At 45.9% G+C, this 123,304-nt stretch overlaps 1 protein-coding gene across 1 annotated transcript; it reads right to left on the reverse strand.

Moving 5' to 3' along the window:
- Positions 1 to 49,454: 49,454 nt before the first annotated feature.
- On the reverse strand, positions 49,455 to 121,664 carry BMP7 (bone morphogenetic protein 7). The gene is made up of 7 exons (XM_066587952.1): positions 120,990 to 121,664; positions 67,515 to 67,707; positions 61,062 to 61,210; positions 57,648 to 57,845; positions 57,352 to 57,428; positions 51,402 to 51,512; positions 49,455 to 50,291 (listed from the first exon to the last, which is right to left on the reverse strand). Exons 1-7 carry the CDS (start codon positions 121,384 to 121,386, stop codon positions 50,142 to 50,144), a joined length of 1,275 nt encoding a protein of 424 aa, XP_066444049.1. The 5' UTR covers positions 121,387 to 121,664; the 3' UTR covers positions 49,455 to 50,141.
- Between the last annotated feature and the right edge of the window lie 1,640 nt (positions 121,665 to 123,304).

Here is a 123,304-nt window from a genome sequence, read left to right on the forward strand (position 1 = left end):
ACCTCACGGCAATAGTGCCACTCAGTGACCCCTCACAGTAATAGTGCCCCTCAGTAACCCCTCACAATAATAGTTCCCCTCAGTGACCTTTCTCACAGTAATAGTGCCTCTCAGTGACGCTTTGCAGTAATAGTGCCCCTTAGTGAGCTCTCCACAGTAATAGTGCTCCTCTGTGACCCCTCACAATAATAGTACCTCTCAGTTACCCTTAACAATAATAGTGCTTCTTAGTTACCCTTCACAGTAATATAGCCATTCAGTAAGCCCCTGACAGCAATAGTGCCCTTCAGTGACCTCCTCACAGCAATAGTGACCTTCAATGACCCCTTCACAGCAATAGGGCCATACTGTGAACTCCTTACAACAATAGTGCCACTCAGTGACCCCCTAACAGTAATATTGCCACTCAGTGACCTCCTCACAGTAATTGTGTCTCTCGGTGACCCTTCACAGTAATAGTGCCCGACAGTCACCCGCTCACAGTATTACCCCCCCCCTTCAGTGACCCCCTAACAGTAATAGTTGCATTCAGTGACCCCCTCACATTTATAGTGACCCTCAGTGACTCCCATCACAGCAATAGTGCCCTTCTGTGACTCCCTCACAGTAATAACACACCTCAGTGACCCCCTCACACTAATTGTGCGTCTTGGTGACCTCCTCACAGTAAAAGTGCTGCTCAGTGACTCCCTAACAGTAATAGTGCCCCTTAGTGACCTCCTCACAGTAATAGTGCTACTCAGTGACCTCCTCAGAGTATCGTGCTTCTCAGTGACCCTTTGCAGTAATAGTGCAACGCAGTCACCCACTCACAGTAATAGTGGCGTTCAGTAACCCCCTCACCCTAATAGTGCCCCTCAGTGACCCCCTTAGAGTAATAGGGGCGTTCAGTGACCCCCTCACATTAATAGTGCCCCTAAGTGAGCCCCTCATATTAATAGAGCCCTTCAGTGACCCCCTCACAGCAATAGTGCCCTTCAATGACCCCCTGACAGCAATAGTGCCCTTCAGTGACCCCCTCATATTAATAGTGCCCTTCAGTGACCTCCTTACAGCAATAGTGCCACTCAGTGACCCCCTCACACTAATAGTGCCTCTTAGTATCCTCCTCACAGCAATAGTGCCCATCAGTAACCTCCTCACAGCAATAGTGCCACTCAGTGACCCCCTCACAGCAATAGTGCCCCTCAGTGACCTCCTCACAGTAATATTGCCCCTCAGTGACCTCCTCACAGTAATTGTGTCTCTCAGTGACCCTTCACAGTAATAGTGCCCTGCAGTCACCCGCTCACAGTGATAGCACCCTTCAGTGAACCCCCAAACAGTAATAGTGGCATTCAGTAACCCCCTCACATTAATAGTGACCCCCCTCACAGCAATAGTGCCTTTCTGTGACTCCCTCACAAAAATAGTATCCTTTAGTGACTCTTCATAGCAAAAGTGCCCTTAAGTGACCTCCTTACAGTAATAGCATGCCTCAGTGACCCCCTCACAATAATAGTGCCAATCAGTGACCCTCTCACAAGAATAGTGCCCTCAGTGACCGCCTCACACTAAAAGTGACCCTCAGTGACACCCTCACACTAATAGTGCATGCTAGTAACCTCCTCACAGTAAAAGTGCCACTCAGTGACCTCCTCACAATAATAGTGCCACTCAGTAACCTCCTCAATGTATTGTGCCTCTCAGTGACCCATTGCAGTAATAGTGCCCCTCAGTGATCTTTTCACAGCAATAGTGCCCCTCAGTGACCCCCTCACAGTAATAGTGAACCTCAGTGAGCTCCTCACAGTAATAGTGACCTTCAGTGACCCCTCTCAATAGTAGTGCCCCTCAGTGACCACCTCACAGCAATAGTGCCACTCAGTGACCTCCTCACAGTAATAGTGAACCTCAGTGAGCTCCTCACAGTAATAGTGACCTTCAGTGACCCCTCTCAATAGTAGTGCCCCTCAGTGACCACCTCACAGCAATAGTGCCACTCAGTGACCCCTCACAGTAATAGTGCCCCTCAGTAACCCCTCACAATAATAGTTCCCCTCAGTGACCTTTCTCACAGTAATAGTGCCTCTCAGTGACGCTTTGCAGTAATAGTGCCCCTTAGTGAGCTCTCCACAGTAATAGTGCTCCTCTGTGACCTCCTCACAGTAATAGTGCCCCTCAGTGACCCCTCACAGTAATAGTGCCCCTCAGTGACCCCTCACAGTAATAGTGCCCCTTAGTGAGCTCTCCACAGTAATAGTGCTCCTCTGTGACCTCCTCACAGTAATAGTGCCCCTCAGTGACCTCCTCACAGTAATAGTGCCCCTCAGTGACCTCCTCACAGTGATAGTGCCCCTCTGTGACCCCTCACAATAATAGTACCTCTCAGTTACCCTTAACAATAATAGTGCTTCTTAGTTACCCTTCACAGTAATATAGCCATTCAGTAAGCCCATGACAGCAATAGTGCCCTTCAGTGACCCCTCACAGCAATAGTGACCTTCAATGACCCCTTTACAGCAATAGGGCCATACTGTGAACTCCTTACAACAATAGTGCCACTCAGTGACCCCCTAACAGTAATATTGCCACTCAGTGACCTCCTCACAGTAATTGTGTCTCTCGGTGACCCTTCACAGTAATAGTGCCCGACAGTCACCCGCTCACAGTATTACCCCCCCCTTCAGTGACCCCCTAACAGTAATAGATGCATTCAGTGACCCCCTCACATTTATAGTGACCCTCAGTGACTCCCATCACAGCAATAGTGCCCTTCTATGACTCCCTCACAGTAATAACACACCTCAGTGACCCCCTCACACTAATTGTGCGTCTTAGTGACCTCCTCACAGTAAAAGTGCTGCTCAGTGACTCCCTAACAGTAATAGTGCCCCTTAGTGACCTCCTCACAGTAATAGTGCTACTCAGTGACCTCCTCAGAGTATCGTGCTTCTCAGTGACCCTTTGCAGTAATAGTGCAACGCAGTCACCCACTCACAGTAATAGTGGCGTTCAGTAACCCCCTCACCCTAATAGTGCCCCTCAGTGACCCTCTTAGAGTAATAGGGGCGTTCAGTGACCCCCTCACATTAATAGTGCCCCTAAGTGAGCCCCTCATATTAATAGAGCCCTTCAGTGACCCCCTCACAGCAATAGTGCCCTTCAATGACCCCCTGACAGCAATAGTGCCCTTCAGTGACCCCCTCATATTAATAGTGCCCTTCAGTGACCTCCTTACAGCAATAGTGCCACTCAGTGACCCCCTCACACTAATAGTGCCTCTTAGTATCCTCCTCACAGCAATAGTGCCCATCAGTAACCTCCTCACAGCAATAGTGCCACTCAGTGACCCCCTCACAGCAATAGTGCCCCTCAGTGACCTCCTCACAGTAATATTGCCCCTCAGTGACCTCCTCACAGTAATTGTGTCTCTCAGTGACCCTTCACAGTAATAGTGCCCTGCAGTCACCCGCTCACAGTGATAGCACCCTTCAGTGAACCCCCAAACAGTAATAGCGGCATTCAGTAACCCCCTCACATTAATAGTGACCCCCCTCACAGCAATAGTGCCTTTCTGTGACTCCCTCACAAAAATAGTATCCTTTAGTGACTCTTCATAGCAAAAGTGCCTTTAAGTGACCTCCTTACAGTAATAGCATGCCTCAGTGACCCCCTCACAATAATAGTGCCAATCAGTGACCCTCTCACAAGAATAGTGCCCTCAGTGACCGCCTCACACTAAAAGTGACCCTCAGTGACACCCTCACACTAATAGTGCATGCTAGTAACCTCCTCACAGTAAAAGTGCCACTCAGTGACCTCCTCACAATAATAGTGCCACTCAGTAACCTCCTCAATGTATTGTGCCTCTCAGTGACCCATTGCAGTAATAGTGCCCCTCAGTGATCTTTTCACAGCAATAGTGCCCCTCAGTGACCCCCTCACAGTAATAGTGAACCTCAGTGAGCTCCTCACAGTAATAGTGACCTTCAGTGACCCCTCTCAATAGTAGTGCCCCTCAGTGACCACCTCACAGCAATAGTGCCACTCAGTGACCCCTCACAGTAATAGTGCCCCTCAGTAACCCCTCACAATAATAGTTCCCCTCAGTGACCTTTCTCACAGTAATAGTGCCTCTCAGTGACGCTTTGCAGTAATAGTGCCCCTTAGTGAGCTCTCCACAGTAATAGTGCTCCATTGTGACCCCTCACAATAATAGTACCTCTCAGTTACCCTTAACAATAATAGTGCTTCTTAGTTACCCTTCACAGTAATATAGCCCTTCAGTAAGCCCCTGACAGCAATAGTGCCCTTCAGTGACCCCCTCACAGCAATAGTGACCTTCAATGACCCCTTTACAGCAATAGGGCCATACTGTGAACTCCTTACAACAATAGTGCCACTCAGTGACCCCCTAACAGTAATATTGCCACTCAGTGACCTCCTCACAGTAATTGTGTCTCTCGGTGACCCTTCACAGTAATAGTGCCCGACAGTCACCTGCTCACAGTATTACCCCCCCCCCTCAGTGACCCCCTAACAGTAATAGTTGCATTCAGTGACCCCCTCACATTTATAGTGACCCTCAGTGACTCCCATCACAGCAATAGTGCCCTTCTGTGACTCCCTCACAGTAATAACACACCTCAGTGACCCCCTCACACTAATTGTGCGTCTTAGTGACCTCCTCACAGTAAAAGTGCTGCTCAGTGACTCCCTAACAGTAATAGTGCCCCTTAGTGACCTCCTCACAGTAATAGTGCTACTCAGTGACCTCCTCAGAGTACCGTGCTTCTCAGTGACCCTTTGCAGTAATAGTGCCACGCAGTCACCCACTCACAGTAATAGTGGCGTTCAGTAACCCCCTCACCCTAATAGTGCCCCTCAGTGACCCCCTTAGAGTAATAGGGGCGTTCAGTGACCCCCTCACATTAATAGTGCCCCTAAGTGAGCCCCTCATATTAATAGAGCCCTTCAGTGACCCCCTCACAGCAATAGTGCCCTTCAATGACCCCCTGACAGCAATAGTGCCCTTCAGTGACCCCCTCATATTAATAGTGCCCTTCAGTGACCTCCTTACAGCAATAGTGCCACTCAGTGACCCCCTCACACTAATAGTGCCTCTTAGTATCCTCCTCACAGCAATAGTGCCCATCAGTAACCTCCTCACAGCAATAGTGCCACTCAGTGACCCCCTCACAGCAATAGTGCCCCTCAGTGACCTCCTCACAGTAATATTGCCCCTCAGTGACCTCCTCACAGTAATTGTGTCTCTCAGTGACCCTTCACAGTAATAGTGCCCTGCAGTCACCCGCTCACAGTGATAGCACCCTTCAGTGAACCCCCAAACAGTAATAGTGGCATTCAGTAACCCCCTCACATTAATAGTGACCCCCCTCACAGCAATAGTGCCTTTCTGTGACTCCCTCACAAAAATAGTATCCTTTAGTGACTCTTCATAGCAAAAGTGCCTTTAAGTGACCTCCTTACAGTAATAGCATGCCTCAGTGACCCCCTCACAATAATAGTGCCAATCAGTGACCCTCTCACAAGAATAGTGCCCTCAGTGACCGCCTCACACTAAATGTGACCCTCAGTGACACCCTCACACTAATAGTGCATGCTAGTAACCTCCTCACAGTAAAAGTGCCACTCAGTGACCTCCTCACAATAATAGTGCCACTCAGTAACCTCCTCAATGTATTGTGCCTCTCAGTGACCCATTGCAGTAATAGTGCCCCTCAGTGATCTTTTCACAGCAATAGTGCCCCTCAGTGACCCCCTCACAGTAATAGTGAACCTCAGTGAGCTCCTCACAGTAATAGTGACCTTCCGTGACCCCTCTCAATAGTAGTGCCCCTCAGTGACCACCTCACAGCAATAGTGCCACTCAGTGACCCCTCACAGTAATAGTGCCACTCAGTGACCCCTCACAGTAATAGTGCCCCTCAGTAACCCCTCACAATAATAGTTCCCCTCAGTGACCTTTCTCACAGTAATAGTGCCTCTCAGTGACGCTTTGCAGTAATAGTGCCCCTTAGTGAGCTCTCCACAGTAATAGTGCTCCTCTGTGTTCCCTCACAGTAGTAATAATAATAATAATAATAATCTTTATTTGTATAGCGCCAACATATTCCGCAGCACTTACAAAAACAGGGGGAATACAGAAAGACAAAAGTACTAAAATTACAGAGCCACGGTTACATAGTAATCAGTTGATGGAAACAGTAGGGGTGAGGATCCTGCTCCAACGAGCTTACATACTACAGATAATGGGGTGATACAGAAGGTAAAGGGGCTGGAGATGTGCGCGGTATGGCAGGCTGGAGATGGGCACGGTATGGCGAGGTAAAGAGTAAGGGATGCTATACTTGTAGACAATGGTCAGACGTTCAGCCGTGTGACGGCAGAAACGATGTGACTGCAGGGGGGCAGTTGATGGTGGCTGGCAAGGATTGCAGTCAGTAGGTCAGGGAGCATGTTATCAGGCTGCGTACAGAGGGGTTTGGTTTAGGAGATATGGTATGCCTCCCTGAAGAGGTACATTTTTAGAGCACGCCTGAAGTTTTTAGCGTGTCTATAGTGAGAAAAGAGCGGATTCTTGCGATGTTCTTGAGGTGCAGCTGACATGTTCGGGCCAGAGATTGGATGTAGCGGATAAAGGAGAGCGCCATTGAATATGACCCCAAGGCAGCGGGCGTGCTGGGAGTTATGGTGCCACACACTGAGATGGAGATGTCAGGATGAGGTCGCTTAGTAGAGGGCAGAAACACCAGCAGGTCAGTTTTAGAGAGGTTTAGTTTTAGGTAAAGAGAGGACATGGTGTTAGAGACAGCGGACAGACAGTCGGTGATGTTTTGGAGGAAAGGTGCAGAGATGTCACGGGAAGAGGTGTATAGCTGGGTGTCGTCAGCATGCAGGTGGTACTGAAAGCCGAATCTCCTGATGGTTTGTCCAATTCGGGCTGTGTAGATGGAGATAAGGAGGGGGGCGATGACCGAGCTCTGGGGGACCCCAACAGCAAGGGGAAGAGGAGGGGAGGTAGAGCCAGCAAAGGAGAAACTGAATGAGCGGTCATATAGGTAGGAGGAGAACCAGGAGAGAGCAGTGTCCTTTAGGCCAATTGAGCAAAGCATACTGAGGAGGAGTTTGTGGTCAACAGTGTCAAATGCTGCGGAGAGGTCGAGGAGGATCAGTAGGGAATAGTCGCCCCTCGATTTGGCTGTCAGTAGGTCATTGGATACCCTTGTAAGGGCAGTTTCTGTCGAGTGTTGAGGTCGGAAACCAGACTGTAGGGGGTCAGGAAGAGAGTTCTCTGATAGGTAGCTTACAAGGCAGAAGTAAACCAGGCGTTCTAGTAGTTTGTAGATGAAGGGGAGATTAGAGATGGGTCGGTAGTTGGCAGCATCAGTCGGGTCAAGAGTCGGCTTCTTTATCAGTGGTGATATGATGGCATGTTTGAAAGAAGAGGGAAAGATGCCAGAGGTCAGAGAGAGGTTGAATATAGTGATGAGATGGGAGATAACCACTGGGGAGAGGGATCGGAGGAGGTGTGAGGGGAGGGGGTCGCTAGCGCAGGTGGTGGGGCGAGCAGAGAAGAGCAATTTGGAGACTTCTTCCTCTGTTATTGGTCTGAGTACAGACATTGAGCCAAAGCTAGATGCGGTGCTGACAAGTCTAGTGTCCGGGCTAGTCTGGGATTGGGAAGTTATTTCCTGACGGATGTCATTAATCTTCTTTTTGAAGTAAGCAGCCAGCTCTTCGGCACTGAGATCCGTCACCGGGGCTGTGGTTTAGGGCTGAGAAGGGAGTGAAAAGTATCAAAGAGCCGTTTAGGGTTGTGCGATAGTGAGGAGGCGGGAAGTGAAATAGACTTGTTTGGCGTACCAATGCAGACAGGAAGAATGCAATATACACAGATCACAGCGCAATCAGCACAGATGGTTTAAGCAGTAGTAGTGCTCCTTAATAACCTCCCCACATTAGCAGCACTCCTATGTAAACCCCTCGCGGTAATAGTGCCCCTCAGTGACTCTTCGTAGAAATAGTGTCTCTCCGTTACCTCCTTACAGTAATATTACACCTCAGTGACCCCCTCACAGTAATAGCACACCTCAGTGACCCCCTCACAGTAATAATGCCTCTCAGTGACTCCCTCACTATAATAGTGCCCCTTAGTGACCCCTTACAGTAATAGTGCCTCTCAATGACCCCCTTATAGCAATAGTGACAGAAATTGACTTACATTAATCAGTAATATTGGCCCAGGAGGCATAAACATCTGGCCGTTTGGCTTCATAGAGTAAAAATACGTGTTTGGAAGAAGTAGTTGCAGTGCATATCAGCAGCGGATCTTCAGTCTCTCTGTCTTCACCCCTCATGCTGGGGCTGCAGCCTCTCTAGCATTAAGAACGCTGTCTCTGGACCTACACCGCGGTGGCTGCAGTCCCAGCATGATGGACGATGGCAGAGACTGAGGATCACTTTCTACCAGGAGTGTTCCAAGCCTTTATGTTGCCTGTGGCCTTTATGTTGCCTTGGGCTCACAAAGGGGCACTAGTACTATGTGGGGGCACCAAAGTAAGGCACTACAACTTTGCGGACACACTGAGAGGATGGGGTAGTGACAGGATTGGGAGAGTTTGTAGAGAGAAGTTGTGGCCAGAAAAAGTCCTGGGCTCGGACAGAAAAGAAAAAAGAAAACGAACAACTCCAGTCAGAGAAGATGTCAGCTGTGATCACTGGAGGTAACTGCACTGTAATCACTATTAATGGAGGTAACTGCACTGTAACTACTATCACTGTGTAGAGAACAATATTATGAATACATTATTTAGACATGTACTAGAGCTGTATCTATGCCGCATTGTTGGCATTGTTTTGGGGGGGAGGAAAGTATAGAGGCAAGCAGATTCTTTGAACATGGGGGGTGGGGGGGCACTCTGTGTCGCCCCTGATCTCAGTCCCATGCACTTGAATGCAGAATTTTCTGGACCAGTCCCTTTTATCTGAAGGGGACCTGCAGAAATCCATGCCTTTGCCACCAGAACATCCCATTTCGCACCAATCTGCCACGTATGAATATCCCCTAAAGGTCCTCCCCCCCCCCCAAGGGGGTGATATTTTTTGCAGCATCGTCAGCGGCACGGGACGTTCCTTTTTATAAGTGGATAAGAATCCTGCGTGAAAATAATCTCCATGACAAATCGCTCCGGCTTCATGAGGAAAAATATGTCTCAGTTATGTGAAAAATGCGGGGTGCCCATCTAAATCAAATAAACAGCGTTAGGTTACACAACACAGAGCCCGCGTGATTACAAGCGCAGCCACAGAGGAAAACCCGCGCAGGGATGCCAGCGTAGGGACCGGAGATACACTATGGAGAAAAACACATCAGTTCTGCCATTGAGGCTTTTCTCATGCTGGGTTCCCACGGGGCGGCTTCACCGCGGAAATCTTGCGGTTTTGCCGCTGCAAAAAAACTTGAGACTTCTGCGGGATAAGCACAGCTTCAAAACTTAACCGCGGGTTTTGGAGCGACTTCGCCGCATGCTTTTCCATTGCAGCCGACTTTCCCATAGAGAGAAGCGATACCGCAATGGAAAAAAAAAGAATGGACATACTGCAACCTGGGAATCCCCGTCACAGCGCCGGCTCATGCTGTCTTTGCCGCAACGGATTGTCCGCCCCATGTGGACAAGATTTTTAACAATGGGGTCTAGTGGGGGATGTCACCTGGTGTAGAGCTGACAATGGGGTCTGGTGGGGAGATGTCACCAGGTGTAGCGCTGACAACGGGTCTAGTGGGGGGATGTCACCAGGTGTAGAGCTGACAACAGGGTCTGGTGAGGGGATGTCACCAGGTGTAGAGCTGACAACGGGGTCTGGTGGGGAGATGTCACCAGGTGTAGCGCTGACAACGGGTCTAGTGGGGGGATGTCACCAGGTGTAGAGCTGACAACAGGGTCTGGTGAGGGGATGTCACCAGGTGTAGAGCTGACAACGGGGTCTGGTGGGGAGATGTCACCAGGTGTAGAGCTGACAACGGGGTCTGGTGGGGGGATGTCACCAGGTGTAGAGCTGACAACGGGTCTAGTGGGGGGATGTCACCAGGTGTAGAGCTGACAACGGGGTCTGGTGGAGAGATGTCACCAGGTGTAGAGCTGACAACAGGGTCTGGTGAGGGGATGTCACTAGGTGTAGAGCTGACAACAGGGTCTGGTGGGGAGATGTCACCAGGTGTAGAGCTGACAACGGGGTCTGGTGAGGGGATGTCAGCAGGTGTAGAGCTGACAACGGGGTGTGGTGGGGGGATGTCACCAGGTGTAGAGCTGACAACAGGGTCTGGTGGGGGGATGTCACGAGGTGTAGAGCTGACAACGGGGTCTGGAGGGGAATGTCACCAGGTGTAGAGCTAACAGTGAGGTCTGCTGAGGGGATGTCACTAGATGTAGAGCTGACAACGGGGTCTGGTTGGGGAATGTCACAAGGTGTAGAGCTAACAGCGGGGTCTGGTGGGGGGATGTCACCAGGTGTAGAGCTGACAACGGGGTCTGGTGGGGGGATGTCACCAGGTGTAGAGCTGACAACGGGGTCTGGTGGGGGGATGTCACCAGGTGTAGAGCCGACAATGGGGTCTGGAGGGGGAATGTCACCAGGTGTAGAGCTAACAGTGAGATCTGCTGAGGGGATGTCACCAGGTGTAGAGCTGATAACGGGGTCTGGCGGTGGGATGTCACCAGGTGTAGAGCTGACAGTGAGGTCTGCTGAGGGGATGTCACCAGGTGTAGAGCTGACAACGGGGTCTGGCGGGGGGATGTCACCAGGTGTAGAGCTGACAATGGGGTCTGGTGGGGGGGATGTCACCAGGTGTAGAGCTGACAACTGGGTCTGGTGGGAGGATGTTGTTAGGTGTAGAGCTAACAGCGGGGTCTGCTGAGAGGATGTCACCAGGTGTAGAGCTGACAACGGGGTCTGGTGGGGGAATGTCACCAGGTGTAGAGCTGACAACGGGGTCTGGTGGGGGAATGTCACCAGGTGTAGAGCTAACAGCGGGGTCTGGTGGTGGGATGTCACCAGGTGTAGAGCTGACAACGGGGTCTTGTGGGGGGATGTCACCAGGTGTAGAGCTGACAACGGGGTCTGGTGGGTGGATGTCACCAGGTGTAGAGCTGACAACGGGGTCTGGTGGGGGGATGTCACCAGGTGGGACTTGCAGCATCGGACTGTAAGTGAGTGAAAGCAAGTGTTGTGGACAGATGAATCACAGGACACCATCTTCCGATCGGACAGCGGCACTGCGTGTGGCGGTTGTCTGCAGAGCGGTTTCTACTTGATTGCATCATCCCAACAGTGAGGTTTGGAAGAGGTTCTCTTATGGGCTGGGGTGCTTCTGCGGGAAGGTCTGGGGCCATTGGTTATAATGGAGTCCAGCGTTAACACCAATGGGTATAGAGACATTCTGGACAATGTGGCATCACCTCCCCTGTGGTAATACTCTGGCATGGCTCTGTGTCTCCACCAACATGACAGAGCACCATGTCATACCAAAGTCTGGACTTCAATCCCATCGAGGAACTTTGGGATGAACTAGAAACTCCATATCCGTGCGCCCAACACACCATCATCCTCGGCATCACTATCTGAAGCTCTCCTGGAGGAATGGAGGCAAATCCCTGCACACATTTATGGGAATTTGCTGAAAGCGGCCGCGGAGAGTTAATGCAGTCACTGAGGCCAAAAGGCGGGCAACACCAGATTGAAAAATATGATTAAAATCAGATTTCATCACCTTCTATGTGTGTCCCAATACTTCTGTCACCACAGTGAAGTAAGGAATGGAAACATATAAGTATATAAGGAAGTTGCAGGACTTGGAGGCATCTGCCTTTGTGGTTTTCTGTACTCATTAGTAGCAGAATAATGGAGTTTTAAACTTGAGGAAATGTGGGAAGTTTTCTCTGGATGGTGGGAGGTGGATATAAGCCGAGTTTATAAACAGGATATATGTTCTTCTGAGACGCAGTAAGTGGTTAATCTATGTTTAAGGAACTCTTTGAGTGTGTTTAGAAATCCTCCAGTGTGAATTCCTGCCACACTACGGGACCGCAGCCGCAGGACGGGATGTTGAAAGCTTCTCATACCTGGGATACCATTATAAGAGATAACAGGCGAGCTGCGGCTAATTGTATTATTTTAGGCATTTCTTTGGAAGCAGATATGGGGCCATTTAGTCATCACTCGCCGCTATGTATGTCAGCGCTATTCATTTATGCCATTTACCTCCAGATCTGTGATTAGTTTAGAGCTGCACCCTACGTCCCTGGGGATGGAGAAAGTGGCCAACTTATTATCATCAAAATGTTGCCTCAAGTAAAATAGTAATTAGTGACCCCATATGTCTCATTACATCCATTCACTGATAGCGAATCACAGCTCTCCCATTGTGATAGAAGGGCAATTCCAGTCACTGCTGATAACATGAGGACAGGTGCAAGAATGATAGATAGTTCATACAGTAGGCATGGGCTGAACACAATTTTATTTTACCTTCATATGTCAGGACACAGGATATACTTCATACATTCTGTACACTCGTAAATCATTCTACTGTATATATGTACTGTGTAAGTACTGTCAATTATACAGTACATACTGCCCCCTATGTACAAGACTATAACTACTATAATACTGCTCCTATGTACAAGAATATAACTACTATAATACTGCCTCCTATGTACAAGAATATAACTACTATAATACTGCCCCCTATGTACAAGAATATAACTACTATAATACTGCCCCCTGTGTACAAGAATATAACTACTATAATACTGCCTCTATGTACAAGAATATAACTACTATAATACTGCCTCCTATGTAATAGGAATATAAATACTATAATACTGCCCCCTATGTACAAGAATATAACTACTATAATGCTGTCCCCTATGTACAAGAATATAACTACTATAATACTGCTCCTATGTACAACAACATAACTACTTTAATACTGCTCCTATGTACAAGAAGAAATCTGCTATAATACTGCTCCTATGTACAAGAATAAAACTGCTATAATACTGTCCCCTATGTACAAGAATATAACTACTATAATACTGCCTCCTATGTACAAGAATATAACTACTATAATACTGCCTCCTATGTACAAGAATATAACGACTATAATACTGCCCCCTATGTGCAAGAATATAACTACTATAATACTGCCTCCTATGTACAGGAATATAACTACTATAATACTGCCCCAATGTATAAGAATATCGCTACTATAATACTACCCTCTATGTACAAAAATATAACTACTATTATACTGCCCTCTATGTACAAGAATATAACTACTATAATACTGCCTCCTATGTAGAAAAATATAACTACTATATTACTGCCCCATATATACAAGAATATAACTACTATAATATTGCCCCTATGTAAAAGAATATAACTACTATAATACTGCCTCATAGGTATGAGAATATAACTACTGTAATACTGCCTCATTTGTATAAGAATATAAATACTATAATACTGCTCCCTATGTACAAGAATAAAACTACTGTAATGCTGCCCCCTATGTACAAGAATATAACTACTATAATACTGCTCCCTATGTACAAGAATATAACTAGCAAATACTGCCCCCATGTACAAGAATATAACTACTATAATACTGCTTCCTGTGTACAAGAATATAACTACTATAATAGTGCTCCTATGTACAATAATATTTTTACTATAAAACCGCACTGCAATGTATAAGAATATAACTACTATAATACTGTCCACTATTTACAAGAATATTACTACTATAATACTGCCCCCTATGTCCAAGAATACAACTACGATTATACTGCTCCCTATGTACAAGAATATAACTATTAGAATACTGCTCCTATGTACAAGAATATAATTACAATAATACTGCTCCTATGTACTAGAATATAACTACTATAATACTGCCCCCTATGTACTAGAATATAACTACTATAATACTGCCTTCTATGTACAAGAATATAACTACTATAATACTGCTCCAATGTACAAGTATATAACAACTATAATACTGCTCCCTATATACAAGAATATAACTACTATAATAGTGCTCCTATGTACAAGAATATAACTACTATAATACTGCCTCCTATGTACAAGAATATAACTACTATAATACTGCCTCCTATGTACAAGAACATAACTACTATAATACTGCTCCCTATGTACAAGAATATAACTACTATAATACTGCCCCCTATATACAAGAATATAACTACTATAATACTGTCCCCCTATGTACAAGAATATAACTACTATAATACTGCTCCCTATATACAAGAATATAACTACAATAACACTGCCCCCTATGTACAAGAATATAACTACTATAATACTGCTCCTATGTACAAGAATATAACTACTCTAATACTGCCCGCTATATACAAGAATATAACTACTATAATAGTGCCCCCTATGTACAAGAATATAACTACTATAATACTGCTCCTATGTACAAGAATATAACTACTATAATGCTGCCCCCTATATACAAGAATATAACTACTATAATAGTGCCCCCTATGTACAAGAATATATTTACTATAATACTGCTCCTATGTACAAGAACATAACTACTATAATACTGCCCCCTATATACAAGAATATAACTACTATAATAGTGCCCCCTATGTACAAGAATATATCTACTATAATACTGCTCCTATGTACAAGAATATAACTACTATAATACTGCCCCCTATGTACAAGAATATAACCACTATAATACTGCCTCCTATGTACAAGAATATAACTACTAAAATACTGCCCCCTATGTACAAGAATATAACTACTATAATACTGCCCCCTGTGTACAAGAATATAACTACTATAATACTGCCCCCTATGTACAAGAATATAACAACTATAATAATGCTCCTATGTACAAGAATATAACTACTATAATACTGCCCCCTATGTACAAGAATATAACTACTATAATACTGCCTCCTATGTACAAGAATATAACTACTATCATACTGCTCCTATGTACAAGAATATAACTACTGTAATACTGCCTCCAATGTACAAGAATATAACTACTATAATAGTGCCTCCAATGTACAAGAATATACCTACTATAATACTGCCTCCTATGTACAAGAATATAACTACTATAATACTGCCTCCTTGTACAAGAATATACCTACTATAATACTGCCTCCTATGTACAAGAATATAACTACTATAATACTGCTCCTATGTACAAGAATATAACTACTATAATACTGCTCCTATGTACAAGAATATAACTACTATAATACTGCTCCTATATACAAGAATATAACTACTATAATACTGCTCCTATGTACAAGAATATAACTACTATAATACTGCCTCCAATGTACAAGAATATAACTACTATAATACTGCTCCTATGTACAAGAATATAACTACTATAATACTGCCTCCAATGTACAAGAATATACCTACTATAATACTGCCTCCTATGTACAAGAATATAACTACTATAATACTGCCTCCTATGTACAAGAATATACCTACTATAATACTGCCTCCTATGTACAAGAATATAACTACTATAATACTGCTCCTATGTACAAGAATATAACTACTATAATACTGCTTCCTATGTACAAGAATATAACTACTTTAATACTGCCTCTTATGTACAAGAATATAACTACTATAATACTGCCCCCTATGTACAAGAATATAACTACTATAATACTGCCCCCTATGTACAAGAAAATAACTACTATAATACTGCACTCTATGTACAAGAATATAACTACTATAATACTGCCCCCTGTGTACAAGAATATAACTACTATAATACTGCCCCCTATGTACAAGAATATAACTACTATAATACTGCCCCCCATGTACAAGAATATAACTACTATAATACTGCCTCCAATGTACAAGAATATAACTACTATAATACTGTCCCTATGTACAAGAATATAACTACTATAATACTGCCCCTATGTACAAGAATAAAACTACTATAATACTGCTCCTATGTACAAGAATATAACTACTATAATACTGCTCCTATGTACAAGAACATTACTACTATAATACTGCCTCCTATGTACAAGAATATAACTACTATAATACTGCTCCTATGTACAAGAATATAACTACTATAATACTGCCTCCTATGTACAAGAATATAACTACTATAATACTGCCTCCTATGTACAAGAATATACCTACTATAATACTGCCTCCTATGTACAAGAATATAACTACTATAATACTGCCTCCTATGTACAAGAATATAACTACTATAATACTGCCCCCTATGTACAAGAATATAACTACTATAATACTGCCCCCTGTGTACAAGAATATAACTACTATAATACTGCCCCCTATGTACAAGAATATAACAACTATAATACTGCTCCTATGTACAAGAATATAACTTCTATAATACTGCTCCTATGTACAAGAATATAACTACTATAATAGGGCCTCCAATGTACAAGCATATAACTACTATAATACTGCTCCTATGCACAAGAATATACCTACTATAATACTGCCTCCTATGTACAAGAATATAACTACTATAATACTGCCTCCTATGTACAAGAATATACCTACTATAATACTGCCTGCTATGTGCAAGAATATAACTACTATAATACTGCCTCCTATGTACAAGAATATAACTACTATAATACTGCCCCCTATGTACAAGAATATAACTACTATAATACTGCCCCCTGTGTACAAGAATATAGCTACTATAATACTGCCCCCTATGTACAAGAATATAACAACTATAATACTGCTCCTATGTACATGAATATAACTACTATAATACTGCCCCCTATGTACAAGAATATAACTAGTATAATACTGCCTCCTATGTACAAGAATATAACTACTATCATACTGCTCCTATGTACAAGAATATAACTACTATAATACTGCCTCCAATGTACAAGAATATAACTACTATAATACTGCTCCTATGTACAAGAATATAACTACTATAATACTGCTCCTATGTACAAGAATATAACTACTATAATACTGCCTCCAATGTACAAGAATATAACTACTACAATACTGCTCCTATGTACAAGAATATAACTACTATAATACTGCCTCCAATGTACAAGAATATACCTACTATAATACTGCCTCCTGTGTACAAGAATATAACTATTATAATACTGCCTCCTATGTACAAGAACATACCTACTATAATACTGCCTCCTATGTACAAGAATATAACTACTATAATACTGCTCCTATGTACAAGAATATAACTACTATAATACTTCTCCCTATGAACAAGAATATAACTACTATAATACTGTCTCTTATGGACAAGAATATAACTACTATAATACTGCCCCCTATGTACAAGAATATAACTACTATAATGCTGCCCCCTATATACAAGAATATAAATACTATAATAGTGCCCCCTATGTACAAGAATATATTTACTATAATACTGCTCCTATGTACAAGAATATAACTACTATAATACTGCGCCCTATATACAAGAATATAACTACTAAAATACTGCCCCCTATGTACAAGAATATAACTACTATAATACTGCCTCCTATGTACAAGAACATAACTACTATAATACTGCTCCTGTGTACAAGAACATAACTACTATAATACTGCCCCTATGTACAAGAATATAACTACTATAATACTGCCCCCTATATACAAGAATATAACTACTATAATACTACTGCTATATACAAGAATATAATTACTATAATACTGCTCTTATCTACAAGAATATAACTACTATAATACTGCCCACTATGTATAAGAATATAACTAATATAATATTGTCCCCTATTTACAAGAATATAACTACTATAATACTGCCCCCTATGTACAAGAATATAACTACCATAATACTGCTCCTATGTACAATAATATATTTACTATAATACCGCACTGCAATGTATAAGAATATAACTACTATAATACTGCGCCCTATATACAAGAATATAACTACTAAAATACTGCCCCCTATGTACAAGAATATAACTACTATAATACTGCCTCCTATGTACAAGAACATAACTACTATAATACTGCCCACTATGTACAAGAATATAATTACTATAATACTGCTCCTGTGTACAAGAACATAACTACTATAATACTGCCCCTATGTACAAGAATATAACTACTATAATACTGCCCCCTATATACAAGAATATAACTACTATAATACTACTGCTATATACAAGAATATAATTACTATAATACTGCTCTTATCTACAAGAATATAACTACTATAATACTGCCCACTATGTATAAGAATATAACTAATATAATATTGTCCCCTATTTACAAGAATATAACTACTATAATACTGCCCCCTATGTACAAGAATATAACTACCATAATACTGCTCCTATGTACAATAATATATTTACTATAATACCGCACTGCAATGTATAAGAATATAACTACTATAATACTGTCCCCTATTTACAAGAATGTTACTACTATAATACTGCCCCCTATGTCCAAGAATATAACTACTATTATACTGCTCCCTATGTACAAGAATATAACTATTAGAATACTGCTCCTATGTACAAGAATATAACTACTATAATGCTGCCCACTATGTACAAGAATATAATTACTATAATACTGCTCCTATGTACAAGAATATAACTACTATAATACTGCCTTCTATGTACAAGAATATAACTACTATAATACTGCTCCAATGTACAAGTATATAACTACTATAATACTGCTCCCTATATACAAGAATATAACTACAATAGTGCCCCCTATGTACAAGAATATAACTACTATAATACTGCCCCCTATGTACCAGAGCATAACTACTATAATACTGCCCCTATGTACAAGAATATACCTACTATAATACTGCCCCCTATATACAAGAATATAACTACTATAATACTACTGCTATATACAAGAATATAACTACTATAATACTGCCCCCTATGTACAAGAATATAACTACTATAATACTGCTCCTATGTACAAGAATTTAACTACTATAATACTGCTCCTATGTACAAGAATATAACTACTATAATACTGCCTCCTATGTACAAGAAGATAACTACTATAAAACTGCTCCTATGTACAAGAATATAACTACTATAATACTGCCCCTATGTACTAGAATATAACTACTATAATACTGCTCCCTATGTACAAGAATATAATTACTATAATACTGCTCCTATGTACAAGAATATAACTACTATAATACTGCTCACTATGTACAAGAATATAATTACTATAATACTGCTCCTATGTACAAGAATATAACTACTATAATACTGCTCCCTATGTACAAGAATATAACTACTATAATACTACTGCTATATACAAAAATATAAGTACTATAATACTGCCCCCTATGTACAACTATATAACTACTATAATTCTGCCTCCTATGTACAAGAATATAACTACTATAATACTGCCTCCTATGTACAAGAATATAACTACTATAATACTGCTCCCTATGTACAAGAATATAACTACTATAATACTGCCCCCTATGTACAAGAATATATCTACTATAATACTGTCCCCTATGTACAAGAATATAACTACTATAATACTGCTCCTATGTACAAGAATATAACTACTATAATACTGCCCCCTATGTACAAGAATATAACTACTATAATACTGCCCCCTATGTACAAGAATATAACTACTATAATACTGCCCCCTATGTACAAGAATATAACTACTATAATACTGCCCCCTATGTACAAGAATATAACTACTATAATACTGCCCACTATGTACAAGAATATAACTACTATAATACTGCCCCCTATGTACAAGAATATAACTACTATAATACTGCTCCTATGTACAAGAATATACCTACTATAATACTGCCTCCTATGTACAAGAATATAACTATTATAATACTGCCTCCTATGTACAAGAATATACCTACTATAATACTGCCTCCTATGTACAAGAATATAACTACTATAATACTGCTCCTATGTACAAGAATATAACTACTATAATGCTGCCCCCTATATACAAGAATATAAATACTATAATAGTGCCCCCTATGTACAAGAATATATTTACTATAATACTGCTCCTATGTACAAGAATATAACTACTATAATACTGCCCCCTATATACAAGAATATAACTACTAAAATACTGCCCCTATGTACAAGAATATAACTACTATAATACTGCCTCCTATGTACCAGAACATAACTACTATAATACTGCCCCTATGTACAAGAATATAACTACTATAATGCTGCCCCCTATATACAAGAATATAACTACTATAATACTACTGCTATATACAAGAATATAATTACTATAATACTGCTCCTATCTACAAGAATATAACTACTATAATACTGCACCCTATGTACAAGAATATAACTACTATAATATTGTCCCCTATTTACAAGAATATAACTACTATAATGCTGCCCCCTATGTACAAGAATATAACTACCATAATAGTGCTCCTATGTACAATAATATATTTACTATAATACCGCACTGCAATGTATAAGAATATAACTACTATAATACTGTCCCCTATTTACAAGAATGTTACTACTATAATACTGCCCCCTATGTCCAAGAATATAACTACTATTATACTGCTCCCTATGTACAAGAATATAACTATTAGAATACTGCTCCTATGTACAAGAATATAACTACTATAATGCTGCCCACTATGTACAAGAATATAATTACTATAATACTGCTCCTATGTACAAGAATATAACTACTATAATACTGCCTTCTATGTACAAGAATATAACTACTATAATACTGCTCCAATGTACAAGTATATAACTACTATAATACTGCTCCCTATATACAAGAATATAACTACAATAATAGTGCCCCCTATGTACAAGAATATAACTACTATAATACTGCCCCCTATGTACCAGAACATAACTACTATAATACTGCCCCTATGTACAAGAATATAACTACTATAATACTGCCCCCTATATACAAGAATATAACTACTATAATACTGCCCCCTATGTACAAGAATATAACTACTATAATACTGCTCCTATGTACAAGAATTTAACTACTATAATACTGCTCCTATGTACAAGAATATAACTACTATAATACTGCCTCCTATGTACAAGAAGATAACTACTATAAAACTGCTCCTATGTACAAGAATATAACTACTATAATACTGCCCTATGTACTAGAATATAACTACTATAATACTGCTCCCTATGTACAAGAATATAATTACTATAATACTGCTCCTATGTACAAGAATATAACTACTATAATACTGCTCACTATGTACAAGAATATAATTACTATAATACTGCTCCTATGTACAAGAATATAACTACTATAATACTGCTCCCTATGTACAAGAATATAACTACTATAATACTACTGCTATATACAAGAATATAAGTACTATAATACTGCCTCCTATGTACAAGAATATAACTACTATAATACTGCCTCCTATGTACAAGAATATTACTACTATAATTCTGCCTCCTATGTACAAGAATATAACTACTATAATACTGCCTCCTATGTACAAGAATATAACTACTATAATACTACTGCTATATACAAGAATATAACTACTATAATACTGCCTCCTATGTACAAGAATATAACTACTATAATACTGCTCCCTATGTACAAGAATATAACTACTATAATACTGCCCCCTATGTACAAGAATATATCTACTATAATACTGTCCCCTATGTACAAGAATATAACTACTATAATACTGCTCCTATGTACAAGAATATAACTACTATAATACTGCCCCCTATGTACAAGAATATAACTACTACAATACTGCCCCCTATGTACAAGAATATAACTACTATAATACTGCCCCCTATGTACAAGAATATAACTACTATAATACTGCCCCCTATGTACAAGAATATAACTACTATAATACTGCCCACTATGTACAAGAATATAACTACTATAATACTGCCCCCTATGTACAAGAATATAACTACTATAATACTGCTCCTATGTACAAGAATATAACTACTATAATACTGCCCCCTATGTACAAGAATATAACTACTATAATACTGCCCCCTATGTACAAGAATATAACTACTATAATACTGCTCCTATGTACAAGAATATAACTACTATAATACTGCCCACTATGTACAAGAATATAACTACTATAATACTGCCCCCTATGTACAAGAATATAACTACTATAATACTGCTCCTATGTACAAGAATATAACTACTATAATACTGCCCCCTATGTACAATATAACTACTATAATACTGCCCCCTATATACAAGAATATAGCTACTATAATACTGCCTCCTATGTACAAGAATATAACTACTACAATACTGCCCCCTATGTACAAGAATATAACTACTATAATACTGCCTCCTATGTACAAGAATATAACTACTATAATACTGTCCCCTATGTACAAGAATATAACTACTATAATACTGCTCCTATGTACAAGTATATAACTACTATAATATTGCCCCCTATGTACAAGAATATAACTACTATAATACTACCTCCTATGTACAAGAATATAACTACTATAATACTGCCCCCTATGTACAAGAATATAGCTACTATAATACTGCTGCTATGTACAAGAATATAACTACTATAATACTGCCCCTATGTACAAGAATATAACTACTATAATACTGCCCCCTATGTACAAGAATATAACTACTATAATACTGCCCACTATGTACAAGAATATAACTACTATAATACTGCCCCTATGTACAAGAATATAACTACTATAATACTGCCCCCTATGTACAAGAATATAACTACTATAATACTGCCCCTATGTACAAGAATATAACTACTATAATACTGCTCTTATGTACAAGAATATAACTACTATAATACTGCCCCCTATGTACAAGAATATAACTACTATAATACTGCCCCTATGTACAAGAATATAACTACTATAATACTGCCCCCTATGTACAAGAATATAACTACTATAATACTGCTCCTATGTACAAGAATATAACTACTATAATACTGCCCCCTATGTACAAGAATATAACTACTATAATACTGCTCCCTATGTACAAGAACATACCTACTCTAATACTGCCCCCTATGTACAAGAATATAACTACTATAATACTGCTCCTATATACAAGAATATAACTACTATAATACTGCCCCCTATGTACAAGAATATAACTACTATAATACTGCCCCCTATGTACAAGAATATAACTACTATAATACTGCTCCTATGTACAAGAATATAACTACTATAATACTGCCCCCTATGTACAATATAACTACTATAATACTGCCCCTTATATACAAGAATATAACTGATATAATACTGCCCCCTATGTACAGGAATATAACTACTATAATACTGCTTCCTCTGTACAAGAATATAACTACTATAATACTGCCTCCTATGTACAAGAATATAGCTACTATAATACTGCTTCCTCTGTACAAGAATATAACTACTATAATACTGCCTCCTATGTACAAGAATATAACTACTATAATACAGCCTACTATGTACAAGAATATAACTACCATAATACTGCTCCTATGTACAAGAATATAACTACTATAATACTGTCCCCTATGTACAAGAATATAACTACTATAATACTGCTCCTATGTACAAGTATATAACTACTATAATATTGCCCCCTATGTATAAGAATATAACTACTATAATACTGCCCCCTGTGTACAATATAACTACTATAATACTGCCCCTTATATACAAGAATATAACTGATATAATACTGCCCCCTATGTACAGGAATATAACTACTATAATACTGCTTCCTCTGTACAAGAATATAACTACTATAATACTGCCCCTATGTACAAGAATATAACTACTATAATACTGACCCCTATGTACAAGAATATAACTACTATAATACTGCCTCCTATGTACAAGAATATAACTGCTATAATACTGCTTCCTCTGTACAAGAATATAACTACTATAATACTGCCTCCTATGTACAAGAATATAACTACTATAATACTGCCCCCTATGTACAAGAATATAACTACTATAATACTGCCCACTATGTACAAGAATATAACTACTATAATACTGCCCCCTATGTACAAGAATATAACTACTATAATACTGCTCCTATGTACAAGAATATAAATACTATAATACTGCCCCTATGTACAAGAATATAACTACTATAATACTGCCTCCTATGTACAAGAATATAACTACTATAATACTGCCCCCTATGTACAAGAATATAACTACTATAATACTGCCCCCTATGTACAAGAATATGGTCTATATGAAATGTAGCTATTTTCTGTAGTGTTACACTTTATGTTTTCCGTTTTCTCACCTTTAGTAGCTTTCATGTTGTTTGTTTGCCCTTTTTTATACTTGGGAAATTATTCATCTCCTTGTAGCAGAGTGGAATCGATGTGGTGATTAATATAGAGGTGCGATCCGTCTCGTCCAGGTGGAGCAGTTTGTGTAAGTACCCCTGTGTGTGGGCCCTATCAGAACATCCCCCCCCCCCCCCCCCCCCCTCCCCACTGGCCTCTGATTTTATTGCCATGACTCGATCTCAAAAGTATTTTTGCAGTAAACAAAACTAATTTACCCCCTTCGCCTCTTTCCTCTACTTTCAAACAGCTGTTGACATCTGTAATTCAGGAATATTTATGAACTTTCCTGCACTGCATCTGGCTGTAAACACATGACAAGTCGGCAGCATAGAGAGACTCCAGGTAGAAGTTGTCCTCTGTAGGACCACGTTGTTTTATCTGCCTGCTATGCAACGCGCACGGAGAGGGGGTAATGTAATAATAGTAGTGGCGGGTTTTATGGAAATCTGGGACTTGTATGCGCTACAATTCCACTCATTGTGGGTATGGCCGGAGGCCTAGTCCTTGTCACGGTGTAGCTGAGTGGTAACGCAAGGGGGACTGTTTGTGTAAGTAAGCATATGTATATATCACGTCGTGACGCCACCGTTCCCACACCGTTATTCTATACGGCGGAGTAATAAACACAGAGACTTGTGTATCGTACCTCGAGACCTCAGGAGGAGGTAAAAGGTAGGGGTCTCTCCACATACACTCTGGCAAGAAAATTACTGAATAAAAAGGCTTAGCCTAAATACACCCCGCACATGATCCGTGTGGGTGTCACAATCATGTACCTCTGTGTGGTGATCCTAATGGCAGATGGCCACGCAGGAAAAATAATGCCTGTAGTGTAAACGGGTAGCTGGTACCAACAGCATTGGTAGATGGAAGATCATCAACAACCACTCCCGCTCTCAGACACTCACTTTTATAACCTCACTTGTACCACATGACACAGTAAGATAGATACATTCAGCAGACAGAGCTGATAGGCAATGATTTTATGGGAGTTAACCCTTCGGACGCCGCAGCTTTGCAACACACATACAGAAAATAGACATAACAGATTTGCACAGTGCATGCACATAAGACAGAACATGTTTGGAAATTATGGAGGGGACCAGGATGTTGTTCTGGGACACTGCAGCTATATTCGTTTTTGGTAAAGGAGAACTTGGTATTATTGTATCTTGACGCCACCGGAAGCTAGGGGTTTGACAGGGAAAATGCCCCTGTCACACCCCCAGCTCCCGATTGGCTGTCTTAATGTAGGTCCTAGAAGCAGCGTGCTCCTTTCATTTAGGCTGGGGTCAGATTCCTGTAGCCGTGGAACATACAGTTTATCGTCGCCGGTGCTACCAAAGTGCTTGCCAGATGAAATTGGCTGCTCCTGCACGCCCTGCTCCTGCACGCCCACCCCAGCCCCGAACCCCTCGCCTTCACTCACCAGTCCTGCACGGCCAGCGAAGTGAGCGATGCAGTGGCACAACACCCGACCCCCGCCTTTCACCTCATTGGCCCCGAATGCACCTGTGAGCCTCAGGACGTGGGAGAGAGCCCGACAGCCCTCAAAGTTTTCACCGCTGCTGGGAAGCCAATGCCGCGGCCGAGGACGGGGGAGACAGGCAGAGAACCCCACAGCTTGTTGTGCGCTCCTGCCACGCCGACGACGGGGGAGACAGCCGCACACCCCTGAGCTTCGTCTGCGCTGCTGGGAGGCCGATGCCGCGCCTGAGCACGGGGGTGAGACCTAGAGACCAGTCTGCTTCTCCAGCCGTGCTAGGAGGAACTGTGAGGCCAAGGATGGGTGAGAGCCAATCACAAACAGGGGGCATGAACCCCCTGTCAAACAGCTTGTATCTTGATGCTACCACTACTTCCTGTGGCGTCAAGATACAATAATCCTGGAGAACTCTACCCAAAAATTATCAACCTCCCTTTCAGTCTGCATTTCTGTACTGAAAGATAGTTCTTGTTGCCATTTTTACCCTTGTTTTAATCCTTCTTGAGTGGAAGGGACTTAAAACAAGTCTGTGTGGGCTGTAGAGAAGTCTACTGGACAGCAGAAACAACATCCTATGACCTTCTTTAGTACATGTGTTCTAATGGTGGCCATGCAAAAAGTGACTCAAGACATGCTAGACTACCTGAAGTGTCAGGGTTACAAATTAGGTATATAATTCTGACATGGTGTTCTAGAGGGGTGGTCTTCTCAAAAACTATGGCCAACACACAAGGTGTCTCAAAAGTGTGGAAACACCCAATAGAATGAAAACAGTGGAGCCGACCGTAATGCAATTTTGCATACATGCTGTGGGCGAAGGGGGAACCGGTTCAACATTTTGCCAATATGACGGCCATTTTTAATTCCGCCATCTTAGATTTAAGTCGTCATTTTTCCAAAGGGAGGTCGGTGTGTGATATGGCGAACAGTCAGAGAATTTCACAAGAAAAACAACGGTGTCCTTCAATTTAAGATAACTTTTTTGTTCTCACACTGCCCCTCAGTAATTCCCTTACAATAAAAATGCCCCTCAGTGCTCCCCTCATAGTAATACTGTCCCCGTTACATGTCGGGAAAATGCTACAGACTTTACACGGTGGCAAACGCCACATCCAAAACGGAATCAAAATCCACAGCCTCAGCTGTACTTCTAAAGCTAATTTCATGCCGTGCTCCGTCTCCCATCTGAAGTCTTTGCACTCTCAGCGCTTCCTTCACCGGGCAGCTGGCGGTCTCTAGTGAGCACAGCGCCGCCGGTCAGGTGATGTGGAAGTGACCAGCGGCGATGTGCTCACAAGAGGCTGTCAGCTGCCCGGTGAAGGAAGGACGGAGAGCACAAAGACTTCAGAAGTGAGAGAGAACGTGGCATCTTCTGAAATCAGCTGTGCATGTGCAACTGATTTCGAGTCGAAATCCACACTGATGCAGAATGCTGCGAAATTTGCTGTGGAATTTTCTGCAGCGGGAAATCTGCAGAATTTCTGCTAAGTGTAAACGTACCCAAATTAAGGTGATCAGACATCCCGATTTAGGTGGGATAGTCCTGCTTTGGGACACTGTGTCCCGCTTTTCCACTGGACCCCTAGCTAGCGGGACAGCCCTTTGTCCCGCTTTCGGGACATCTAGTCACCATTGAAGTGATTACTAGCCGGGATGCTGCGGCTCCTCAACTTGTAATTACTCTGCTGCACCGCTGCCAGATGAACACACTATTACTACTGAAACCACTGTGGGGTGGCTATTACTAGTGGGGCTATTGTGGGGATCACTATTACTACTGTGGCCACTGTGGGGGTCACTATTACTACTGAGGCCACTATGTGGGACATTATTACTACTAGGGCTACTGTGGGGGATACTATTACTATTATATGGGACACTATTACTGCTAAGGCCACTGTGGGGGTCATTATTACTACTGGGGCTACTGTGGGGGACACTATTACTACTGAGGCCAATACAGGGGACACTATTACTACTGGGACCACTCTGGGGGTCACTATTACTACTGGGACCACTGTGGGGGGGTTACTATTACTACTGAGGCCACTGAGGGGGTTCACTATTACTACTGAGGCCACTGTGGGAGGTCACTATTACTGCTGAGGCCACTAAGTGAGACACTATTACTATTGGGCTAGTGCGGGGGTCACTATTACTACTGAGGCCACTGTGTGGGACACTATTACTACTCAGGCTACTGTGGGGGATACTATTATTACTGAGGCCAATATAGGGGATACTATTACTGCTGAGGCCACTGTGGAGGTCATTATTACTACTGGGGCTACTATGGAGGACACTATTACTACTGGGGCTACTCTGCACTTGCCAGCATACCTCAAGCTGACTTAGGGTATGTTTACTACTATTGTGAGGGGGCACAAAAGGTGTGGCTTAGTGTGAAAAGGGGCATGTCCTAACATTTTAAATACATGACATAGCACGCTGCGCGCACTGCAAAAATTGACCCTCTTTCAATCTTAAAAAGTTGGCAGTTTGGCTTTCACACACTAGTTTGACGACCTCATCCCATCCTTTTTGCCTTGCAGAAGTAACAGCAATAAACTGTCCAGACTTCAGCCCAACTCTTTCCCACAGAACTGCAGTCGGTCATTCTGGACATTGTTTGAAGTCCATTCCCTGAACCTCCATAAATGGGCCTCATCTGAGGACATAATCATATAATCCCTGATAACTTTCTGTAGGCCAAGGTCCACAAATCCTGCAGCTAGTCCTCAGTGAGCGAGGTTGTCATAGTAGCCCAGTACTGGGACGCTGCTGCCCATGTGAAGGGGTTAACATGTTACTTCCAGTCATGAGGGGGAATCAGCGGCCCATGGAAGCTGCCTGCAGTTACAGTCACTTTGTATTAGTTCCAGAGATGTGGTTCCCAGCTCTGAGAAAGGTCAGTGAGCTGCAGGAGGGGTCAGGGAAGAACTGCTGCTTGTCTCACCCAAACCTATCTGAACCTCTTTAGCGGTGAAGGCAGTTGTGCAGAATAAACAGTGCAAGTTATGTACGTGGGAAAGGTGGACAGGAATGATACCCCATAGTCAAGTGAGGAGTGATGGATGCAGGCTAACCAGTTGCCACAAGCATCATTCTCCTGTCCTCCAAGTGTCAGGCTGTCATTTTCCCGTCCCCCAAGTGTCAGCGTGTCATTATCCTGTCCCCCAAGTGTCAGCGTGTCATTATCCGGTCCCCCAAGTGTCAGCGTGTCATTATCCCATCCCCCAAGTATCAGCGTGTCATTATCCCATCCCCCAAGTATCAGCGTGTCATTATCCCATCCCCCAAGTGTCAGCGTGTCATTATCCCGTCCCCCAAGTGTCAGCGTGTCATTATCCCGTCCCCCAAGTGTCAGTGTGTCATTATCCTTCCCCCAAGTGTCAGCATGTCATTATCCCATCCCCCAAGTATCAGCGTGTCATTATCCCGTCCCCCAAGTGTCAGCGTGTCATTATCCTGTCCCCCAAGTGTCAGCGTGTCATTATCTCGTCCCCCAAGTGTCAGTGGGTCATTATCCCGTCCCCCAAGTCTCAGTGTGTCATTATCCTGTCCCCCAAGTGTCAGCGTGTCATTATTCCGTCCCCCAAGTGTCAGCGTGTCATTATCCTGTCCCCAAGTATCAGCGTGTCATTATCCCGTCCCCCAAGTGTCAGCGTGTCATTATCCTGTCCCCCAAGTGTCAGACTGTCATTATCCCATCCCCCAAGTGTCAGCGTGTCATTATCCTGTCCCCCAAGTGTCAGACTATCATTATCCCGTCCCCCAAGTGTCAGCGTGTCATTATCCTGTCCCCCAAGTGTCAGCGTGTCATTATCCTGTCCCCCAAGTGTCAGCGTGTCATTATCCTGTCCCCCAAGTATCAGCGTGTCATTATCCCGTCCCCCAAGTGTCAGCGTGTCATTATCCCATCCCCCAAGTGTCAGCCTGCCATTATCCCGTCCCCCAAGTGTCAGCGTGTCATTATCCTGTCCCCCAAGTGTCAGCGTGTCATTATCCTGTCCCCCAAGTGTCAGCCTGCCATTATCCCGTCCCCCAAGTGTCAGCGTGTCATTATCCCGTCCCCCCAGTGTCAGCGTGTTATTATCCCGTCCCCCAAGTTTCAGTGTGTCATTATCCTGTCCCCCAAGTGTCACCGTGTCATTATCCCGTCCCCCAAGTATCAGCGTGTCATTATCCCGTCCCCCAAGTATCAGCGTGTCATTATCCCATCCCCCAAGTTTCAGTGTGTCATTATCCCGTCCCCCAAGTATCAGCGTGTCATTATCCCATCCCCCAAGTTTCAGTGTGTCATTATCCCATCCCCCAAGTGTCAGGGTGTCATTATCCTGTCCCCCAAGTGTCAACGTGTCATTATCCCGTCCCCCAAGTGTCAGAGTGTCATTATCCAGTCCCCCAAGTGTCAGCGTGCCATTATCCCGTCCCCCAAGTGTCAGCGTGTCATTATCCCATCCCCCAAGTATCAGTGTGTCATTATCCCTTCCCCCAAGTGTCCGCGTGTCATTATCCCGTCCACCAAGTATCAGCGTGTCATTATCCTGTCCCTCAAGTATCAGCGTGTCATTATCCTGTCCCCCAAGTATCAGTGTGTCATTATCCCATCCCCCAAGTGTCAGCGTGTCATTATCCCGTCCCGCAAGTATCAGCGTGTCATTATCCCATCCCCCAAGTGTCAGCGTGTCATTATCCTGTCCCCCAAGTGTCAGACCATCATTATCCCGTCCCCCAAGTGTCAGCGTGTCATTATCCTGCCCCCCAAGTGTCAGACTGTCATTATCCCATCCCCCAAGTGTCAGCGTGTCATTATCCTGTCCCCCAAGTGTCAGACTGTCATTATCCCGTCCCCCAAGTGTCAGGGTGTCATTATCCTGTCCCCCAAGTGTCAGACTGTCATTATCCCGTCCCCCAAGTGTCAGGGTGTCATTATCCCGTCCCCCAAGTATCAGCGTGTCATTATCCCGTCCCCCAAGTTTCAGTGTGTCATTATCCTGTCCCCCAAGTGTCACTGTGTCATTATCCCGTCCCCCAAGTATCAGCGTGTCATTATCCCGTCCCCCAAGTATCAGCGTGTCATTATCCCGTCCCCCAAGTGTCAGTGTGTCATTATCCCATCCCCCAAGTGTCAGCCTGCCATTATCCCGTCCCCCAAGTGTCAGCGTGTCATTATCCTGTCCCCCAAGTGTCAGCCTGCCATTATCCCGTCCCCCAAGTGTCAGCGTGTCATTATCCCGTCCCCCCAGTGTCAGCGTGTTATTATCCCTTCCCCCAAGTTTCAGTGTGTCATTATCCTGTCCCCCAAGTGTCACCGTGTCATTATCCCATCCCCCAAGTGTCAGCGTGTCATTATCCCGTCCCCCCAGTGTCAGCGTGTTATTATCCCTTCCCCCAAGTTTCAGTGTGTCATTATCCTGTCCCCCAAGTGTCACCGTGTCATTATCCCGTCCCCCAAGTATCAGCGTGTCATTATCCCGTCCCCCAAGTATCAGCGTGTCATTATCCCGTCCCCCAAGTGTCAGTGTGTCATTATCCCATCCCCCAAGTGTCAGCCTGCCATTATCCCGTCCCCCAAGTGTCAGCGTGTCATTATCCTGTCCCCCAAGTGTCAGCCTGCCATTATCCCGTCCCCCAAGTGTCAGCGTGTCATTATCCCGTCCCCCCAGTGTCAGCGTGTTATTATCCCTTCCCCCAAGTTTCAGTGTGTCATTATCCTGTCCCCCAAGTGTCACCGTGTCATTATCCCATCCCCCAAGTATCAGTGTGTCATTATCCCGTCCCCCAAGTATCAGCGTGTCATTATCCCGTCCCCCAAGTATCAGCGTGTCATTATCCCATCCCCCAAGTTTCAGTGTGTCATTATCCCGTCCCCCAAGTATCAGCGTGTCATTATCCCATCCCCCAAGTGTCAGGGTGTCATTATCCTGTCCCCCAAGTGTCAACGTGTCATTATCCCGTCCCCCAAGTGTCAGCGTGTCATTATCCCGCCCCCCAAGTGTCAGCGTGCCATTATCCCGTCCCCCAAGTGTCAGCGTGTCATTATCCCATCCCCCAAGTATCAGTGTGTCATTATCCCTTCCCCCAAGTGTCCGCGTGTCATTATCCCGTCCACCAAGTATCAGCGTGTCATTATCCTGTCCCTCAAGTATCAGCGTGTCATTATCCTGTCCCTCAAGTATCAGCGTGTCATTATCCCGTCCCCCAAGTATCAGCGTGTCATTATCCCATCCCCCAAGTATCAGCGTGTCATTATCCCATCCCCCAAGTGTCAGCGTGTCATTATCCCGTCCCCCAAGTGTCAGTGTGTCATTATCCTTCCCCCAAGTGTCAGCGTGTCATTATCCCATCCCCCAAGTATCAGCGTGTCATTATCCCGTCCCCCAAGTGTCAGCGTGTCATTATCCCATCCCCCAAGTGTCAGCGTGTCATTATCTCGTCCCCCAAGTGTCAGCGTGTCATTATTCCGTCCCCCAAGTGTCAGCGTGTCATTATCCTGTCCCCAAGTATCAGTGTGTCATTATCCCATCCCCCAAGTGTCAGCCTGTCATTATCCCGTCCCGCAAGTATCAGCGTGTCATTATCCCATCCCCCAAGTGTCAGCGTGTCATTATCCTGTCCCCCAAGTGTCAGACTATCATTATCCCGTCCCCCAAGTGTCAGCGTGTCATTATCCTGTCCCCCAAGTGTCAGACTGTCATTATCCCATCCCCCAAGTGTCAGCGTGTCATTATCCTGTCCCCCAAGTGTCAGACTGTCATTATCCCGTCCCCCAAGTGTCAGGGTGTCATTATCCTGTCCCCCAAGTGTCACCGTGTCATTATCCCGTCCCCCAAGTATCAGCGTGTCATTATCCCGTCCCCCAAGTTTCAGTGTGTCATTATCCTGTCCCCCAAGTGTCACCGTGTCATTATCCCGTCCCCCAAGTATCAGCGTGTCATTATCCTGTCCCCCAAGTGTCAGCGTGTCATTATCCTGTCCCCCAAGTGTCAGCGTGTCATTATCCCGTCCCCCAAGTATCAGCGTGTCATTATCCCGTCTCCCCAAGTGTCAGCTTGTCATTATCCCGTCTCCCCAAGTGTCAGCGTGTCATTATCCTGTCCCCCACGTATCAGCGTGTCATTATCCCGTCCCCCAAGTGTCAGCGTGTCATTATCCCGTCCCCCAAGTATCAGCGTGTCATTATCCCGTCCCCCAAGTATCAGCGTGTCATTATCCCGCCCCCCAAGTATCAGCGTGTCATTATCCCGTCCCCCAAGTGTCAGCGTGTCATTATCCCGTCCCCCAAGTATCAGCGTGTCATTATCCCGTCCCCCAAGTGTCAGCGTGTCATTATCCTGTCCCCCAAGTATCAGCGTGTCATTATCCCGTCCCCCAAGTGTCAGCGTGTCATTATCCCATCCCCCAAGTGTCAGCCTGCCATTATCCCGTCCCCCAAGTGTCAGCGTGTCATTATCCTGTCCCCCAAGTGTCAGCGTGTCATTATCCTGTCCCCCAAGTGTCAGCCTGCCATTATCCCGTCCCCCAAGTTTCAGTGTGTCATTATCCTGTCCCCCAAGTGTCACCGTGTCATTATCCCGTCCCCCAAGTATCAGCGTGTCATTATCCCGCCCCCCAAGTATCAGCGTGTCATTATCCCGTCCCCCAAGTATCAGCGTGTCATTATCCCATCCCCCAAGTTTCAGTGTGTCATTATCCCATCCCCCAAGTGTCAGGGTGTCATTATCCTGTCCCCCAAGTGTCAACGTGTCATTATCCCGTCCCCCAAGTGTCAGCGTGTCATTATCCCGTCCCCCAAGTGTCAGCGTGCCATTATCCCGTCCCCCAAGTGTCAGCGTGTCATTATCCCATCCCCCAAGTATCAGTGTGTCATTATCCCTTCCCCCAAGTGTCCGCGTGTCATTATCCCGTCCACCAAGTATCAGCGTGTCATTATCCTGTCCCTCAAGTATCAGCGTGTCATTATCCTGTCCCCCAAGTATCAGTGTGTCATTATCCCATCCCCCAAGTGTCAGCGTGTCATTATCCCGTCCCGCAAGTATCAGCGTGTCATTATCCCATCCCCCAAGTGTCAGCGTGTCATTATCCTGTCCCCCAAGTGTCAGACCATCATTATCCCGTCCCCCAAGTGTCAGCGTGTCATTATCCTGCCCCCCAAGTGTCAGACTGTCATTATCCCATCCCCCAAGTGTCAGCGTGTCATTATCCTGTCCCCCAAGTGTCAGACTGTCATTATCCCGTCCCCCAAGTGTCAGGGTGTCATTATCCTGTCCCCCAAGTGTCAGACTGTCATTATCCCGTCCCCCAAGTGTCAGGGTGTCATTATCCCGTCCCCCAAGTATCAGCGTGTCATTATCCCGTCCCCCAAGTTTCAGTGTGTCATTATCCTGTCCCCCAAGTGTCACCGTGTCATTATCCCGTCCCCCAAGTATCAGCGTGTCATTATCCCGTCCCCCAAGTATCAGCGTGTCATTATCCCGTCCCCCAAGTGTCAGCGTGTCATTATCCCATCCCCCAAGTGTCAGCCTGCCATTATCCCGTCCCCCAAGTGTCAGCGTGTCATTATCCTGTCCCCCAAGTGTCAGCCTGCCATTATCCCGTCCCCCAAGTGTCAGCGTGTCATTATCCCGTCCCCCCAGTGTCAGCGTGTTATTATCCCGTCCCCCAAGTTTCAGTGTGTCATTATCCTGTCCCCCAAGTGTCACCGTGTCATTATCCCGTCCCCCAAGTATCAGCGTGTCATTATCCCGTCCCCCAAGTATCAGCGTGTCATTATCCCATCCCCCAAGTTTCAGTGTGTCATTATCCCGTCCCCCAAGTATCAGCGTGTCATTATCCCATCCCCCAAGTGTCAGGGTGTCATTATCCTGTCCCCCAAGTGTCAACGTGTCATTATCCCGTCCCCCAAGTGTCAGCGTGTCATTATCCCGCCCCCCAAGTGTCAGCGTGCCATTATCCTGTCCCCCAAGTGTCAGCGTGTCATTATCCCATCCCCCAAGTATCAGTGTGTCATTATCCCTTCCCCCAAGTGTCCGCGTGTCATTATCCCGTCCACCAAGTATCAGCGTGTCATTATCCTGTCCCTCAAGTATCAGCGTGTCATTATTCCGTCCCCCAAGTGTCAGCGTGTCATTATCCTGTCCCCCAAGTATCAGTGTGTCATTATCCCATCCCCCAAGTGTCAGCGTGTCATTATCCCGTCCCGCAAGTATCAGCGTGTCATTATCCCATCCCCCAAGTGTCAGCGTGTCATTATCCTGTCCCCCAACTGTCAGACTATCATTATCCCGTCCCCCAAGTGTCAGCGTGTCATTATCCTGTCCCCCAAGTGTCAGACTGTCATTATCCCATCCCCCAAGTGTCAGCGTGTCATTATCCTGTCCCCCAAGTGTCAGACTGTCATTATCCCGTCCCCCAAGTATCAGCGTGTCATTATCCCGTCCCCCAAGTGTCAGCGTGTCATTATCCCATCCCCCAAGTGTCAGCCTGCCATTATCCCGTCCCCCAAGTGTCAGCGTGTCATTATCCTGTCCCCCAAGTGTCAGCGTGTCATTATCCCGTCCCCCCAGTGTCAGCGTGTTATTATCCCGTCCCCCAAGTTTCAGTGTGTCATTATCCTGTCCCCCAAGTGTCACCGTGTCATTATCCCGTCCCCCAAGTATCAGCGTGTCATTATCCCGTCCCCCAAGTATCAGCGTGTCATTATCCCATCCCCCAAGTTTCAGTGTGTCATTATCCCGTCCCCCAAGTATCAGCGTGTCATTATCCCATCCCCCAAGTTTCAGTGTGTCATTATCCCATCCCCCAAGTGTCAGGGTGTCATTATCCTGTCCCCCAAGTGTCAACGTGTCATTATCCCGTCCCCCAAGTGTCAGCGTGTCATTATCCCGTCCCCCAAGTGTCAGCGTGCCATTATCCCGTCCCCCAAGTGTCAGTGTGTCATTATCCCATCCCCCAAGTATCAGTGTGTCATTATCCCTTCCCCCAAGTGTCCGCGTGTCATTATCCCGTCCACCAAGTATCAGCGTGTCATTATCCTGTCCCTCAAGTATCAGCGTGTCATTATTCCGTCCCCCAAGTGTCAGCGTGTCATTATCCTGTCCCCCAAGTATCAGTGTATCATTATCCCATCCCCCAAGTGTCAGCGTGTCATTATCCCGTCCCGCAAGTATCAGCGTGTCATTATCCCATCCCCCAAGTGTCAGCGTGTCATTATCCTGTCCCCCAAGTGTCAGACTATCATTATCCCGTCCCCCAAGTGTCAGCGTGTCATTATCCTGTCCCCCAAGTGTCAGACTGTCATTATCCCATCCCCCAAGTGTCAGCGTGTCATTATCCTGTCCCCCAAGTGTCAGACTGTCATTATCCCGTCCCCCAAGTGTCAGGGTGTCATTATCCCGTCCCCCAAGTGTCACCGTGTCATTATCCCGTCCCCCAAGTATCAGCGTGTCATTATCCCGTCCCCCAAGTTTCAGTGTGTCATTATCCTGTCCCCCAAGTGTCACCGTGTCATTATCCCGTCCCCCAAGTATCAGCGTGTCATTATCCCGTCCCCCAAGTATCAGCGTGTCATTATCCCGTCCCCCAAGTGTCAGCGTGTCATTATCCCATCCCCCAAGTGTCAGCCTGCCATTATCCCGTCCCCCAAGTGTCAGCGTGTCATTATCCTGTCCCCCAAGTGTCAGCGTGTCATTATCCTGTCCCCCAAGTGTCAGCCTGCCATTATCCCGTCCCCCAAGTGTCAGCGTGTCATTATCCCGTCCCCCCAGTGTCAGCGTGTTATTATCCCGTCCCCCAAGTTTCAGTGTGTCATTATCCTGTCCCCCAAGTGTCACCGTGTCATTATCCCGTCCCCCAAGTATCAGCGTGTCATTATCCCGTCCCCCAAGTATCAGCGTGTCATTATCCCATCCCCCAAGTTTCAGTGTGTCATTATCCCGTCCCCCAAGTATCAGCGTGTCATTATCCCATCCCCCAAGTTTCAGTGTGTCATTATCCCATCCCCCAAGTGTCAGGGTGTCATTATCCTGTCCCCCAAGTGTCAACGTGTCATTATCCCGTCCCCCAAGTGTCAGCGTGTCATTATCCCGTCCCCCAAGTGTCAGCGTGCCATTATCCCGTCCCCCAAGTGTCAGCGTGTCATTATCCCATCCCCCAAGTATCAGTGTGTCATTATCCCTTCCCCCAAGTGTCCGCGTGTCATTATCCCGTCCACCAAGTATCAGCGTGTCATTATCCTGTCCCTCAAGTATCAGCGTGTCATTATTCCGTCCCCCAAGTGTCAGTGTGTCATTATCCTGTCCCCCAAGTATCAGTGTGTCATTATCCCATCCCCCAAGTGTCAGCGTGTCATTATCCCGTCCCGCAAGTATCAGCGTGTCATTATCCCATCCCCCAAGTGTCAGCGTGTCATTATCCCGTCCCCCAAGTGTCAGACTGTCATTATCCCGTCCCCCAAGTATCAGCGTGTCATTACCCCATCCCCCAAGTATCAGCCTGTCATTATCCCGTCCCCCAAGTGTCAGCGTGTCATTATCCCATCCCCCAAGTGTCAGCGTGTCATTATCCTGTCCCCCAAGTGTCAGACTGTCATTATCCCGTCCCCCAAGTGTCAGGGTGTCATTATCCTGTCCCCCAAGTGTCACCGTGTCATTATCCCGTCCCCCAAGTATCAGCGTGTCATTATCCCGTCCCCCAAGTTTCAGTGTGTCATTATCCTGTCCCCCAAGTGTCAGCGTGTCATTATCCCGTCCCCCAAGTATCAGCCTGTCATTATCCCGTCCCCCAAGTGTCAGCGTGTCATTATCCTGTAACCCAAGTTTCAGCGTGTCATTATCCTGTCCCCCAAGTATCAACGTGTCATTATCCCATCCCCCAAGTATCAACGTGTCATTATCCCGTCCACCAAGTATCAGCGTGTCATTGTCCTGTAACCCTGGTTTCAGCGTGTCATTATCCTGTCCCCCAAGTATCAACGTGTCATTATCCCGTCCCCCAAGTATCAGCGTGTCATTATCCCGTCCACCAAGTATCAGCGGGTCATTATCCTGTAACCCAGGTTTCAGCGTGTCATTATCCTGTCCCCCAAGTATCAACGTGTCATTATCCCACCTCCCAAGTATCAGCCTGTCATTATCCCGTCCCCCAAGTATCAGCGTGTCATTATCCTGTAACCCAAGTTTCAGCGTGTCTAGAAAGACTCCGTTCTGCCAAAATCTTAACCAAACTGGATCCAAGAAAAGGAGCGTACAATCTTTTTCGTATTTGTTCAGGGAATGAATGGAAGGTTACTTTTAGATTGAGATATGGACATTTTAAATACCTGGTTATGCTTTTGGGCCTTTGCAATGTTTCTGCCACATTTCAACACTTTATTAACGAGTTGTTTTGAAACTTATCCTTATCGGATTTGCGAACTTCTACAGAAAATTTTAAAAGACTTCTCTAAGATCATCTTACCTATCACCTCCCTCACAAAGAAAGCACAAGCGCTTTCATGGTCCTCAGAGGCGCTGGTTGCTTTTGAGAAACTCAAGACTCTTTTCATTTCTGCACCCGTACTGGTCCAACCAAATCCTGAACTTCCTTTTGTCATTGAGGTAGATGCCTCTAACTCTGCTGTAAGAGCTATATTGTCTCAACGTATCGGAGATAAAATACAGCTGCATCCAAGTACATTTTTGTCTTATACCTTATCGCCTGCAGAAAGAAACTATGACATTGGAAAAGAGGAACTTTTAACCATCAAAGTTGACTTCTTGGAACGGGGACACCTCCTGGAAGCAGCCCATCCTCCTGTAACAGTTCTTACTGACCATAAGAATCTATAATTTCTCTGTACAGCAAAGAGACTATCGTCGAGACAAGCACAATGGGCCTTGTTCTTATTCAGATTCAACTTTATACAGGAGGTGGTGAGTTCTCCCCCAATGGAAGTCTTCAAACAAAGGCTGGACAAATATCTGTCTGGGATGATTTAGTGATCCTGCACTGTGCAGGGGGTTGGAGCCGATGATCCTGGAGGTCCCTTCCAACTCTACCATTCTAAGATTCTATGTGTCCTACTGGCCTGGTTCCAGAAATGGCAAGGCCAACACCTTGTCCAAGATTCTTGCTAAACCTGAAAAAGGTCTAACACAGACTGTACTATTTTGTCCCCCCCAAATTTCCTGGGTATTCTTAACTCAAAAGAACTACTAACAAAGTTCAAAAAAGGTTATGAAAATGACCTTTTCCGCAATCATCCCTCTCAGGACATGGACCTTCCTTATAAAAAGGGGTTTTGGATGAAAGGGGACCAACTGTATGTTCCGGATACTGATCGACTCGAAACCCTTAGACTGTTCCATGATTTCAAACTTGCTGGCCATCTCGGAATCACACAAACCTTGGAACTCATGCTTCGTTCCTTCTGGTGGGGTATTTGCAAGGGTGATGTAAAAAAGTATGTCACCTCTTGTGAAACGTATGCACGAAACAAAACACCACAAGCTCGACCTTTGGGGCTCCTGCAACCACTTCCAGTCTCATTCAGGACTTAGGGACCTATATCTATTGACTTTATTGGTGATCTTTCCCCCTGATTGTGGTGGACCGACTCACAAAAAATGGCTCATTTTATCTCCATCAATGGAAATCCCACACACTACGAAATTGGTGATCAGGGAAATATTTAGACTACATGGGATTCTTGATGGATCCGTTCACATCAAGATTCTGCAAGAACTTCTGTAAGGCCCTAGGGATCACTGTTACCGTCTTCTGCTTTCTATCCCTAGTCCAATGGTCAGACCGAGAGAACAAACCAAACTCTAGAGCAATACTCTAGAGCAATATCTCTACTGCTTTACTATCCACCTCCAGGATGATTGGGTGGATTATCTACCGATGGCGGAATTCACCTACCACAATGCCAGGCACAGTTCCACCTCTCAGAGTCCGTTTTTTTTTGTTTGTTTTTTTTAAATTATGGAATACATCCCATCTTTATTCCAGGTCTCCTGTCAATCCTCCTGTTCCAATTGTCACCCACAAACTGATAGCGTTACAAGAAACTCAGGAAAAAGAGGTACTATGAGAGTCTCAGGAGAATTACAAGTAAACAGCGGATAGAGACGGCAAAGCCTCTCCTACCTTCCAGGTAGGAGATAAAGTATGCTTATCTACCAAAAACCTTAAGACCCAAGTACCTTTTCCCAAACTTGGGCAAAAGTTTATTGGGCCGTTCCCGATCACAGCAAAGGAAGGCCAAGTGGCATTCTGTCTGGATCTTCCTGATGGCCTGAGGATCCACCCTGTTTTTCATGTGTCACTCCTGAAACAATTTAAAGAAAATCTCTTTCTGGGAAGAACTAAGCCACCTGCTCCAATGGTGGAAGTCAGAGGGGAAGAGGAATACGAGGTGGAGAAGATTCTGGACTCTAGGGATTTTAAAAGAAAACTGCTCCAACGAGCTTACATACTACAAGTAATGGGGTGATACAGAAGGTAAAGGACTGCAGATGTGACCGGTATGGTGAGGTGGAGAGTGAGGGTCCCTATGACCTAGGACAAGTACTAAGGGTGCCCTGTGTAGTCATGTCTGGTCCCTATATATTAGGACAAGTACTAAGGGTGTCCTGTGTAGTTATGTCTGGTCCCTATATATTAGGACAAGTACTAAGGGTGTCCTGTGTAGCCATGTCTGGTCTATATATATTAGGACAAGTACTAAGGGTGTCCTGTGTAGTCATGTCTGGGTCTCCTATATATTAGGACAAGTACTAAGGGTGTCCTGTGTAGTCATGTCTGGTCCCTATATATTAGGACAAGTACTAAGGGTGCCCTGTGTAGTCTAGTCTGTTAGGCCTCATGTCCACGGGCGGATTGGATTCTACATGCAGGAATCCACAGCAGAATCCAACCCTGCCCGCGGCCGAGGACACTACGGGAATCTACTTACCCGTCCGGGTCTCCTCTTTTCTTCACTGTGGATGTGTGTTGAAGCGCAGTCCGGTACACCGCCGAACGTGCGCAGTGGAGTTTGTTTTTTTCAACTTATGCTTTCTGCAGAATCCGGGGACGGTCCATGGGACGGATGGCTTCCGTTGACCTCAATGGACACCGTCCATGCGGGATCCGCAGTGAAATGGAGCATGCTGTGATTTTTTTTTTCCAGTAAAATCCGCATGCTCTAGCTCACTTGCGGACGCCCATGTATCCCTGTGGCGGCTTCATTTGCAGATCTTCCATACAAATTCCGCAAATCAGATCCGCCCGTGGACATTGGGCCTTACCCGGATATCGATAATCTACAGTAAGGTGACCCCCATTCTCTCAATCGGCGGGAGTCTTGAAAGTAGATTTTATTTTGATTTATTATGGCACATACTACCATGAATGCCTCAGATGGGAATACCCTTGCGGTCCTTCGAAGTGGTTGAGTATAGCAATGTGGCCCTCAGACCACAAATAGTTGTGCCCCCCTAAAATGTTTAATCCCTCTCCATCAGCCTCACACTACTGCGGTCTGTCAGGTTATTTCATGCCCAAATGCTCCAGTAAAGCCCGCTGAATGCGTCTTTCTGTCCAATTCCTCTCAGCCCGGTGCCTGCTGGGTAGTGCGGGACTCTGTTCGCTCTTTGAAGTCCTGACTGTATAGGTTACATATATTCCACTGGGGACCCAACAGACCCGACGCACTTGATTTTCACTGGGTCTGAGAGAGGTGAAGGCTGAGGGGTCACATTTAGCATTCTTGACTGAAGCATCTGGTGGAGATTTAGGAGGTCACAGAGCAGACGTTATTTTTAGAGTCACCTTACCCCCTCATCAATCATTATTAGGTGGCTCCGTGTTGGAGGATTAAACCAGAGGTGGGTAATCTGCGCCAGTGGGGACCTGTGCAAGTCAGCGCCAGCTTCTAACTTACCCATAACTCATGTCAATAGCAGCAAGTGTAAGAAAATACTTTCTAAAAAGCTCCTACAGCTGGATTAACCAGTGAAGTACCGCCAGGTGGTGGAACTGAGGTCACTTACCACATTTGTCGCAGGAATGCCGACACACCCTTTACTTAGACGAGGGAACAAAACGCCAGTCGAGGTAAATGTGCTCCAATGCTCCAAAAATCAAGCTTATATCTGAGGTATCGGTGCTAAATAATGAGGTAGAAATGCCCCCAACCTGCCAATAAGTGCCACCGAGTCACATGACCTGATGGCCTCTCGAAATAACTGATTTTGGGCAACCATTGCTTGGAAGAGTAACGTGAATGATCATTTGCAATGGCCAATAGTTGACTGTAGTCACGAGTGGTGCAGTCGGTCCTGCTGGAGTACACTCATTGTCATAAACAATCCCTGCCCTGGGATAGGTATATATATATATACACACTCATCATCAGTAACATCCCTACCCTAGAAGTTGTCGGAATGAATAAAACTTTCTCTGTGTGATTGTAAAATTGATATAAGTAAGTGATGGCAATATCAGAGCAAAAGGAACATTTATTGTGTAGAACGGACCCCTGTAGGGAGGCTCTAGTATCCTGTTGTGCCGCCTCTAGCTTGGATGCAAGATGAGATACATGGAGCATGGAGGCTATAGTACCCAGTTGTACCACCTCTAGCTTGGATACAAGATGTGATACAGACGGCCATGGATGCTCTAGTACCCTGTTGTACCGCCTCCAGCTTAGATAGAAGATGTGATACGGGAGGCATACAGGTTCTGTATGGTACCCTGCGGCATGTCGCTCCACATTTGCTGTAACTCAACCTCTAGATCAGTGATGGCGAACCTATGGCACGCGTGCCAGAGGCGGCACGCAGAGCCCTCCCTGCTGGCACTTGCCGCCGTCGGCCGCTCACCACGTTAGTGAATACTGTCAAGGGTGCCGCGACTCACCTGCCCTTAATCACTCAGCTGCGCATCTGGGATCAGCGCTGCTAGCAGCCCCAAGCAGAGGAGCAGCGGCACTTCCACGAGGAGGAGGGGGTAAGTACATTGGTCTTAGGGGGGCACTATTACTACGGGGGCCACTATGGGATGTCACTATTACTACTAGGGCCGCTGTGGGATGTCACTATTACTACTAGGGCCTCTGTGGGATGTCACTATTACTACTGGGGCCACTGTGGGATGTCACTATTACTACTGGGGCCACTGTGGGATGTCACTATTACTACTGGGGCCACTGTGGGATGTCACTATTATAGCTGGGGCCACTGTGGGATGTCACTATTACTACTGGGGCCACTGTGGGATGTCACTATTATAGCTGGGGCCACTGTGGGATGTCACTATTACTACTGGGGCCACTGTGGGATGTCACTATTACTACTGGGGCCGCTGTGGGATGTCACTATTACTACTAGGCCCGCTGTGGGATGTCACTATTACTACTGGGGCCACTGTAGGATGTCACTATTACTACTGGAGCCACTGTAGGATGTCCTTATTACTACTGGGGGCCGTTATGGGGGGGTCACTGTTACCGCTGGGGTATGTTTACATGTGGCAGAAATGCTGCAGAATGTCCTCAGCGGAAATTTCCATAGCAAATTCTGCAGCACAACAAACATGTCCGTCGTCAGCGCCAAAACTGTACCTGGATTCATCACTGAAGAGAACCTGGTTCTTCCATACCATCTAGTTTCATTGTTCATGACACCAGTGCAAACAGAGGCATAGTGGGTGTCAGAGGCTGAACATGTAATGGGGGCCGTGAGACTAAATGTCCTTCAGCCAAGCGCCTGGAAATGGTTCAGACAGACACAGGAGTGTAACAATGGCTCTCCCTGTCTCTGGATGACAGACAACGAAACAGTTGGAGGTCAAACGGTCCTCTCTACTGGTGGTCTGTCGGGGGGGCCTTAGCCCAGTTGCCTTGTGTGCCCTCACACATCCACTGGTCCCAACACCTCCAACAGCCTGGTGAGATGCTCCATTCTACTGGTGGTCTGTCGGGGGCGTCTTGATCCCGGTCATCTTGTGTGCCACCATCCACTGGTCCCAACACCTCCTAACAGTCTGGTAAAATCCTTTTCTCTACTGGTGGTCTGTCGGGGGTACTGAGCCCGGTCACCTTATGTGCCCTCACACATCCACTGGTCCCAACACCCCCTAACAGTCTGGTCAGACGCTCCTCCCTACTGGTGGTCTGTAGGGGGCGTCCTGAGCCTGGTCACCTTGTGTGCCCTTACACATCCACTGGTCCCAACACCCCCTAACAGTCTGGTCAGACGCTCCTCCCTACTGGTGGTCTGTAGGGGGCGTCCTGAGCTCGGTCACCTTGTGTGCCCTCACACATCCACTGGTCCCAACACCTCCTAACAGTCTGGTCAGATGCTCCTCCCTACTGGTGGTCTGTAGGGGGCATCCTGAGCTCAGTCCCCTTGTGTGCCCTCACACATCCACTGGTCCCAAAACCCCCTAACAGTCTGGTCAGACGCTCCTCTCTACTTATGGTCTATAGGGGGCGTCCTGAGCCCAGTCGCCTTGTATGCCTTCACACATCCACTGGTCCCAACACCTCCTAACAGTCTGGTCAGACGCTCCTCCCTACTGGTGGTCTGTAGGGGGCGTCCTGAGCTCAGTCACCTTGTGTGCCCCCATCCACTGGTCCCAACACCCCCTAACAGTCTGGTCAGACGCTCCTCCCTACTGGTGGTCTGTAGGGGGCGTCCTGAGCTCAGTCACCTTGTGTGCCCCCATCCACTGGTCCCAGCACCTCCTAACAGTCTGGTCAGAATGGTCGGTGGGGGACAATTCATCGATACGACCATCCAGCTTCTCACATCCCAATAATGCGCCCCTCTCAGACTCTGGTAACGGAGTGAAATCTCTTCTCTGCGTTATAGAGGCGTCTAGTGGTCAACAAGCTCTACACAAGCGGAAAAAGAGGTTACAATACATAAGTCAAAGCAAATGCCAAAAGGCATAAACTCCAAAATCAATTTTTCTAAAATATAACTTTCATCTATATTTATAAAGACGAAAGACCTGACTGACTGACTCAACACTAATTCTCTACCTTCCTGGTGTTGTACAAACATGAAATTTAGCACAACCATTGTTTAGGCCCTAAATGGGAAAAGAATCAGGGCTGCAACTTGATTATTCAATTCTAATTGCAAAATTAATGACCCCCGATGTAATGTACATAATAACACACATCTGTACCGCACAAACGTGAAATTTGGCACGAGCATTCCTCAGGTCGTGAATAGGAAAAGTAAAAGGGCCGCAAGTTGATTATTCAATTCTAACTGAAAAAGTAAGTGACCCCCCCCCCCCCCATGTTGTGTACCTAATCGGATTATCTAACTTCTCGATGTCATTCAAATTAAAAATTTAGCAGAAGCATTCTTTACATCCTAAATGGGAAAAGTAAAGGGGGTGCAACTTCAATATTCAATTTTAAGCGTGAAAAACTGTGCAGGTATGTACGATATATGACATAGTCCTTTTCTCAGAAACCATAAAGCCAAGGGAAATGATTTTTATACTGACGAGAATCTACGTCCCCTCTATGTGTGTATACTGAGGAGAATCTACCTCCCCTCTATGTATATACTGAGGAGAATCTACCTCTCTGTGTATATACTGAGGAGAGTCTGCCTCACCTCTATGTATATATATACTGAGGAGAATCTACCTTACCTCTATGTGTATATACTGAGGAGAATCTACCTCACCTCTATGTGTATATACTCAGGAGAGTCTAGCTCACCTCTCTGTGTATATACTGAGGAGAATCTACCTCACCTCTGTGTGTATATACTGAGGAGAGTCTACCTCACCTCTCTGTGTATATACTAAGGAGAATCTACCTACCCTCTATGTGTATATGCTGAGGAGAATCTACCTCACCTCTCTGTGTATATACTGAGGAGAATCTACCTCACCTCTATGTGTATATACTGAGGAGAATCCACCTCACCTCTATGTGTATATACTAAGGAGAATCTACCACGCCCTTTATGTGTATATACTGAGGAGAATCCACCTCACCTCTATGTGTTTATACTGCAGAGAATCTACCTCCCCTCTATGTGTATATACTGAGGAGAATCTACCACCCCTCTAGGTGTATATACTGAGGAGACTCCACCTCACCTCTATGTGTATATACTGAGGAGAATCTACATCACTTGTATGTGTATATACAGAGGAGAATCTACCTGACCTCTGTGTATATACTGAGGAGAATCTACCTCCCCTCTATGTGTATATACTGAGGAGAATCTACCTCACCTCTGTGTGTATATACAGAGGAGAATCTACCTGACCTCTGTGTATATACTGAGGAGAATCTACCTCCCCTCTATGTGTATATACTCAGGAGAGTCTAGCTCACCTCTCTGTGTATATACTGAGGAGAATCTACCTCACCTCTGTGTGTATATACTGAGGAGAGTCTACCTCACCTCTCTGTGTATATACTAAGGAGAATCTACCTACCCTCTATGTGTATATGCTGAGGAGAATCTACCTCACCTCTCTGTGTATATACTGAGGAGAATCTACCTCACCTCTATGTGTATATAATGAGGAGAATCTACCTCACCTCTATGTGTATATACTGAGGAGAATCTACCTCGCCCTTTATGTGTATATACTGAGGAGAATCCACCTCACCTCTATGTGTTTATACTGCAGAGAATCTACCTCCCCTCTATGTGTATATACTGAGGAGAATCTACCACCCCTCTAGGTGTATATACTGAGGAGACTCCACCTCACCTCTATGTGTATATACTGAGGAGAATCTACATCACTTGTATGTGTATATACAGAGGAGAATCTACCTGACCTCTGTGTATATACTGAGGAGAATCTACCTCCCCTCTATGTGTATATACTGAGGAGAATCTACCTCACCTCTGTGTGTATATACAGAGGAGAATCTACCTGACCTCTGTGTATATACTGAGGAGAATCTACCTCCCCTCTATGTGTATATACTGAGGAGAATCTACCTCACCTCTATGTGTATATACTGAGGAGAATCTACCTCACCTTTATGTGTATGTACTGAGGAGAATCTACCTTACCTCTATGTGTATATACTGAGGAGAATCTACCTTACCTCTCTGTGTATATACTGAGCAGACTCTACCTCACCTCTATGTGTATATACTGAGGAGAATCTAACTGACTTCTGTGTATATACTGAGGAGAATCTACCTCACCTCTATGTGTATATACTGAGGAGAATCTACCTCACCTTTATGTGTATGTACTGAGGAGAATCTACCTTACCTCTATGTGTATATACTGAGGAGAATCTACCTCACCTCTCTGTGTATATACTAAGGAGAATCTACCTCACCTCTCTGTGTATATACTGAGGAGAATCTACCTCACCTCTATGTGTATATACTGAGGAGAATCTACCTCACCTTTATGTGTATGTACTGAGGAGAATCTACCTTACCTCTACGTGTATATACTGAGGAGAATCTACCTCTCCTCTCTGTGTATATACTGAGGAGATTTTAACTGATCTCTGTGTGTATATGCTGAAAAACTGTAAAGTACATAACGAAGCGGCTATGGACTGCAGGGATGAAGCCTTTAAGACAAAAAAGCGGCTGCAACCTCCAGTCTGGGGGTAAATTAGAATAAAAAGGGGCATTAACTTTAAAGGACATCTGCAGAGGGACACCGGTACATGCAGTCTGAGGAGAATCTAATGCTCCTCTTTGTGTATACATATTTTATTCCTCCGTTCCCCTGAAGTAACCATGACTTCCTAAAATTTTCCGTGCGAAGAAAAGGTAAACACCTGTACCATACTAACTCGGGCGAAGCCGGGTATATCAGCTAGTTACATATAAATTTAAATTTACTTGCTAAAGGTTAAAAATTCAGATTCTCGGCTGCCAGAGACAAATATCACTCTTCAGGTAAATCACCAGTATCAGCACAGATTTGCCCTATTTCCCAGGGACAAGAGTGAAAGACCTAAACTGCCTCATCAGTATCGGAAAATGCCTGAAATATATGACCAAAATCTGGATAAAACTCATGTGAAAAATCAACCTAAACTCCCTATGAACCAAATGGAAGACGTTACATTTTGGGGGACTTGGCATAGGGGTTTATGTCTTTGGCATTTGCTTTCATTTTAAGTCATTTATGACCCTTGCCCAGCGTCTATGCCACTTTCTTCTGGTCACTACACACAAGGAGCCACTGAGAGCCTTTTATAAGCCCAGGGGGAACCACTTTTAGGGCCTCCGGTGACAAGACCATCCAGCTAATCACCACAACTCTCATCATTTACAGATCTGCTGGGATGGAACCGCAGGACGGATTATACAGCAAAATGACATCTCTTTTTAAGTACTTGATTTTGACAAAGAGTGTATTTCAGTTCACTGCAATCGAAATTTGCAAGTGTATGGCATAATCTGCCAAAACCTTGATGATTATTTGCCATACTGTAAAAAAGTATACTCACCTGCCTTGACGCTCTTCCTACCGTTCCCATTCCTCCACTGGCCGCTTCCCTCCTGGTTGCTACTTTACGGTGCACAACATATGATCACTGCAGCAAAGCCAATGATTTCAGTGATCACATGACTATCAGAACATGTACCTGGAAGTGGAGACAACTCATGTCCTGATGGTCATGTGATTGCCGCAGATAATCATTGGCTCTGCTGCAGCAATCACATGAACCCATGTCAGCACATGCACCCAGAAGTAAAAAACTGCGGAGAACTAGTCCCATGAGGAACAGGAACGTCAGAAAGCTGGTCTTTGCTTCCAGGTGCATGTTCTGATTGTCATGTGATTGCTGCAGATAATCATTGGCTGTGCTGCTGTGATCACATGACCCTATGTCAGGATGTGCACTCAGAAATAAAACAGTGGAGGAACAGTAGCAGTGGGGAAGTGGGGGCAGGTGAGTATTACGTCTTTTACATTATTACACTACTTTGGACCTGTTTCTTTCCTCACTGGATCACTGTCTTTACTGATACGGGTGGAATTACGTGTATGAATGTTCCCACAGATAATCGATTGTGGTCGATCACTGTCTTAATTTTATGGCCATCTTTAGTCTTCAACCTGTAGCTCTCCACTCTTGTAAAATTCCAACGCTGAGCATACTCTGAGAACAAAAGTCTGGAGTATCACAGGTTGAAGACAACGGTGCCAGACCTATGAGGGAACTTCATGCTACTCAACCAAGACCCTGGTTTTCATATGTTGGACTAGCAGGATTTTCTGGTCATCCGGTACTAGATTAATAGGATTCAACTGGTGGCACAACTGAGACATTTCATGAAGGGACATTTCCCTGGAAAGTGGTCTGATGATATCTTTGTCCAGTTGATCAATGCTTGCAGATACACAGCTCTTGGTAGAGCACTACTGATTGTGCTTTGTTCTAGCAAGCTGCGAGGATCCCCACTGATGACCACCTCTGACATGTCTCAATGAGCCTTCAATTTAATGGTATCCATAAAGCAGGACAACAGGAATGGTTTCTCGTACCTCAAGATGTAAAGGAGATTAATTTATTTCCATTCTGTACAAGCTCTTGGAAGGTACTGGTTCTCCTTGAGGAGATCCAACTGGTTACAGGCAGTGCACCCTGGGAAACAGTATGCAAACTAGCTCTCCTTCAGAAGGAAGATAACGTTCTTTCTAGCGCCACCTACATTCTGTACAAGGAAATAATTTTGTAGACTTGACAATGGCCACAGAAAACAGAACTGCATTGGAATAGTTTTTTTTTATCCCTACCTATGGACTCCTCTTGAGGAAAGTGCTGCCTATAGTGAATCCAAACAGACACAACTGAGTCAAATGTCTCCAAAAAATCCTTATTATCTCCTTACATCTTGTGTCGGCAGCCACCAATAAGATAGGAAATCCCCTTAAATCCAAGATCAGGAATACTGCGCAGTCTATGAACTCCGATCACAATACAAAATGGGCAGAATGTTTTATCTCCAGGACTGTAAACCGCACTTGGAAATAGTAGAGGATATGGAATGTTTGCGAAGCGTTCGAGGCGCAGTAATAGTGGGAGTTTATTCGTGACCTCGGCTACAGGTAGAAATTGATTCCACGGAGCGTGATGGGATTTGACGTTCTGGACGAGTGATGTAACATGAGTGGACGGCTGAGCGCGGAAGGTCGTATTTGGCTGTGGATCTTGTAGACGGTAGCGGAGAACCCTCAGTATTAGTGGCATCCGCAGGTCCTGACCACCATGTTCCTGTATTTTTTAAGTATCACATTGGAGCTGTCGTCAAAATAGAGAACGGATATGGCGGTGAGCTGGGTGGGGGCACAGCACGGTTTGGGGACTGTGTCTGGGTTGATGAAATGGACCTGTTTGGAAATGGAAAAGCAAGCTTTGGTTATGAAGGACCTTCTCTTCTTTGTGAAAAAAAAGGGCCCAAATATTAAAGGGGTTGTCCAAAAATCTGTGGAAGCTAACCCTAAAACGGGAGAATCCACCTGTAGATCACGGGGAAAGAGGGCGGAGCAGGGACCGCAGAGTCTAAAGCCACACTGTTTGCTCCTGATAGGCTAAAAGCTTATCTTGACAGTAACGAACAGTGTCACATTAGGCCCCACCCCTGCCCATGGCCCCGCCCCTCCAGTTTGCATACATATATTCCCCCTAAATTAAAAAAAATCTACAGACAATCCTGTCCTATAAGACACATCTGCCTCAACAGCTCTGGCTGTCTTCCCCCCCCCCCCCCTCTTCCCCATGCTTTATACTGCAGATCTGCTTAATCAAATTGACTCTACAGGAAGATTATCAGAAAGCTCCTGCAAAAACATTGAAGGGAAGACCATCAATAAAAGGGATTGTCCAGCATTAAAAACTTGTGGCCGTTTGCTTGCAAAAACAGCACCACATTTGTCTGCTAGTTGTGTGCGTCATTGCAACTCTGTTTCATTCACTTTAAAGGCTCTGAGCTGTAATACCAGCTATAACCTATAGACAGTTGTGGCGCTGTTTCCAGAAGAAAGCAGCCAGGTCTTGTTAATCCTGGAAAATGTCTTTAAAGTGACCCCCTGGTCCCAGGACAAAATTCTGTCCTGGGATGGGAGGTGGGTGTTTTTCTTTTAGTTGCTGTTGCTCCACCTATTTGTCAGTTCTGGGCCTCGTTTTCAATCGGCCAATGTGGCGTATGCAATTTTCTAACTACCTCATGCGTACCATGTTCTGATTGTACAGAGGTGAATTTGTGAGCAGCGTTGGCCATTCAGAGGGCAGGTTTAGTGCCTCATGGGTAGTCTAACTAGATTGTGGCGGCCATCTTGAACAACTATAAACAGGGCTCAGAACTGGCAGTTCAGAAGGACAATGGCAGGTAAAATTACTCCCAATGCCAGTCCCTAGACAGACTTTTATCAGTGGAGGGTCCCTTTAACTACATGTCATATAATGTGTATAAACACTTTCGCGGACTAAAGTCAACTTACCAGTGTTTGCACGATAGCATGGTTTGTCGCATTCATGTAGGAATTTAAAGGGAAAGCGCATTCTCCTTCACAGTAATACGCAGCATAGCCTTCAGGAGCGATGATCCAGTCCTGTGTGAAGAGGAGATGAGGAGAAGATCACATGCACTGATATGGCGCAGTACTAACGAGCCCCTTACAATGAGGCGATATGTCTTTTATATTATACAACTATGAACGCCCTGAGGTTTTGAAGTGTGTATGGAGAGACTGCTCCATACCGGGCAACTATCAGCTTTTTCTGTACAATAATAAGTGTCTGCAAGCAGCAGTGAAGCATGGAGGTGGGCAGTACAATAATGAGTGTTTGCAGGAAACAGAGAAGCATGGTGAAGAGCGGTACAATAATGAGTGTCTGCAGGGAACAGTGAAGCATGGTGTATAGCGGTACAATAATCAGTGTCTGCAGGCAGCAGTGAATCATGGGGAAGAGCAGTATAATAATGAGTGTCTGCAGGTAGCAGTGAAGCATGGGGAGAGCGGTACAATAATGAGTATCTGCAGGGAACAGTGAAGCATGGTGTATAGCGGTACAATAATCAGTGTCTGCAGGCAGCAGTGAATCATGGGGAAGAGCAGTATAATAATGAGTGTCTGCAGGTAGCAGTGAAGCATGGGGAGAGCGGTACAATAATGAGTATCTGCAGGCAGCAGTGAAGCATGGTGGAGAGCTGTACAACAATGAGTGTCTGCAAGCAACAGTGAAGTATGGTGGAGAGCGGTACAAAAATGAGTGTCTACAGGCAGCAGTGAAGCATGGTGGAGAGCGGTACAAAAATGAGTGTCTGCAGGTAGCAGTGAAGCATGGTAGAGAGCAGTACAATAATGAGTTTTTGCAGGAGGCAGTAAAGCCTGGTGGAGAGCGGTACAATAATGAGTGTCTGCAAGCAGCAGTAAAGCATAGTGAAGAGCAGTGCAATAATGAGTGTCTGCTGGCAGCAATGAAGCATGGTGGAGGGCGGTACAATAATGAGTGTCTGCAGGCAGCAGTGAAGCATGGTGGAGAGTGGTACAATAACGAGTGTCTGCAGGCAGCAGTGAAGCATGGTGGGGGGCGGTATAATAATAAGTGTCTGCAGGCAGCAGTGAAGCATGGTGGAGAGCAGTACAATAATGTGTGTCCATAGGCAGCAGTGAAGCATGGTGGAGAGTGGTACAATAATGAGTGTCTGCAGGCAGCAGTGAAGCATAGTGGAGAGCGGTATAATAATGAGTGTTTGCAGGTAGCAGTGAAGCATAGGGGAGAGCAGTATAATAATGAGTGTCTGCAGTCAGCAGTGAAGCATGATGGAGAGCGGTACAATAACGAGTGTCTGCATACCGCAGTGAAGCATGGTGGAGAGCAGTACAATAATGAGTGTCTGCTGGCAGTAGTGAAGCATGGTGGAGGGCGGTACAATAATGAGTGTCTGCAGGCAGCAGTGAAGCATGGTGGAGAGTGGTACAATAACGAGTGTCTGCAGGCAGAAGTGAAGCATGGTGGGGGGCGGTATAATAATAAGTGTCTGCAGGTAGAAGTGAAGTATGGTGGGGAGCAGTACAATAATGAGTGTCTGCAGGCAGAAGTGAAGCATGGTAAAGAGTGGTATAATAATGAGTGTCTGCAGGCAGCAGTGAAGCATGGGGGAGAGTGGTCCAATAATGAGTGTCTGCAGGCAGCAGTGAAGAATGGGAGAGAGTGGTACAATAATGAGTGTCTGCAGACAGCAGTGAAGAATAGTGGAGAGCGAGACAATAATGAGTGTGTGCAGGCAGCAGTGAAGCATGGTGGAGTGCAAAACAATGCTAAGTGTCTGCAGGCAGCAGTGAAGCATGGTGGAAGGCGGTACAAAAATAAGTGTCTGCAGGCAGCAGTGAAACATGGGAGAGGGACATACAATAATGAGTGTCTGCAGGCGGTGGTGAAGCATGGTGGAGAGCAGTACAATAATGAGTGTCTGCAGGCAGCAGTGAAGCATGGTGGAGAGTGGTACAATAATGAGTGTCTGCAGGCAGCAGTGAAGCATGGTGGAGAGCGGTATAATAATGAGTGTCTGCGGGCAGCAGTGAAGCATGGTGGAGAGCAGTACAATAATGAGTATCTGCAGCCAACAGTAAAGCATTAGTGGAGAGCGGTACAATAATTACTGTCTGCAGGCAGCAGTGAAGTATGATGGGGAGTGGTATAATAATGAGTGTCTGCAGGCAGAAGTAAAGCATAGTGAAGAGTGGTATAATAATGAGTGTCTGCAGGCAGCAGTGAAACATGGGGGGAGTGGTCCAATAATGAGTGTCTGCAGGCAGCAGTGAAGAATGGTGTAGAGTGGTACAATAATGAGTGTCTGCAGGTAGCACTGAAGAATGGTGGAAAGCGGGACAATAATAAGTCTGTAAAGGCAGCAGTGAAGCATGGTGGAGAGCAAAACAATGCTGAGTGTCTGCAGGCAGCAGTGAAGCATGGTGGAGAGCGGTACCAAAATAAGTGTCTGCAAGCGGAAGTGAAACATGGGAGAGAGACATACAATAATGAGTGTCTGCAGGCGGTGGTGAAGCATGGTGGAGAGGGGTACAATAATAAGTGTCTGCAGGCAGCAGTGGAGCATGGTGGAGAGCGGTACAATGATGAGTGTCTGCAGGCAGCAGTGAAGCATGGTGGAGAGCAGTACAATAATGAGTGTCTGCAGGCAGCAGTGAAGCATGGTGGAGAGCAGTACAATAATGAGTGTCTGCGGGCAGCAGTGGAGCATGGAGGAGAGCAGTACAATAATGAGTGTCTGCAGACAGCAGTGAAAGATGGGAGAGAGACATACAATAATGAGTGTCTGCAGGCGGCGATGAAGCATGGTGGAGAGCAGTACAATAATAGGTGTCTGCAGGCAGCAGTGGAGCATGGTGGAGAGCAGTACAATAATGAGTATCTGCAGGCAGCAGTAAAGCATGGTGGAGATCAGTACAATAATGAGTGTCTGCAGGCAGCAGTGGAGCATGATGGGGAGTGGTACAATAATGAGTGTCTGCAGTTAGCAGTGAAGCATGGTGGAGAGTGGTACAATAATGAGTGTCTGCAGGCAGCAGTAAAGCATGGTGGAGATCAGTACAATAATGAGTGTCTGCAGGCAGCAGTGAAGGATGGGGGAGAGCAGTACAATAATGAGTGTCTGCAGGCCGCAATGAAGCATGGTGGAGAATGGTACAATAATGAATGTCTGCAGGCAGCAGTGAAGCATGGTGGAGAGCGGTACAATAATGAGTGTCTGCAGATAGCAGTAAAGCATAGTGGAGAGTGGTACAATAACGTGTGTCTGCATACCACAGTAAAGCATGGGGGAGGGTAGTACAATAATGAGTATCTGGAGCCAACAGTAAAGCATGGTGGAGAGCGTTACAATAATGACTGCCTGCAGGTAGCAGTGAAGTATGGTGGAGAGCGGTATGATAATGAGTGTCTGCAGGCAGCAGTGAAGCATGGTGGAGAGCAATACAATAATGAGTGTCTGCAGGCAGCAGTGAAGCATTGGGGAGAGCGGTACAATAATGAGTGTCTGCAAACGGCAGTGAAGCATGGTTGAGAGTGGTACAATAATGAGTTCTGCAGGCGGCAGTGAAGCATGGTGAAGAAGGCTACAATAATGAGTGTCTGCATTCCGCAGTGGAGCATGGTGGAGCACGGTACAATAATCAGTCTGCAGGCAGCAGTGAAGCATGGTGGAGAGCAGTACAATAATGAGTGTCTGCAGGCAGCAGTGAAGAATGATGGAGAGCAGTACAATAATGAGTATCTGCAGCCGCAATTGAAGCATGGGGGAGAGCAGTATAGTTATGAGTGTCTCCAAACAGTGTCTCCAGCAAGTATGGTGGAGAGTGGTATAATAATGAAAGCCTGCAGGTAGCAGTGAAGCATGGTGGAGAGCAGTACAATACTGAGTGTCTGCAGGCAGCAGTGAAGTATGGTGGAGGTCGGTACAAAACAAGATGTCTGCAGGCAGAAGTGAAGCATGGCGGTGAGTGGTACAATAATGAGTGTCTGCAAGCAGCAGCGAAGCTTGTTGGAGAGCGGTACAATAATGAGTGTCTGCAGGCAGCAGTGAAGAATGGTGGAGGTCGGTACAAAAAAAGATGTCTGCAGACAGCAGTGAAACATGGGAGAGAGACATACAATAATGAGTGTCTGCAGTAAGCAGTGAAGCATGGTGGAGAGCGGTATAATAATGAGTGTCTGCAGGCAGCAGTAAAGCATGGTGGAAAGCAGTACAATAACGAGTGTCTGCATACCGCAGTGACGCATGTGGGAGGGCGGTACAATACTGAGCTTCTGCAGGCAGCAGTGAAGCATGGTGGAGAGTGGTACAATAAGGAGTGACTGCAGCCAACAGTAAAGCATAGTGGAGAGCGGTAGAATAATGTCTGTCTGAAGGTAGCAGTGAAGTATGGTGGGGAGCGGTACAATAATGAGTGTCTGCAGGCAGAAGTGAAGCATGGAGAAGAGTGGTATAATAATGAGTGTCTGCAGGCAGCAGTGAAACATGGGGGAGAGTGGTACAATAATGAGTGTCTGCAGGCAGCAGTGAAGAATGGGAGAGAGTGGTACAATAATGAGTGTCTGCAGGCAGCAGTGAAGCATGGTGGAGAGCAAAACAATGCTAAGTGTCTGCAGGCAGCAGTGTAGCATGGTGGAGAGCGGTACAAAAATAAGTGTCTGCTGGCAGCAGTGAAACATGGGAGAGAGACATACAAGAATGAGTGTCTGCAGCCAACAGTAAAGCATTAGTGGAGAGTGGTACAATAATGACTGTCTGCAGGTAGCAGTGAAGTATGGTGGGGAGTGGTATAATAATGAGTGTCTGCAGGCAGAAGTGAAGCATGGTGAAGAGTGGTATAATAATGAGTGTCTGCAGGCAGCAGTGTAGCATGGGGGGAGTGGTACAATAATAAGTGTCTGCAGGCAGCAGTGAAGCATGGTGGAGAGTGGTACAATAATGAGTGTCTGCAGGCAGCACTGAAGAATGGTGAAAAGCGGGACAATAATGAGTGTGTAAAGGCAGCAGTGAAGCATGGTGGAGAGCGGTACAATAATGAGTGTCTGCAGGCAGCAGTGACGCATGGTGGAGAGCAGTACAGTGAAGAATGATGGAGAGCAGTACAATAATGAGTATCTGCAGCCGGAAATGAAGCATGGGGGAGAGCAGTATAATTATGAGTGTCTGCAAACAGCAGTGAAGTATGGTGGAGACTGGTATAATAATGAGTGTCTGCAGGTAGCAGTGAAGCATGGTAGAGAGCAGTACAATAATGAGTGTCTGCAGGCAGCAGTGAAGCATGGTTGAAGTCCTTACAAAAAAAGATGTCTTCTGGCAGCAGTGAAACATGGGGGAGAGTGGTACAATAATGAGTGTCTGCAGGCAGCAGTGAAGCATGGGGAGAGTGGTACAAGTGAAGCTTGGTGGAGAGCGGTACAATAATGAGTGTCTGCAGGCAGCAGTGAAGCATGGGGAGAGTGGTACAAGTGAAGCTTGGTGGAGAGCGGTACAATAATGAGTGTCTGCAGGCAGCAGTAAAGCATGGTGTAGGGCAGTACAATAAGGAGTGTCTGCGGGCAGCAGTGAAGTATGGTGAAGGTCGGTACAAAAAAAGATGTCTGCAGGCATCAGTAAAGCATGGGTGAGAGTGGTACAATAATGAGCGTCTGCAGGCAGCAGTGAAGCATGGTGGAGGGAGGTACAACAACGAGTGTCTGCAGGCGACAGTGACGCATGGTGGAGAGCGGTACAATAACGAGTTTCTGCATGGTACTTAATTTTTGCTTTTCAGCATCTATGTACAACTTTTCCACACCTACATTTCTACATTTCCACATCTACGTAAAGGTTTTGCATGGTACTGTGTGTGTATATATATATATGTGAAGTGTGAAAAATTGTGGGAATGGTTTTACCTGCCATCCCAGATCCCGAAAACTAACATATAACTCGTGCTTCTTGCAGGCCTGCTTCTGATCTGCGCTTGTGTTCTCTGTAGAGATGAAAGAAATAACAAAAATGTGATTTCAGGCAGGATTGATGCTCCTCATCTGCTACATCTCCCAATCCTCTCCACCCCTATTCACCAATCATTTATTATCAAAGTCTCCAGGTCAAAAGCAAACTCTACTGGACGTGAAGGGATTTGTGCTCCTAGGATCAGAGGTCAGAGGGAATCCTCTCCCTGTCCACAGTGATCAAGGCTGCATACCTGCTATATTCGCCACTCTCAGAGCCTCCTGGTTCTTTGGTGCTTTCGATCGGTTTTGGTTGCGCTGCTTCCCACCTGTGGATCGGATACTGCGCAAATGGATCTCTGTAGCTTTAAAGAAGGCCACCATGAAGGGCTGCTTGTTGTGAGGTCCGTTAATCCCAACCAAACCAGCAAGTTTGGGGTTTATGCTCTGACCTAGTATATAGAAAACCAATAGCAGTAAAGCAGAAAATGTCACAACAAATAGATAGATAGATAGATAGATAGATAGATAGATAGATAGATAGATAGATAGATAGATAGATATGAGAGAGATAGATATGAGATAGATAGATAGATAGATAGATAGATAGATAGATAGATAGATAGATAGATAGATAGATAGATAGATAGATAGATAGGAGATAGATAGATAGATAGATAGATAGATAGATAGATAGATAGATAGATAGATAGATAGATAGATAGATAGATAGATAGATAGATAGATAGGAGATAGATAGATAGGAGATAGATAGATAGGAGATAGATAGATAGGAGATAGATAGATAGATAGATATGAGATAGATAGATAGATAGATAGGAGATAGATAGGAGGTAAATAGATAGATAGATAGATAGATAGATAGATAGATAGATAGATAGATAGATAGATAGATAGATAGATAGATAGATAGATAGGAGATAGATAGATAGGAGATAGATAGATATGAGATAGATAGATAGGAGATAGATAGATAGATAGATAGATAGATAGATAGATAGATAGATAGATAGATAGATAGGAGATAGATAGATAGATAGATAGATATGAGATAGATAGATAGATAGATAGATAGATAGATAGATAGATATGAGATAGATAGATAGATAGATAGATAGATAGATAGATAGATAGATATGAGATAGATAGATAGATAGATAGATAGATAGATAGATAGATAGATAGATAGAGTCAGTCAGGTAATGAAGCCGCCGCCCTCCGCCCGCCGCCCCTCGCTCACTCTGAAGGGTTGTGCAGAGTTCACCATCTTTTAACACCACAAAAAGATCCCCCAAAAATTAAAAAAAAATTAAAAAATAGAAACCAGAAAAAGCGCCTCGGCACACGTATAAAGCGCCTCGGCACACGTATAAAGCGCCTCGGCACACGTATAAAGCGCCTTCCTCTGGAGGATCTTAAATTCCAGCCGCAGGTAGTTTATTCAGATCAGAAAACAAATGTGGCCCGTAAATCGTGTTAGCAGATTGTGTGAGATAGGCGTGCAGGGAAGGAGCAGGGGCCGCCAGCAGACCCCATCGCAGCTAGCCGCTGTTCACTGCCCGGGAAATCAGGAGGTTCGTCAAGGCTTAAAGGGCGTCCCCAGTGTTATATCGATAACTCATATCCTAAACTTGTGCAACTTCCTAATATGCCCTATACATATGGTGAAGATCCTTGCTTGCTGTCAGCGAATTGAATCATTCTTCTTTACTGCTTCTAACCTGCGTTTTTCACCCTAACCCCCCCAAACACCAAATTAAATCTCGACACGCAATGAAGAACCTTCATCTGTTATACAGACTAAAGAAATTAAAAAGTTTAGGTTTTTGAAATGTGAAGATGAATAAACCCCCCCAATAATCGCCCCGTCACTCACTGCGGTCCTGAGGGGATGATGGGGGTGGTAGTCACGCTGAAACCCTGCTTACTAATGGGAGGGTCTTTCCATAAAGCAGCGCTGACATCCTGAGAGCTGGCGGAGGGCACAGCGCTGTCCGCCGGGGTGCCAGTGAGCTCAGCACACACGGCGCACATGCCGGCCTCATTATCCCAGCGGGATTTCTTTTTTTTTTTGCTCCTTTCCTGGCTTTTTTAATGAGTAAACACAAAGTTTACTGTCTTCCGGACGCCATTTACTGATAATATCTGCTGCGGTTTCTGTAGAACACATGCCATGATCATAGGGCTCTCCTCAAGTGGGTGACCTGACTTCTTAAAGGGAACCCGTCTCATGGAACATGGCGTCTGATCTGTGACGGCAGGTTGTAAGCTGCAGGAGCCGAGGACATTGTTATATCATGTTATAGGAAACGATTCAAGAGAACTTGTACTTTATCATCTGCAGGCTCTTTCTCTGCTCAGGAGTCCAGGGGGCGGAGCTACCGGTGATTGACAACTACCTCTGTATACAGAGAGTACCAATAAAACATACAGCTCGTCCCATAAAAAACTGGCCCTCAGAGCTCCGTATACAGAAAAATATGAAAGAAGTCTTTAGACTGCAGCGATGCCAACAATATAAGCACCCACCGGACCGCTAAGCATGGAAAGAGTGAATGTCAATGCATGAAATACTAAGATCTACTGAATCTTTACCACAAAACTCTACACTGAGCGACCCCTTTATTAGATCCCCGATCCTCTCATGATTGGCGCCCCCTGTATGGTAATTCTGCCCGTGACCCCGGAGTGTGTCATAAAATCACGTGACAAGTTTCCCGCGGATCAGCTTCAGTGTGAATCCACATTAGATGGGAAATCCAGCGATCAGAGCGACTTCCAACGAGGCCGGTCATCGGTGCTGGACTAGCTGGGGTATCACTGCCAACCGCGGGGGGGTTTATTGTGTAACGGTGTGGAGCGTATACTGAGAATGGCGCGATCGAGGAAAACATCCAGCGAAAAGGGATCCTGTGGACGGAAGCAACTCATCACTGAAAGGGGTCGGAGGAGGATGTCAGGAATCGTTCTGACCAACAGGCTGCACAGTCAGCTGAATACAACGCTGGAGCTCCAACTAACGTGTCCGAACGCACAACTCGCCGTTCCTCCGCACGGATGGTATAACAGCAGACGACGAGTTCCAGCACCATTGTGTCTAAGAGAAACAGAAAGACTCCAGCGAGCAAAAGAGCGTAAAACTTGTATCACTGAGCAGCAGAGAAACATCTCCTGGTCAGATGGGTCCAGATTTCTGTTGCTGATGGGAAGTCAGAATTTGGCGAATCGCTGCCCCCTTCCTGTCAGCTGGTCAGAACATGTCAGCACCGCCATCTAATCTGCGGCAACTACAAGAAGCTTCCTGTCCGCAGGGGCCGATATTCCTGCAGTACGGTCTCATCACCTGGTGGGACCTACGGTACGATGAATTGCTGCAGATCTGAAGACCAAAGGAGTCCAACGCTGCTAGATGGGGGCTGATAACGGGGCGGTCGGTGTACACCAGTCTGCTCAGCTCCTGCAGCCTACAGATCAGATGCCATGTTCAATTTGATAGGTTCATATCGGAAGTTTTTGCACTTCCTGTGAGTCCCCAGTCTGAAATGGCTGCTAACAGCGAGCAATAGCATGGATTCACCCACCATACAATAAGTCTCTTCCCAGCCTGAGCTCACCTGGGTACAGGTATTTCTCGCCCCGTCACTCACCATTGCTGCTCTCTACTGACAGCTGCAGGCCCAGATTCTGCTGCGGGATGAGCACCCAGTGATTGCTGGTGGCCGTGATATCGAAAACCAACCAGCCTTCCTCCGCCGCCCAGATGGTTCGGGAGTCGAGCAGGAACAGATCGGAATCCCTGGGGAGACACTGCTGATTAGTTGATAGATTAAAGATGCCTCGTTTGTTACAATGTATCAGTGGCGGTAAAATGTATCAACCTGAAGACTTGCTGCTCCTCAGAGGACTGTTTGGACCTGATAGAACTGTAACAGAGGGTCAGCTGTGAGACATTTTAGGCATGTATGGTTTTGCAACTTAGAAAGTATTTAAGGGTTGAAGTGTTATGGTTAAATTATTAGCTGTAAATGCTTCCATCTTGGACCATTTACAGCTAATAATGTAAGCCTAACACTTAAACAAACCCTAACCCCCCATCCAAGGCAAAACTCACTCCCCACGCTGCTAGGCCCTTCCTGCTGGTAGCCAATCAGTACCTTGGGGGCGTACCCTAGCCCTAAACTGTCACTTTAGGTCTCCACTAGAGATGAGCGAGCGTACTCGGATAAGCACTACTCGCTCGAGTAATTGACTTTATCCGAGTATCGCTGTGCTCGTCCCTGAAGATTCGGGTGCCGCTGCGGCTGACAGGTGAGTCGCAGCGGGGAGCAGGGGAGAGCGGGCGGGAGAGAGGGAGAGAAAGATCTCCCCTCCGTTCCTCCCCGCTCTCCCCTGCAGCTCCCCGCTCCGTGCCGGCACCCGAATCTTCAGGGACGAGCACAGCGATACTCAGATAAAGCAAATTACTCGAGTGAGTAGTGCTTTTCCGAGTACGCTCGCTCATCTCTAGTCTCCACCTATTACTCTGGTGGTGACAAGGTACAATAAGACCCGATACATGTGTATTCACTGCATATTTACGCATAAAGTCAATGGGGCCTTTTGCATTTTTTTTTTTGTGCACGTGGAAAACATTGTTCATATGCATGGAAAAAAAACGCAAGCAGGGCCAAATACACAGGGGGTACGCAGAGCTTCTGTCCATGAAAATGAATGAGCCCTTATTCACACAAGCATGTCTGATTTCAGTTCGCAAAAAATCGCATGGACTGTAATCCGTATGTATGCCCGTTAGTCATCTGTGTGCCTGTAGATTGTGTCCGATGGGTTGTGAAAAATGGGCACACACGGATGGTTTTTTTTGCGTACCCTTTAAAATGAATGCCTGACTGTCGCTCAGATCAGGATAAGACTTTTTTACATGGACCATAGCCCTACTGTCAGCATTCCAACCTGCAGCAGAACATTTTGCAGCATATTGCGGAATATTCCACTGTGTTTGAAGGTGCCCTAATGGGTCCATGAGCGCTTCATGTACACCCAGTTGCACACACGGACAGCACACGGTTGAAAATTACACCCCTGCTAATGAGCCCTCGCATGAAGGGACCAGGACAGAACAAAAAATTGATGTTTCCGTTGACTGACAGCAAGCAGAGATTTTGAAAAGAATGACGAATGGAAACACAAAGGTTGCAAAGTTACAGAAACTTTTCCTATGAAGTTGATGAACTGCTACTTGAAAAAGCAGTATGCCGCCAAACCCCGTACAAGGCGATGTGTGACTCGCGCTGTGCCAATGAAAGCAGTCGGTCCTTTGATCAGTGAGGGGCATCCTGGCGAAGCCGCCATTGCATCACTGGGAAAGTCCTAGCTTGCAGTACATGTGATGATGGGGGGTAACTTGTGTTGTAATAGCATGTCCCCCCACTTCCTCCCCATGATTGCACCTTTCACCCCACAGCTCGCCCTCCGCTTTGCGAGTCCCTTTGCGGCGCGATATAAACTTTTAAACGCTTGTTTATTACAATCAATTTTCTAATGAGAAAAAGTTTCTGAGTCTTAAAATATTATCAGGGGGGCGAAAAGAATCCCGGGACGAAGTCTGCAGCGTAATGACCCGAACGCCGGCCTGGAGAGAGTCGTAAACGCGGCTCGTAAAAGGTGGATCCAGGGCTGTGGCCGCGAGCGGAGGGAGCTGCGCTGATCTTTATTGGAATTCTTCATGCACACATGCCCTCTGTGGGAACCGTAAAAGATGGCGTGCGGAGCTCAGCATCCTGACACCCGCAAGGTAGCGGATGAGGAGTCAGGGAGGAGCCGGGGGCCACGTTGTCTTAGGCCACTCTCACACATGTGCTTCTTACCGCGATTACAGCGGGATTTTGAGCGCACCGGTAATCATCCTTCATTTTGCTGCATTTTGGCACTTTTTAACGCACCTCATGACCAATCACAATAACGGGGCGTGTTACAAATCGCTGTCGGACTGTATCTGTATGTATGTACACAGTGACCCCACCAGCAGAATAGTGAGTGCAGCTCTGGAGTATAATACAGGATGTAACTCAGGATCAGTACAGGATAAGTAATGTATGTACACAGTGACCCCACCAGCAGAATAGTGAGTGCAGCTCTGGAGTATAATACAGGATGTAACTCAGGATCAGTACAGGATAAGTAATGTATGTACACAGTGACTCCACCAGCAGAATAGTGAGTGCGGCTCTGGAGGATAATACAGGATGTAACTCAGGATCAGTACAGGATAAGTAATGTATGTACACAGTGACTCCACAAGCAGAATAGTGAGTGCAGCTCTGGAGCATAATACAGGATGTAACTCAGGATCAGTACAGGATAAGTAATGTATGTACACAGTGACTCCACCAGCAGAATAGTGAGTGCAGCTCTGGAGTATAATACAGGATGTAACTCAGGATCAGTACAGGATATGTAATGTATGTACACAGTGACTCCACCAGCAGAATAGTGAGTGCAGCTCTGGAGTATAATATAGGATGTAACTCAGAAGCAGTACAGGATAAGTAATGTATGTACACAGTGACTCCACCAGCAGAATAGTGAGTGCAGCTCTGGGGTATAATACAGGATGTAACTCAGGATCAGTACAGGATAAGTAATGTATGTACACAGTGACTCCACCAGCAGAATAGTGAGTGCAGCTCTGGAGTATAATACATGATGTAACTCAGGATCATTACAGGATAAGTAATGTATGTACACAGTGACTCCACCAGCAGAATAGTGAGTGCAGCTCTGGAGGATAATACAGGATGTAACTCAGGATCAGTACAGGATAAGTAATGTATGTACACAGTGACTCCACCAGCAGAATAGTGAGTGCAGCTCTGGAGTGTAATACAGGATATAATGCAGGATCAGTACAGGATAAGTAATGTATGTACACAGTGACTCCACCAGCAGAATAGTGAGTGCAGCTCTGGAGTATAATACAGGATGTAACTCAGGATCAGTACAGGATAAGTAATGTATGTACACAGTGACTCCACCAGCAGAATAGTGAGTACAGCTCTGGAGTATAATACTGGATGTAACTCAGGGTCAGTACAGGATAAGTAATGTATGTACACAGTGACTTCACCAGCAGAATAGTGAGTGCAGCTCTGGAGTATAATATAGGATGTAACTCAGGAGCAGTACAGGATAAGTAATGTATATACACAGTGACCCCACCAGCAGAATAGTGAATGCAGCTCTGGAGTATAATACAAGATGTAACTCAGGAGCAGTACAGGATAAGTAATGTATGTACACAGTGACTTCACCAGCAGAATAGTGAGCGCAGCTCTGAAGTATAATACAGGATATAATGCAGGATCAGTACAGGATAAGTAATGTATGTACACAGTGACTCCACCAGCAGAATAGTGAGTGCAGCTCTGGAGTATAATACAGGATGTAACTCAGGATCAGTACAGGATAAGTAATGTATGTACACAGTGACTCCACCAGCAGAATAGTGAGTACAGCTCTGGAGTATAATACTGGATGTAACTCAGGGTCAGTACAGGATAAGTAATGTATGTACACAGTGACTTCACCAGCAGAATAGTGAGCGCAGCTCTGGAGTATAATACAGGATGTAACTCAGGATCAGTACAGGATCAGTAATGTATGTACACAGTGACTCCACCAGCAGAATAGTGAGTGCAGCTCTGGAGTATAATACAGGATGTAACTCAGGATCAGTACAGGATAAGTAATGTATGTACACAGTGACTCCACCAGCAGAATAGTGAGTGCAGCTCTGCAGTATAATACAGGATGTAACTCAGGATCAGTACAGGATAAGTAATGTATGTACACAGTGACTCAACCAGCTGAATAGTGAGTGCAGCTCTGCAGTATAATACAGGATGTAAATCAGGATCAGTACAGGATAAGTAATGTATGTACACAGTGACTCCACCAGCAGAATAGTGAGTGCAGCTCTGGAGTATAATACAGGATGTAACACAGGATCAGTACAGGGTAAGTAATGTAATGTAATTCATGGGTAACTCTGATGGTTTTTGTCTTGGTACATGATCCGGTTTCCCCTTAAATCTATGATGACAGAGGTTTGGGATTTATTCTGGAGCACGGCTGATTATCCTCACCTAAACCCTACATGACAGTCCTGCGTGCTTTTTCCATTAGTTCGGCCCCATTGATCTGACTTTTCTTAACATGTGAAATGAAAATAAATTAATTTAGCGTTTTCTTCAGTGGAGCTACAGATGACGGCATAATCACTGTTACTTTCGTATTTTATTACAGCCCCGGGAGACAAGAGCAGATGTACAATCCCCCAGTAACCAGAGCCGGCTGCTCTCCCCACCGCACCATTAAATATTTCTATGACTTCATGCTCTGGTGATGTCACAGTAGTCAAGAAAAAGACATGATGGCAGCCATGTTGTCTTCACTGTGCAGGAAACGTTTAGCGGGACCCTGTCATTAGGACAAGCACTCTGTAGTGTTTTAAAGCAACCACCATTGGGGCGCATGGATGTAAAGAGGCTCAGCGATTACAGAGCCCCTCTATCAGCCAGAACAGGGGGACATTGTGGAGAGCAGGATTTCACTGGACACCCTGCAAGACTTCAGTAGGACCCCCACCTGTACCCATTAGGTCCCATTAAAGGGTTAACACAGGATAAAGGTGTGATCACTGGGGACCAACCGCAGGGGCTCCCCGTGATCCTGAGTAGTGCTGCTAGTTGTGATCGGTCGGGCAATAAAATTGGGCTAATTTTTACAAATCCAGATTGCACTGCTGGGGTCCTGGGTTCAACTCTAATCAAGGATAATATTTTGAAAAACTCCATGCAGATGTTGCTCTTGGTTAGATTTGAACCCAGAGCTCCAGCACTGTAAAGCGGCAGTGCTAACAACTGAGCCACCACACTTGTGCTTTCTGCTCCTGAGGAGGTGAAGATCAGGAGGAATAAGTATCAAGAGAACATAAAAACACCATTCAGGTGTTACTCTTGGTCAAATTTGAGCCAAGAACTCCAGCACTGAAAGGCAGCAGTGCTAATAACTGAGCCACCATGTTTGTTCTTCCTTTCTTCTTCCTCCTAAAGAGGAAAAGGGAAATAAAAAGAAAGTGAAGGAGAAGCAGTATAAGAAAGAAGAGGAGGAGAAGGAAGAGGAAGAAGGAAAATAAGAATATGTCCTTTGAAGAAGAAGCAGCAGGAGGAGACAGAAGCTTGGTGGCTCAGTGGTTAGCACTGTTGCCTTGTAGGCCTGGAGCTCTAGGTTCACGGCGGACTATGGACAACATCTGCATGGAGTTTGTATGTTCTCTTTGTGTTAATCCTTCTTGTTCTCCTCCTCCTGTGGAGCAGAAAGGACAAGTGTGGTGGCTCAGTTGTTGCATTCACATCTGTCTGCAGTCTTTCAATGTCCATGCAGATGTTATCCTTGGTGTAATTTGAACCTAGCACCCCAGCAGTGCAAGATAACAGTGCTAACCACTGAGCCAGATTCATAGAAGAAGAACCACCACCTTAGTCAACCTGATTTTTACACCCATTGACTTTAATTGGAGTCAGAATTGGGCAGTTCTGATTAGTTTTGAGGATAGGGTAGGGCACTCCCACCCCGAATATTTCAATAATCGCTCAACACTAACCCTGAGATCAGTGCAGCAGAATGCCCCATGTGAATGGAATGACGTTGACTTCACTTCTGTGGGACAGGCCATTTCCCTACATCTCATAGAAGTGAATGCAGCGGCAGTTGAACATCTACAGGGGTGTTGAAACGCAACAGCCTCAGGATCGCTGAGGGTTCCAGCATTCAATAGATAACATTGTGGGGGGGGGGAGGGCATGGGTATATGGCCTGGGACCCCTTGATAGATGAAAAGGTCACAGTATCCAATAATATGGCTGGACCCCAATGGGGCCTTTTCCACTATGCCCAACATGGCACCAGTGAAACCAGACTAGGAGGCCCAGGATTATCACAGAGCGCCAATTGGTAATAGTGGGTCCCAGCTCACAGCCCCCCATGTTATCTTCTTCCATGTATCTGCGACCTCTATTGTAATGTGGTTTCTATTCACGTACTTTCCTTGATGCTCCTGCAGAACTTGGTAGATGCTGATCTGGAAGGTCTCGTTGTCAAATCTCTCTCGAATATAATCCTTATATATCCGGAATTCCGCCGCCGTCACCGCTTCACCCTCGGGGATTTTGGCAAGATCGAATCGGAACTCCCGATGGTGACGTCTCCGATGAAAGAACTCTTTATCGTGTTCCACTACGAGAGAAAAACAATAAGGCATCATGTAAAGTGTGCAAATAGTCACGGAAGTAACGAGACATGAAGTAACGAGAGATGAAGCAGCCCTCCAGTTTTGGGATGAAATCCTTTCCAAGGACAGCAGGGGGCGTATTACCTGCAGTTGTTCCTCCAATCCTCCAGTTCTGGACGCATATATTGTATTTCAGCCGCACTTCAGTAGCGGTGAGCGATTCCAGCGACCTCATTGGTTGTTGGGTACACACCCCCCTTTGGAGATCTGCACGAGTGTTACTTCACGAGACCCGCGGGAGGGTTAGGGTTTAGGTTTAGGGTTAGGTTTAGGGTTAGGGTTTGGGTTTAGGGTTAGGTTTAGGGTTTGAGTTTAGGGTTTGGGTTTGGGTTTAGGGGTTAGGGGTTAGGGGTTAGGGTTAGTTGCCGACCCTCCTACGGCCCTGCTGCTTATTTAATGGGCCGCCCACTCGTGCACATCTCCAAAGGGGGGTGTACCCAACAACCAATGAGGTCGCTGGAATCGCTCACCGCTACTGAAGTGCGGACCAGTTTTCATCCGTCCATCCAAGATGGCTGCAGCCCTTTTTCTAAGCACTTAATGTACACTGTGCACTGGTCTCTGATTGGCCAATGCTGATCATTTGAGCTGATCTGACCAATCAGAGAGCAGATATAGTGCATTGGTAGTCTAACACTGTGGGAATTAGTGTGAAGATTGCATTGGCCATCTTGGATGACGGGAAACAGAGGGGGAGCAGAAATAAATAACTACAGAAAATATCCCCCCTCTCCCCTTGGGCAGAATTTTCTTCTAAAACTGAAGGGTCGGTTTAAAGGGGTTGTAGCAGAATTTCAGGTTATCCCCTATCCCTAGGATATCCACATGACGGGATAACGTGCTGACTGGTGGGGGTCTCACACTGAGACCCTCACTGATCTCGAGAACAGGACTCCTGTGTGGTCCCGCTCTTCTGCCACTTCTTCCCCTGCAGTGACATCGCTGTGAATGGAGCACTTGCTAAGCATACGCACTCAGCGCTCCATTAATTTTAATGGGGCTGCCAGAAATAATTGAGTAAATGCCACTTGAGTATCTCTGCAGTCGCACTGAAAGTGAATTGAGCGAACATGAACAGTGCCGGCCAATCCAAAAGCAGCATGCAGTGTCTGATTACTGATATATAGCGTGCATCAAAAAAGTGCTGCTACCATTTTGGATGGACACAAAGGAGCCCAAGGAACAAGCGGATCAGCAGCACAATGAGGGGAAAGGAGAGCGCCCGGTAATATAACTCCTCCCTTTTGGTCCTTAGAAAAATTCTTCCCCCGGACTGTAGGGTCGCTTTAATACTGAGGTGACAGCCCTTTTAAAAAACGCCCTGCTGCTCTACTCTCCATATTCAAGCCACAGTAAGATCTGTCAGCAGCAGTTACCTGCTTGATGATGGTTTCCATGCAGAAGCAAAAAACAAGCCCCTGCTCCTAGTCATTAGAAGGCAGCGGACTCAGCGCCAGAATCCCATCCGAACTGTCCTTTGTTCCATGGAGATCCTGAAATGTGAACTATCGGGAAATGTAACCACGAGCCGCTCGATTTTCTGCCCCCGTGCTGTCCACACATGGGGGCTCGTTCCAGATCACCTGACTCCCTCCATAAATAAACCTTAAAGGAGATGTCCCGAGGCAGCAAGTGGGGTTATACACTTCTGTATGGCCATAATAATGCACTTTGTAATATACATTGTGCATTAATTATGAGCCATACAGAAGTTATAAAAAGTTTTTCACTTACCTGCTCCGTTGCTAGCGTCCTGGTCTCCATGGTGCCGACTAATTTTTGGCCTCCGATGGCCAAATTAGCCGCGCTTGCGCAGTCCGGGTCTTCTGCTGTTCTCTATGGGGCTCCGTGTAGCTCCGTGTAGCTCCGCCCCGTCACGTGCCGATTCCAGCCAATCAGGAGGCTGGAATCGGCAGTGGACCGCACAGAAGAGCTGCGGTCCACGAAGATAGAGGATCCCGGCGGCCATCTTCAGCGGTAAGTATTGAAGTCACCGGACCGCCGGGATTCAGGTAAGCGCTGTGCGGGTGGTTTTTTTAACCCCTGCATCGGGGTTGTCTCGCGCCGAACGGGGGGGGGGGTTTAAAAAAAAAAAAACCCCGTTTCGGCGCGGGACATCTCCTTTAAATCTCTGAGTTTTGGCTCCTCCGTTTGCAGACTTCTGCCCGCCAATTGATAAATGTGTAAATTTCAAGAGACTGGCACAGCCGCCAGCCCGGGCAGAGGAGCTGTTTATTCTGGGTGTGTGAGACTTTTGATGTGCTCCGGGGATCCCAGCCAAGGTCACCAGCAGAACATTAAAATATCGTAAAACGCGCTGGAGAAAATATTACAGGAAGGACGCTGCCAAAACCGTCACATAGGATCTGCAGCTTCCATCATTCAGAAGGTGGAGCGGGTCATTAACCGCCCGAAGCGGGAACGCCAGCCTCACTAAATCGCAGGGTTTTTTTTGCTTTTTTTTCCTTTCCAATAATACAAAATGCAGATTGGAAATGAAATAACACCATAAACCGCGGGCGGACAGTCGGTGGCTCGTATCTCCTCACAGTAGCAACAACTTAAAGGGACAAGCATAATTTGTGTGGCCCATGGTGGAAGACAACGCCGATGTGGCGGACGATTTGGGTCCTAAGGACGCAACGATTTTTGGGAATTTTCATCTTCACTTTTCAAAAGCCATAACTTTTCTGTATTTTTCCGCCAACACGGCCGTGTGAGGCTCGTTCTTTGTGTGGCAAGCTGTAGTTACTATTGGTTACATATAATGACAATCCACTGGCCCTCTGCAAATTCATGGCGGTGGGCTGATCATGTCACAGAGGAAGTGCCCTCCTTCTGTGTGCCCCTTACATGCTGCAATCAACCCTGATCACTGGAAGTAAGGGGTTAACATTGGGTATTAGTGTTCTCACCCATCCCCACAGTTGCAGCGGGAGGCTTGCTGTCAATCACAGCCGGCTTCGGCTGCAGATAGCATGGACTCAGTGTAGTGGCCCAGAGTTAGCGGGGCCCCTCCATAAGTTTGAATGTGTTTCTCTTGTGCAATCGTATTGTCAGCATCTACAATGTGTATGCATTTGATATGTATTGCACCTCTGCAGCACTGAATAGGTTAATGTCTGGGTTATGTCTGGAAAATGTACCATGTTGTTTGCCATATAACTGTGAAATATATGTGTTTGCAAGATGTAGTGCAAGGGTCTTCTTCTGGCTTCAGGCAACAAAAAAAAGAGAGAGTCAGCCTTCCAAAAGTCTGTGAGAGTCTGCCCACATAAAGACTCTACCTAATCGGTCTGTGTGTGGATGTGAAGAATGGAGGAAGCTGAGCGATGCCATGATGTGCGGCCTGGGATTATTCTACCAGGAACGTGCCGGTGCTACCACTAAGTACCGGGTGAGAAGAGGGATCGTTGCTTGGCATGTTCTGGAACCATAAGTGTGAGTGTGGAGCGGTAGAGTGTTGGAGAGAGTGAAAGAGAGTCGCCGGGAGTGGGATCACACAGATAACTAGGACTGTGGATTGTCCTCCCTGTCACACCACCTTGTCTTGCTGTATCTGTATCAGCTTGTTATGGAAGTTTCAGTAAATGGACATTACCGACCGTTCCCGGTTATGTTCAGAAAAGTTAACCCTGTGTGTGGACCAAGTTATTTTACAAGGTCAGGCTTCACCACAGAGGATGGAACGGTGGCGTCACGAGTGACAACGGGCATTGAGGTAACTCCTGGTTACTATTCCCCTGTGGCCTTCCCCAGCAGTAACTTAGACGGGTCCTGAGCTACCCCCAGGGGAGGAGATGGTAGAGCCGCCGTGACAGAAGTAATGTTTATTTTCCCCGCCTTCTCCTCGGCTGTGGGCCCGCTCCTCGGACGCTGCAGATCCATAGGATGTAAATGTATATGCATTTGCGAGAACTGCTTCCAAGCCTGGATGTACATTTATGTCCTGGGGTGGTAAGGGGTTTAAGGGATTGTACCAGGAGTGACTTATATCACCCATCCACCAGTATAGGTGCTAAAAGTCTTATCAGTGGGGAGACCCTAACCAGTACCAAGAACGAGGGTCCCGTACTCCCGGGATTAGTGGGGGTCTAAGTGGTGAGACCCCAATTGATCAAACTGTTATTAACTATCCTATGGGGGTGATAATAGTCAATTGTGATAAGACCCCTTTATTGCAGAATATGCACTGTGCAGGTTTCAACCAGCAGGGGGAACACTTTAAGGATTTTCCGACACTAAGATATTAATGGCCAATGCTCAGTGGGGGTGCACTGCCAGGGAACCCCTCCAATCAGTTGTTTAAAGGGGCAAGAGCTGCGGCCTCTTCTCAGACCGGTGACGTCACGTTTATCGGTCACGTGACCTGAGAGCAGCTCAGACCCATTCAAGCAAATGGGATTGAGCTGAAATACCAGCTACGGCCACTATATAATGTATGGCGCTGTGCCTGGTATGCATTGAAGAGGCCACAACACTCACAAGCTGATTGGCGGGTGTAGTGATTGGAGGACCCCCACTGATCCAACTGTATGACCAATCCTGAGCAAAACCCCATTTAATGAGCTGCAGAAGCCAGAGTGGCTGTAGAAAAGTAGCAGAATTGTGAATGCAGCTCTAAATGACATACAAATCTGCTGGTTGCTACTTGGAATCGGTCAGCGCTGTGCTGACCCCCAGAGCAAACCTAAGAGTGAACTCCTACATGTTGCATCTCAGGGCTGTATTGGGTGAGAGGCGACACTAAATTACCCATAATGCAACAGAATAGTCTGAGGAAGGTGTTAAGCATGCAGGGGGAAGCTGGGACTCTGAGATCCTTCAGACTGGGCTCGCACGGGCAAATTTGGATTGTGGATTCCGTAATCGCAATCCCCGGCAAACCGTGGGCATTGAAAGACATCCATTTTCGTTCACACTCGCAGATATGAATTACGTACCCCGCGAGCAGGAATAATACCGCAGCATACTCTATTTTGCCACGAACTCAGCATGGACGGCATCCATTGATGTCAATGAAGGCTGTCTGACTTGCAGCCCATACTCAATTAACATTGTGTACGGATTGCGGGTACCCGCATCATTGCCAAGCAACGGAGTGGGAAAAACAAATAAAAAAAAACTGTACTGCGCGTGACCGCCAATTAGTAACTGCAGTACAAACCCTTTAATGAAATTGAGTTTTCTGTCTTGTGCCTTTAAATCCCCCCCACCCCATGTCTGATCCAAGTCTCCTAAGAACTACTGCGGAGACCGCTAATGACCATGTGGATTTACACGGAACGGGTTAATAGCGCACGCCGCTCTAAATGGCCCTATTAACCCCATCTGCCCATCCCTCCTAGTATACATTATGACTCAATTCCCCTAATGACCAGATGTCAAAGAAAGTCGCAGCAGCCGAGCGAGCATCCATGTAGATGAAACGCGTCCCGGCACATGTGCGCCTCCTAACAAAACAATCAAATCTTTGTAAACTGAACAAAAAAATAGGGGATGGATTCAATTAGCCTCCAGGCCGGGGGAGGGGGCATTTCTTCTTGTTTACCCCTGCTACCTATTACCGCTTGTATGTAATAAGACATTCTTGACTACAAGAGACTTCAATTTTGCAAATCTGCGCTGACGGATCAGGTTTTCGGGGCACAGCTGGCTTCAAGCATTTCAGAAGTAAATGAAATCAAATGAGAATTTATAATCCATCCCGGAGTCTGGATTCCATCATCCTGAAATCATTACCGAGCAGAGCGCAGGTGCCGGACCCCGAGAAAGGACCCCGCTCCCTCCATAATCCCACAGATCTGTATCTCCGATGAGGAATCAAAGTCTCCAAGTCATGGGCTAAAGTCCTAGCATGTCAAAGGAACTGCTATCCATTAAAGGGGCACGTGCAAAAAACTAGAAGATGTAGGCAGACTATAATTATACTGCAGAGCTGCACTCAGTATTCTGCTGGTGGAGTCACTGTGTACATACATTACTTATCCTGTACTGATCCTGAGTTACATCCTGCATTATACTCCAGAGCTGCACTCACTATTCTGCTGGTGGAGTCACTGTGTACATACATTACTTATCCTGTATTGATCCTGAGTTACATCCTGTATTATACTCCAGAGCTACACTCACTATTCTGCGGGTGGAGTCACTGTGTGCATACATTACTTATCCTGTACTGATCCTGAGTTACATCCTGTATTATACTCCAGAGCTGCACTCACTATTCTGCTGGTGGAGTCACTGTGTACATACATTACTTATCCTGTATTGATCCTGAGTTACATCCTGTATTATACTCCAGAGCGGCACTCACTTTTCTGCTACTGTAGTCACTGTATACATACATTACTTACCCTGTACTGATCCTGTGTTACATCCTGTATTATACTCCAGAGCTGCACTCACTATTCTGCTGGTGGAGTCACTGTACATACATTACTTATCCTGTACTGATCCTGAGTTACATCCTGTGTTATACTCCAGAGCTGCACTCACTATTCTGCTGGTGGAGTCACTGTGTTCATGCATTACTTATCTTGTACTGCTCCCGAATTCTATCCTGTATTATACTCCAGAGCTGCACTCACTATTCTGCTGGTGGAGTCACTGTGTACATACATTACTTATCCTGTACTGATCCTGAGTTACATCCTGTATTATACTCCAGAGCTGCACTCACTATTCTGCTGAAGGAGTCACTGTGTACATACATTACTTATCCTGTACTGATCCTGAGTTACATCCTGTATTATACCCCAGAGCTGCACTCACTATTCTGCTATTGTAGTCACTGTGTACATACATTACTTATCCTATACTGCTCCTTAGTTACATCCTGTATTATACTCCAGAGCTGCACTCACTATTCTGCTGGTGGAGTCACTGTGTACATACATTACTTATCCTGTACTGATCCTGAGTTACATCCTGTATTATACCCCAGAGCTGCACTCACTATTCTGCTGCTGGTGGAGTCACTGTATATACATTAGAACGCAAAGGCCGTGGGAAAGAGGCATTGTAGGAAATCTGCAACTTTTCTGACCCTAAAAGCCCTGAAGACAACTGTTAGAGATGCTACCACCCGCTGTGCGTGTCACAGGATAGGACTGACTGTGGGGCTATTTTTGAGCATTGCCGGACCACCGGGTGCCATACTAAGAGACTCAAAGAGGGCTCTACGAGGGGCATATTATGTGAAACATATTCTACGCACTGGAATCTTGCTGGCGGCCGGACAAAGCACACCACTGCTGCATTCCTCTAATCGCTCTCAGAGAACGTCCCGCTGTTCCTAAACACAACTTGCAAAAGGCGTTTTTAAGTGTAAAACCGCAAGACAAAAAGAAAATAAGTGCAGCTCCCAAAGAATGGTGAGCGGAGGGGAGAACAGGGCGGGAAATCAGCAACTTGGTCTTCAGGTTCTCAGCTTCTGGATGGATGACAGCAAGCAGATCTCTTGAAAATGGAGGGGACTTGAAACGCAGTTTAACCCCCTTAATGACACAGGATTTTTTTTATTTTTTTTTATTTTTCCTCTCCTCTTAAAAAATGCTAACTATTGTATTCATCCACTGACCTCGCGGTCTGACGGCTCGTTGTGTCTTGCGGGACGAGTTGTATTCTTTGATGGTACTAGTTTATAAACCATATAATGTACTGAAAAACTTTTAAAAACTTCTAAGTGCAGTGAAATGGAAAAAAAAAACTGCAAATCTGCCATCTTTGGGGGGTCTTGTTTTCACGACATAATGCGGCAAAACTGACACGATAACTTTATTCTTAATGAAGACAGTTTGCTCCGGTGTCGGCGATAGAGCAAAATGTGATTGTTCCCAGCGAGAGAAAACCACGATAACCGTATTCTAAGGACGCCTTCAGACAACCATATATTGGCCGGGTGCCGATATACGGCGTTCCTCTCTGCAGGGGGAGAAGGCTGGAAGAGCAGGGAGCAGGAACTGAGCTCCCGCCCCCTCTCCACTATTTGCAATGGGAGAGGCGGAGCTAAGTTCTGGAACTTAACTCTGCCCCAGTGCACTGAGCTCCCGCCCCCTCTCCACCCCTCATCACTATTTGCAATGGGAGGGGGCGGGAGCTCAGTGCACTGCTCCCGGCTCTTCCAGCCTCCTCCCCTGCAGAGTCGGACGCCATATATTGGCCGGGCGTGAAAACCCGGGCCGATATACGGTCGTCTGAAGGCGCCCTAAGGACGATACCATTTGTAGGTGCGATTTTTCTTTTTTGACGTACGCAGTGCAAACGTTTTTACACGTCAATAAACACGCCCTTAAAAAATAAATTATCTTTGGAAAAAAAATAAAAATTATTTTCTGCCACCCTCTTCTGACCTCCATAATGAGGGCTCTTCCATTGGCACCATTTTGGAGTACATGTGACTTTTTGATCATTTTTTCTTGAAGACAGGGTGACCAAAAAAGCTGAACTCTGACGTTGTATGTTTTCTTTCTGACGATCTTCACTGTGCAGGATAAATAATGCATTACTTTGATAGATCGGACTTCTACAGATACAGCGATACCAAAATTGTTTTTGTTTTTTAATCTTGATTTTTATTTTCCTTTTTAAATATGAGAATAGAAGGGTTTTTCTTGTCCCCAGAGGGGACTTGAACTTGTGATCATTTGATCGCTCATGCATTATAATGTAATTCCATTGTATTACATTATATCACATTTTGACACATACAATCCACAGGCACGACTTAATAGGCATTCATATATGGCAGCCATGGGGGCCTTCAGAAGGCCGCAGGCAGCTATGACAACTAAACGGCGCCCTGGAATATAATCACAGGGGGGCCATTCGGGACCCTCGAACGCTAATCGGGGCATATAAATGCTGCTATTAAAATTGACAGCTGATCTAAAGGGTTAACAGCTGCGATCAGTGTGAGTGCTGATCGCATCTGTTGTGGGTGGGTGTCTGCTGTCCTAGACAGCTGGTACCTACCTTGCATGTCAATCCCACTCCATACAAACTCAGCACGCCCGGAACATGAATGTACGCCCTGGGGCATAAACCGGTTAGAGGGGTCATCCGGGCACATACAATTTTTGCAAAGATGCTCACCAGCAGCCAGAGCCATACTCCCCTCATCAGATCCCCCACCACTCCCGTTCTGATGGTGCCTGTACTCCTTGCAGCAGCGATGATGTCACCGATAGCAGAGACACATGACCGCTGCAGCCAATCACTATCTCAGTGCGGCCAGTAATTGGCTCAGCATCGAAATTCAATCAATGGGGCAAATCCTTATGTCTCCACCTAACTCAATTCCCATGCAAAAACCACATCACAAGTAAACGCCGTATGAGTCAGGGCATGGATTCCCACTGAAGTCAATGGGATGTCAAAATTGTGTACAACCATTAGAACCCCCAACGATCATGAGAAAGTCCCGAGGTCCCTGCACCAACAGAGCAATGGTAAAGCATGCACAACATTCCATTTATGTAGCGACCTTCGCAACCGTCATTCTGGTGATTGGTGTGGGTGCCAGCGGTCACCCTTAACCAATCAGTCTGTTAACTTCAACCTGTAGATAAGGAATAACTTCTACAGGTGGGACAACTGCGTTAAACTCCAGCACACCACCGTAGCTTCTCAGAAGTAGTTTGGGTTGGAAAACAACATTTCGGAAACACTGAAGTATTCCAGTATAACCCCAAGTCAATTATGGGGATATCAATCTGTCCAGTCAGGAAGCCGAAGTGATTGTGAATCCATTTCACCTGCAAATGAAAGCAACAACAGTAGCGCCAGAGAGGTGACAGCAAGACAGCCACAAGAAGGGACTGGAGACAACTCCCCTCTCCTTCTCTCTCCTGGTTGATTCTTCTCCAGTTCTGCGTGTTGCTGGTGTCCTTGTCACTACTGGTACCTGAGGAGTACCTGCAGCCCCATCCGGTTGTACAGGTAGTCCTGCTCCTTCAGGGTGGTACATCCATACGTGCCGGAGAAGGAAGGTTTGCTGTGCCTCCTAACACAAGAGCCTGGAGCAGATAGTAGGACAGGGGCCGTCACATGAGGAGAGCCGGGCAGAAGGTCATCAGGACTGGAGGAACACTGCAAGAACCCTGCAAAATGCCCCCCAGCGAACTGAGACCAAACTGTCATACACAGACCCCATGAGGGTGGCCTGGGGGTCCGACGTCCTCTAGTGGGACCGGTGCCCAGTGCCCTGCAGCTTGGTCAGCAACACCTGAATTGGAAGGTCTGTCATTCTCTTCACAGATGGGGCAGGTTCACACTCGACAAGTCTTTCGGTCATCAAGGTCCAAAGTCTGATTTTAGAGTTCCCTTAACTCTTTTGAGCAGCGTATATACTGTATATATAATATACATGTGTGTATATAACCATGAGAACCCATCAGGCCCTTCGGCGCTTCTTTTAGCTTCAACCTGGGAGAGATCTCTCTGGCCGCCCCGGAGATGTGACCGTCGGCCAAGTGAAGGATTCATCTAATCACAAGCAGATACGGCCATTCAGTGCGTGAGCGAACAGCGAGGAGGGAGAAAAAAAAAGAATTCCTGATCCTGTATTTAATAGGTGGCAAGTTAAACGCAGCCATCGCTATATAAAATCCCCGGCTTTGGCAGGCCTCGTCCCTCCATGGGAACAAATTAAAATTGGCATCCCGAACACAGGAAAGTAGAAGGAAATGAGAAACACGACCGGGGTTTGGCCAACCCTTTGAAATCCTGTACAGTGCTACTGATGTCAATTAATGACAAGCCGCGTTTTGCTGAGAGGGTCTGCTTGGAAAACACATTAACACACGTTAAACATGTTTGCACAAGCCGTAGATTAGAAGTATTTCGGGTTCCAAAACAATAAAGCCATTACGCTAAAACCTTGTACTCTCCGGCTAGCTCTTAATTCAATCCACTCAGTTTGAACGGAGAGGATTTTCACCGGTGGGACAACACGCAGGCGGCAAAGGGGGCCATCTCACCGGTGGGAGGACAAGCAGGGGGCAAAGGGGGCATCTCACTGGTGGGATGACACTCAGGGGGCAAAGGGGGCCAACTCACTGGTGGGACAACAAGCAGAGGGCAAAGGGGCCATCATACCAGTGGAAGGACATGGAGGGGGCAAAGGGGGCATCTCACCAGTGGGATGACAAGCAGGGGGCAAAGGGGGCATCTCACCAGTGGGATGACACTCAGGAGGCAAAGGGGGCATCTTACTGGTGGGATGACACTCAGGGGGAAAAGGGGGCCATCTCACCAGTGGGAGGACATGCAGTGGGAAAGGGGGCCATCTTACTAGTGGGACGACACTCAGGGGGCAAAGGGGGAATCTCACCGGTGGAAGGACACAGAGGGGGCAAAGGGGGCATCTCACCAGTGGGACGACACTCAGGGGGCAAAAGGGGGCATCTCACCAGTGGGAGGACACGCAGAGGGCTAATGGGACCATCTCACTGGTGGGACGACACAGAATGAGGCAAAGGGGACCATCTCATCGGTGGGATGAAACGCAGGGGGTAAAGGGGGCCATCTCCCCGGTGGGATGACACACAGGGGGTAAAGGCGACCATCTCACCGGTGGAATGACACGCAGAGAACAGAGAAGACACAGGGGGCAAAGGGAGTCATCTCAACAGTCGGATGACACGCATGGAGCAAAGGGGACCATCTCGCCGGTGAGACGACACGCAGGGGGCAAAGGGGGCCATCTCACCGGTGGGACCACAAGCAGGGGGCAAAGGGGGCATCTCACCGGTGAAAGGACACGGAGGGGGCAAAGGGGGCATCTCACCAGTGGGACGACAAGCAGGGGGCAAAGGGGTATCTCACCAGTGAGACGACACTCAGGGGGCAAAGGGGGCATCTTACCAGTGGGAGGACACACAGGGGGTATAGGGTGGAACTCACCGGTGGGAGGACACGCAAGGGGCAAAGGGGGCCATCTCACCGGTGGGACGACACGCAGGGGGCCATCTCACCAGTGGGAGGAGACACAGGGGGCAACAGGGGACCATCTCACGGGTGGGACGACACGCAAGGGGGAAAGGGGGCCCTCTCACCACTGAGACGACACGCAGGAGCCATCTCACCACTGGTCTCACTGGTGGGATGACACACAAGGGGCAAGGGGACCATCTCACTGGTGGGATTAAACACAAGGGGTAATGGGGCCATCTCACCAGTGGGACGACATGCAGGGGGCAAAGGGGGCAATCTCACCGTTGGGATGACGTGCAGGGAACAAAGGGGGCCATCTCACCGTTCGGATGACACGCATGGGGCAAAGGGGACCATCTCACCGTTGGGATAACATGCAGGGTGCAAAGAGGACCATCTCACCAGTGGGACGACACGCAGTGGGCTAAGGCGCCCATCGCAGATAGTGGAATAACCACTCCGAAATAAAATGCTAGATTGTCATAAAGTAAATTTCTGCTGTCATAAACTCAAGAAACTATTGTGTCTGGTACAAATGCAGATCACATAAATCGGGACTTTATAGTATTGCTATTTAATCCCTTTCGCATCACACATACGACTATATACGTCCTAACTGCACATACCCCACGCTTCACTGCACATCAAGCACAGCGCTAAATGTTGTATAGTGGAGGTGACTGGTATAGCAGCTCACTTCCATTCACATGAATGGGACTGAGCTGCTCTCAGGTCATGTGACCAATGAATACGATTTCACAGGTCTGAGAAGAGGCCACGGCGCTCACACAAGCTCAGCGTCCTCTTCAAACTATCAGCTGAGGACCCCCACTGAGCTAGTATTGATGACCGACCCTAAGGACACGTCATCAATATCCGAGTCATGGAAACATCCTTTACGTAATTGTTTCACATTAACTTCCATGACAACATCATCTTTGCACTACATGTCCCAGCATGCCTAGTCAGCAGGTAGGTCACCTGGTGTCTAGCAATAGCCAGTCATTGCGCTTTTTATGTTCACATGGGGCCTCATGTTTTTGGGTTTTTTTTATTGTTCTGGACCAACATGGTATTATTAGACTGGGATCACTTTGTGTTTGTAAACCCGCCTATGGTTCCATCTGACATACTGAAAATGACATTCAGAGGGAAGCCTGCAAGAAACAAGTGCCGCATCACACAGGGAGACCCTGACATACGTGGGGAGCTGGGAGGGTTAAAGGGGTTGTCCCGCGAAACAAAGTGGGGGTATACACTTCTGTATGGCCATATTAATGCACTTTGTAATGTACATTGTGCATTAATTATGAGCCATACAGAAGTTATTCACTTACCTGTTCCGTTGCTGGCGTCCCCGTCTCCATGGTGCCGTCTAATTTTCAGCGTCTAATCGCCCGATTAGACGCGCTTGCGCAGTTTGGTCTTCTCCCTTCTGAATGGGGCCGCTCGTGCCAGAGAGCTGCTCCTCGTAGCTCCGCCCCGTCACGTGCCGATTCCAGCCAATCAGGAGGCTGGAATCGGCAATGGACCGCACAGAAGACCTGCGGTCCACCGAGGGTGAAGATCCCGGCGGCCATCTTCGCAAGGTAAGTAAGAAGTCACCGGAGCGCGGGGATTCGGGTAAGTACTGTGCGTTTTTTTCTTTAAACCCCTGCATCGGGTTTGTCTCGCGCCGAACGGGGGGCTATTGAAAAAAAAAAAAAAACGTTTCGGCACGGGACAACCCCTTTAAGTGTTGGCTTGTCATGGCCGCACTTCCCAGACTCCTTTCCCAGAGGAATAGCATGCAGCCAAGGCCGGAGTATACTGCAGGCCACCGAAGACACTCCTAGGATAGGGAATGCCAATAACAGGATAGTGGGGGTAGTAGTTGTCAAGAGTGACGCCACCGTTCCTACACACCAGTATGATCCTCGACGGAGAATAATCACAGACAAACAGTCCTTTAGTACCTCGGGTCCCTAGGAATGGTTAGGGCCCGGTATAAACTTTACTTTAGTAAAACTTGCAGAGCAACAAATACAAGGCAATTAAGGTAGTCTATACAGTGCAGGCAAGACAAGAGGTTTGAGGTCAGGGAGAAAACTCAGGATGACACCGGTACTGCAGTCTACGTTATGTGTCAGGAACCGCTCCTGGTGGGACTGGGGGCACCTTTTACTTACCTATAGTTCGTTTAACCTGTACCCAAAAAACATAACAACACAACTTCTTGCTGAAAAATTGTGGGTTGGCCACAGCTTTATTAAATAATACCAAACATATATATTAACTTTACTATTTAATTTAACTTTACTAACTTTTCTAACTCTAAACCTCCCATGCCTAACTGAACTCTTGTCAAAACTGTAACGGCCCAGAGGACGTTCGTAAGCCCCTATACATGGGCCTGTAAACCTTCCTATTGCGCCGTAGCCCGCATGGGAAGCTCCCGGCCATACCTCCTGCTGTGACAACTTCCTACCTACTCCTACTTCCTTACAACCAATCCCCCTTTCCACCCTCCCCTGGGCGGGCGGGTGGGCGTTTCTTCTCTAGCGCTCCTTCTCTCTCGCTGACTCACACCTAACTGCTTTCCCGCTCCCCCGCTCTCGTCTTTTCCTGCCTGTAGCTCCTCCCCTTCCCTCTAAACCCTCACTATTTTGAATCTCCCTCACCTTTTCGCCCCGCCCCCAGTCCCACGCCGCCTCGCTAAACGCTTTGCGGCATACAAGACTGGGGGCACCTTTTACTTACCTATAGTTCGTTTAACCTGTACCCAAAAAACATAACAACACAACTTCTTGCTGAAAAATTGTGGGTTGGCCACAGCTTTATTAAATAATACCAAACATATATATTAACTTTACTATTTAATTTAACTTTACTAACTTTTCTAACTCTAAACCTCCCATGCCTAACTGAACTCTTGTCAAAACTGTAACGGCCCAGAGGACGTTCGTAAGCCCCTATACATGGGCCTGTAAACCTTCCTATTGCGCCGTAGCCCGCATGGGAAGCTCCCGGCCAAACGGCATGCGCCATACGCCTATGGCGCGTACCGCCCCCCCCCGCCAACCCTCTCCAGTGCCATCTCGACTCCGTCCTGCAGTCCGGACAAAAAGGTGTCCAAACCCACCTCATTGAGGTGCACGCCGTCCATCCTCAGGGCCCCTTTTTCCCTGTCCTCCAGCTCCCAGTGGCGGACTGCCACTCCACCCAGCGATTGCACAAAACGAGACATGCGCAGGTTTATGACCTTCCTTACACGTTCGATGGCGTCCGTGTTCCTGGCCCCTCTCCAAACTCTCCGAGCCACTATGTCCGACCAAACCAGGGTGCAGTCATTAAAACAGTCCCGGAAACGAAGCAAATCCTGCTTCATGAGTACCAACAAGTCATTCATCTTCGTGCATCCTAAATCGTTCCCCCCGGCATGAACGACCAGTATAACCTTCCGGGGGGTCCACTTGCTAATTCTTAGCACCAGTTGTAGCAAACGGGGCCAAAGCAGCCCCCGCACTCCCACCCAATTTACCAACGCTCCGCTCAAACCCAAGTTCCTGCCCATGGGTCGTGTTGCCGCTCTCTTCTCTGCCCAATATATGAAGGAGTGTCCAATGATCCACACATGCCATGGCTCGTGCGCTGCAATAGAGAGGTGATATAGCAAAACAACAAACCCAACATATTTAAAACATATAACTACGATGCCATATAACCGACGAAACATCCACGCTTCTACACTGCCTCTCAATCCTCACCTACTTCAATCACCCGATCTGGTCTAACATAAGACTTATAGGCCTGCGATTTCCATCTTCCTAACTTTTTCAAACCCTCTTCTGACATGCCGTGCGCTTCCGCAGTCGTAGCGGCCCCGATCCTGAACGAGTGGGTTCCAAATTCCATCGGATTTAGTCCCAACTCCCTCAGCGCCGAACGCAACACCGCCGCAAACTGAAAACGGGTAAGCGGTGCCCCCGATGCGTGTGCTAAAAAATTGTCCACCGCTGGGCGCTTTGCGATAAAAAGCCTCAGTATGCCCACCGGGCACCATCTATCCTGCAAACTGCTAATGGACAGCCAGTCGCCTCTACCGTACAAATCCGTTTTAGACTTTCTGACACAGACTTTAACCGTTGATTCCGTGGCAATCACGTCCCTTTGCCCCAAGCCACCCGATTTTGCCTTGCTCGCCGGGACCAGCTCGCCGATGCGCAGTGCCGCGAAAAAAGCGAGCGCAAAGGCTGCTCTAAATAACGAAACTTCAAATGCATCCGAGCACACTTTCTCCAACGCCTGAAACAACTTAAATAGCAATTTTTTCGTAATGGGTCGCCGTGCATCCACGCCCGCCTTCTCCTTTTTCCAACCTCGGATAATCTGCTGGAACACAAATTCCTTTGTCACGTCTGCCATACCGTGTAACTTCAATAGGAAGGCCACCCCTGCCAGCTGTTTTTTGGCCACATACACGGACGACCCATTATCCCGCACTTTTGCCAACAAGTCCAACGTTGCCGCCCTTGCTCTAGCACCTCCTACTACCGTTCCTCCTACCACACTCAACCACGCTGCCCAAACCGCATTATAGCTTTTCCACGTTGACCCAGACACCGATGATTCCACCAGCCTCAGCAGCTCTCCTCGGCCAGGTTCCACAAGGAAGGCGGGCACCGTACCCCTTCGGCATCCGCCTCTGGGTGCCGCTCCCTGAACCGGTCCATCTGTGAACGAGAGAGTGCATCAGCCGCTCCGTTGTCACAACCCGGGACATGTTTTGCACGCAAATAAATGTTACTTTGCAAACACCGCAATACCACGTGTCTCAACAATGCCAACACCGGCGGTGACGCTGAAGTTTGCTTGTTTATGGTGTGCACCACCGCCGCATTGTCGGACCAAAAGCAAATCTTCCGGTCCCGTAATTCTGGTTCCCATACCTCGATGGCCACCACCACCGGAAAGAATTCCAGCAACGTGATATTTTTTGTCCAACCTCTCTCTTTCCATAGCATCGGCCAGGGTTCCCTGCACCAATGGGTTGTAAAAATTACGCCGAAACCGCCCGATCCCGCCGCATCGGCGAACAAACTGATCGCCGGGCTTTCCACATCCTCCTTGGGGCATACCACCTGCCCGTTGAAGGACTGGAGGAAAACCTTCCATATGTGCAGGTCTGTCCTGATTCCTGCTGTTACCCGTATGAAGTGATGCGGCTCGCGAACTCCCACCGTCGCTAAGGACAATCTTCTGGAAAAGACCCGCCCCATCGGAATAACCTTGCACGCGAAGTTCAACAAGCCCAAGAGACTCTGCATCTGGCGCAGTGTCACTTTCCTGCAGTGGGCCACGTCCCCCACCGCTTGGCGCAGCTTTGCGACTTTATCCGCCGGTAGCCGAAAAACCATGTTTTCCGAATCGATCTCGATGCCTAAGAAGGTCAGGCACGTGACCGGACCCGCTGTTTTTTCTGCCGACAGCGGGACCCCCGCTAAACGCATCAGCCTTTGAAAATTCGCCAATAGGAAACCGCAATCGCCCGATGTCTCTGAACCGACGAACAAAAAATCGTCCAGGTAATGTATCACCGATGAGATGCCCGTTTCATAACGAACCATCCATTCCAAGAACGAACTAAACAATTCGAAAAAATAACATGAAATGGAGCATCCCATCGGCAAACACATGTCCACGAAAAACCTGTCTTCGATCCTACAGCCGAGCAAATGAAAGCAGTCCGGGTGAACCGGCAGCAGCCGGAAAGCCGATTCTATGTCGGTTTTTGCCAGCTGTGCAAACCTGCCCGCCGACCTCACTAAACGTACCGCGCAGTCGAACGACGTGTAAGCTACTGCTGCCTCTGCCTTCGAAATACCGTCATTTACCGATCCCCCGCTTGGGAACGATAAATGATGGATGAGCCGAAACTTTCCGGATTCCTTCTTAGGCACGAGGCCCAACGGGGATACCCGTAAATTTTCGAATGGAGGAACATTAAAGGGGCCAGCCATACGGCCCAGCTGCACTTCCTTCATCACCTTCTCTGTCACTAACTCAATGTCGTCTCTTGCCGACTTTAAGTTAGGGCATAACGTCGTTATCTGTTGCTCATAAAACGGTATTCTAAAGCCCTCCAAAAAACCCGCTCTAAGGATTTTTGCTTCCTGTTTCCTGTGGTATCTGTCTAACCACGGATCCAGGAAGCGGCTTCTCACCGGTGTTCGCATGGCCGCCGGCGCCGCCCACCACGGGCGTTGCTCTCTGCTTGCGGAAGCAGCGCACTGCTGCGTGCTGGCCCCCGCAAACCGAGCATTCGTGTCTAAACTTGCAGGTGGCGTAAAACCTGCAATGGCCCTCGTTGTATAACCAACAAGAGCCGTTTGGTCTAGAGGAGGCCGCGGGCTGCTGGGATGTGCCCCCCGCGGCTGCCCCTGGAAAGGACGCCTTGGCCGGACGCTGCGCTAAAATTAGTTGTATCCACACATCAGTGGCCTTAGAAGCCCAACTGATGTGGCTCTTTCCCGAAATGCGACGCCTAAAGTCCTCGTCATAGCGCCACCAGGCCGCACCCCCGTGCAGCCGATAAGCGCTATAGATGGTGTTTAGGTACACCATCATTTCCGGACCTTTTGCGGGCTGGTGCTGGCACGTAACGTGTACCATCACCATATACGCCTGCAACCAGTTACCGAAGGTCTTTGCAATTTTAGGCTTTTTGTCAGAACCGCGCTCTGACCCACGCTCCTTATCGACCATTACGTGGTCCGCCGAAAGCAAGGACCATATATCTATATACAAACCACTCCTAATCTTCTCCAACAACTCATCCGTCAGACCCACCCCCAACGGGGCGACACCACAATACATCGAATCACCAAACTGTAAACCCACTGACGGGTCTATTTCCGAACCCGCTGCTGAGCTACCACCGGTGCTACCCACAGGCGGGCCTGAACCCCCTGGAGCGCAGGACACTAAAAGCCCTCTTTTTTGTTCTATCCGGCTCAGCAGCGACCGCAACAACTCTACCACATCATTCCTCTCCGCACCCGCTGCGGGATCCATAAAACATTTTATCAAATCATACATTTCGGACTCACCAGCTGGACCGACCTCCGGCGTTGCCAAGGGTGTTGTCCCCGCTGTTCCGCTCCCGCGGCTCCTGACCGATTCATATCCGGGCTGATGCACTGCCGTATACAGTGCCCTTCCTCCGCTGTGTGGTTGCGACGTGCCAGGCTGTTCCCGCCTTGAGCGACTGTGATCGTGGTCTCGCCACCGTTGACGTTCCCGGTCCTCGCGATAGAGGGATAACTGCGGGTCCGACTGCCGAGGCTGTTCCACCAATCGCTGCGGTTCCTCTAGCCCGCTGCTGGTACTTGACTCACGGCCCCTTTCCCTGCCTACGCATGCCAAGCCTGACTGCTGCGCTCGCTGCCGCTCTAAACGCTCCTGCCTCTCCTGCCTGGCTCGCGCCTTCTGCCTCTGCCTTGCCCCTTGGCCCTGCCGCTTGGAGCTCCTGCGCGGGGGCTGGGGTTGTGGGTAAGTGTAATCAGAGTATTCAGCTTGCGGGGCAGTGTATCGTGGGTTAACATAACACCGACGGTAGGAAACCGTCGGTTCGTTAAGGTCATAGAATGGCATCTGGCCCGGAGGCTGCTGCCTCCCCATGGCTGTATCCTGTGAAGGGGTTGCTACGTGCCGGGGTGACTGCAGCTGTAAGCGATTGCTAGGCCTGCTGGCGGGAAAATGCTGTCGCCTCCTTGCCCCTCTCCCCCTCCCTGTGTGGCCTTCCTCTTCGGAACTAGCTGGTTCCCCTATGGGCTCCCCTAAACTGCTCCCCCCCTCCCTACTGCTGCTATACTCGCTGCTAAAACTCTCCGGACTATGTGTAGGGGGGTTATATGCAGGCCTGCTGGCTGCCTTTTCCTTTCCCTTTCCCCTACCTTTGCCTCCTATATGCCTGCCTGGGCCAAAGCTGCTGCACACCTCGTGCGCTACCCTCCCCCCCCCACGTGCTGGGCCGCCATCTTGGGAGGACGAGCGGCCTAACCGCGCGCTTCCCTGCCGCTCTTCGCTCGGCCTGAGCTCACCTGCTGCCGCCGTCGTTGTCCTGCGCCCGGATGCGCGCTCATGACGATGCCCGGAGCCAGTCCCCGTTGCCGAAGTCCGTCCTCGGCCTTCGGTGTCCCCGCTGGCCGCCGACCGTAGGGCCTGTGCTGCCGGTCTCTCTGCCGCGCGCCGAGGTGCCGGCGCCCCTCCTCCGCCGGGGCTACCGGACCCTCTCGGGCAATCGCCGACACGGCTGTCCCTCCGCCCCCCCCTCTTCCTTGCTGGGCTCGGGCTGAGCCTTACCGGCGGCTGCTTCCGTCTCCTCGGCCGGCCTCGCGGAGCCTCTTCCTGAATGCCGACATCTTCTCCCGATTCCTGGCGACGTTCCTCTTGCCCGGTGTTCGTTGCCTGGACCGCTGGTGTCCGGCATGCCGCCAGCAGCTCCTCGAGCCACCGGGTCCCGTCTTTTTTCACCGCTTCCTTGATCAGGCCTTGTAAGTCCTCCATATTTGTAATCCAAGGGAAAAAACTTTTTCTTCTGGGCTGGCGCTGGAACGAAACTCTCTCGATAGTCCCGCACTCTCTTCGCCTCCTCGGCCTGTACTTCCACTCGACAATCCCGCTCTTCTCCTTTCGCCGTCTGCCTTCTCCCACTCGCTGGTCCCGGTCCTCCTTTTCTTCTCCTCTGGCGTCCTCTTCCACCCGACACTCCTGGCTTTCTCCGGCCGTCTCTTCACTCCGCTCTCACCGTTCTTCACGCAGTCTTTACTTCTAATCCCGTTTCTTCTCTAGCGCTCCTTCTCTCTCGCTGACTCACACCTAACTGCTTTCCCGCTCCCCCGCTCTCGTCTTTTCCTGCCTGTAGCTCCTCCCCTTCCCTCTAAACCCTCACTATTTTGAATCTCCCTCACCTTTTCGCCCCGCCCCCAGTCCCACGCCGCCTCGCTAAACGCTTTGCGGCATACAAGGAACACTCCGGAGCAGGAACGGGGTAGGGTCACTCCACAGACACTCTGACAGCAATTATTGACTTTCACCCAGCCCTGGAGACGCATAGGTGTAATACTTAAAGGGGTGGTCTCGCGAAACCAAGTGGGGTTATGCACTTCCGTATGGCCATATTAATGCACTTTGTAATGTACATTGTGCATTAAATATGAGCCATACAGAAGTTATTCCACTTACCTGCTCCGTTGCTAGCGTCCTCGTCTCCATGGTTCCGTCTAAATTCGCTGGCAGCTTGCTTTTTTAGACGCGCTTGCGCAGTCCGGTCTTCTCCATTCAGCACGAGCCGCTTCAGTGTGCTCCCCGCTACAGCTCTTCTGCGCATGCGCAGACGAGCTGTCACTGCTCGGGAGCGCGCTGAAGCGGCCATTCTGCACCATCCTCTGTTAGAGGAAGGTGCAGAAACTGGAGCTGCCCAGCGGAGAAGCCCAGCCCAGCCCAGCAGCCCCGAGAAGCCTCCCAGGTAAGTGATGGGTCGGGGGGGGGGGCTGCCGCTGCGCCGGGCTGCGCCGGGGGGGGGCTGTCGCTGCGCCGGGGGGGGCTGTCGCTGCGCCGGGGGGGGCTGCCGCTGCGCCGGGGGGGCTTGCCGCTAGGCCGGGGGGGCTGCCGCTAGGCCGGGGGGGCTGTCGCTAGGCCGGGGGGGCTGTCGCTAGGCCGGGGGGGGCTGCCGCTAGGCCGGGGGGGCTGTCGCTAGGCCGGGGGGGCTGTCGCTAGGCCGGGGGGGGCTGCCGCTAGGCCGGGGGGCTGTCGCTAGGCCGGGGGGGGCTGCCGCTGCGCCGGGGGGGCTGTCGCTAGGCCGGGGGGGCTGTCGCTAGGCCGGGCTGCGCCGGGGGGGGCTGCCGCTAGGCCGGGGGAACTAGCGCTGGGCTCCGGAACCTAGCGCTGGGCTCCGGGGCCTTCACCTGGGCTGAGGGTCTAGCGCTGGGGAGCCGGGGGCTAGCGCCGGTTACCTGCTGTTTGGTCGGCGGCTGCGGGGCGTCTGGTCGGCGGCTGCGATGCGTCCGGTTGCCATGGAGACACAGCTGGCGGCGTCTCGGGAGCGCGCACGTCGGGCTGCAGCGAGCGACGGGGAAAGAGCCGGCGGCCATCTTGAGGAAACTTTTATAAGTTGCTGAAACGCTGGAACGGTAAGTACGAACCAGCTAGAAATGTCATTTACAGGGGGGCTTTGTAATGTATGTTTAATGGGGGGGACTGGGCAAAAAAAAAAATTAACTGCTTCCTCGAGACATCTCCTTTAAGGAGCGTACTGCTACGCTGTGATCCTGGCTCTGGACGACCATGTAGGAAACCTTGAAGAATAATTTAGTACCTCTGCACTGGCCTTGTCAGGGAAAGTGATTACTTACAATTGCTCTCTCTCTCTTATTTGGGAGCTCACTCCACTCACATTCAAAATACAGTCATTACGGGAAATCTCTCCTCCTCTTCCATCTTCACCACAAGGAAGCTGAAGGAGCTTCCATGTGGCTCTGAGTTAGGTGGCACTCTTGCTACTTCAGAAGATGGAACTCCTTTCCTGCTCTCAATCACTCCTATTTATACCTTCACTCATACCACATGACATGACAGTCTGATACATTTACATGCAGGCAATGATTTTAGTGGAGTTAACCTCTCAAGCGCCGCAGCTGTGTAACACACACACACACACTGTGTGGCTTGCACAGTGCATCTACATGAGACAAACATGTATTACATTTATGGAGGGGACCAGGATGATGTGCGAGGCCACTACACAAGAAGCTGGCATCAGTAAAAGGGAGACAAGTTTGGTCTCTCTTTGAGAAGATCTGCATTGCTTTCTGGCATTCTAGCTGGACAGAAGAGCATAACTGACTGCTCCGTACTATTACTACCTGTAGAGAAACTACAGTTCTCAGCACGATGTGACTGCAGGTTACCAACATACTGGGATTTTCACTACAGTCTCAGATATGATCTTTCCTCAACCCGATGTCACCAGGTGTAGAGCTGACAACAGGGTCTGGCGGGGGGATGTCACCAGGTGTAGAGCCGACAGTGGGGTCTGGTATGGGGATGTCACCAGGTGTAGAGCTGACAACGGGGTGTGTTGGTGGGGATGTCACCAGGTGTAGAGCTGATAACAGGGTCTGGTATGGGGATGTCACCAGGTGTAGAGCTGACAACGGGGTCTGGTGGGGGGATGTCACCAGGTGTAGAGCTGATAACGGGGTCTGGCGGTGGGATGTCACCAGGTGTAGAGCCGACAACGAGGTCTGGTGGGGGTATGTCACCAGGTGTAGAGACGACAATGGGGTCTGGTGGGGGGATGTTACTAGGTATAGAGCTGACAACGGGGTCTGGCGGGGGGATGTCACCAGGTGTAGAGCCAACAGTGGGGTCTGGTATGGGGATGTCACCAGGTGTAGAGCTGACAATAGGGTCTGGTGGGGGGATGTCACTAGGTGTAGAGCTGACAACGGGGTGTGTTGGTGGGGATGTCACCAGGTGTAGAGCCGACAACAGGGTCTGGTATGGGGATGTCACCAGGTGTAGAGCTGACAACGGGGTCTGGTGGGGGGATGTCACCAGGTGTAGAGCTGATAACGGGGTCTGGCGGTGGGATGTCACCAGGTGTAGAGCCGACAACGAGGTCTGGTGGGGGTATGTCACCAGGTGTAGAGACGACAATGGGGTCTGGTGGGGGGATGTTACTAGGTATAGAGCTGACAACGGGGTCTGGTGGTGGGATGTCACCAGGTGTAGAGCTGATAACGGGGTCTGGCGGTGGGATGTCACCAGGTGTAGAGCTGACAACGGGGTCTGGTGGGGGGATGTCACCAGGTGTAGAGCTGACAACGGGGTCTGGTGGGGGGATGTCACTAGGTGTAGAGCTGACAACGGGGTGTGTTGGTGGGGATGTCACCAGGTGTAGAGCCGACAACGAGGTCTGGTGGGGGTATGTCACCAGGTGTAGAGCCGACAATGGGGTCTGGTGGGGGGATGTTACCAGGTGTAGAGCAGACAACAGCGTCTGGGCGGGGGGATGCCCCCAGGTGTAGAGCAGACAACAGCGTCTGGGCGGGGGGATGCCCCCAGGTGTAGAGCTGACCTCGGAGTCTGGTTGTGGGATGTCACCAACCAATCAGTAAGGACATCGCAGATTCTGGATCTTCCAGAGTCGACTGTTTGCCATGTTTTTGGGAGATGGAAGCCATCCAGTGTGTGTGGGAGACCTCGTAAACTGACAGAATGTGGACAACGAAGCCTTGTAGGAGCTGTGAAGACATCACACACATCGTCTGCCCTCGCTCAGGAGGTCTCACAGGCCATTGGGACATCCATTAACACCAGAACCCTCCGTAGGGAATGGCATGTAAAGGGTTACCATGGACGAGCGCCTGCACACAACATCACAGAAGTGAATGCACAGCGGCGCCTGCGATGGGGCTTGGAGCGACGGACTGTAAGTGAGTGGAAGCAAGTGTTGTGGATGGCTGAATCAGAGGACACCATATTCTGATTGGATGGTGACACTTGCGTGTGGCTGTTGTCTAGAGAGCGGTTTCTTCGTGACTACATCGTCCCAACAGTGAAGTTTGGAGGGGATTATGTTATGGTGTGGGGTGAGGGTGCATAGAGTGGAGTGGTGTTTCTGCAGGGATGGACTAGGGCCATTGCTTATAGTGAAGTCCACCCACAACACCAATTGGTACAGACATATTCCGGACAATGTGGCATCACCTACTCTGTGGTAATACTCTGGTACAGCTCCGTGTCTCCACCAACATGACCGAGTGCCATGTCCTACAACACTCAGTGTTGAGGATTGGTTTGAGAAACAGAATGTCTGAAAACTTCATTGGCCAGCCCAAAGTCCGGATCTGAATCCCATCGAGGATCTTTGGGATGAACGTGAACACCGTATCCATGCGCCCAACACGCTCATCATCTCCCGCATCACTATCTGAAGATCTCCTCCAGGAATGGAGGAAAATCCCTGCACACATCTATGGGAATTTGGTGGGAAGCGAATGCAGAGGGTGACTGCAGACTTCAAGGCCAAAGGCGGCCCAACACCGGATAGAAAAATGTAAAGAAAATCCAATTTCATCGCCTTCTATGTGCGTTTCAACATTTTGGTAAACATAGCATATACAACCTGTCCCCTCCACACATCTCTGCCTTAATATCCCAATGCCTTACCATAGGTAATCTCCATTAAAAGACATCCTTCTCTGCTCTCCTCTGGTCTGCTCCTCACATAATCATCTCCCAGATTTCTCCTGGGCGTTACTTAAGCTCTGAAATGTGTTACCCCAACACATCAGACTCTCCACCACCTTCCACCCTCACCTGCTGTCTTCTTCCTTTCTTCCAGGTCGTAAACCCTCATGGCAGGTCCTCTCTCCTTTCGTACCACTTTGGATTTCGTTCATGTTTATTGTTCCTGTCTTTTTCTCTATATTAGGCTGCCTGCACCTCTTTGGTGGAACCTTCCAGTCCTGACGCCGATCCAACACAAAATACCAGAAGAAATAGCGCGGCAGATGGTCGGAAACTGAATGGACCTCATTATAGTCAATGTGGTTCATTCTGCGCTGTTTGGTTCCGTCATAAGACAGATGCATTTGGACAGGGGAGTCCCCATACCAGTTCCTGAACGCAGCAGGAAAATGGAATCCCGGGGCAAATGTGAAAGCAGCTTTATTCATTGAAACCCCAGTTTTCATCTGTAGAGCACCCAGGATTAATGGCACTTTAAAATAAATACTAAGAATCCTAACATATTCCCTGCCATAAACATTCCTACTTACGGTATCTCGCACCAACTAACATTTTAGACTTCTCTACAACAAAGGAAAAGTTAACTGGGGAGAAACCTCATACCCTGGAAATGTCCTGACGAGGTGGAATTGCTCTTTACTTTCTGGATATTACAACCCAGATTCACAGCTCATAATCCCAAATACTTGTGAGGTCATCGGGAAAGAGTTTTTAATTAGTAACAGTGCTATAGGCTATTAGACCCATCACCCCTCAAGTGGAGAAGTATTTAATTTGACAAGTTCTGTTCAGCATCTGTGTGATACTCGCCAGATGTCCGTGCAAAACGCTGGAGCGGGACCGATCATTATAAGATAAAACGCTATTTATTATTTTTGTTTCCAAAAATAAAAAGAGAAATAAAAAGGTATAATTATCTGTGCTGGCACACTACCCATCCATGCAACGAGGTCAGAGACATCACGAGATCTTCCATCCCAGCCTCACAAGGCACAGAACAATATCTGGGAAACGGGAACAATAGGCTTCATCTAGCAATCCAGAATACTGACCCCTTATGTAGTATAATACTGCCCCCTATGTACAAAAACATAACTCCTATAATACTGCTCCCCTATGTACAAGAATATAAATACTATAATACTGCCCCCTATGTACAAAAACATAACTCCTATAATACTGCTCCCCTATGTACAAGAATATAAATACTATAATACTGCCCCCTATGTACAAAAACATAACTCCTATAATACTGCTCCCCTATGTACAAGAATGTAACTACTATAATACTGCTCCCTGTGTACAACAATATAACTACTATAATACTGCCTCCTATGTGCAAGAATATAACTACTATAATACTGCCCCCTATGTACAAGAATAGAACTACTATAATACTGCTCCCTATGTACAAGAATTTAACTACTATAATACTGCTCCCTATGTACAAGAATATAACTACTATAATACTGCCCCCTATGTGCAAGAATATAACTGCTATAATACTGCCTCCTATGTACAAGAATATAACTACTATAATACTGCCCGTATATGCAAGAATATAACTACTATAATACTGCCCCCTATGTGCAAGAATATAACTACTATAATACTGCCTGCTACGTACAAGAATATAACTACTATAATACTGCCCCCTATGTACAAGAATATAACTACTATAATACTGCTCCCTGTGTACAAGAATATAACTACTATAATACTGCCCCCTATGTACAAGAATATAACTACTATAATACTGCCCCCTATGTACAAGAATATAAATACTATAATACTGCTGCTATGTACAAGAATATAACTACTATAATACTGCCCCCTATGTACAAGAATATAACTACTATAATACTGCTCCTATGTACAAGAATATAACTACTATAATACTGCACCCTATGTACAAGAATATAACTACTAAAATACTGCCTCCTATGTACAAGAATATAACTACTATAATACTGCCTCCTATGTACAAGAATATAACTACTATAATACTGCCCCCTATGTACAAGAATATAACTACTATAATACTGCTCCCTATGTACAAGAATATAACTACTATAATATTGCCTCCTATGTACAAGAATATAACTACTATAATACTGCCCCCTATGTACAAGAATATAACTACTATAATACTGCCCCTATGTACAAGAAAATAACAACTATAATACTGCCCCCTATGTACAAGAATATAACTACTATAATACTGCCCCCTATGAACAAGAATGTATCTACTATAATTCTGCTCCTATGTACAAGACTATAGCTACTATAATACTGCCCCCTATGTACAAGAATAGAACTACTATAATAGTGCCCCCTATGTACAAGAATATAACTACTATAATACTGCCTCCGATGTACAAGAATATAACTACTATAATACTGCCCCTATGTACAAGAATATAACTACTATAATACTGCCCCCTATGTACAAGCGTATAACTACTATAATACTGCTCCTATGTACAAGAATATAACTACTATAATACTGCCCCCTATGTACAAGAATATAACTACTATAATACTGCCCGCAATGTACGAGAATATAACTACTATAATACTGCTCCCTATGTACAAGAATATAACTACTATAATACTGCCCCTATGTACAAGAATATAACTACTATAATACTGCCCCCTATGTACAAGCGTATAACTACTATAATACTGCTCCTATGTACAAGAATATAACTACTATAATACTGCCCCCTATGTACAAGAATATAACTACTATAATACTGCCCGCAATGTACGAGAATATATCTACTATAATACTGCTCCCTATGTACAAGAATATAACTACTATAATACTGCCCTCTATGTACAAGAATATAACTACTATAATACTGCCCCCTATGTACAAGAATATAACTACTATAGTACTGCCCCCTATGTACAAGAATATAACTACAATAAAACTGCCTCCTATGTACAAGAATATAACTACTATAATACTGCCCCCTATGTACAAGAATATAACCACTATAATACTGCCCCTTATGTACAAGAATATAACTACTATAATACTGCTCCTATGTACAAGAATATGACTACTTTATTCCTGCCCCCTATGTACAAGAATATAACTACTATAATACTGCTCCTATGTACAATAATATAACTACTATAATACTGCCCCCTATGTACGAGAATATAACTACTATAATACTGCCCCCTATGTACAAGAATATAACTACTATAATCCTGCCCCCTATGTACAAGAATATAACTACTATAATACTGCCCCTTATGTACAAGACTATAACTACTATAATACTGCTCCTATGTACAAGAATATGACTACTTTATTCCTGCCCCCTATGTACAAGAATATAACTACTATAATACTGCTCCTATGTACAATAATATAACTACTATAATACTGCCCCCTATGTACGAGAATATAACTACTATAATACTGCCCCCTATGTACAAGAATATAACTACTATAATCCTGCCCCCTATGTACAAGAATATAACTACTATAATACTGCTCCTATGTACAAGAATACAACTACTATAATACTGCCCTCCTATGTACAAGAATATAACTACTATAATACTGCCCCTATGTACAAGAATATAACTACTATAATACTGCCCCCTATGTACAAGAATATAACTACTATAATACTGCCCCCTATGTACAAGAATATAACTACTATAATCCTGCCCCCTTTGCACAAGAATATAACTAATATAATACTGCCCCCTATGTACAAGAATATAACTACTATAATACTGCCTCCTAAGTACAAGAATATAACTACTATAATACTGCCTCCTATGTACAAGAATATAACTACTATAATACTGCCCCCTATGTACAAGAATATAACTACTATAATACTGCTCCCTATGTACAAGAATATAACTACTATAATACTGCTCCCTATGTACAAGAATCTAACTACTATAATACTGCCTCCTAAGTACAAGAGTATAACTACTATAATACTGCCCCCTATGTACAAGAATATAACTACTATAATACTGCCTCTTGTGTACAAGAATATAACTACTATAATACTGCCTCCTATGTACAAGAATATAACTACTATAATACTTCCCCTCTATGTACAAGAATATAACTACTATAATACTGCTCCCTATGTACAAGAATCTAACTATTATAATACTGCCTCCTATGTACAAGAATATAACTACTATAATACTGCCCCCTATGTACAAGAATATAACTACTATAATACTGCTCCCTATGTACAAGAATATAACTACTATAGTACTGCCCCTATGTACAAGAATATAACTACTATAATACTGCCCCCTATGTACAAGCGTATAACTACTATAATACTGCTCCTATGTACAAGAATATAACTACTATAATACTGCTCCCTATGTACAAGAATATAACTACTATAATACTGCCCGCAATGTACGAGAATATAACTACTATAATACTGCTCCCTATGTACAAGAATATAACTACTATAATACTGCCCTCTATGTACAAGAATATAACTACTATAATACTGCCCCCTATGTACAAGAATATAACTACTATAGTACTGCCCCCTATGTACAAGAATATAACTACAATAAAACTGCCTCCTATGTACAAGAATATAACTACTATAATACTGCCCCCTATGTACAAGAATATAACCACTATAATACTGCCCCTTATGTACAAGAATATAACTACTATAATACTGCTCCTATGTACAAGAATATGACTACTTTATTCCTGCCCCCTATGTACAAGAATATAACTACTATAATACTGCCTCCTATGTACAATAATATAACTACTATAATACTGCCCCCTATGTACGAGAATATAACTACTATAATACTGCCCCCTATGTACAAGTATATAACTACTATAATCCTGCCCCCTATGTACAAGAATATAACTACTATAATACTGCCCCTTATGTACAAGACTATAACTACTATAATACTGCTCCTATGTACAAGAATATGACTACTTTATTCCTGCCCCCTATGTACAAGAATATCACTACTATAATACTGCCCCCTATGTACAAGAATATAACTACTATAATACTGCTCCTATGTACAATAATATAACTACTATAATACTGCCCCCTATGTACGAGAATATAACTACTATAATACTGCCCCCTATGTACAAGAATATAACTACTATAATCCTGCCCCCTATGTACAAGAATATAACTACTATAATACTGCTCCTATGTACAAGAATACAACTACTATAATACTGCCCTCCTATGTACAAGAATATAACTACTATAATACTGCCCCTATGTACAAGAATATAACTACTATAATACTGCCCCCTATGTACAAGAATATAACTACTATAATACTGCCCCCTATGTACGAGAATATAACTACTATAATTGTGCCCCCTATGTACAAGAATATAACTACTATAATACTGCCCCTATGTACAAGAATATAACTACTATAATACTGCCCCCTATGTACAAGAATATAACTACTATAATCCTGCCCCCTTTGCACAAGAATATAACTAATATAATACTGCCCCCTATGTACAAGAATATAACTACTATAATACTGCCTCCTAAGTACAAGAATATAACTACTATAATACTGCCTCCTATGTACAAGAATATAACTACTATAATACTGCCCCCTATGTACAAGAATATAACTACTATAATACTGCTCCCTATGTACAAGAATATAACTACTATAATACTGCTCCCTATGTACAAGAATCTAACTACTATAATACTGCCTCCTAAGTACAAGAGTATAACTACTATAATACTGCCCCCTATGTACAAGAATATAACTACTATAATACTGCCTCCTATGTACAAGAATATAACTACTATAATACTGCCTCCTATGTACAAGAATATAACTACTATAATACTTCCCCTCTATGTACAAGAATATAACTACTATAATACTGCTCCCTATGTACAAGAATCTAACTATTATAATACTGCCTCCTATGTACAAGAATATAACTACTATAATACTGCCCCCTATGTACAAGAATATAACTACTATAATACTGCTCCCTATGTACAAGAATATAACTACTATAATATTGCCTCCTATGTACAAGAATATAACTACTATAATACTGCCTCCTATGTACAAGAATATAACTACTATAATACTGCCCCCTATGTACAAGAATATAAATACTATAATACTGCTCCTATGTACAAGAATATAACTACTATAATACTGCCCCCTATGTACAAGAATATAACTACTATAATACTGCTCCTATGTACAAGAATATAACTACTATAATACTGCACCCTATGTACAAGAATATAACTACTAAAATACTGCCTCCTATGTACAAGAATATAACTACTATAATACTGCTCCTATGTACAAGAATATAACTACTATAATACTGCCCCCTATGTACAAAAATATAACTACTATAATACTGCCCCCTATGTACAAGAATATATCTACTATAATACTGCCCCCTATGTACAAGAATATAACTACTATAATACTGCCCCCTATGTACAAGAATATAACTACTATAATACTGCACCTATGTACAAGAATATAACTACTATAATACTGCCTCCTATGTACAAGAATATAACTACTATAATACTGCCCCTATGTACAAGAATATAACTACTATAATACTGCCCCCTATGTACAAGCGTATAACTACTATAATACTGCTCCTATGTACAAGAATATAACTACTATAATACTGCCCCCTATGTACAAGAATATAACTACTATAATACTGCCCGCAATGTACGAGAATATAACTACTATAATACTGCTCCCTATGTACAAGAATATAACTACTATAATACTGCCCCTATGTACAAGAATATAACTACTATAATACTGCCCCCTATGTACAAGCGTATAACTACTATAATACTGCTCCTATGTACAAGAATATAACTACTATAATACTGCCCCCTATGTACAAGAATATAACTACTATAATACTGCCCGCAATGTACGAGAATATAACTACTATAATACTGCTCCCTATGTACAAGAATATAACTACTATAATACTGCCCTCTATGTACAAGAATATAACTACTATAATACTGCCCCCTATGTACAAGAATATAACTACTATAGTACTGCCCCCTATGTACAAGAATATAACTACAATAAAACTGCCTCCTATGTACAAGAATATAACTACTATAATACTGCCCCCTATGTACAAGAATATAACCACTATAATACTGCCCCTTATGTACAAGAATATAACTACTATAATACTGCTCCTATGTACAAGAATATGACTACTTTATTCCTGCCCCCTATGTACAAGAATATAACTACTATAATACTGCTCCTATGTACAATAATATAACTACTATAATACTGCCCCCTATGTACGAGAATATAACTACTATAATACTGCCCCCTATGTACAAGAATATAACTACTATAATCCTGCCCCCTATGTACAAGAATATAACTACTATAATACTGCCCCTTATGTACAAGACTATAACTACTATAATACTGCTCCTATGTACAAGAATATGACTACTTTATTCCTGCCCCCTATGTACAAGAATATAACTACTATAATACTGCTCCTATGTACAATAATATAACTACTATAATACTGCCCCCTATGTACGAGAATATAACTACTATAATACTGCCCCCTATGTACAAGAATATAACTACTATAATCCTGCCCCCTATGTACAAGAATATAACTACTATAATACTGCTCCTATGTACAAGAATACAACTACTATAATACTGCCCTCCTATGTACAAGAATATAACTACTATAATACTGCCCCTATGTACAAGAATATAACTACTATAATACTGCCCCCTATGTACGAGAATATAACTACTATAATTGTGCCCCCTATGTACAAGAATATAACTACTATAATACTGCCCCTATGTACAAGAATATAACTACTATAATACTGCCCCCTATGTACAAGAATATAACTACTATAATCCTGCCCCCTTTGCACAAGAATATAACTAATATAATACTGCCCCCTATGTACAAGAATATAACTACTATAATACTGCCTCCTATGTACAAGAATATAACTACTATAATACTGCCCCCTATGTACAAGAATATAACTACTATAATACTGCTCCCAATGTACAAGAATATAACTACTATAATACTGCCTCCTATGTACAAGAATATAATTACTATAATACTGCCTCCAATGTACAAGAATATAACTACTGTAATATTGCCCCCTATGTACAAGAATATAACTACTATAATACTGCCCCCTATGTACAAGAATATAACTACTATAATACTGCCCCCTATGTACAAGAATATAACTACTATAATCCTGCCCTGTATGTACAAGAATATAACTACTATAATACTGCCCCCTATGTACGAGAATATAACTACTATAATACTGCCCCCTATGTACAAGAATATAACTACTATAATCCTGCCCCCTTTGTACAAGAATATAACTACTATAATACTGGTCCCAATGTACAAGACTATAACTACTATAATACTGCCTCCTATGTACAAGAATATAATTACTATAATACTGCCTCCTAGGTACAAGAATATAACTACTATAATACTGCCCCTATGTACAAGAATATAGCTACTATAACACTGCCCCCTATGTACAAGAATATAACTACTATAATACTGCCTCCTATGTACAAGAATATAACTACTATAATACTGCCCCTATGTACAAGAATATAACTACTATAATACTGCTCCCTATGTACAAGAATCTAACTACTATAATACTGCCTCCTAAGTACAAGAATATAACTACTATAATACTGCCTCCTATGTACAAGAATATAACTACTATAATACTGCCCCCTATGTACAAGAATATAACTACTATAATACTGCTCCCTATGTACAAGAATCTAACTACTATAATACTGCCTCCTAAGTACAAGAATATAACTACTATAATACTGCCCCCTATGTACAAGAATATAACTACTATAATACTGCTCCCTATGTACAAGAATCTAACTACTATAATACTGCCTCCTAAGTACAAGAGTATAACTACTATAATACTGCCCCCTATGTACAAGAATATAACTACTATAATACTGCCTCCTATGTACAAGAATATAACTACTATAATACTGCCTCCTATGTACAAGAATATAACTACTATAATACTTCCCCTCTATGTACAAGAATATAACTACTATAATACTGCTCCCTATGTACAAGAATCTAACTACTATAATACTGCCTCCTATGTACAAGAATATAACTACTATAATACTGCCTCCTATGTACAAGAATATAACTACTATAATACTGCCCCCTATGTACAAGAATATAACTACTATAATACTGCTCCCTATGTACAAGAATATAACTACTATAATATTGCCTCCTATGTACAAGAATATAACTACTATAATACTGCCCCCTATGTACAAGAATATAACTACTATAATACTGCCCCCTATGTACAAGAATATAAATACTATAATACTGCTCCTATGTACAAGAATATAACTACTATAATACTGCCCCCTATATACAAGAATATAACTACTATAATACTACTCCTATGTACAAGAATATAACTACTATAATACTGCCTCCTGTGTACAAGAATATAACTACTATAATACTGCTCCTATGTACAAGAATATAACTACTATAATACTGCCCCCTATGTACAAGAATATAACTACTATAATACTGCTCCTATGTACAAGAATATAACTACTATAATACTGCCCCCTATGTACAAGAATATAACTACTATAATACTGCTCCTATGTACAAGAATATAACTACTATAATACTGCCCTCTATGTACAAGAATATAACTACTATAATACTGCCCCTATGTACAAGAATATAACTACCATAATACTGCCCCCTTTGTACAAGAATATAACTACTATAATACTGCTTCCTATGTACAAGAATATAACTACTATAATACTGCCCCCTATGTACAAGAATATAACTACTATAATACTGCCCCCTATGTACAAGAATATAACTACTATAATACTGCCCCCTATGTACAAGAATATAACTACTATAATACTGCCCCCTATGTACAAGAATATAACTACTATAATACTGCCCACTATGTACAAGAATATAACTACTATAATACTGCCCCCTATGTACAATAATATAACTACTATAATACTGCCCCCTATGTACAAGAATATAACTACTATAATACTGCCCCTATGTACAAGAATATAACACTATAATACTGCCCCCTATGTACAAGAATATAACTACTATAATACTGCCCCCTATGTACAAGAATATAACTACTATAATACTGCCCCCTATGTACAAGAATATAACCACTCTAATACGGCTCCTTTGCACAATTGTGAAGAACAAAAGTCAACTAAATATACCATACAAAGAGATGGAACATGTAGAATCTGTGGTGGCCCATGTTCTGCACTGGACGGTAGATGACTAATGAAGTAGTATTTTGTATGTGGCATGCATGACGGTATACATACGGACACACATGAGTTTTTTCATCATTGTTTCGATCTCTAAGCTTCAAGTAGGAGGCAACAACAGTGTGATGACATTTAAAGTCCAGTACTGATACTCCCGACCCATGACATGAGGACGTGCAGCATCCCCCTTCCCCCTCTCTGTAATCACCCCCAAGATCTGCATTGCCATCGCGGTGACCATTGCTGCAATTACAGAGCTGTAATAATTCAAATCTCTGCAGCGCAGGAGACATGGCCGACATAATCCCCTGTACAGATGTAGACAGGCTAATAGGAGTTTGCAGCAGGGTAATATGCACAGTTCTCCGGATACGTGGGATTAACATAGCAGGAGGTCTGATAGTTCACAGCAGATCCCCAAAAAGCAGAAGTCAATATGGCCGCCATAACGGCTCTTAAAGGCAACTTTACACATAGCAGACATATACTGTATGTATCTTAATGGGTTTGTTCAGATTTATGTGAAAAATGGTTAAAAGAAGGATACGGGATAACTTGTAGGCCGATGCGGTCCAATCTCTAGGAACCCCATTGATCCCAACCACAGGGCTCTGGCACGCTCAATGATGGCAATGTTAATGTGGTAGCCAGAGATACCCGAGTGCTCGAACTCAGCTATCTCTGGTCAGTCCTATTAAGCCCTTTCCTTCCCAGCATGTGAGCTTATGCCCTATGGATGGTGTGGGCTCAAAAGCTGAGCCCACTGCAACATTGGCGAGAACACCAATCCCCACTGTTAACCTCTAACATGCTGCGATCGATCAGTGTTGATTGCGGCATGTAAAGGTTTCACAAAGAGAGGGTGCTCCCTCTGTGATAGCATCAACCCTCCACTATGTAATCACAGAGCGCCCATGGTTTGCCATGGCAATCGGACAGTAGACAATGGTGTCTGGGTCTGCCGTGGCCTGTGATTGCTATTATTGGTTATAATACATTGCAGTACAGAAGTACTGCAATGTATTATCAGAGCAATCATGGCATTCAAGTAGGTTCAGTGCCCTACAGGGACATAAGGAATTTAAGAAAAGAAAAAAGACAAAAAAAACACCTAAAAAAAATACATAAAATTTCCTTTTGTTAAAAAAAACCCCTTAAAAATCCCCCAAAACACGTTTGGTATCGTCGCATCTGTAATGACCCGTACAATAAATTGAACACACATTTCTCCTGCACGGCAAATGCTATAAAAAGAAGCGCTACAAAACGGAGCCAAAATGCTTTTTTTGTTCATTTCGCCTCGCAAAAAAATGCAATAAAACTGATCAAAAAAGCCATATGTTCCCAAAAATGATACCAATAAAAACCACAGCTTGTCACGCAAAAAAATAAGCCTTCACCGAGCTCCGTCCATGGGAAAAGTCAAAAGCTACGGGAATCGAATGCAGCGATGCCAGAAGAATAGATTTTTTCCAAAACAAAAGGGGTTTTATTGTTCAAAAGTGGAAAAACCTAAAAAAAATATGATTTATGCCGCATGATTCAGGGTGAAAAAAAAATCGAAAAGCCAGTGGCAAAATTGAGGTGTGTTTTTTTCTCTCTGTTCTGCAAAAAAAAGTTGTACAATACATTTTATGTACCAAAAAATAGTACCGATAAAAACTGCAGCTCGCCACGCAAAAAAGACGACCCCCATACGACCGCGACGAGGGGAAATAAGAGGGTTATGGTTTCTGAAAAGTAAAATGAAAGTCCCCCCAAAAAAGCATCCCATTCCTGGGTCCAAGACAGGCCACATCCCTGAAGCCGCCTTCACGTTATACCGCGTGTGTTGCCTTTAAATACATGTCATAGTGTGGCAGCGTTTATTAGCACACCCCATCGTTAACAAGCGCTAAAACGCACAAAAATAGAGCAGATAGCCTTCAAAAATAGCGGCGTTAGGAAGAGCGCGTTGGAGTGCCGGTCTGCAGAGCCCCACTGAAACCAATGGAGGCGTTGTATCGCGGTTAGCACCGTCTTTTAAACACTCCTCTAATCACGGCAAAAGGTGGGCTGTGTGAGAGCGGCCTAAGGGGTTAAAATGAATGGAACGGTAGTGCGCATGTGTGACCCCTGCGGCCCTCACTTCAAGAGGCACCAGAAGCTCCTTCCCAGCAGTCAAACCCCCACTGATCTGAAATAGAGGGGATAACTTTAATCACGGCACAACCCCTTTAGGGCTCTCGTTCACAGGCGACTTTTCACTGCGTTCCCCGTGGCGATAATCCGGCCGCGGGGAACGCAGTCAATGCTTTCCCCAGCGTTGCTAAGGAAAGCGCATCCCCGCCTGTCTATGAGCGGAGAATCACAGCGATTCTCCGCTCGCGGACGGCAAATCGCAGCATGTCAGATAGGCTCACCGCAGAGATCCATCAGATGGCTGCGGCTCCTGCGGCGGATATAGCGACGCCCGTGGACAGGCAGCCTTAGGCTAGTTTCACACGGGTGAGGGCGATATCGGGCTATGCTTCACAGTCCCAATATTGCACTTTTTACCATGTGAAAGCCCTGTGAATACAAGGCATTTTCATGTGAAAAACATCCTTGCCTTAGTAAGGGGAATCCCTTTATCCCTGCAGGGATGAAGGTTTTCCCTTAGTCAGAGCTCAAGGGATTCCCCCAGTCGCAGCTCAAGGGTTTCCCCCAGACGTGGATCAAGGGATTCCCCCAGTTGCAGCTCAAGGGATTCCCCCAGCCGCTAATTTCCCCTACCCCAGAGTTCTCTCATTGCTTTCAATGGGCAATGTGACAAAAAACGCAATTGCTATCCGCAAGTGCGCAGGAAAAAGCGTTTTTCCATTGCATGGTATGGATGTTATTTGCTGCATATCTGCGGTGCGGACGCCCACTGCGGTTTCTGCAGCAAACATCTGTTTGTGTGCAGGCGGTCGTATTCAGACAAGTATGTGCAACCTCAAGGCTCCTTCACACGTCTGTATTTTTCATCGGTATTTTGTGAGCCCAAACCTGGAGCAGAGCGTACAGAGAGGACGTGGAATGGGAAGATCTGCATTTCTTCCGTATTTTGGACCCGCTTCAATTATTTTCTAGCATAGCTATCCATGAGAACATGAGCGCACACAGAGTCACGGGGGCCATGCCAACCTCTCCCCACCCAGACGACCTAGAGTGACAAACCCCGCCCCCAGGACTCCAGGCTCTGTTTGGAACGGAGCTCTGAGTCCTGGGGGCTGCGCCAACCTCTCCCCATCCAGGCAGCCTAGAGTGACAGGCCCCGCCCCCAGGACTCCAAGCTCTGCTCAGAAAGGAGCTCTGAGTCACAGGGACCACGCCAACCTCTCCCTACCCAGACGGCCTAGGGCCTAGAATGACAGGCCCGTCCTCAGGACTCCAGACTGTTTGGAATGGAGCTCTGAGTCCTGGGGGCTGCGCCAACCTCTCCCCACCCAGGCAGCCTAGAGTGACAGGCCCCACCCGCAGGACTCCAAGCTCTGTCCGGAACGGATCTTCAATGTATGTTTATTCCGATACGAATAATTGGTGGGCGCAGTGCGCACCTGTCTGTGGTTATCCACACCTGCATTTTGCCTCCTTTCAGGTTTTCCATCTCTCTTTTCAGTTTTTGGAGCAGAAACACAGAATTAAAAACAGAATTCGATAGATCCGTTTTCACCTCCATCAGTTTCAATGAGGTTTTTAGAAACTGCGCTATTTTTTATTTAAAGAAAGAAAACCTCAACGATTTAACAAAGTAAAGCTGTTTTTTTTGTTGTTTTAACCCTTTCCAATCCACTGTCTGACTTCTGAAGACATTATGATTGAAGGCTGTACAGCTCAGATGTTGAAAGACGTCCGTCGTGGTTCTTTTACTGTATATTGCCAGCCTCTCTGCTGTTTGAGCCTATCCAACGTGTCATCTCATGCAGTACTGGCTTTAGCCAGCAGATAGCGCCATTGTATAATAGCAGAAAAAGAGTAAGCCCCCTAGGGAAACCAGGATATAAATTGGATTGGAAAAGGTTAAGCTGATTGACAAGTTTGGATGAAGATAGTTCAGTTTCAACAAAACAAGTTGCAGAGATGGAACAGATCATCGTCAATCATCCCAACCGATCTCCTCATAATGCCAATGGTCCCCCTCACAATAGTTATTGCCGCTCGTTGACTTACCTGTTATGTACAACATCTCTGATAAAAATAGACTTTGACCCTAAAGAAAAAAAACCTCACGGAACAAAACGGAAAAGTCCCGTTTTATAAAATCCGCCCTGAAATCCTTGGAGGTAAAAACGGATCCGTGTAACTCTTCTTCTTAACTCCATCTCCAAAAACAGAACAGTGAGATTGAGACCCTGAAGAAAAGGAAACCAGCCATTCGAATGAGCCCTCAGGCCGCCTTCACAGCGTTGGGGTGGACACCCACTTACATTTGCGTTTTTTCTGCGATGCATTTTTTTAACGACTGTCCGATATGTGTGCTATTTTTCCCTCGCCCATGCAAGTCAATGGGTGTCTTGAAAAACGCAGCGCACATTGCAAAAAAAACGCAAGTACACAACAGGAAACACTTGCCGATCCGCTGACGTGCATGAAAGCCGCGCCGGAGGATCGCTGCTTCACAGATGTGATTTCAATGGTTTCGTTTTGACTGGCGTGATTTTCGTGCGTTAATACCGCGTGCGAGAAAAGATAGGGCAGGACCGATCTTCCTGATTTTATTTTTTTTACCCGCATCTGAAAATTTGAGCTGTCAGAACCAAAAAGGATTTTGATTGGTTCATGCGCTAATACGTTTTGTAGCGGTGAGCATATTTGCGCATGCGCCCGTCTGCTTGAGACCTCAATGCGTTCTCTTGTTTTCCGTGGGCTGTGATAACACTGGAGTCACTTCGGTTTTCTGGCGGTTTTTTTTTAGCATGCGTGAAAAATGCAGTGAAGACGGATGTAAAATGCGCACATACACAAGCGTTATTCCTGGACCTAAAGTGCCCACCATTATAGTCTACGGATGCGTTAAGCGCTGCCTTTTCATCTGCTTTTTGTGCGTTTCACGGATGACCATACGCCTTGCGGACGGCCCCTCCGTTACGGGGTAGACGCCGTTTCTATACATATTCGGCCTGCAGAATATAAAACGCTGTGACATCTCAGTTAACCTTTGGCAGTTCACCAGCGGGGATTGGAGGGGAGCGAGCTGGAATGCGCACCCCCTTCCAGAGCGAGCGGCTTAACACAAGCCAGGTTACAGCTGCGGACGGCTTTATCGCCCGAGGAAATGTTTCAGCTCTCACAGAACCTTTATTCCTCGTGTCCTGCAGCGCTCCGCTCACATCAAAGCGCCGGGAGCGGACCGCGCTCCTTCGCAGGGACTGTGGCTTCAGGTCTGCTCTTCTTCTGAGGCCATGTCGCACAAGGTGGAATCGCTATACGGATTCGGCGCCACAAACCTGCGGTCGTTTATAGAACAATGCATGAACCTCGTACACACGTAGCAAAAAGATCAGCGCGTCCGCGAACCGTGTACTTACACATCCACCGCCAACTCATCCGCGCATGAAGAACATGCCGCACAATCCGTTGTTGTAAACCCGCCGCGATTCTGCATAAGAACTGCATGTGACCGCAGATTCCCCACTGCCTCCCCATTGGAAAGGGGTAATCCGCAGCGATAACACGCATGAGTGCCACAACATACTTGTTCTTCCAAGCTACACGTTGACGGAGGATTCCAACCCACACGTGTGTTCTGCTACATGTATTACATGTGCTGCGTGCGAATAGAGACAAAGTGGTACCGACTCACCAAGACAGAGGACATGCTTAGATACTGAAGTATCACACATGATGGGATTAGATACATCAGCTAAACAGACAATATGATTAGATACACTGTACATGTCTGCCACACAACAGGATTAGATACATGGCCAGCAGACCTCGGCTTAGATACACTAGTACAAGGTCTCTGGACTTGCGGGCATTGTAGAGTTGGATTACGCCCAGTCTGAATTACCAGTTGCCAGATTAGAGGAATGTCGCTGTACCAGCAGGTAGTTTTCTTCTTCGGTAAATTGCGGCTTTTCTCTTTCTTCGTGGCGTTTCTGTGAGATCCGTAAACAACGCTGATTACGTTAATCATCACCAGGGCTGTTTACGCCGAGAACCTCGGGGACAGCAAAATGTTCTCTTGTGAAATGATAACAGGCTACAAGAAAAGCGGGTCAGCTAATTGGTACCATGGCTGCTGGCGTGACCCGCCTGATGGGACTGTGCTGTCCACTAGGGGGCCTCCTAGAAGGCAGCTGGCCCTGCGGGCATATGGTTTGGATCTGGCCAGCTGCGCTCTCTGCAGATATGAACACAACAAGAGTGGAGGATGACATGGTAATACACGGAGAACATGTGCGATACACAGAGAACACGTGCGATACACGGAGAACATGTGAGATACACGAAGAACATGTGCGATACACAGAGAACATGTGCGATACACAGAGAACATGTGCGATACACAGAGAACATGTGAGATACACAGAGAACATGTGCGATACACGGAGACAATGTGCGATACACGGAGAACATGTGCGATACACAGAGAACATGTGAGATACACAGAGAACATGTGCGATACACGGAGACAATGTGAGATACACGGAGAACATGTGCGATACACAGAGAACGTGTGCAATACACAGAGAACATGTGCGATACACAGAGAACATGTGACATACACAGAGAACATGTGAGATACACGGAGAACATGTGCGATACACAGAGAACATGTGAGATACACAGAGAACATGTGCGATACACGGAGACAATGTGAGATACACGGAGAACATGTGAGATACACGGAGAACATGTGCGATACACAGAGAACATGTGCGATACACAGAGAACATGTGAGATACACAGAGAACATGTGCGATACACAGAGACAATGTGAGATACACAGAGACAATGTGAGATACACAGAGACAATGTGAGATACACGGAGAACATGTGCGATACACAGAGAACATGTGAGATACACAGAGAACATGTGAGATACACAGAGAACATGTGAGATACACAGAGAACATGTGCGATACACGGAGAACATGTGAGATACACGGAGAACATGTGCGATACACAGAGAACATGTGCGATACACGGAGAACATGTGAGATACACAGAGAACATGTCAAATACGCAGAGAACATGTGAGATACACAGAGAACATGTGCGATACACGGAGAACATGTGCGATACACGGAGAACATGAGTGATACACGGAGAACATGTGAGATACACAGAGAACATGTGAGATACACAGAGAACATGTAAGATACACGGAGAACATGTAAGATACACGGAGAACATGTGCGATACACAAAGAACATGTGCGATACACGGAGAACATGTAAGATACACGGAGAACATGTAAGATACACGGAGAACATGTGCGATACACAGAGAACATGTGAGATACACGGAGAACATGTGCAATACATGGAGAACATGTAAGATACACAGAGAACATGTGCGATACACAGAGAACATGTGAGATACACGGAGAACATGTGCAATACATGGAGAACATGTAAGATACACAGAGAACATGTGCGATACACAGAGAACGTGTGAGATACACAGAGAACATGTGAGATCACGGAGAACATGTGCGATACACGGAGAACATGTGAGATACACAGAGAACATGTGAGATACACAGAGAACATGTGAGATACACGGAGAACATGTGCGATACACGGAGAACATGTGAGATACGCAGAGAACATGTGAGATACACAGAGAACATGTGAGATACACAGAGAACATGTGCGATACACGGAGAACATGTGCGATACACGGAGAACATGTAAGATACACGGAGAACATGTGAGATACACAGAGAACATGTGAGATACACAGAGAACATGTGCGATATACGGAGAACAAGTGCGATACACAAAGAACATGAGCGATACACAGAGATCATGTGATATATATGGAGAACATGTGCGATACACGAAGAACATGTGTGATACATAGAGATCATGTGAGATACATGGAGAACATGTGCGATACAAGGAGAACATGTGTGATACACTGAGAACATGTGCGATACATGGAGAACATGCAAGGTACACAAAGAAAATGTGAGATACACAGAGAACATGTGCGATACACAGAGAACATGTGAGATACATGGAGAACATGTGTGATACACAGAGAACATGTGCGATACACAGAGAACATGTGTGATACACTGGGAACATGTGCAATACTTGGAGAACATGTGAGATACACAGAGAACATGTGAGATACACGGAGAACATGCGCGATACACAGAGAACATGTGCGATACATGGAGAACATGCAAGGTACACAAAGAAAATGTGAGATACACAGAAAACATGTGCGATACACAGAGAACATGTGAGATACATGGAGAACATGTGAGATACATGGAGAACATGTGCGATACACAGAGAACATGTGTGATACATAGAGAACTTGTGAGATATACGGAGAATATGTGAGATACAGGGAGAACATGTGCGATACACGGAGCGCATGTGCGATACACGGAGAACATGTGCGATACTTGGAGAACATGTGCGATACAGAGAGAAGATGTGCGATACAGGGAGAACATGTGCGATACAAGGAGAACATGTGTGATACACGGAGAGTATGTGCGATACACAGAGAACATGTGCGATACACAGAGAACATATGCGATACATGGAGAACATGTGCGATACAAGAACATGTGCGATACACGGAGAACATGTGTGATACACGGAGAGTATGTGCGATACACGGAGAACATGTGCGATACACAGAGAACATGTGCGATACATGGAGAACATGTGCGATACAAGGAGAACATGTGCGATACATGGAGAATATGTATGATACATGAAGGACGTGTGATACACGGAGATGCTGGTCACATGGCAGGATATAGCAGCCTGGGCAGCCAGTACCCAAGGTGGTCAATAGATGGCCACCTACATAACAGTTATTAGCTACCTGCAATTTTTGCATTGCGCCTCCAGATAAACATCATATATGCGTGACTAACATTAGTGTGACAACGAGTCGCAGTTAGATAGTGTTCTTGTAGTTGCCGTAGATTAGATGGCGGTGCTGACAGGTTCTGACCGGATGACAGGAAGGGGTCAGCGATTCATGCTGCTTGCGCCAAATTCTGCCCTCCCATCAGCACATAAATCTGGCTCCATCTGACCAGGAGATGTTTTCCCGCTGCTCAGTGATACAAGTTTTGCGCTCTTTTGCCCGCTGGAGTCTTTCTGTTTCTCTTAGACACAATGGCGCTGGAACTGGTCGTCTGCTGTTATATCCCATCCGTGCGGAGGAACGGCGAGTTGTGCGTTCGGACACGTTAGTTGGAGCTCCAGCATTGTATTCAGCTGACTGTGCAGCCTGTTGGTCAGAACGATTCCTGACATCCTCCTCCGACCCCTTTGGCCGCCTGCAGACGGGCAGGTCGGATCCAGCGGCGAGGATTCTCGCTGCGGGACCCGACACGAGCGCCTGCGGGGACCAGCGCGTACTCACCCGCGCCCCGCAGCTCCGGCTCTTACATGTGCCAGCTGCCGGCACATGCGCAGACCGAAGCCCGCGCCCTGCGAGCCCCGCACAGAAATAGGACATGCCGCGGTTTGTTAACGCAATCCTATGCAGGCTTGCAGCGGCGGAAATTCCGCAGGAAATCCCGCTGCGGAATTTCCGCCCGTGTGCAGGGGGCCTTGCAGTGATGAGTTGTTTCTGTCCGCAGGATCCCCTTAAACTGAATATTTTCCTTGATCGCGCCATTCTCGGTATACTCTCCACAGCATTATACAAGAAGCCCCCTGGGGTTGGCAGTGAGCCCCCAGCTAGTCCAGCACCGATGACCGGCCTCGTTGGAAGTCGCTCCGATCGCTGGATTTTCCCATCTAATGTGGATTCACACTGAAACTGATCGACAGAAAATTTGTCACATGATTTTATGCCGCACTCCGGGGTCACGGGGAGAATTACCGTACAGGGGGCGCCAATCATGAGCGGCCCGGAGCCTCTAACAATGTGGCCATTCAATGTACACAAGTCTAACTTCCATACAGGGAAGCGCCAATCCTGAAAGTGTCTCCAATAATGGGGCTGTTTTACATAGGACTGCATGAACAGCATGCTCAGGGTCTGTTTATACTCTGTAACCATGGAGACACATAATTCTGCAAGAGCTGCATAAACAGAACGGCACAATATATTTGATCAAGACTATTTGCAAAATTGTTCGATGCCCCGAAGCAATGAAATAGCTGGTTGTGAGGCTGCAGGCGGACTTCAGGGCTCCCTGCATGTAAGTTGTGAGCGGAGCAGCTGATACATTAAGCAGCGAGACGACAATGTTTTCATTCCTGCTGTATCTCGGTCAGCGGCGCTTAAAATTCTCTGGCCGGCACGTATAATTATGTACAGAAATAGCCTCGTTATATGGATTCTCCAATCCAGGAAGATGGAGCCGAGTGCTGCACAGGCATACTGAGGAGCGAGGACTCAGAGAACCTACAGGCACATTCCAGCCGAACGCTCCCCGCTATTATAGGAGATCTGACCACAAGACACCTGACTGTTTCCAATAACAACCAGCAGAATAGTGAGTGCAGCTCTGGGGTATAATATATGATGTAACTCAGGATCAGTACAGGATAAGTAATGTATGTACACAGTGACTCCACCAGCAGAATAGTGAGTGCAGCTCTGGAGTATAATACAGGATGTAACTCAGGAACAGTACAGGATAAGTAATGTATGTACACAGTGACTACACCAGCAGAATAGTGAGTGCAGCTCTGGAGTATAATACAGGATGTAACTCAGGATCAGTACAGGATAAGTAATGTATGTATACAGTCACTCCACCAGCAGAATAGTGAGTGCAGCTCTGGGGTATAATATATGATGTAACTCAGGGTCAGTACAGGATAAGTAATGTATGTACACAGTGACTCCACCAGCAGAATAGTGAGTGCAGCTCTGGAGTATAATACAGGATGTAACCCAGGATCAGTACAGGATAAGTAATCTATGTACTCAGTGACTCCACCAGCAGAATAGTGAGTGCAGCTCTGGGGTATAATACAGGATGTAACTCAGGATCAGTACAGGATAAGTAATGTATGTACACAGTGACTCCACCAGCAGAATAGTGAGTGCAGCTCTGGGGTATAATATATGATGTAACTCAGGGTCAGTACAGGATAAGTAATGTATGTACACAGTGACTCCACCAGCAGAATAGTGAGTGCAGCTCTGGAGTATAATACAGGATGTAACTCAGGATCAGTACAGGATAAGTAATGTATGTACACAGTGACTCCACCAGCAGAATAGTGAGTGCAGCTCTGGAGTATAATACAGGATGTAACTCAGGATCAGTACAGGATAAGTAATGTATGTACACAGTGACTCCACCAGCAGAATAGTGAGTGCAGCTCTGGGGTATAATACAGGATGTAACTCAGGATCAGTACAGGATAAGTCATGAAATATAATGTATGTACACAGTGTCTACAGGTTGGACAGATTTGTAGCTCCCTCTTCTGGATACACCATAACTTACTGAAGAACTTTTTTTAATTACTTTTCCCAACCGGGTTCCAATCTGTGTTGCAAAGAAAAACTGGCGCACCTTAGAAGATGCCGACTCACTTTGGGCCATTTCCGAGATGTCTGCCTGCTGACAATTTTCTTTACATGAAGAAGCTACACAGACTGAATCCATCTCGCAGCTGGGAGTTTGTAACATTGCATCCAGTCAACACAATCCTTAGTGAGCTCAAGTAAGCCTCAACTGCCAGCCTAGCTCAAATCTGGCTTGGCATGAAGCTGCGGGCAGGACGGGGAGGCAGCTGGCACCAGTCACAGCCCACCGGACCCCAGTATTAGTAATCAGATTCTGATCAGGGTGCGGCGGTTCTACAATACCAAGTAAGTATTCGGACAGCGCAAGGTAGCGACTACCATCAGCCAGTCCTGCCTGTGGATTAACCTCTTCCCTGCCAGGGACAACTCCCTGCATCAGTTTGCCAACGGCTGTAACAGCGAGTTACATGGAATCATTTAGTCATGTTGTACCTCTCCGATACATGAAGGGATGAGACCTCAGCAATGACTCATATTTAGCCTTTCAGCAGAGGTGGCTGTAAATAGCTGGAGTAAAAATACACGCTTAGGTGGTCACGTGTCCAATGTAGCACGCAGAGAACACAAACGTGATGACCAATTGCATCCGTGCTTGAATCTTACAATCTAAACTTAAATAGGAGATTTGGATTCTGATTGGTTGCAACGGGCAGTACTGCTGCTTTTTTGTTTTTGCACTGCCCCTTATACATTGAATGGCCCCTTTATTAGAGCCCTCTGGCCCTCTCATGATTGGTGCTTCCGTGTACGAATATTAGCTCGTGACCCCGGAGTGCGGCATAAAATCATGTGACAAGTTTTCCTTGGATCAGTTTCAGTGTGAATCCACATCAGATCCAGCGATCGGAGCGACTTCCAACGAGGCTCGGTCATCGGTGCGAGACTAGCAGGGAGCTCACTGCCAACCGCGGGGGGGTTTCTCCTGTAACGGTGTGGAGAGTATACCGAGAATGGCGCGATCGAGGAAAAACATCCAGTCAAAGCGGATCCTGTAGACGGAAACAACTCTTCACTCCGAAAGGGGTCGGAGGAGGATGTCAGGAATCATTCTGACCAACAGGAGCTACACAGTCAGCTGAATACAACGCTGGGGCTCCAACTAACGTGTCCGAACGCACAACTCGCCGTTCCTCCGCACGGATGGTATAACAGCAGGCGACCAGTTCCAGCGCCATTGTGTCTAAGAGAAACAGAAAGGCTCCAGCGGGCAAAAGAGTGCAAAACTTGTATCACTGAGCAGCGGGAAAACATCTCCTGGTCAGATGGGTGCGGATTTCTGTTGCTGATGGGAGAGCAGAATTTGGCGCAAGCAGCATGAATCGCTGACCCCTTCCTGTCAGCTGGTCAGAACATGTCAGCACCGCTGGTCAGAAGATTCCTGTCCACAGGGGCCGATATTCCTGCAGGATGATTATATCATCTAGTGGAATCTACGCCACGACGAACTGCTGCAGATCTGAAGGCCAAAGGAGTCCGACGCTACTAGATGGGGGCTTATGGGTATAGCAGCTCCGCGTGGCGTTACCCTAGGCTCAGTGGCACTTTGTCATGTTAGCCCTAGATCAGCATTATGGTATCACAGCGCGATCCTGCAGCGCTGCAGTCTATATCACCTACATGGGCACCATAGGGCTGCAGCAGGTGGTGTTATATAGGATGAAGCACCCCCTAGTGTTCATTATAAGGATATTACAAGGCAGAGTCACCACTGAGCACTGCGGGTTATCTGGGTGGGAGCCGGGTATCATGGGCATGTTAATGTTCTTACCGGTCACCATAAATGGGCAGGAGTGTTGGATTGTATCACACTACATAAGTAGGAAGGAGGCGGGAGGAGAAGCAGAAGTGGGAGGAGCATGGAGATGTTTTTGCCAAAAAATTTTTAAAGGTCGCTGTAAATGAAATGATGATTACTATTATTAATAATAATAGATGTAAAACAAAATGGTAAGTGTTACATTAATTCCACCGTGACTCACATCTCTGTGATGTCAACATGCTCGGGCCGCTCTACGCCTGCGTTGGGGTCACTTCAGGGGTTCCGTCTCTCTGCTCCGTTTTTGGAGGAAAGAAACTGAAATAAAAACTGTCTTTTTTTTTACCTATTGATTTCAATGGGGTTTCAAAACCAGAAAGGCTTCCATCTGCATCCATTCTGGCAGGTTTCCGTTTATTTGATGGAAAAATAGCGCAGTCGGCAGCGTTCTTTTACCATCCAAAATACCTGATGAACGGAATCAACCCTACGCCGCTTTCTGCTTTCTGTTTTTTGAAAACCCTATTGAAATCAAAGGAGAAAAACGGATCAGTTTTATCAGTTTCTCTGTTCCAAAAACAGAGAGACGAAAACCCTGAACTGACTCAAACGCAGGCGTGAAAGCGGCCCAACTCCTCTGCCCGCTCGCAGGGTGAACACAAGTGCGACTCAGACGCAGAGCAGGTTGTGGACGTCACTGGAGAAGTGTAATGTGTGCCTATCGCAAAATGACATCCCGTAAGTGACAGCAAGGGAAGAAGCGTCCCCCCCCCCCCCCCACAAGTGACAAGAAGTGCAACAGCGACCCCCCATACGTGACAGCAAGTATAAAAGTGCCCCCAAAAAGTGACAAGAAGTGTAGACAGCCCCCTTTAAGTGACAAGAAGTGTAGAAGCATCCCCCCCTTGTAAGCAACAAGAAGTGTCTCCCCATAAGTGACAAGAAGTGTAGAAGCGTCCCCCCTGCCTTGTAATTAACAAGAAGTGTAAAAGTGCCCGCCCTCCACATAACTGACAAGAAGTGTAGAAGTGCCCCCCATAAGTGGCGAGAAGTGTAGAAGCGTGTCCCCCCCTGTAAGCAACAAGAAGTGTAGAAGTGCCCCCCCCCCACACATAAATGACAAGAAGTGTAAAAGTGTCCCCCCCTTGTAAGTATCAAGAAGTGTAGATGTGCCCCCCCTCCCCGTAAGTGACAAGAAGTACAGAAGTGGCCCCCCCCATAAGTGACAAGAAGTATAGAAGTGTCCCCCCAATAAGTGACAAGAAGTATAGAAGTGCCCCCCTGTAAGTGACGAGAAGTGTAGAAGCCCCCCCACTTTATTATGCCCAGTGCTGAGAGCCTCCAGAGACATTTGCGTATCTGATAACCGCCACTCATCTTATAACCACCGCCTTACGTACGATGCTCGCCAGCGTCACACAGATCCCGCTGAGTTGTTGACCAAAACTAGCTGATGACACAAAGATTTAGCCCCGATAAACAATGTAACGTCCATCTGTTACCGTGACGATGGCGGCTACTAACCAGAATAACTTGAGAAGCTCATTTGGAATTTAGATTGCGAGCCCCAATGGGGATTCATGTGATGACAATGTCCGTGCGCCGCTGCAGAATATACGTAACATATGTTAACCCCTTCACTCCCCAGGATGTATAGTCACATCATGGGGGTGCAGGGTTTGATAGGGAGGGACACAGGCACGGCAGGTACAGGCTGTCTTTGACACCCTAGTAACCCGTTAAATGCCACCCCTCCCCGCAATGAGATTGTGAGGTGCTGTTTGGCTGCCATGCCTGTGGCATTTCATGATAGACTGGCAGAATGTAGTATAATGCAATACCATAGCATTGCATTATACTCTATGAGTGATCAAATAAGCGCAGGTTCAGGTCCCCTATAGGGACAAAAGAAATATGTATCAATACATTTAAAAGTTTTATTAATTATTAGAAAAAGATGAAAAGTAATACAAGTTTAACCCCTTCCTCTTTCCCCATATTTATAATTAAAAAGAAATCGAAGCAAAAAAAAAAAAAAAATACATATTTGGTATCCAAAAAAGTCCAATTTATCAAAGTAACGCCTTATTTATCCATCACAGGGAACGTCGCTAGAAGAAAAAACACAATGCTAGAATTGTCACCCCGTCTGCAAGGAAAAAATGTAAAGAAAAGCGATCAAAAAGCTGCATGATCTCCAAAAAGGTACCGATAGAACCTTCAGGATGACCCACGAAAGTGAGCCCTCGCACAACTATGTTAACGTAAAAAAGTAATGGCGGTCAGAAGATGGCGGCAGGACAGAACTCTGTTTTTCCAAAGTTATTTGTTTTAAGTAATAGAGCAAAAATAAAACTCGATACATTTTTGTCTCATCATAGTTGTACTCCGTGAAATAATGACCTCCCTAAAGATGCAGAATTAAGGGGGTTTTTTACCATTTCACGCTAGTCAGAAGTTTTTCAATACATCATATGGTACATTAAATATCACCATTATAAACTACAAGTCGTCCCACAAACAACGAGCCCTCCGACGGCGACGGATAAATAAAAGAGTTATGACTTTCTGAATGTGGGGAAGAAGAAAGTGAAAATGAAAAACAAAGGATCCGTGTCATGAAGAGGTTAAAGTGCAGCTCCATAACTACATGGCAGGTATGAAGGGTCTCTGCTCGGGCTGCCCGGACTCTTGCTGCCTCTTTAAGAGCGGAGCGCAGCCACAGTTCCAGCAGGGAAGGGGTCTGGCAGGCAGCTTGAAAGATGTTATTATGTCGCCTAATGGGTCTGTGTGTCCATTTGCGCTTAGTGTTGCGAGTGAATCACTGAGGGCTGTGCTTTGAACTCGGAGCTTCCTGCTCCCCTCTCTCATCCTGTACAGTAATTGCTACTTCAAAGAGAAAGTCGAAAACCTGTCGGATCATGTACAATCCTGAGAAGCTGCTGGGACGGTGCCTCTTTCGAGAAGACACATGCACCTGAAAACTTTATACCTTGGCAGTGCGCTGCAGACAAGATTCCACTCATAGTCCACCCCCCTCCTCCCGTGGAATCCTGGGAGAGGCAGCAGATGAAGCGGAAGAGCTAACAATCTAATCTCTGAGCAACCTTTACGCTCGAGGTTGCAATCCAGCTTTACACGTTCTAGTCTGCCCTGCTTATTGCAACCGGGTCTCAACTCTTTTTAACCCGACAGCGTCAGCCATGGGCAGCACCCAGCGGCTCGATGGTTAACGCTTCTATCTTACGGCACTGGGGTTCTGGTTTTTGAGCGGCAGAGTGTATAGAGCTTATAGGCTCTCCCCTATGTTCAAATAGGTACATCCCTTCCCGTTTTGCCCTAATCTTCAAAAACATGCATGCAGTTCCCATTACATTGGTCCTAAAGTAACTGTAGACCCAATGAGAAAAGCCGAGGAGCCATCAGACTAGAGTGAGTGTCATAACTGGTCCATTTTTTTGGTTCTTCGGGACAGGTCCCTTTAACAACAAGTTGTAATGTCAGTCGAATGGGGGCAAACTTACTCATGTACGACCATCGACTTAAGACAGGGAAATTAGACTGTGACCCCCTATAGAGGACAATGTGAATGCATTCTCTGCCCAAGTCAAAGAATACATTGGCTACAACCACCACAAGCATCTCTGATGCCTTCAGCCCATCTGCTTCCAGATAAATACCTACCAAAAGCTCAATGCTGAACATTAACCCACGACCGATGTCTCATGACAACTCGAAATGTGATTGTAGATATGAGACCTTTTAATGGCTAACAAAAATACATGATGTTGTAGCGAGCTTTCCAACCTATTCCTCCATTAAGTAAAACGAAAAAAGTTTAGTAGTAGAGTGAAATGTGATTGTTATCAGGAAGAGAAACCAAGTAAATCTTGGTTTCATATCATATATAATATTTCAAGGTCTCATATCTACAGGATTACTTGGTTTCTCTTGCTAAGAACAATCACATTTTGCTCTACTGGCTAACACCGGACCAAACTTTTTCCGTTATGACAACTCGATTTACAGCATTTTAACACACCGTAATGCAATCAAGTTAAGGTTTGCTGCATCTGTAGTTCAGAACGAGGACGGGTCCTCCTCACTACTCACCTAGGTTGACGAAACTCATGACCATATCGGCATCATTGAGGAAGTTGCTATCCTGTTGACTAGCAAGTGGTGGACCTTGCGTGGTGAAGATGGGCTTGTACGGATACGAGAACCCTTCAGCCTCCTCTTCCTCGACCGTCATGGCATTGTATAGATCCAGCATGAACATTGGGGCAGAGTTCTGTTTGCCATACAAGTGTGGACGGGGTCTATGAGGCAGCCCTAAAATGGACAAGATCTCTCTCTGCATCTCCCGGCGCTCCTGGCTCCGTAACCTCCTTTGGATGAAGCTGGAGTGGACCTCATTGTCCAAAGTGAAGTCGGCCAGAATAGACCTTAACAACAAGTAGCCGCAGAGGAGCGCGGAACCCGTCTTGTTCCCTAAGAAGACATTCATTTCCCCTGGATCTGTGAGCTACGGCTTATAGCACCTGCACTTCTATCCGAAGGGGAGTTTCATAAATACGAGAACATTCAATAAACCAGTGCATCTATAGACGTCGGTGGGATCTCTGCTGGGTATGTTCTGCACGTCAGCTGAAGCCGGTCATGGCTGGAGAGTAGAGTGGGGTGTATCTGTAAGGGTGGACGGGTCCTGAGGTTTTCTTTTCCTATAGGTTTGTGATGCGTCTTCACTCTTTCCCTAGCAAAGTCTAAGTGGTGGTTTGTGAAGGCAGCAGACGAAGCCAGCAGGAGACTGGATGTGATGGGAGGAGCAGGCGGAGTCCAGGAGGAGGGAATCCAGCAGGGGAAGAAAAGAAGGGGAAAGAAATAAGTTTGGTGCACTGCTGCTCCATCCCATCAGGTTGATTCCTTTGGAGATGTTTGGAAGGGACTGTTCGACAAGAAGGGTGGGCCAAGTCCTGCTGGTTAATTTAAAGTAAACAGATTTAGAGTTGTCTGTGTCTCTTCTGCTGCTCGCTATTGGGGAAAGAGAGGGGGAGGCAATTAACAATGCTTTCATCTGCTGGAAGAATATGAGGTCAACATCAAGTGAGTCAGGAGTAATCAGGATCACCGCTGGCTGACGGTGCACGCAGGGCTGTACCGAAAGAGAAGGTGCAGAACGTTGATCTGTTATTGAACGCATCATTCTAAAATGCCACCTCGTATGATACATCGCCGCAGTTTGTAAAGAACAGACACAGAAATTGCTGAAAACTAATCAGCTGTGCTACAAAAAGGGTCTGTGAAGCCCTCGCCCTGGGCTACCCATACACAAAGCACAGCTAGAGAAGGCTCATCCAGCGACAGCTCTCTGACCCAACACCCTCATAAACGTGTCTGCACAGCATGCATGTGTTCTGAATGAAGACACGGGAGAAAGCCGCTGCCAGACCCTTCTGTCCTTTTCAACTTCCTCTGTCTCCTCCAGACCCCTCCAAATACCTCTATCCTCCTTCAGATACTTCTGTCCCCTCCAGACTCCTCTCTCCTGCTCCAGACAGGACCCTCTGTTCCCTCTTTCCTCCTCTAGACCCTTGTGTCCCTCTCCAGACTCATCACTTCTTCTCTAGACCCTTCTGTCCCCTTCAGATGCCTTTGTCCCCTCTAGACTCCTGTCTTCTTCTCCAAACCCTTCTGTTCCCTCCAGATGCCTCTAGACTCCTTTGTTCCCTCCAGACACCTCTGTCTTGCTCCAGACAGAACCCTCTGTTCCCTCTTTCATCCTCTAGACCCTTCTGTCCCCCTCCAGACTCCTCTCTCCTCCTCCAGATCCTTCTGTCCCCCTTCAGACTCATCTCTCCTTCTCTAGACCCTTCTGTCCCCTTCAGATGCCTTTGTCCCCTCTAGACTCCTGTCTTCTTCTCCAGACCCTTCTGTTCCCTTCAGATGCCTTTAGACTCCTTTGTTCCCTCCAGACACCTCTGTCTTGCTCCAGACAGAACCCTCTGTTCGCTCTTTCCTTCTCCAAACTCCTTTGTTCCCCTCCAGACCCCCGGGGCCTAATAGGTTGAGTTACATGGCTGACATGGAGGCCTTTATCAGGCTTCCAGCTGCCATGGGAACCCATTGGTACCTTGCAATTGTACTATGGGTAACGGAAAGAGCCCCATCTCCGTCATCTGCTTGCACGCTACAGTTGCTATTCATTGTGGCATGTAAAGGGTTAAACTGCCAGGATCCAAGGTTTCTCTATTCCTGGCGGGTTAGAGCAGGAGCCGGGCGGTCAGTAGTAAGCCGAGCCACTGGCTTAAAAAGATGTATATGCAGGTTTAAGGCCCAATAGTGAGGTCAGTAGAAAGGCATATTGCAGTCACTGAATGGTAATGATGGTGATACAGCTTGTCCCCCTCTTTCCAAGAAAAAGACGG

The sequence above is a fragment of the Eleutherodactylus coqui genome, chromosome 13, assembly GCF_035609145.1.
Source record: "Eleutherodactylus coqui strain aEleCoq1 chromosome 13, aEleCoq1.hap1, whole genome shotgun sequence".
Classification (NCBI taxonomy): domain Eukaryota; kingdom Metazoa; phylum Chordata; class Amphibia; order Anura; family Eleutherodactylidae; genus Eleutherodactylus; species Eleutherodactylus coqui.

Bases quoted from the DNA above. Each gene is read 5' to 3' on its own strand.
- BMP7 (XM_066587952.1), bottom strand. From the start codon at position 121,386: ATGAATGTCTTCTTAGGGAACAAGACGGGTTCCGCGCTCCTCTGCGGC. The intron at 57,846-61,061 runs GTGAGTGACGGG...TCTATATACTAG, and splicing joins GTCAGTAGAGAGCAGCAATG to GTCAGAGCATAAACCCCAAA. The intron at 57,429-57,647 runs GTATGCAGCCTT...TCATCTCTACAG, and splicing joins GAGAGTGGCGAATATAGCAG to AGAACACAAGCGCAGATCAG.